The sequence below is a fragment of the Mustela nivalis genome, assembly GCF_964662115.1.
Source record: "Mustela nivalis genome assembly, chromosome: 5".
Lineage (NCBI taxonomy): Eukaryota > Metazoa > Chordata > Mammalia > Carnivora > Mustelidae > Mustela > Mustela nivalis.
The window spans coordinates 73,812,816-73,956,994 of NC_139024.1; the positions used below are offsets into that span (position 1 = coordinate 73,812,816).

Below are 144,179 nucleotides of genomic sequence, written 5' to 3' on the forward strand. Positions count from 1 at the left end.
CACCCCATAAATCTTTTCTTTTAAATGAAAACTTTTTTGAAAAAAATTTTATTTATTTGAGAGAGAGAGAGAGAGAGAAAGAGAGCATAAGAGGGGAGAAGGCCAGAGGGAGAAGCAGACTCCCCATGGAGCCAGAAGCCCGATGTGGGACTTGATGCCAGGACTCCAGGGTCATGACCTGAGCTGAAGGCTGTCGCCTAACCAACTGAGTCACCCAAAAATGAAAACTTCTATTTATCAGATAGCGATGTTAAACAAGAGCCACAAATTGAAGAAGGGCTCAAGATCAGAGGACCCCTCTGAAACAGTAAAAGAAAGATGGACAACCCTATAGAAAACTAAGACAGAAGCTTAAAAAGAAGACAAATGATCTGCAAAAGAAGACAAATGATCTGTAAACACGCAAAGGGGTGGTCATCTATTAAGAATCAGGAAAGTAACAATTACAATATGTGGTGGCCACACAATTCCATGGATACATGAAAAACCACTGAATTATACATTCTAAATGAGTGACTTGTATGGTATGTGGATTATAGAGCAATAAAACTGCAATTAAATTTTTTTAATGCGACAAAATTAGTACACACCTACCAAAATGACTAAAATTTAAAGATTACTGTGTTGGTGAGAATCTGGAGCAATTAAGATTCTTAATCATGCCTGGTGGGACTATAAATTGGTACCACCACTTGGGAAAATAACCTGACATAATCTATTAAGGTTAAAAATACACATGCCTTATGATTGAGCAAGTCAACTCCAAGGTATAAGCCTAACCAAATGCATGTCAATGATCATCTGGAGACCTATAAAAGAATGCTCATGGCAGCGTTATTCCAGAACCCCCCAAACTGTAAATAACCTAAATGTCCATCCTCAATAGGATTGATAAATACTGTAAACTCTAGTTTTATGCACACAGCAAAGAACATGAACAAACCTCAGCTAGATGCAACAATATAGCTGAAATCTCACCAAAAGTTTGAACAAAGGAAGATACTAAATCTTTATGCTTAAAGATAAACTCTTAGGTGACAAAACTATACCATAAGAAGGAAGTGGTTCCTGAAAGTCAGGGTATTGATTAGATATCCCAGGCACTGAGGGACCTGCGATGGGAAAGTGGTAGATGGAAAGCTTCCTGTTTGGGCAAGATTCTATGTCTTTTTTTTTTTTTAATTTATTTATTTATTTGACAGAGAGAGATCACAAGTAGGCAGAGAGGCAGGCAGAGAGAGAGAGGAGGAAGCAGGCTCCCTGCTGAGCAGAGCCCGATGCGGGACTCGATCCCAGGACCCTGAGATCATGACCTGAGCCGAAGGCAGTGGCTTAACCCACTGAGCCACCTAGGCGCCCCAAGATTCTATGTCTTGATGCAAGTGATGAGCTCCTTTACTTTGTGATAATTGATTATTATATTAAATTATATATGTAATAATTATATATAAAACATATAATTATTATATTATAAGAGTACATTATATTAAATTATATTATTCTTATTATTATTACTCGGCTGTGCAGTTATGGGCAAATTGCATTATTTCCCTGAAATTATTCCTTTTATGTACAATGAAGGTAATAGTGCCTATTTCATGAGCCCCTTAGGGGTATAAAAGGATAGATGAGGGCACCTAGGAGGCTTAGTTAGTTAATTGTCTGTGTTCCAATTAGGTCATGATCCTGGGATGCTGGGATTGAGACCCTCATCAGGAGCCTGCTTCTCCCTCTGCGTCTCTTTCTCAATCTCTCTCATGAATAAATAACTAAAATTATAATTGATTATTAATCAATGTACTTGTGTTTTATGCACTTTATACTACATGATGTATTTTACAAAACATATCTTCTTTCATTTAAAAAATGCAATTTGAAGGGAGTGGCTCAGGCACCCCAACATTCCTGCCATTAGGCAATGAGCCCTTGATTTTCCCAGGCTAGTGTGGCCAACAAATGGGCTGTCCAAGGGGAGGGCACTCCATCAAGCCTTACCCTTGCAGCGCCATGTGCCTCGCCCCCTGCCTGCCCTCAAGGCCGGTCTGCCAATTGACCTAGGACTTCCAGCATCTCTAGGCAAGAATATGGAGGATCTTGGGACGCCTGGGTGGCTCAGTTGGTTAAGCAGCTGCCTTCGGCTCAGATCATGATCCCAGCGTCCTGGGATCGAGTCCCACATCGGGCTCCTTGCTCGGCGGGGAGCCTGCTTCTCCCTCTGCCTTTGCCTGCCATTCTGTCTGCCTGTGCTTGCTCTCTCCCCCCCTCTCTCTCTGATAAATAAATAAAATCTTAAAAAAAAAAAAAAAAAAGAATATGGAGGATCTTGACAGCAGGATTATACTTAGTCCACAGAGGTTCAAGCCCAGACCTAAGAATCTAAGAATCCCTCATAGCAAGACTGGGCAGATCGAGTTCTGGCCCCAAAGGACCCCTTCCTCACCCTGGCAGAGGCTAGCCTTGATTTTGGTCTGCAAAGTGCACTTCTCCCAGATGTCTTCCTTGATCAGCTACTCTCACAATCTGGCCTTGATCATGGTTCCCTGGAGTGCACACTTCCCTAATTAGTCCACTTCCCTAATAAGTCCCCACTCCCATGTAAACGCAAATGACTGGCAGGCATAAGGGATCTCCCAGCTCTGCCCAGCAGCAGCCAAGCTCTACCCATGCACCAGCCAAGCACCTATCTCAGCATTCATCCCTTTTTTTCTTTTTTTAAGATTTTAGTTATTTATTCATGAGAGAGATTGAGAAAGAGATGCAGAGGGAGAAGCAGGCTCCTGATGAGGGTCTCGATCCCAGCATCCCGGGATCATGACCTAATTGCAACACAGACAATTAACTAACTAAGCCTCCTAGGTGCCCTCATCTATCCTTTTATACCCCTAAGGGGCTCATGAAATAGGCACTATTACCTTCATTGTACATAAAAGGAATAATTTCAGGGAAATAATGCAATTTGCCCACAACTGCACAGCTGAGTAATAATAAGAAGAAGAAGAATATAATTTAATACAATGTACTATTATAATATAATAATGATATGTTTTATATATAATTATTACCCTATATAATTTAATATAATTATAATTTAATTATTTATAATACTTTAATTATAATTTAATATAATTGTAATATAATAATAGTATATACAATAATTTGTAACATAATAATGCAAATAATAATGTAATACAATAATAATAATACAATTTCCATTAGTACCTATTGAGTACTTACAGTATGTCGGGGAATGTTCTAAGCACTTTACATGTGTTGATTTTATAATCCTCACAGCAACTCTAGGAGACAGGTACTTTTTTAAATTCTACTTCACAGTCACAAGCATCAAGGCCCAGACCGGACCAAGCAACTAGTTCAAAAGATTACTTCTAATCTTCAATTGCAACTTTTATTTGTATCTTAGAGGCAAATTAATTCTTGCCTTTCCACCTGCAGAATGCAAGTCAATTGGGAAATGAAATCTAAGTTTCTGCCTCAATTTCCCTATACAACATCAATCCAGAAGCCCGTGGCTTTGGGCTCTTCTCGCAGCAGTGCATTAAAGGTATTCTAATTTCCACTTGAAAAGAGAAAGTACTAATCCTTCTGGAGCTGTGCACATGTTCTTAAAAGGGGTCCACAGACTCTGGTTTAATCCTGTCAGTTGGTACACAAGTAGATTTTCAGACCCACTAGAGATCAAGGATCCCAAGTTATTGTGAGGTCCCTTTCTCTCTCCACCACGTGACCACTTTCGCTCAGGAGCCAGCACCAACATTCAGACCTCACCCCGCCTTTTCCCTCCCTTCACGTTCACAGGCTACAACATCTCCCCAAGTAGCTTCCCCAGAGGCTGCCAATATTTATCTCTTTCTAATCCACTGGGTGAAGGAGACTAGCAGTGGCACCTTCTGGAAGATTGTAGAAAATAATATGGTGAGGAACAGCCATGTCAGTAAGATGGCCTCCCTCCTACGATGGTTCATCCTCAGCTCACTTGCCTATGTTCTGGTCCGACATTGCAGCCCTCACTCCTATTGCCTGCACCACTGACCTCGGTCCCACTCTGAAGCAACGTTCAAGTTCCAGACCCAGAAGGCTCCAGTCTTCCCAACTTTCTACCCTGGGATGTAAAAGCTTTTGCTCAGAGATTATTTACTTTTTCCTTGGCTCGGAGTGATTTCTGATGTCCATAAGAACAATTTCTGTCTAGAGACCCTTGCCACTCCAACCATTGTCCACAGACCAGCAGCTTCCAGCTCCACCTGGAAGCATGGAAATCCAGAATCTCGGGCCTCACCCCAGACCCATCTGCATTTTCGCAAGATTCCCCGGGGGACTCATCTGCACATTAAAATTTGAGAAGCTCTGGTCTAGAAAACAGTAATGTCTATTACAACACAAGTTCAATTTATTCTCTTTTTTTAAAAATCCCTGACTGCAGGATATTTTTACAAAATTAAAGCGAACTGTTAAAGAAATATTTTCTTAATTTAAGTTCCATTGAGTTTGGTTAATAAAAAATAAAAGCTAACAAGACTTTTCCTGCATTGTCAGGGAAATTTAGTATTTCTACATGGTATAACAAGGTTTAGTCTAGATATATAATCCTTGACAAATTTTCCCGTATTAATTTACACACAAAGTCCACTGAGACTCTAATTTATTTTTAACTAAAAATAACCTTTTCTTTTTAATGTTATAAAAGCAAAACATATTTTAATAGAAAAATTTTTTTAAAACACATAACTGGAATGAAAATAAAACAGATCAATAAAGTAAGAAAAAATAAAACTACCCAGAGATGACTATTGTAAGACATTAGAATATTTGCATGTATAAGTAATATTACCATAAATAACAGATAAAATGCAGTCACATGGTACATACCCTTTCTTTCTCTCTTATGAATACATGTTCATTAAATATTAGTCTACAATATTTTTAATGGCTGAAAGGTATTGATTATTTATTTAAGATTAAATCAACCAGTGTTGTACCAGAACCCACTTCCATTTTTTTTTTCCCAACATCTAAAACTAGGAGCTATATTGTTAATTATGCCCTGGGTTTGAATAAGGCAGTATTATTTATTCATCTGATCAGTCTCTATCACCTTCAGTCCTTTGTGTTTACTAATAAAATTAAGAAATTCATTTGTGGAAAGGATATGTGAATTTTTACACAGTCTCTGAAAGCTGCCAAGTAAGTAATATCTTCTGATGGTCATTAAGTGGATGGGTCTGGACTAATACTACTGCTTTCCATATGATAAATTGATAAGCTATACACGTGTTCTTTCTTTTCCTGGGACTAAATTTTAACTTGCTTAGGATGTATTAAGATCATCTGAAGACCAAAGTCATAACTTTAAAAAACTAAAAACACACTGAGGTGAATGTTGCAGTTGCCACAAAAGTATTGACTACCTGTACCCTGGTAATTATTGATCAATATTAGCCTTTTCACAGACATATACACATATATTAAAGTACAGCATGGTAAGGAAGAGAAATTACAAATACATGTGAAAACCTTAAAATGTTTTACTTGGCTATAGACACAATCCAGCCAATGAAACAGAGTAGAAGGCTGTAGAAGACTGTGGAGATTCAAAAGTGCCTGCTCTCCTCATTAAGACCAAAACAGGGGGGGTGCCTAGGTGGCCCAGTTAGTTAAGTATCTGCTTTGGCTCAGGTCATGATCTCAGGGTCCTGGCATTGAGCCTGCACTGGGTTCCCCACTCAGCAGGGTGCCTGCTTCTCCCTCTCCCTCCTCCCCTCCCCCCACTCATGCACATGGGTGCTTTCTCTCTTTCAAATAAATAAAATCTTTTAAAAAATTTTTTAAAAGATCCAAATTGGTTTTCCACAACATGAACCATATTTAGATTCCTCTGCTCAGCTGGGGTTCTTTGGCTTGAATCAACAGAAAGAAACCTGGCTACTCTGGACAAATAAAAACAGACTCTATAAGAATATGAATAGGTCTCGGGCAGTACAGCAATCCAGAAGCCCTAGGATCTCGGCAGCAATGGTCCTTACAGCTGGTACGATATAGTCAATGAGCCCTGGCCTCACAGTCAGAGAGCATCCCGTTGGGCCTGCTGTAGTCACATCCCAACCCCTGGTCATCAAAGGGGAAAGGACCTTGACAAAGAGTCCCACCCGCCTGCACACCTCCAATAAGAAAGACGCTGTTACAAAAGGAGAAGGAAATAGGGGTTGGGTCAAGAAAACCAGCAGCTGTCCACAACAGGCAGTGGCTGTGGCCACTGCCTTCCGACCATGTTGTGGCTATACACTGGCTACTGGCACAAAGAAGGACGCCGACATATCCAAATATCAGACTGAACTGGTAATAGGCACCAGGGCCTGAAAGAACGGACTGACCTTTAGCTCCTTCTGAGAGCTATGAAGTACATAGAAGAGAAAAAAAACAGCCTGTGATTTACTGATACACAACAACCGGATTCAGAGAAAGCAGGCCATTTCCATTCAAATCAACAAATGACTACCCTTAATAACAAAAGCTGAAGTACTATGTTAATGACTTGAGTAATCTTGCTTCCCTGCTAGCCGACAACAGTGTGTGATATTAATGGAAATGTCTTTTGAGTTTGGAGCAGCGCTTATCAAAATGTTAACGTCCCTATTAATCACTTGGAGACCCTGTTAAGATGCAGATTCTGATTCAGCAAGTCTGGTGTGCGGCCCGAGGCTGGGCATTTCTAACAAGTTCTGGGGCAGTGCTGAGAAACAGAAAACTAGCAAAGGACTGAGCCTCCCGCTACCGCTACCTTGTGGATTGCCCGTGTACATTCTCCTCTCATCCCACAGTCCCTCATTCAGACGCTGCGCTTCTCAACAGCTCTGCCAGTAACACAAGGGGACTCTCCGGGCCATCTTTAGAAAGATCTGATGAGGAAGAAGATTAAAAGTGCCCACTAAAACGGGCCTCGTGGACTTTATATACATGCCATGGACTGAATGTTTGTGTCCCCCTAAAATTCATATGTTGAAATCCCAATATTCCCCCCACCATGGTATTAGGAGGTGGGGCCTTTGGGAGGTAATTAGGTCGTGAAGTTGGAGCCTCACAAATGTGATTCCTGCCCTTATAAAAGAGGTCACAGAGAGTGACTTTGCCTCTTCTGCCATGTAAGAATACGGCAAGAAGACAACCATCAGTAAATCAGGAAGCAGGCTCTCACCAGGCGCCAAATCTGCCATCACCTTGATCTTGAACTTCTTGGCCTCCAGAACTATAAAAAATAAATGTCTGTTGTTTATAAGCTACCCAGTCTATGATATTCTGTTGTAGAATCCCAAACAGACTAAGACACCAAGTGACCCATTTCCCTGAGTGCACGAACTACATAAACAATGCCTCAGTCCTCTGATCTGAAAGCAGACAAGCGGTCTGTGTGGCATTCTCAAAACACTGCTCTCCTCAGAAATCTAATACACTGACTTACCCTCAGCCCTTAGAGTGGGTCATTGTCTGTCATCAGAGTCGGGGGATTTATTTCCCAACCAAAAGAAAAAAAGGAAAAACTTTGAAATGAAACTATTGTATGCCTTCTGGACAGAGCCCAGGGCTTATCCTCACCCCCAGCAGTGACTGGTCACATCCCGTAAGTAGGGCCAACTCAGAGCCCCTGGGTGCTCCAAGGTGCTGGTATCTGCCCCTTGTCACAGATGCACTGAGTGATGGACCAGGAAGTGAATGGCTCTTCAGAGACACAGAGTTGACCTGTTCTCAGAGCATACTTGGCCTTCCTTGCCTAAAGGAGATGTGGAGGCACTGAACACCCTCCTCTGGCATGTCACTGCCCTTGGTGAACAGTTTGAACTGGAGAGCCAGTGATAAGATAAAAGTAAAACAGAAAACAGCAGATGTCACGTTCTGAGGCAAAGCATTATTTTTAGAACCTAGGTAATAGAGTAGCCAACCCTCAATGGCAAAAAATTCTTCAATTTTTAAATTTGAGTTCTTGACCCAGGAAATAAGATAAAGACCCTGCAACCAAGTCTAGGTTGGGTCTACAGGATTAAGAAAGGAAGAAGAAAACAAAACTTACTCAGGAAAAGTAAGAGTTTTTGATGCATTTGAAATAAATCCATAGGGTTTGCATAATTGTCCTCTGGTTCATGGTGGTCCTTGTCCCTTCAGTTCACTAGAATGCTGGTGAGGGGAGGGCTCATGAAAACATTCCTGTCGGCACAAACCATTGCCGCCTACATTCCTATTGACCATCGTTGTGTTTTGTATTGTTTTGTTTTGTTTTGTTTTCCCTTCCTTTCCTCCCAATAAATTTTCTAAATATTTTGAAGAGCTGTCTTTGGACATGACAATGGACAGTTCTGTGTCAGTGGAGGCCTTGTAGCTTCATGAGAAGAGGATTTAATGCCAGACAACCAGACATGATGATTAGGCACTGAGAACACCAAGAGGAATGGCCCAGAGGCCTTATTCTGGAGAAACCCAGAAGAAACCTACAAGACTAATGGCCATGGCAGTAGAGTTACATTCAGAAAAGCAGATCTCATCAGTCAGAGGTAGGCTCAAACCCAACATCTAACATTACTCACCACTGAACTGCTCAACTTGCTTATCTCTGTGAATTTTAGTTTCCTTATCTGTAAAATGGATATAATTCCTAGGGCGTAGAATGGTTATGAAGATTAGGTATTACATAAAAAACATTTCCCACAATGTCAGCCTATTAAATATTTAGTACATACTTGTGATTGTTATCATCAGTAGTGTAGCTCATTGAATCCCCTTACTCCCAGCCTCTGCCTTGTATCCATTAACTGCTTTTCCTAGCATTTATAAGAGCTGTCATAGATACTAACTTCAGCCACATGATGCCTGGTCCAAAATTTATTAAGAGGATAAGGATGAGCACCCTGAACAGTGAGATATACTCTAGGCTTACACCCACTCTGGGCTCCTTCTGGGCCCAGGGTCTTAGAAGTAATCAGAAACTTAGAAATCTAGTTAGTAACTCAGTTTGGAGTACACCTATTCTCTGCCCCCATCTTTGGCCATGGATGCGGAGACAAGAATAGTACCAACAGAGACCAGAGGTGGCGGTGCAAAGAGCTCATACATCCAGGAAAGTATAAGGGAATAACCTAAAGATTCAAGGCAGGCTCCTCGAGTCACAGAATCCAGCCAGCCAGCCATTGGCATTAGCTCTATCCTTCTGAAATACCACTGGGGAGTTGGAGCCGCCCAACTAAGCCTCTCAATCCTCAGCTGCCCTCCCTGTAGCAAAGATGTTCTTGTAGAAAGACTTTGAAGACAACCATGGCAATAGGAGGTAATCTCTTAGGCCGCTAGGTCTTGACCCAGGTTCCTTGAGTTCCATTGCTGTCAAAAAGCTAAAACCATCTCACATACAGATCATGGGTTTGACTGACTGAAGGCAATGGCATAAATGACACATTTTCTGTATTTGTCGTGAAAACTAATTGCTGCCCAGACAGAAGCATTTTAACTATTTTAATTATTACCAAACCTATTACAAAGCTCCTGATGTCTTGTGGATTTTAAGCAACTTGCTTAACCAAGCCTGTTTGGTTCATCAGTCACTATAATTCCTCATAGAAATGCAGGGTTCAGAGCTCTGATTTATATTCAACCCTAACCAAAAGCCACCAGTCGCTTCCAGTCAGTGGTGAACTACAAACTTCTCCAAAGATCCCCTGATGGAACAACAAAGACAATCAGTGTCTCCACCCAGACATCCCACCTTAATTCACTAAAACACACTCTTTGAAAAGTACCGGAAGTTTCCCTGATCCATGGAAGATAAGTAACTTCAAAGATAACCTAAGAGACAACTTCAATTCCCAGCATCCAAAGGTCAAGATGACCATAGACACCATTAGATCATTAGATTGTTACCTGTGGAGTAACCTTTACTTCCTGTCCCAGAGGAACGAAAAGAGGGAAAAGGGAGCGAGGCGGCAGCAAAGGCTTGCCAATTTGGATCCTCTCCCAGGCATCCTGGGGCTTTGCTTAAGCTGCTTTATAATGGAAAAACAATGCTCACAAGTTTATCATTTATTGAGTCTCTGAAAATTAATAATTGTCTCTTTAAAAAGGAAGGGCCTACAAAAGGCATAAACTTGGGATTCCTTTGGTAAATTGCAGAAGAGCTCTCTGACCAGAGGACACTGGTCCCTTCCATATTACTGCAGGGTTTCTCTATTTGGCCCCACAGGTGACTCAGCCCGCCATCCAGAGTTCCTATCTGCACCAGACACAGCCTTTCCGGGGCCAGGTACAGGCGCGCCTGCGAACACACACACACACATACACAGGGGAAAGCCAGCCTTATCTCTACTCCTTGCTTCCTATCTTCTGTGGATAAACAAGGGCTCCGGCCCCAGGCTATCAGGCCAGTTCCCCTTCACAGATGCACATTTTACTGTGCAGGGAGTCTGCATTCCTTCCCTAAGTACAACTTCCTCTAAAGTCAATGGCAAACTTGGCCTCAGGGAGAATGTTGACAGCAATCCTGAGGTCACAGTCCTCGGGCAGTCTGTGTTTTCCCCCAGCTCTCACATTTTTCAAAGTAACCTAGACCACATCTTTCCTTGATTGGAAACTTACTCCAAGAACCAGAAAGGAGTCAAGCAGCCCAGGAAATAAGCCACCCCAAAGGTGGCAGATCAGCAGCTACAAGAGTCACATTCTTTGCTGAGTTACACATCTAAGAGAGGCCACCCCTTCTGCTAGGTGATGGAAGAATTAAAGAGAGCATTTCAAAACTGACAGGAAATAAATCTACCTTTTATCCTTCCCTACTAGGCCCAGTAGACTGCCCACAGACATCTCTTCATTGCAAATCATTGAAATCAATGACTCGAATTTCATTTGAAATCAAATGAAAGTTTCTCGTGCAATATTGTGAACCATTCAAGTCCCTCCCGTGACAAACATGCCTGACGGGTTAAGCTTTAGGTTCTAGGTTTTCTCTTCCCGTAGGGAACAGTTTTTTGAAATGCATTCATACACATCATCTTAGTGGATTCTCATTGTAAGGGAGATAGCTAAGGAACATTACTATTATTTTTATGTTAATAGTGAGAAATAGACACAAATGAATTAAGAGCTGTCTGGATAGCACTGGGATGCACTCTCTAACTCCTGGCCCTTTCTTCTCACCATTGCTCCACATGGGTGTTGCAATTATGGCCTCACATTTGGACTATCCTACCCTATTTGACATTGAGCTAAGCCATCTGTGACAGTGGTTGTCTCCGGGGCAGAGAGCTGGGCAGCTGAGGGACCCACTGGGAGGGAAAGGCAGGGGGAGAAGGAAACTTTTCACTGGGTATATACCCTTTTGAACTGCTTTGAATTTTAAACCATGCAAATTTATTGCCTATTCACAAAATTTAAATTAAAATTTTTAAAAAGGACTGTAGAACTTTATAGAGGAAGCATGAAAAAGATGGCTGTAGAACTTTATGGGCGGAAACATGAACACTTAAAGAAAATGGTTAAGACATGAAAAGAAACAATGCGCACTAAAGGAGAAAACTTTTCAATTCCTTGAAAATTGATGACATCCCCTTGCCCTACCTCCCCACCATTTTCCACCTCACTAGTGTGTCTCCCGGAGAACAATATATTGAAGCGGTATAGTCTTGTTTTTGTTTGACAACTTTGGTTGTTTTTTTTTTTTTTTAAGTTACAGAGATGGGGACTCAAAAGAAGTATGATTTTTGCATAATTCAACAAAAATTAGCTTAACGTAGCTTTTCAACATAAGAAACACACCTTGTATCTTGGAGTCCACAGTAGTGGGTCTGTTTCCGACATGCAGGAAACGTTGAAGGAGAGACAAGGAGGGAATGATAGAGGCAGAGCGTCAGAGAGAAGACAAACAAGGCCTGTAGGTGTTCTATCCTTGCCCCCCTCTCATTCTCTTTACTGATGGGTTTTTTAAAGGTCATCAGAATACTGTGAATCAAGGTTGCCTGTGTGGCTCCAACTCCTGGTTTATGTTTATGCTCACTTCTGATCTCAGTGTCCTGACATCAAGCACCCTGTTGGGCTCTGAGCTCAGCAGGGAGTCTGGTTGACAGTCTCTTCCTGTCACTCCCTCAGGGGGGCATGCTCTCTCTCTCTCTCAAATAATAAATAAAATCTTAAAAAAAAAAAGTTGATGCTCTTGGTACTTCAAGGACATGTGAAAGGGAGGTACAGGCAGTCTGAGCAACTCTCCTTCAGGGAACACAACGGGTCTCAGAAGAACAATGGACCCCAGTGCAAAATTCTGAAACAAGCAACAGGGTTTGAATCGTTTTTTTAATATATGACAGATTCTTTGAGGTTGATCAGTAAAATATCCTTTATGTATATTGCTCGGATTTCAAAATCATGACACTTCAGCAGCTCATTTGTCTTGTAGTAGAGAAGCAGCTCCTGGAGACAGGGCTTGTGTTTGTCCTTGGAAATAAGGACAAACACGAGTTGGCAACCCACACTCCGTATTTTCGTCAGCTTGCTTTTCTGCAGGCCTATACCGTCAGCACTGTGTGAGGAGGGAAATCAATAAAAATCATCTCTCTCATTGCAGGAGGCCAACTGGCGACTGTTTCCTGGCTCTGGAACAAATATCTGTCAGTCAGGGTCAGGGAGGTTTCTGTTGCATTCATCCGGGAAATCTCTTACACAGTGTAATGGCAAACTCAAAAGGCTTTGAGATGAGAAAACTAACACTCAGGCAGCACTAAGGATGTGGCTCACCCAACTCCGTCATTAACTGAGACCCAGAACCAAGCGGGAAAAACACACCCTAGAGCGGCAGCAAAGCTACAAACCTCATCACCACAGGCCCCCTTTCTCAAGCAAGTCAAGCACTTCAGCCACAGGGCGCCATTTTGTCAGAAGCTAAAACTTCCTGAGGATGTCCTCCAAAGGGATAGACACCATGGAGAGGGAGAGTCTCCTATGTTCAAATCCAGACTCTACAGCAAGGCACAGAAGTCCTTTGTGATCTGGCCCTCATTTCCTCTTCAGCGTTGCTTCTTCTCCTCATCCAATACCTCGAGCTGTAGGCAAGTGAACTACTTGAACTGTATCTAAATGTGCTTTTCCAGATGCTAATCCCTGTGCCTGGAACACCCTCCTTCCCTCCCCATCTGACCTCATCCGGCAATTTCCACTCCTTCCTCAGGAGTGGACTTATGTGTCATCCTCTCTCAGAAGTCTTCCTTCACCCAATTCTCTCCCACCCCTATCTTTTAAATGTAGATTTTATGGTTTTTCAGGTATGGTGAGACCCATGGTCTGAAGACAATCACCTCCAAAAAGATAGTTTGGTCCCTGAAGTTCACAGAAGTAGAAGGCATGCCCCGCCATGCAGGCAGGACCACACGGGGTTAGTCAGAAGACAAAGAGGAGTGGAGAGAAAAGGTGGGCCGGAGCCTTTACTGGAGTCTTAAGGAAAGGATGGGCAAGGCTGAGTAAGTTGGCTAGTTTGAATAGTTTCAGTGGGCCCTGGGGTATAGAGACAGGCCCTAGTCTCTAGCTGCCTGGTACCTGAGTCTGGGGTGATTAGGACAGTGAAACTATGGCCCAGAGTAGAAGACAGGAAGGAGGAAAGACTACCTGGACTGTCTGATTTGCATATGACTGGCACCCAGGCACGGAGTCCCTTACGACCTCTAAGCGTTGGCTGGCCCCAGGAGGACACCCATCCAGGGTCGGCAAGGCCCCCAAACTCAAAATATCAGAAACACATGATTCATACACCCTCCACTGTTAGAAGTGATTAAGTTCCTCTTATAGCCACCCTGGGCTTCCCCTCTGAAAAGACTGGCCTCTATTTTAATGAACTCCTTACCTCTTTGTTTGCCAGCACCCCCCAGCCCCTGGATTTACAAGCTGAGGACAAGGACTGTGTCTTTTCCATTGTTGAAAATGGCAATGAAGTACACAGAGATCAATCTTGACAGGTTCCAGAGTCCAGCCCTTCACTCTGAGGCACGAGGTGAGATCACCTGCCGCGGAAGGCTCCGGGACCACTCACAGCTGATGGAAAGGTGACATGTCTTCCCCCCAGAAACCTTATTCATCGCATAGTACTTTGCCTTCTTCTTGCCTTAGGAACCCACTTAGTGTCATGAAAGTTCTTCTCTTTGGGTTCAAAAATGCCAGACTGAAGGCAAAATGAAGTTCTGTTGTTTTCAGGTTCTGTTTCTCTGAAACTAAATGAAAACTAACAAAGGCAAAGGCAAAAAATAACTTTTCATTCATTTTTATTTATTTTGCTCCAACAGATAAGACTGTTTGTAGAATTAAATGTCAAGAGACCTTATGACATTTCCTGGCAGGATTTCTGTGTGAAGCTTTCAACCAGTCAGTTTAGTCCAAATTAGTAGGAGCTTCAGAAAAGGCTTTTGGTGGGTCCACAGCTGGAAAGAGGTTTTGTCATGAACTCTGCCAAATGCATAAGGACATATAAAAAGGGGCAGGGGGAAATTGGGATTTTTGGCTCAACATTTTTTAATAAATGAAAAAAACAAACAAAACCCCCAATTTAATTAAAATTTTCCCCATATTCTGGCCTACCCTGTAATTTTTATATCGCTGCCCAAAAGCTATTATGTAGTTACTTAAATAAGAGAAAGGAAAGGGAAGTATTTTTAATTTTAAAGGATAAGGATAAGAAAAAACTCTTGAGTTCTTCTTTTTCCACATCCTGAGTCCAAACAGTAGTAGCCTGGCTATTTCTTTAGCAGGTTTTTTCTTAGCGGCAACTAACAATAGCTTGTCAGTTTCTTTAAGTCCTAATTTTATGACGTAACACGCTAACTTACACAAGAATGGAGTACATCCAGCCCTCCAGTTTGGGCAGAAGTACATCTCCCCCAAGCCAGTCCTGTTCTCTAGAGCTTCAAGTAACGCAACAGAGTAACTTCATCTCATTAGTAATTTGAGTAGAAATTTCTTGTAATAAACTTGGAATTGCCTGATCCAGTCTCATGAGCATTGGGTCCTGCCAATTCTCTTTGCTAAACACACATACCATGCCGAGGGAGGAAATGCAACACAATGAACTTTGGAGCTCTGCAGTGGATCTTAACTCAAGTGCTTTATTTGTCCCATGCAGGGATCCACTGCTCCTCATATGTGCCATCACCATCCGGCTTTGGTCTTGCATCGTCAAGAGCCTGCCCAGCAGCTCTACAGGCCTGTTCAATAGGCTCCTCACGTTTAGGATGGCCAAACCTAAAGACATCCTCTTTCCACCATCTTCTGTCCCAGTGTGTATCATGCCGTCCACTGAGTCATCCAGCTGGAACCCTGGACATCATCCCTGACTCCTCATCCCTGTACCCAATCAATTACCGGGACCTGCTCATTTCACCTTCTCTCCAACCAACCCTTACTACCATCGCTCTAGGTGTGATCTTCACATCTCTAACGGGGATGTCCACATCAGCATCCTGACTAGCATTCTAGCTTCTAAGACTATCTCCCACCATTCCACACCACTACCGCCCAAGTGAGAGTCAGACCAAACCTAATCCTACTGCGCATTCTCACTGAAAATACTGAGGTAATGCCCTGTCCTCCCCCACCGTGGCAGGAGGGAGAGAGAAATCAGACATCCTCCTGCTGCATTTTCCAGCCTTGCCTGGCTGGTTCCCAGTTCACAATTCTGTGACTCTGAACGTCATGAAGCTTCCCTAGACACCACGCTATGCCTTGGCATCAACCCATCAGCAGGCGGGCCTTACAACACAGACAACAGGAAAAGTAGAGTAAGGCACGAAACTTGCACAGGGAACAGAGGATACCACTAAAATAAAATAGAAAATTTGGAGTTTTTAAAAAAACATTTTCTGGGACCCAGAGGAAAATATAAAGAAGAAGAGTAAGGGTAATGAATCAGCTGGAATTTTTATTTTCTTGCTTTGACCAGGAAGAGTCCTTTTGGACCAGATCGCCACAGCTCCCTCTTTGGTGTTGGTTGTGCAGAGTTTTCACTGCCTGAGACTCCAGTCAGTGATCACCAGTTGTCTCTGAGTTTGAAACCTACCAGTTAAGACGTTGGTGTTTGACAAAGGACGAAACACTGCACTACTCTGAGCTAACTCTGGAGCAATGTACTGAGCCTTTCTGAGAAGGCTTGGTAAAGGACTGCCAGAGAAAACACAGAAAAAATAGAGCAAATTTCCGAAGCTCAAAAATTTCAGATGCCTGTGGATGGTAGGGAGCATGGAAAGTCTATCAAATACTTTGACTATCAGCCCATGGTTGAGTGGCTTCTGCAATAAAAGGTATAATATCATTGTCATACCAAATGGTCCAAAAAGCTAAACACTTGACACAGATTACTTTCAAGGGCTGAAGTAGTGTGGCTGGAGTCACCTGATTGGACTGGAACAGCAACACGTAACCCGAGAAAGTGTCAACAGCAGTGACGCACAACCAATAGCTCTCTGAGTGGGGCAGAGACCTGAAGGAATCAGTCTGCCAGGAGCGTGCTGGACAACACCCCATGCCGTGTGGTCTCCTCAGCCACAAGGCAACCAGGTCAACTTTTGGCAGGAGTCACAAGTCTGGCAACAAATGGTAGCTCTGCCTCAGAAATACAGTACTTGGTCTGTCCTACCTACAATGGCAGATGTGTTGGGGTGTTTTGAGACAATGATGGGTCCAGGCAACAGGGAGAGCAATTTGGCTAATGCCAGCTCAATTGTTTTATTCTGGTTGGCCTCACCAGAGAATGACCCAGACCATTCTCTCAGCAGCCACAATCTGTGTCCACTAGTTGTAGTCCCTAAAGAAGGTGCCTTTAATTTGCAAATCTCTAGTTTTCCAAGTGACAGACCAAACCAGAGATCATTAGTAGTCAATAAAAATACACCAAGGCTCAGCAAGGAGGGTACTGGCTGGAGCTATGAGAATAGCTTTGTGTTCTGCCCACTGACCCCACCAACCAGCTTCATCTCCATTTCTGATATGTGGCACTGAGATGAGACAGCCATAGCAGCAGCCCTCGGAAGACCACTGGGCCAATCCAATAGTTAAAGAGGCAGATCTGAAGCAATCTCCTAAATGCAACAACTAAATGTATTTTTTAAACCCCGAAATGTAACCTTTATGAATCAAGGACGCCACTGAGTCAGTGCCTTTGTCTTGGGCAATGGTATGAGAGATGAAATTTTCTCCAAAGAGCTGTCACCGTTTCATGTTAATCCAGGTTGCCAATGGGGCAAAGCCTGCTGTACTTTTTTTTTTTTTAAGATTTTATTTATTTTTACTTGACAGATAGAGATCACAAGTAGGCAGAGAGGCAGGCAGAGAGAGAGGGAGGAGGAAGCAGGCTCCCCGCTGAGCAGAGAGCCCAATGTGGGGCTCGATCCCAGGACCCTGAGATCATGACCTGAGCCGAAGGCAGAGGCTTTAACCCACTGAGCCACCCAGGCGCCCCAGCCTGCTGCACTTTTGAATAGGCCAGTTCCATCTGACAAACGAGGCTCGTTGGGCCCTTCTCACCTGATAGTTATGAGTCTGTTTCATCTCCGCCACAATGGAAACATGAGGTCGGATGGCTCCAGTATTCAATTTTGGCAAAAGCACAGTAGTTTACTAACAGTTTTTAGAGAAGAGGGGATGGGCAGAGGATGGGGAGACACTGTCTTTCAATGGTGCCCATACATCCTCAGAAAGGCAGTCTAGGGTACAGGGTGTCAGTACCTCCTTGGATATACAGAAATGCAAGATAGCTGTGGAGAATGGTTTCCCCATAGGTACAAGTTGTAGCAAAATAAAATAATGCAAAAAAAGAAAGTTTTGATGTTTGTGCTGGCAGCACTCAGACTGGTGCCAGCCATATTCCAGCCATAATTTACAAATAAATAAATACACACTTAAGGAGCTTCCACAGATTTCTATAGCTTACCAATACTGGTTTTGACCATCACAATCCACTTCACAAACTCACAACACACTAGATAAAATATTTGTACAATCCATCAAAACTCAACTGAAGCACCACTTAGAGTTTTCCATTCTAATTTTCTCCACAGCCTTTTTTTTTTTTTAAATTTGACTAATTTCACACATAAGCCCAGCTAATCTTCACTGCTGGATGTTAGACAAAATAGAGTTCTTCCAATAAGCCCTCAGGAGAGAGTCAGGAAGGCTTGATTAAAGGAGAGATTTTAAAGGCGTAGAGGTCAAAGCAGATTCCTTTTTAGGCAGTTCAGTTTGGCATCACTGCAATATTATCTTAGTAAGAACATTCAAATTCTAGGACAAAAATATACTGAATACATCCTAATATCCCGAGAAATAAGGCTAGCAGCTACAGAAAGCAAGACTGGCTTATCTTAACATTCATCTATTAAGCTCCATTTTGTTCCATGACCCAGGCTTCTTAAGAAACTGCCATGACAATTTAGCCTCCATCCCCCTAAGAGCCTGTCTTCAATGGCTTATGAAGGAAGGGATAAGAGCCAAATTCCAGGTTGGTCTCAGTTATGTCTAAACGTCAATTTGCTTATCCCACACAGTGAAACATATGAACATCCTGAGGCAGGCCTCTGTTAAGGAAATAGGGTCAGGTTCCCTCGTAAGCTTTTTCACCCCAAAGGATAGACAGGAATGTGCTGTCTCTATGATTCTATGGCTAGATAGAATCACAGATATGTTTATCATTCCATTACAATTCTTTACACTCTAGACCTTATGTTCTCAAACCACTCTGTTTTAGAGACGATCTCAGTGTTTTAGTAAAGTACAAACATCATCAGTCTAGTGTTATTGTGTCCGTGTGTATGTTCTGGATTAAGGCACTTTTTTTTGTTTGGATTACAAACCGCATTACTTGATAAATATCTGAGAAAAATGGGAGTGGGTGAGTTGGAAATAAAAGTAGACTTCACTTATTCTATGAATACAATCCTTCTAAGAAAAAAGATTCTTAACAAGTGTTTAGTTTTCTAAATAACTTTATAATGGAGCAAAACCATGCTCTTGTAAAAAGAGCCAAAGTCCTTACTCTGGTATAATTTATCCCCTTTTGGTCAAACAGGAAAATCAACAATGAGGTCATCAATTTTCTCAGCAACACCCACCTCCATTTCCACCCCTATACTCCATTAATGAATTTATTTACTTACGCCCTGCTTTAGCTACAAAGAATTTTTTCCCCAATAGAACCATTAACATCAGCTTATTTCCACTGTGCTTTTTTTTAGGGAGACTAAAATGGTATAGAAAGATCATCCCCCCCAAAATGTTACATTCTATTTCCAACATACAAACATATTTAATTCCGTATTTCTTTGGATTATCAATACCTGATAATACTTCCAGCATAGGATGTCAGCAGTTCTCCTAACTCAAAACAACTGAGGCCTTTGATTCAAGAGCCAGATTTGCTTATATTGGCATCTAGATAATACAACCTTAATATCTAATTTCCTGATGCTAGAAAAAAAAGTCAAGCCCCTGCTTCTTTAATTTAATTATAAGAGTATAAAACATATTACCTCAAAAGCTGTTTCTAAGTCTCAGACTTCTAAAGCACATTTTTCATCCAATAATATAAACACATTCACTACAATGCATCTGGTATGTTAACTCATACTCGACTGTCCCAACAAACTTCTACTTGTAATCACCACTTTTCTTAAATATGAAGGGAATCTCAAATTTTGAGTGAGTTTTGTCCATAAGGAAATAGTGGTAATACTGACTTACCTCCCAGAATTTAAAGAGTTTGAAATGTTTTATTGCTCAATCTCTGTATTTAAAGAATTAGTCATAAGGAAGTTAGTGGTGAGCTGGCCAAAACCCGGGTCACCATAGGCGGGAAGTGGCTGAGAAACTTGTAGCAGATTTTAATTTTTTTTTTTTTTTAATCTGCTGGCCACTCTGGCTAAACACACCAAAGACCATCCACTCCACCATTTCCTCCCAGCTATCCCAGCAAAAACAAATCCCCACCAGAATGGATAGGAAAAATGTTACTTCAGATGAAACACCACCAAGGTACCCATCTGGATTTTATGGATATTTAATATGTGCCAGAAACAAAATGATAGATTTTGTCATGTTATGTACATGAAATAGGCCAGCCAACAGACCACCTAGGGTTCACACACAGATTCCACTATAAATTCATACTACAGGACTATCCAAAATGTAGGCACTTTACTAGGGGATATTCTCCTAGTAAATGCATAAGGAGCATGCATACAACCAAAACACTCCTGGAAATGATCTGCTATAACTTACAAAGAAAGTAATAAGATCCTGATGCCAGAAAATAGTCTCTTTTTTTTAGAATAAGAGTTGAGACCTCTGCTTTAAAATCAAAATTGGTTGAAAGTGATCAGGTTTCTTTTTCACTTCTAAGTACCAACTTCAAAATACTAACACACATTCACACTCTGAGTCTACCTACTGATATTTCGAGAATAGACAACTGAATTTGATGATAAAGATGAGGAAGAACGGAAACTCAGAAGACCTCAGTTGGTGGTAAGAAGAAATAATTTGAAATGTTTTTTTTAATATTAGATAATTTTTAAGGACAAAGTGACTAAAGTAATATAACTTCTCCAGAACTATTTGGACTAATTTTTGTGATAAGCAAAAACAAAATGGGACAAGGTTATAAAATCTCATATGCTAAATTCAGTCAGCTACAGAGTTGCAAATTCACCCTCCATATAACCTCAAAACAATTTAAGTAAGATGGTTTATAAACAGAAATACTGAAAATATATTATCCTTGAATACTTTTAGATTTTCCCCAGTGTACAAAAAATCACCCAGAATCCAAAACAAAACAATCACTGAAATGTTTGAGATCTGCTGCTGAGATGCAGGGTTGCAGGACAAGAAAAGAACTACACAGATGGCCTCCTCTCTCTCTCTCTGCTTGGGCAGGTCTTTTGGAGGTCCTAAGCCATGCAGATTCAAACTGGGAGTCCATAAAAGCCAGCAGTTACACTAAAATAATAATAATAATAGCATAAATAAAAATAGGCTATGGTTAGAAGGAGAGATCCGTTTACTGCTACCCTGCTGAGATACATTTGACCACCAAGAACAGCAAAGCTATTAGCATCCTGATTTAATGGGTAGAGTGGTTTTCAAACAAGATATTTTCATGATGGACACTATGTAGACTCAGCAAAGTTTCTCCTTCAAGAAAAATATAGCTTCTATTTCAAAGAGCTCTGATTAGGCCTAATACCATTAGGGAACCATCAAGGACTTGTGTTGTTGTTTCTGCTCTTTAACTATCGGTTACTCTCTAAACCAAAAATTGTGGGTAGTTAATTTGACCAAGGTCTAGGAATGCAGGAGCAAGTCCAAGGTATAGACGAGCTTCAGATGTGGACAGGCTTCAAGGAGTTGGGGAGCTTTTCAGGTCGCCAGGTCCTAGCCTTTCTCCTCCTTACCATTATCACTGTCATTACATACTAGCCTGGAATTCATTTAAAAAAAAAAAAAATCATTTCTTTTATCACCTCCCCCCTAAAAAACAGTGAATACAACACAATTTTAGGAATCCTCAATAAGCTTTATTAGTGGCACTGTAAATCAATTACAATCAGAAAGCAAATAAACAAACCCACTGATGAATAAATTCTTAATCATGGTTAGTTAATTGCTTATAACATATTCGGCAGGTATCTGTTTAAAAAGTCAACAAAATCAGCTCTCCTTGCAAATTAATTATCAAAAATATAACTGTTTTCAATTTCCATAATACTTGAAAATACAAATATAAATTAAATAAGGTTCCAAAGACCACATAAAACAAAATAATCTATAAAACAAAGCTAATTGTAAGAGAATTGTTCAATTTACTTTGTAGCTTTTATTTTGTTATATAAAATTATTTAAAAGAGTATATGTTATCTGTATCATACATGGACGTCCACATCCAGATGTCTTTCCTGTTAAATCCTTACTCTTCCCATTGTCAAAATCTTAATTTTCACTGTTGGCTAGATTTCTCGTCCTTGGCAATTCTTTTTGTAACGCCACTGAAATATTTCTCACGGAAGGAATTATGACCTTGGTATAGGAGAAAGTGATCGCTTAACAGATGTGAATACTCGTCCCGGTTCTGGTTGGTTAGAAAATATAAAAAACAAAGATGTTTGAGTTATTTCTTTGCTTAGCTGGAAACCAATGCAGTTATTACTTTAAGCAAAATCTCCCCTCTCTGGGGCATGTTTGTTTTTCTTTATTATCTGAATTAGAAATACACCACTGTTCTGTATCTGTATCAAGCTTGCATATCCAACAGTGTTTTAATCTGCTTCATCTTGTGTGATCCACGCAACAATTCTCTGCACAGAGAGACTACATACTTTTTGCTGGAAAAACAGAGATCCAGAGAGGGCCAAAGAGAACCACCCCGGGCAACACAAGTCAAGACAATCACGAGCATCTTCAGATTCACGGTTTAGCACAAACTGAAATCAACTGTGACTGTAAGAATCATCACACCAGGAAGCCTCTACTCCGAAAATATTTTGTATGATGTCATACAGAGAAATAAAACTATATGGAGGTATATCCATATTTAGTCCTCAAAATAAACTAGTCCTGGCAACTTTAACCACAGTAGATGAAGAGGCTAAACAAGTGATTTCCATACTTTAAGACATCAAGAGACGGGGAAGCACTGGGGCTCAGACTGATGTTTAGGCAATTGAAATACAAACCTGGGGTAGAATGCTCTACTTCATCCTAGGAAACTGAGGGCTAATGAGCTTCTCATCCAATTTCACTAAGCCATCTCAAACTGTGAAAAAATCTAATCGGAAATAAAATCTCAAAATCTCACTTCCTATGTACGTCTGTAAATTCAGATTCTACTGCATGTAAATTGATGTGATTTTGAGAACAAATGTAAAGACACAAATAGAAAATACAAAGCCTAATTTTTTATATCTAGGTTTCAATATCAAAATGGTACCTATAAATATATCTGGAATACAACAATCTTCAAAATATTTTTACATTTTTCCTTATTCCCGTATGAGATGAGTATCTTTATCTCTTTCCTCATATCTAACATTCAATAAAAGCCCAGGTGTAGCAAAATTACATCGGCTGATTTGTTTTTTCAGAAATGATTTTGCCACAGATATTAAAAAACAAACAAACAAAAAAATCACACAAAACACAAAATTATTAAACCTGCCCAGATTTCTGGATTCATTACAAAAAAAGAAAAAAAGGCCTTCCCTGTGGCACCATTCTGCCATTCCGTGTTGCAGCCTGCATTCCATTTCACTTATCCACAGGATTCTACTTTCCTCTCCTAAGAATTTTGTTGGTTCATCTCTCTTGCTCTCTCTGCTATGAAGCCTTCATTCTCTTGTGAGTTTCCTTATTATCTTTTTCGTGGTCTCAGGAAGAACACAGGACAACCTGCATTGTCACCCCCACCACCTTGGACTGGAACCCCTTTCCCATCCTCCTGCTGTATCTAGTAGCTCCCCATTTGATCAGTACCTCAGCCAGCTCAGTACAGGAATTAGTGAAAAGAAAAATACTACCCTAGAAATTGTAAGAAGTAACACCATCCATTTTCTCTGCACAAGGAAAAAAAACTACCAGGCCTGAGGCACTTATGACCCAAAAGCAGGTACAGGGCTACTTATGTACCAGGCATTGTTCCAAGCACTTTATATACACTGACTCATTCAATCCTTACAATGACATAAGAACAGCCTAAAGTTCTCTCCACTTTACAGATGAGGAAACTTGAGGCACAGAAAGGTTAACTAGCTTGCCCACAATCACACAGCTCTTGAGTTAAAAAGCCAAGGTATAAATACATTTCCAGAGACTGAGCTCTTAACCTGCATGCTGTATTGCTTCTAACAATCACATCATTAAAAAAGTAAACCATGAGAATAAAGGTAAAGTATCAAATTTTTAAAATACCACTTAAATTTTATGACACTAAGTATATTAGTGTCACTAATATACTTATATATACTTTATACACTAACTATAAATTCCTGTAAGCACATGAAAACATGCCAATTGTTACTAACTTCAGGCTATATAATTTCTAAAAGATAAAAGATAAATCTTATCTGATCAACCTGTAGGTATACGATTAAGGAATACCAAATGAAACGTGGCATTTACTAGGTATTTATTATGGGCCAAAAACAATACAAACGTTTTATATAAACCCATCAGCTCTTGGAGAGAAGTACACTACTACTAGCATCCCCCACAGATGAGGAAGTAAAGAGTACAGGCCCAAGAGAGCACAGCTGGTAAGTGATAAGGATTTAAACATACATCTACTTGACCCTTGATACCATACTCTTAACTGCAACATAATGAGGATTTCTCCAACAGAGCTAACTTTTTCCTCAACTCAAGGAGTATCTCTGGGGATCCAGATGATAAACTAAGCCTTTGACAGCTGAGCTGCCTACCCACGAAGCAACAGAACTGGATCGGAAGTTTTACCAACTTAGTGCTAGCAAATAAGAGGATTACTTCAGTGAAACAAGAGGATAATTTCAAAACAAAATTTTTATACAAAGAGAACATCTAGGGAGCCACAAGGATGCCTGAGGGATACCATAATCCTATGAGTGTCATCGATTTCAGAAGATTCTAGTCTGGTCCACATCTCAGAACTGTTCAAGGACAGCAGCAATATAGAACAATCCAGCATTTAACCTTGGCTTGCGCGTTTCAACTTTCATCAAAAGTCTGACTCAAAAGAGTCAGCTGAAAGGAAGGGATATGCCATTATCTGCTCCTCCAAGGATTCTAAATTCTATCCCTGTATCAAATAAGATCTCCAGAAAATATGTCCACTTCCTGACCTACGTTAGCGTCATCCTGGCAGAAGTGTCACTTGGTTACACTTCAGAGCTTCATCCAGATGCCGACATCTCTCCGGCTGCTTGACTTCTCCTCACAGCTCCGTGCGTCATTCTCCACCTGGGCACTGAAATCAGAAGCCTGGGTCAAATTCCTCTTCATTTTCCTCTCACATTGAGTCAGACCTCGAATCTTCCCTTCTGCATCCTAAATGTCTCAAATCCACTTCTCTCGCCCACAGAGTCAGTAAGGAGTTTCAGCTTCATTGTACCTTCCTGCCTTTTTCCCCTAAACAGCCAGTTGCCATGCCTTCAGCGGCTCCCTCTCCAGTCTATTTTCCTTACTGAGACCAAACTCAACTTGTTCAAACACAAACGTAATATGTCAGTATTTCTGGCTAAAATCCAAATGGGTTCAAACTTGCCCCAATTCTGAGGCTTTCCCCTCACTGTCTGGGATGAGAGTCAACTGCACCACCAGTCTGCTGAATAGCCTCTCCGTTTCCTCTGCCACACCAGGGGAATCAGGCAATGAGGTCCTTCCCAGGTCTGCCTTCTGTCTTCTCTCCTCCCTGTGACGCCTCCAAGCCACACACGATCACCTCTCTGTTGAAATGCATTGGAGACTACTTCAGGGAATGTTCTGGAGCTGCAGTGGTGAAGACGAGAAGATAGATTCCAACATGCAGGCTTAGAGTAAGACATTTGAGAATGGGCTGGAGACTGACTGAGACTCAGTTGCTAGTGGGTCTAGACCACCTACACTGCCAATTACACAGCTCACCAGGGGAAGCAAAAGTACAAGACAAAAGCTGAAACACAATGGGAGACAGGCTTCCCCACAGACCAAAGAGATAGCTTAACAAAATAGCTTGTCTTTGACCTAAAGGACATAAACAGGACAAACTGGGGATAAAAAGCAGAGAATATGGACGATCAGAGTAAGAGAACAGAAATGAACAGCAGGAGCCTGGAAAACCCAAAAAGGAGTAATTACGACCTATGCTAATTAATGGCTATCAAGAAAACGTACTACCGGGGCACCTGGGTGGCTCAGCTGGTTAAGTGTCTGCCTTTGGCTCCGATCATGATCCTGGGATCTGGGATCAAGCCCTGTGCCAGGCTCCCTGCTTAGTGGGGGAGTCTGCTTCTCCCGCTCCCTCTGCCCTTCAACCCTGCTCAAGCTCTATTACTTTTTCAAATAAATAAAATCTTTCAACAAAAGAAAAAGAAAACATTTTACTACGTATGGCATAATGGCATATTTATTTGAGTAGTTTAGATCTCAAGACTTCCTCAGAATAGAGGAAAAGCAAAATAAGCCCCTACCAGACCATATATTCAGTGGTACAGGGACCTAGAGGCAGAGAAATACATGCTCCTGGAAAAAGTTAGGAAAGGCAATAACCTTAGAGATGCAATCTCTGGGAGGAAAAAAAAAATTCCTATTTTATCTCTCCAGGAGTACAGAATAATCAGTGTGAGGTATGTGTTTGGGTCCAATGCTGGAATGCCTTCTTCTGAAAGGCTGATCATGAAATAAGATATTCATAACAAAAACTCCTGAAAAACCCCAAAACCCCAAATCTCTTGTGCAGTCAGAGATCTGGCAAGAGCTGCTCCATTACCTAGTAGCATTAAGTCTTGCTTCAAGGTAAGAGAGACACCCCAGGAATGTCAGCTACCACTTTCATCTAAGTGGAAACATCATAGTTCATAAAATGTTCCACATGAAACATTCGGTAGTACCTATAGTCTATCACATATTATCATATACATGCCATACATGTAAATACCACACACCTTTGTACAATACACATTTAAAATATATCCTTTCCACATGAAATCTACTATTTGCAACTGTTCAGAATTTAGGTTACCTTGATGCTGAAGAAAATGGCAAACTTGATTGGTTTTTTTTTTCTTTGATTCTATCTTCAGTTTATCAGGGCTCACACTTGAGATGATGATATTCAACTCTACATATTTTTCATCGCCTTTTCATGACTCCTCTCTATTCACATTCCCAGCCCATCTCAACCAAGAATATCTGCAGATTTTTTTTTCAACTCCGTATCTTGAAGACCAAAGTGCTAACAAAAAGGAGAAGAGTATCCTCAAGCAACACAACCCTTGATGTCCCCCATACGTCAAGCTCAAGCTTGCCCCAGTGTTTGACTGCTGGTCTCCCTAACACTTCCAAATCTCTCTAACACTATCAGTCTTTGTATCATCTATGTATCCTAAGACCTGAGTTCTGCCAGTTATTAGTAAGCAAGAAAATACTTCATAGAAAATAAAAACACACAAAGACTTAAGAAATGCCCAGAGAGAAAACTATGGCAGTGCATTATTACAGACTATCCTTCCCAAATTTCATAACTACCAGTTAAATTTTGGAGCATGTTAGTAGTTAAGGAGTTACGATTAAAATATTAAGATTATCGATTACACTGTTTCTTAGACACTTACCATCTAAAAAGTTTTATTGCTGAGGTATAGTGGATACAGTGTTGTATTAGTTTCAGGTGAACAACATAGTGATTCAACAATTTTTGTACATTACTCAATGCTCATAACAGTGTTTATCACCATCAGTCACCACACATGACAATATTATTGACTATACTCCCTATACTGCACATGTCTTCATTTCCACCACCTATTTTATAATTGGAAGTCTGTATCTCTTAATCCCCTTCACCTATTTTGCTCATCCCCCCATACCCACTTTCCCTCTGGTAACCACCAGCTTGTTCTCTGTATTTAAGAGTCAGTTTGGGGGCACTTAGGTGGCTCAGTCACTAAGCGTCTGCCTTTGGCTTGGGTCATGACCCCAGGGTCCTGAGACTGAGCCTCACATTGGGCAAGATTCTTGCTCAGCGGGGAGCCTGCTTCTCCCTCTCCCACTCCCCCTGCTTATGTTCCCTCTTTCTTTGTCTCTCTGTCAAGTAAATAAATAAAAATCTTAAAAAAAAAAAAAGAGTCCATGTGTTCATTTGCTTTTTAGATTCCACAGCTAAGTGAAATCATATAGTATTTGCCTTTCTCTGTCTGATTTCACTTAGCACAATACCCTCTAGGTCCATCCATACTATCATAAATGGCAAAATCCCATATTTTTATGGCTACATAGTATTTCACTGTACATATACACCAGATCTTCTTTATTCATTCGACAATTGATGAATTCCTGGGTTGCTTCTGTGCCTTGGCTATTGTAAATAATGCTGCAATAAACAGAGGGGTGTGTATATCTTTTTGAATTCATGTCTTTACTCTGAGTAAATACCCAGTGGTGGAATTACTGGATCATATGGTATGTGAGGAAAATCACTGTTTTCCATACTGTTTTCCACAGTAGTTGCTCCAATTTACATTACCACCATCAGTGTGTGAGGGTTCCTGTTTCTCCACATCCTTGTCAACATCTGCTATTTCTTGTCATTTTGATACTAGTCATTCTGACTGGTGTGAGGTGACATCTCATGGTGATTTTGATTTGTTTTGCCCTGATGATGAGTGATATTGAGCATCTTTTCATATGTCTGTTGGGCATCTGCATGTCTTTGGAAAAATGTCTATTGAGGTCCTCTGTCCATTTTTTAATCAGGTTGCTTTTTTTCTGGTGTTCAGCTTTATAAATTCTTTATCTATTTGAGATATCAACACCTTACCAAACATACTGTTTTTTATAACACTTTCTGGAGGAAAATCTGTACTAGCCTCGGATGGCTATATAATGGAATCATATTGCTTTCAAACCTATCACTTAATATTGCAAAATAAACAGCATAAATTTGACAAGAAATTACAAGTTCTGATTCAAGAAAACAATTTATATTTACAACTGTTTTACAAAAGTCAATTATTTTCTGCATCTTTTCCTAGAAGATCATTATGTAAATTTTGCAGATAAGGAAATGGAAACTGAACCAGTCTAAGTTGTCTGTCACAGATCACACAGTCAGTAGGTAGCATTTGCAGAATTGTGGCCTAGATCAGACTTTGAAACCCATGCTTTTTCCATCAAACTTATTTTTTTAGTAGAAATTATATCAAAACAATAGTTAAAGAGTTAACTTCCCACATGATAGATTAGTGGGTCATTCAAAGTGGAGTTTGACAGCTAGAGGACATTCCTCACGGTACAGCAACATTATGGTAGCATGTATTTCTGATCTAAGCTTTTAGACAAAACCCCTTTAACCACTGTCCCACCCAGCCAATTTCCTGCCCTATCAGTACTGCTAATTCTAAACATAAACCACTCGAGGAATTTTAACACAATTGCCAAAGAAACCTTACAATTGGTAGTGTACTTTTATGTGCATACTGCCCTCTGCTGGCTGAAGTAGATAAATCATTCCTTAAGGTATTTCTTGATGTGGGTTAATGATCATTAAAGGACAGTTGACTGTACATCTGACCGTCAGTCCCTCCCTGTTTTTGAGTCCTGCCTGCTGTAAACATCTAGAGTCACAGAGCACCAGCATGACCACGATGGCCATCTTTCACCAGGAAACATTAGCATTTATTCACACCATTTTATTTTTTAAAGGATGATGTGGAAATATACAAATAAAAATCCACCTTGGTGACTCTAAAGTATATCACTGTCCTCCATGTCCAACCCAGAACTGCAAATTATCCTCTAATCAAAGAAAGAAAAAGTACATAACTAGACCTTGTTCAAGTTAATCCTTATTCAAGTTAATTAGGACTCTAATTTTTACAACTCTACAATGAGTAAGGAACAAAAAAGACATTAAAAGGAAAGTACTTCAGCCACTTATAATTTAATAATTTTTAATCTCAATGGGAATAAATTCTCAAGAAAAGAAACAATATTGTATGTTTTGCAGTAACATTTGATGCGGATACTTTAAATGGATATAATGATACCCTGAATTATACTGTGAGAATAGACACATGAAAGAGTGTTTCTCAAACTGGGCATCATAAATCACTCAGACTTTAAAGGAACTGAAGATTTTTCATTGAGAAATCCATTTAGGTAAAACTATCCTTCTGATTACTGCTTTCTCCCAGAAACCTGTCATTCTTTGCTATCATCTCCTCCTTAAACCGAGGGAAGGTGTTATGACTTTCCACAATATGGTGAATTCGACTACTTTTTTGGTTTGCTTCTCATTAGAAATGAGGCCTAGGTATTGAGGGACTCAAACATTTTCTAACACTGATTTTTGAAGAGCGATGTCAGGTAATGACAAAATTCTGTGTACTCTGAAACAGAAAACTTTGAGTGCTAACTATCCATTCCTACTCTTCCTTCAAATAGATTATTTAAATATTATTGACTTTGGCTGGTTTTAATTCCAGAGGACCTCAAATAACCCCTGAACAGTTACTAGCCATTCCGTTAGTATTTGTTGAACTGGGTAAAACTGTCAAGATCTGTGAATGCACAGGGCTTATATGCAAGTGGAAGACAGACATTTAAGAATATATACCCAAACATATACTTAGCATTACTAACTGTGACTAAACACTGGAAAGAAAGGGTTACCATAAGAATATGAGACAGCTAGCTAGATGGTGTAAAGAGTATGGACAAAAAAGACTTCCCTAAGAACTAGTATCTACCTAAGAACTAAAAAAGAAATTAAACTTATAGAAAGAGAGGGGAAGAAAACACTAGGGAATACAACAAGAGAGGAAACTCAGCGTGAGAAGACTCCGAGACTAGAAAGAGAGAATACACTATGGGACCTGAAGACAGGCCAGTGTGGCTAAGACTTAGGCAACAAAAGCAAAGGTGACACATAATGAAATGGGAGACAGGCCAGAAACAGACCACGCTGGCCTTGAAGCTTATGGGAAGGATTCTGCATTTCATTCTAAATTCCACAGAAAGTCCTTGATGACTTTTAAGCAGGGGAGTTTCAATACCTATTTATATTCTGGAGTCAGATGCACTACCAATGTGCCATGAGATCACAGAGCTTACCTATGTACATTCTTAAAGATACTTCTGGCTACTATGTAGAAAATCCAATGGCAGGAGAAAGCACAGAACCAGGGAAGGCAGCTGGGACACTGCAAGAGCAGTAGCCTAGAAAAGCCCCCACATGCTTCAGGAGGAGGGGGGAAAGGAGAAAAAATATGCAAAAAAACTATCATCCACTCAATTATCTCAACCCAGATTTCTGGAAGTTAACACCTGTCACCCTCCACCCAATTATCCAATCAGTCATTAAGTCCTATCCTGTCTACCTGCCCAAGAAACTCTGCATTCTATTAACTCCTCTACAATCTCCAATTCTACCTTTTTTAGTTTATAGCTTCATCATCTTTACATGACGTCAGGAGCCTCCACACTGGTACCGCAGGTATCTTTCCACAACTCAAACTTGCCTGCAGAAAACACCAACTTCTGCCATTCTTCTATGTAGTAACCCTCATGGCTTGCCATCACCACAAAGATAAACTTGAAGTTCTTTGGTATGTCAAGACCTTCAGGAGCAGACATTCTTTGGGGTTCAACTTTGCTTCCAACCAACCATTCCGTCCACCCTGAATACTTAGTATTTCAGTCATGCTAAAATGTCTAGGGATTACTGAATGTTCCACAATCCCTCTCATGCCTCTGTACCTTTGCTCAAAATACTGGCATCCTCTCTTGGCTTGAATACCATTTTCTCAAGTAGATGCTCTATGGTGTTCACACAGCACCTTGCACAGATCACTACAAAACCAAACACATGAGGCTGGAACGAGTCAAGTGTTCAAGTGACTTCTCTTATGTGCAAGGCTCTCTAAGGATAAAGACTATGACTTAACTCAGTTTAGCCTCACCACCTTACACAAATGGTCCCATAAACACATGATGAGTGATGAAAACCAGGGTTTTCCCCTCAGGGAACATGTAATCAAGTCAGGGAAAGAAAACATACAAAAATAGGAGAAGTACGTGAATGTAAAAATCATTAAAAGATATAGTTTTGTTTCTCTTTCTCACAGCACCTTTTATAAAATTTCATCTGTCCTCAAGACCTTACATTAATATGTTTATCCACCCCCAGCAAAAACTTACAACCTCTTTTACAGAGAAAAAGGGAGTCATCATGTATGAGTTTCCTCTACTTCCTTGCCCCTCACCCTATCCTCTACTACACACTGGATCCCCCCAACCTCATCCTATCCTATAAACAAGTCCGTGCTTCACCTCTCACATCACCCCCATCCACATTCTGACTAATGCCAAGTTCTCCCTCACTATGTCCTTTTACTGCCAAAAGAAGTTACTTTTATAGAATCCCCCAGACTTTGATAAAAATACCTGAGGATAATCATCAATGTATAAAATTACTATTTAAAAACACGACATATCCCCTAGAAAAGTGTCATTTTGGGAATTAAGCTGTAGAAGACCAGAGCCATTCATAAGAAATCCAAATGGTTTCTGTTATAATTATGGGTCAGGTTTAAGTTGTCCTTTTTTACTTACTGACAATTCCTGATAGTGAGATAATGATTTCTTCTACCTCACTAGTATTAACCTTAAGTCATTTATATTCTCAGAGTGACAGTAGTTTACATAAAACAGCAGTTTCACTGCAAACAACTGAGTACAAATGGCTTATGAAACTTATTCTATGATAAGTAAAAACCAATGATGCTGTCATCATAGTGAAAGCCACCAAACCAACAACGCTCATCTAACTTTGTCAAGAAAGACTCACTCCTGTATTCTTAAAATGGATTAAAGCTATAATATACATTCTTACATAAGGTAAGAGGAAGAAGGCAAAGAGATGGAAGAGAAAAAGTGAGTACATTCTCTTTCTTGTAATCAGTAGAGAGTGAAATGAAAGGTAAATGACAGTGCTGAATATAAGGGGCCTCGGTTCAGCATCAGGGTAATGACCCATGTCCGGCTTTTGTTTAAAAATCCTTCTCACTTTATCAAAGCTTCCCACTGTTCTACATCTGGTACTGGACAGTAGCTATAGAAACCACTTGTGCTAAAGTTATACAACGATAAACAGCACTAGGCCATTTGCAAACCAAGGACAAGTAGGTCAAAAGTCTGGCATCTAATACTATTAAGAGAAACCTCTAGCATTATTCTTAGTGGGACCAAGGTAAGGGTGGAAATCTTTATCCCTAAATTAGGTATTCATAAATAATCTGTACTTTAAAAATTTCATTTTTCTGCAAGATATTAAGTTATCTATAGTCTATTATTTTAATATATTAAAATTGTCATTAAGTTCTGAAAATAAGTAACATTTCATGATTCAACTTTGACATCAGGCACTCAGCACATAATTTCTTCCTAACTGTAAAAAGATCATCATGGATATTTATGCTATCATGGCAACAGAGAACTATAAGTACTTTCTACATGGTCTCCATGGAAAGATACATTAACTTTATAAAAATCAGAACTTAACCTCAAATATTAAAAGAATACAGAACTGACACACCAGATAAAAATAAAACAACTTATTAGTTCCTATATCCAAATATTTAATTAAAACTAAGTACATAGCAAAGGATGAGTACTAGACCAAAATATATACTAGCATGCACATACATGTTATTTTGCTTTGAGACTACTTTCCTAGTTGACTTTTTTAAACTGTCACCATCCATTAAAAGAAAAATTAACAAAAATACACATGCACTTATATAAAGATCAAAACAAGCATAATTAATTTGCTTACAGATCAATTCAATAGCAATAACACTACAAAGGAAAGCAAGAAAGTGATTCCTATAACAATGAGATTAATGGTTACACCTGAAGGAAGAGGTGTTTATGATCAGAAATAGCCACCAAAAGGGGTGCTTCTGGGGTGCTATAATCCTAACCTTGGTGGTAGTTACAGAGATGTTCACTTTATAATTATTCATTAACCTGTACATGTGTTTTAGGCAAAAACAAACAAACAAACAAAAAACCGTATGTTTAAAAATCTCATGGTTGTATTCCTGGTGGGTCATGGAGGCAGAAGAAGACCGATGTTCATGTTTGAATTTGAAAAACATTAGAAAGATAATTCTAAGTTAAACATATCATAAATAAAAATACAAAAAACAAATTAGTAAGTAGTAAGTAGAATTTTAAAAGAAGTTCCAGAGGATCATGGAGACTCCACATAAATAAATAAACTTCTTATTTCCCTAAACCATTCGTACCTCGGGACTCCCAGATCAAACTTGTATTTTGCAACTGACCTCTAAGATTCTATAATGGGACATGAGTATATTAAAGACTGTTTTACTATCATAGCTTCAAAATATGATCATTACAGCTGGAGCATAATGACAGATGCTCTCTACCTTCAGAAAACTGCATTTGACAGATGCTCTCTACCTTCAGAAAACTGCAAATAAAAGAGATATATACTAGAATCCGGGTGTCTTAAATGATTACCTTCCTAGAGTAGGTAGGGGATAAACATTTGCTTTTTCTTGGTTGATCAGAAACAATAATTTAAAACCATCACGACAGTATGAACAAAATACCCAGTTTGTTTGGCAAAAATCATCTAGTTGAAGATATGTAAAAGAAAACGTCAAATTATGACCCTTTAAGATTTAAATTCAAGGAGAAGTACCAATTACATTACAGCTAAAGCAAGCCATTCAGAACAAGATAACATGAGACAAGTAGATGATGTGATCCTTTAAACTTCATTCAACATGATATGCACATTCTCCCAGGCTTCTATCTACTCTTAAAAGCTGTTTTCAAAGATCTCAAGCCAAAACATAATTTATAGATAACACAAATAGTTTCTTTCTGACTTACTATTAGAAATAATTTTTTAAAAGAGTCTTTCTTGGCCTTTCTCTCTCTCATACATACATATTTGGATGATAATGAATACTGTACTATGTTACAACCTCCATTAAAGTTCACATCTAATTATCATGTTCTTACTTAGTATCACCTGGTCTTATTTTTCTCACTGATAAATGAATCAGCGTCTCCTTCCCACTGGGCACATTCTAGGATTGAAATACTTCGCACTTAATCGCTAATCTTTCATACCTCTAACTGAAAGGAAAATATGCACTGTCCTGGCATGAGATAGGCAAAAACAAAATATTTCAGAATGAAAGGTCAGCCAGTGAGAACCACCTTTAACTCAGATAGCTGCCAAAACAAGTGACCATTAATTCTGAGAACAGATAAATCATAACGAAATAGACACAAGCATTATGTCAGCAAATCATCAGTTCATGACTAGCAGCACTACTGTCATTCTAACATGTAAACGACTTTTCACAAAGACTAATTTCTACTACTTCAAGTCCCCCATAAGTCATTTTCTTAAACAAGAGACCTTAGTGTCTCTTCTCTCCCTTCCTCATTTAAAACATGTTAATGGTTCTTTCTCTCTCCAGAGCTTTAAAATCTTCTGGTCCATAAGTCAAATCCTTCAGTTTTGGACATTCTGATTAATAAAGCATTCATCAGCATCATGTTAGTGGACTCTTCATTCAATCCAAAATTTTAAAAATTAACATTAATTCTCATTACCTGCCACTAAGACTGCCCAATACTCCCTATTATTTAAATCATCTGAACTATACTGACTAACTCACATAATATAACCATAGTCTACATTAGTGTCCATATAATACCTAAAATTCAACTTACCTATACTTCAGTACTTCTCAAATCACAGCATATCAGGGAAACAAGCCACAAAACAAACAGGGCACATGACGGCCCATTTAGTGCAACAGCAACTTAAGATACTTTTTTTTTATACACTTAAACATACTACAGAATAGACTTTAAAAGCTATACGAATGTAAGAAAGTCTCAAAAATGGCTACTTTGGGTACTCTTTTATCTGTCCAAGAATACTGTTGGAAAAGGCAGACAGAGTACTGTTTTAGGTGGTTTTCACTGACAATGTAATATTCTGGTCCATCTGGACAACTCTGGAAATCAGCATTTTTTTTCCAACGAAATTTATATAAGGAAAATGTTTTATAGGAGTATGCACTGTGACCACAACTATATACAGCAGCATCAACTACATATATCAACAGGAAAAATGGATTCTGGTAAAACAAATCCCATTCTACCATGGCGCCCATTAACAATGAGAAAAAATGATCTTTAAAAGACATTAGAAATACGCCACTCAAGAATATTTGCCTTTTAACCTTGGCATATTCCAAAAGCAGAAACTGTCTTGGTAGGCAACATGATGCATAAAAAAGGTCAAAGAATTTCAAGTACAAAGAAGAGTTTTGGTCTCAACTCAGCTACTTCTTAGTCTCTAAAATTAGCAAAATAACATCATCAGATGGGTATGAAAGCTCTGTAAACAGTAAGTAGCATTAAGCATTCCCTTCTCTTTCAGACTGTATCAACAGGGAATAATGGCTTCTCTTACCAGGTGTTTTCATTAATATGGGTAGCAAAAATTATGTTCAACAAGCAAGTCTAAATACTATGGTAATAATGAAAAGATACAAAATTTTATAAAACACCTACATTCTTTAGATAGTTTTCTCATTTAACACCTAAGTTTACATTCTAAAAGGGGAGAGGAAGAACACTTTATAACAATGTATCGAGTGGGCCAAAAGTTATACTGAAATTAAACCTAGTAAGTGACAAACCCAAAATGCAGAAAGACAGTACACAAGAGTGTAAAAATCTACAATTAATAGTTTCCCACTGCCAAAGTCAACAACGCTGAACAAGGCTGAGAATAATTTGTTAGACACGTAACAGAACTGTTTGACAATTTTATGTCATCACTTGAATTATAAAGGACTAGGATCTTGCTGCAATTACATACAGTCCTTTCCATACAAACAGAAGGTAGAAATGGAATGATTAATTCAAAACCAAATATGATTAATTTAACATGACAGTATTTTCAGTAATAGTACACTGCATACTAGTTAAAACTCACTGATGAAATTTGATCTTATAAAGTGAAGGCTGTTTCAAAAACTTATTTGAGCATTGGGCTTTTTTCTTCTATTTTTTTAAAGATTTTATTTATTTATTTGACAGACAGAGATCACAAGTAGGCAGAGAGGCAGGCAGAGAGAGAGAGGAAGGGAAGCAGGCTCCCTGCTGAGCAGAGAGCCCGATGCGGGGCTCGATCCCAGGACCCTGAGACCATGACCTGAGCTGAAGGCAGAGGCTTAACTCACTGAGCCACCCAGGTGCCCCTTTTTTCTTCTTTTTTATATCAATTTGAAAGGACAAAAGTAAAATAATAAAAACAAACAAAAATTAACACTGCCTTTCTAGGTTTAAAAACCTCTAAGGTGAGGGAGGAGTCAAGATGGCAGAGAAGTAGCAGACTGAGATGACATCAGTTCACAGTTCAGCTAGATAGTTATCAAACCATTCTGAACACCTACAAACCCAACAGAAGACCGAAGAGAAGAGCAGCAATTCTAAAAACAGAAAATTGACCATTTTCTGAAAGGTAGGACCTGTGGAGAAGTGAATCTGAAGCAACAGGAAGATAGACCACAGCGGGAGGGGCCAGCTCCTGGCAAGCAGCAGAGCAGTGGAGCACAAAATCAGAACTTTTAGAAGTCGGCTTCACTGACTGACATCACCCCAGAGGCTAAGCGGGGGTGGAGCCCTCGCGGGGACAGTGTGGTCTCAGGTCGTGCAGAGTCACAGAAGGATCGGGGGTGTCTGAGTATAGCAGAGCTCGCAGGTATCAAAGCGGCGAAGCCGGCTACAGAGATGGAGCCAAGGAGTGAGCTCTCAGCTTGGGGTTACCTTAAACTGTGATCTGCAGCACAGTCAGACAACTACCCTTTGAGAAGGGACCCCAAAAGTGGCAGATCCCGGTAGAACCACCTTCATCCACCGGAAGAGCAGAGCAGCAGGAATCTGCTGGGTTTGGAGACTCCACACCGGACTGTGCACCACAGACAAAAATGATTGGTTGGTCACAGGCCAGGTGAGCTCGGAGCGCAGCTGCAGATCAGGGAGACTGGAGTGATTGAGCGCTTTTTTTCCAAGAGTGCACTGAGGAATGGGGCCCCCAGCTCTCGGATCCTCCAGGCAGGAGACTGGGAGGCCGCCATTTTCATTCCCATCCTCCAGAGCTCTCAGAAAGCATTTGGGGAACAAAAATTTCCGAGAGCGAATGAAGCAGATTACTTAGCCCGGCCCCTGGCTAGGGCAATGAAATTCTGCCCTGGGCAAAGACGCTTGAGAATCACTGCAACAGGCCCCTGCCCCAGAAGATCAATAAGAACATCCAGCCAAGACCAAGCTCACTGATCAAGGAGAACAGTAGAATTCCAGAGGAAAGGAAAGCGAAGCATGGAATTAATGGCTTTCTCCCCATGATTTTTTAGTCTTGCAAAGTTAAATTTTTAAAAATTTTTTTCTTATTCTAATTTTTTTTAACTTTTCCTCTTTCCTCTTTAACATCTTTTAACTAGTTTATCTTAACAATACCTTTCTTTAAAAAAAATTTTTTTTAAGATTTTATTTATTTATTTGACAGAGAGAGATCACAAGTAGATGGAGAGGCAGGCAGAGAGAGAGAGAGGAGGAAGCAGGCTCCCTGTTGAGCAGAGAGCCCGATGCGGGACTCGATTCCAGGACCCTGAAATCATGACCTGAGCCGAAGGCAGCGGCCTAACCCACTGAGCCACCCAGGCGCCCTAAAAAAATATTTTTAAACCATCATTATTATAGTCATATTTTATCCTTCATTGTATCTAACTTTATTTTTTGTATACATACAGGGTTCTTTCTTCTAGAAAATATCTGGGATAAAATTTCTTCCAATAGACTGCCTATAGATATATTATAAATCTGGAAAGAGTACCAGAAAAAAAAAGATTTTCCTAAATAAATTAACTTAAAGGAAAGAAAATGAGAAATGACAACAGGTCCCTACTTTGCCACTAAGAAATGACTGGTTCATTATGTGGCCCCATCAATTATTAGAGTCCTTTCTCTATATTTTCTTCTGAACAGTGTTTCAAAGCCATCATAAACATCATATGCTGGTGCTGGTACTATTTATGAAGGCCACAAAATAAAGAATGCTGATGTCATTCATTTTACTTTCTAATATCAAGATTTAGAACTATCAAATCGACAGGTACTATTTCTTTTTTTTACATGTATTACTCATGTGCCTGGCACATAAATGTTATTACTAACTCAAATGATTACATTAAGTGCTGCAATTTCTAAGAGCTGCAGTGTTACTAATTTAAATGATCAAATGCCTTACTTCCCTCAAAATATTAAAAAACAAACATATATATGATAAATAACTAATTGGAAGAGCATGAAAAAAGCATACTTTAACATGCAATAGAGGCCTCTTTTTCACTGTGATAGATGTTGGTAATTGTTACTGGCATGGACTTATCTGTGTCCCCCGCAAATTCATATACTAAAGCCTTAACCCCCAACCTGACTATATTTGGAGACTAAACCTTAAAGGAGATGATTAAAGTTAAATGAAATCGTAAGGGTGGGGCTCTAATCCAACAGGACAGAGAATATAGCAAGAAGGTAGCTGTCTGCAATTCAGCAAGATAGGTATCATCAGAAACCAAACTTGCTGGCACCTTGACCTTGGGACTTCCAGTCTCCACAACTGTAAGAAAATAAACTTGTTATTTAAGCCATTCAGTCTGTGGTATTCTGCAATAGCAGCCCAAACAGACTAATACTACAGTTAGTTAACTGAAAAAGTCAGTAAAAGCAGGAAAAACTGAAAACATTTTGTAAATACACTGAACATCTTAACTTTAAAAATTATATACTCGTTTATCAATCTTGTGATATAGAATCAGAACCTACAAAGATTTTCAGTTTTGGCTTCTGTAAAATGATGCAAGAACATAAAGATTCTTACAGCAAATCTGGGCAGAGAAACATAGATTGCACTAACTTTTTTTCAACCTTTTATCGTCATCTCATACATTCCGAGTCCAAGAGTCTTTCTTTGCAACTCACTTGATCCAATCTTTCTGAAGTAGTCCACTTAGCTCTTCTAGAAATGACAACTTTATTCTCACACTCACATTTCCCTGGTCTAACTAGTGTTTAGTTAGACTTCCTAATTACCATAACAAATACAACTGGCTTAACCAGTTCACAAAACAAACACAGCTGATTCATGGCACACAGACAATTCAGCTGGTAGAAACAGAAGTGTACAGATAGAGTAGAGATCAAGCAAGTCACTAGCTGGAAATACCTGACATGTTATAGGCATTAGTATTGGTGTTTTAGAAGAAAAATGGCCAGTACTAGTAAGTCAACTGGGTTTGAAATGCAGATTAGTTAAGAGGACTTCTATTGTATATACAAATAAATGTTGTCCATTCAAAAGTCACTGCAGAAGGCTGTCATTGTGTCAAACAACTTGGGAACCCCTCTTTTAGAATTTTTGGAGCTTCTTAATGTTTTAAACATTTAATGGTAGATCATCATTCTCAGGATAGGTTATTTCCAAAAAACAACAATTAAATGACATGTCTCCTATAAAATGTGAGCACCAAAGTCCAGTAACACAATTTGAAGAAAAGCAAGGTGTTACTATTCAGCAAAATAACTGTTCAATATTAATATATTTCTTTAAATGTAAATCTAAAGTTTCAAGGATATACAGAATAATTATGATATGAGTACAAGATGCCAGCCCAAGCATATCTATCATTTGAATATAAACTTGTTTTAAAAATGACAGACACTTACATTAATTCTATCACATAAATACATACACACCTACACAACCACCCCTAATTGAACGTGAACCAACTATTTAAATACATAAACAGCTTAAACTTTCAGAAATGCCCTGATATTGGAGCTTGATTACTGAAGAATGTTTATATTACATTGAATCTCATTTGGTAATGAAAAGGAGTCACTAAACTTTTTGCATAAAGAAGTAACATAATGAATACAGTGTTTTAGGAAGAGTCACTTAACAATTAAGAACTAGAGGTGTGAAAAATGGAAGAGAGAATTTAGGAGATGTTAGCACAAACCAGATATATGGTGATAAAATCTAAGTTAGAGACAGGTAGCAAATGAAATTAAAAGGACAAAAACAAGAAATACACAATAATATATTCAAAAAGCACTAAATAAATATTGGGTTTCACTACTGTGAAAGAATCCATGAGCTGTGAATTAGATGAAAAACATCAAATATGGAGATGAATCTGACTTCTGCTTACCCTAGAGATCAAAAACAAAGATGGAGCTCACTGAAGTTTACTTTGGAAAGCTGTGGTTGTCAGTCCAGACAAGTAAAGCCCAAGGAGCATTCTGTAGATTTAATTAAGCTCCATTATGAGGCATTATTCGTATAAATTCTGATCTGGATATGAAATAACAGATGTTTTGTTCTTCCCAAGAATAGTGTGTGTGTTTGTGTGTGTGTATCAGAGAAAGTGGGGCAAGAACATGTGTTGGGCCCTAACAGCAGCAAATTACTTTTTCCATTATATAAAGTGACATTTTCTCTTCAGAATAGTCTGTAATCAAGTAGGACTTGCCTTTGGAGAAAAATGGGTAACTAGTAGATTGCTAATTAGACAACGGTTGTTTAATTGTGTTGTTTGTTTATTTGTTTATTTGTTTGTCTTAAACTGCATTAGTGGCAAAGATGAGAAGTTAAATTTCCATTCTGCTATTCAACTTTTATAACCAACTCTTACCCTCTAAATTCCACCAAATACCGCAAACCTCCTGAACTTCTACCCCTTCCTGAATTTGGTAACTTTTTAAAGATCAAGGACTAACATTTTCAAACTCCATTACAAGAAAACTAAAAGAAATATATGGATTCTTCCAGAATTTTAGCCAAAAAATACTAGGATAATTTACCTCAAATTCCTTCACCTTTTCCATTGTTATCAAGCGCCTTGATGTGTGGCTGGAAAGCTTCTGCTCACAGTTGCTAATAAGCCTCAGGCAAGGGTGCCAGGGTACCATCTCTTCAGTGTATCTGAAGAAAGAACAGCTGACCTTTAGGCTCACATGCACATACCACACAGAATCATCACAGAATTGTCCAATGTAATATGGACTTCCCCCACTACATGCTGTTCCATTTTATTTCACACAGGCTAACTGTCCAGATAATCCATAAACAATCTGTATTTTTAAAAAGCAAAGAATTTGAATATTACCACATCCAAAAAAAGGAGTAAAGGTACAGGTAAATTCTTTTACCTGTAGACTAAGAATGCAAGTATGTTTTATGAAAAAATACCAAGTATTTAAACCACAAAAATACGAATCAATAACTCCATCCTAAAGCATCTCACAAGAGCACATTAGAAATATATTCTACAACAACCCCTTGACATTCATGAGGGACTGATTCATGTGGAAATTTTTATAAATTCCCAAAGAATAATGTCCACTCAGCATATACTTTCCCCATAATATGAAGTGTCCCTGCAAAATTTCAATGGCATCTTAAGACCTCTATTACTTTGTAAATACAGGACTAAAGTTATTTATAAGATTATTCAAATAATCTACCAATAAAATAAATACTTCATGGTCACCTTAACCACAATCATGAGCAGTGGTGACTGCTGCTATCCAGCACACATACTACGTGAATGGAGAGGAGGACACCTAGAAAGCAGGACAGTCAGGCTGCAGTAGCTCAGCATCTGACATCTGCTAGGTTGTTGGCATCAATCTTACCAAAAGACACAGGTGACAGATGAGGGGGAAATAGCTATGGAGCAGCATGCTGAAGAACAGCAGCGGAGGGGGCTCACCAGGTATAGGTGCCATTAAGAACACCACAGATTGCCCTTTTTAATTTCTCCTTTGCAAATGTTGATACCTTCCTAGATTGTCTCCACAAACATTTATCACATGGGAAATTTTAAAACTCTGGTCCAAACTGGGAAAGGTGCCAAACAGCACTTCCTGTAAAGGACTACTACCATTTCAGCTAGCCTGTTCCAATACGTCAACATGGTCTTCACTACCACTCTTTTACTGAGTTCTCTAGCCCCTCTGACCTTCAATGAAGTCTCCCTCATTACCTCAACCACATGCTCAAAACCTTCAACACTCACTTACCAAGCAACATTCATAATGCACTTCACTGTTTTATCAGTGGAAAGAATTCTCTTGAAGTCATCCTCTGCATCCTTTCTTAGGGCTTTCCAGTACTTAAAGACCATTTCAGTTTTCACCTGATCTAACAATTCTCTAATATTCACTATACAGTCAGGAAAGTTGAATTCTCGTAACATTAGCTGACATCAAATCTGGAATCTTTACACAAAGCATTTATGATATGAAGGAATACATTCTACACCATGGTTAACAGAAAGAAGATATAGCCTTGACTTTAAGCTAGAAAAAGCATGGTTTGTAGATTTCTGAAATAGTATTGTTTAAACTTAGTTATGTATCCTTTTTTTAAAGGGAAAAAATTCTTATTTCCTGACAGAGTGGACTTAAAGATTTGTACTAAAAGGTAACATAAAGATATATAAGTGAGATGTAAAGTCCATATGCTTATATAACTATAAAACCAAGACAAATTTACAAATCAAATCTGAAAGTACAAACCCAATGCAACTATACTTGATACTGATGACCCAAATGATGCTAAGCTGCTGAAACCGAGTCACCAGGCATTTGGCTTAAGAGCAGAAAAACATTTCTGTATTTTAATTACCTTTGCAGCTTGATCTTTTGAGGTTAAGCATGAAAGAACATCATTTGGGTCATCGTTATCATTAACAAGCTAGTTTTTAACCATTACCCTATTATACTAGAACCAATCAATTTAGCAGTATACCATACTCCCAAAACAACACGCTAAGAACTTAAAAGTATCAATTAACGATATATGTCCTAATATATTTCATACCAGCATACTGCAATGAATTTTTTACAAACTGTTAAATAGAAGCCATAAATCTGTTCCACGCCTGGGTCATTATGATAGTACAGTATGCTATTTTCACTTCGGTTTTATTACTATAGCCCTACAATCCAAACATCTATTTAAAACCTAAATCAGGAAACAACAGGAAAGTCCACAGAGATAGATAAGTGGCTGCCAGGGGCAGAAGTGGTGGTGACTGCTTATGTATATGGGGTTTCTTTAGGGGTGACAAAAATGTTCCAGAATTAGAAAGTGGTAATGGTTGCACAACTTTCATGGATATACTAAAAACCATGGAGTTTTAAACTTAAAAAGGTGACCTTCATGATATACAAATTATATTACATTATTTTTTAAAAAGCAAAACTAACTATGTGCATAGACCTCTAGCTTTACCATGAATCAATTTTGATACTCATTTTCCTGTGATTCTTCATGCCTCAAGCTACTTCCAAATAACACTAGAATTTCACCTCCCATTTGAGAAAAGATTTTGCACTGATTAGAGCACTCACTGAAAACAGGTCAAGGGATCACTTTTTCTTGTTTCCTTGCTAAAAGAAAGGAAATGCAACTAATGAATCACTGAACACTACATCAAAAACTAATGACGTACTATATGGTGGCTAACTGAACATAACACCACCAAAAAACCATGTTCCCTTCACTGCTCTGAGCCACTCCAAAATTCATTTTACTAAAGTTTATCCCCTATGTAAATCAAACCATCACAGCACTCCTTAAACTTACACAGTGAGGTATGTTAATTATTTCTCAATAAAATTGGGGGGAAAATACCCCCCCCACATCCTGCGCTGGGGCATACTTTATTAAGCTTCTTTACTTTGTCAATGTTTTTAACACAAGCAGTAGCAATGGGATTTCTATTAAAGAACATCTTTCACAAAGAAATGCAGTTTCTAATCACCTCAAGAGAGTAATCTGGGGGCGCCTGGGTGGCTCAGTGGGTTAAGCCGCTGCCTTCGGCTCAGGTCATGATCTCAGGGTCCTGGGATCGAGTCCCGCATCGGGCTCTCTGCTCAGCAGGGAGCCTGCTTCCCTTCCTCTCTCTCTACCTGCCTCTCCGTCTACTTGTGATTTCTCTCTGTCAAATAAATAAATAAAATCTTTAAAAAATAATAATAAATAAATAAATAAATAAATTGCCAAAAAGAAAATCCTTTTTCAATGATCAGCTCCAATGATTCTTCACAAATAACTTAAGCTTTTAGGTAGTACTTTACTTGTATTATGTCTTATAGTTTTCAAAATGCCCTGGGTTTAAAGAATAATACCTGAACTTGATTATAATACGTAATTCTTATTTACTTTTAAGATTTTATTTATTTGAGAGAGAGGGAGGGAAGGAAGGAAGGGGAGAGAGCAAGAGCACAAGCACATCGTTGGGGATTGGGCAGGGCAGAGGGAGAGGGAATAACAGAAGCTCCCTGTTGAGCAGGGAGCCCAATGCAGGGCTCAATCCAGGGACTCTGGGATAATGACCTGAGCCAAAGGCAAACACTTAACTGAGCCACCCAGGAGCCCCTGTAATTCTTATTGTTAAACTTGAATCACATAACAGAATTTGGTTGAATACATGAATTCAGTATTAGGACTAAAAACCTGTATTCACTACACCAAAAGTAAAAAAAGTTTTAAAATTGAACTGTGCTAATATATAATTTTAAAATGAAATCTTTATTCTTAGTTCAATAAAAAGCCATATTTTTAATACAATATAATCAAACTAATTCTAAATTGTTTAATTCGGAAGCAAGAAAATTATTCCAAACTTCTGCAGATGATTTTGGTCTTAAATTCCTAATAATTTTGTGCTATTTTAAAAGAACAAAGATTTTATATGGCATACAATACAGAAGTAAAAATAATTCATTTCCTGACAAACACACGACAAACTAAGCTCATTAATAAGTTAACAGTAGTAGGGGCGCCTGGGTGGCTCAGTGGTTAAGCCGCTGCCTTCGGCTTGGGTCATGATCCCAGAGTCCTGGGATCGAGCCCCGCATCGGGCTCTCTGCTCCGCAGGGAGCCTGCGTCCTCCTCTCTCTCTCTGCCTGCCTCTCTGCCTACTTGTGATCTCTGTCTGTCAAATAAATAAATAAAATCTTTAAATTAAAAAAAAAAAAATAAGTTAACAGTAGTAATAATAATTCATTAGTAAGATCACCTTAGGTTAAAGGGAAGGAGATTATCTTCCTAATCAGCCTGAGGTGACCTCTGAAAATGGTTTGCTACTCCCTTGACCCAGAAAACCCCCAAAATCATTCAAATCAAGAGGTTCAAATCTTCGTGTTCACTTTAAGAACACACATGAAACTATCCAGGCCATCAGGGGTATGCAGATCTGAAAAGCCACCAACTATCTGAAGGATGTCACACTGCAGAAGCCATGTGCCATTCTGTCGCTACAATGGCAGAGGTGGTTAAGTGTGCCCAGGTCAAACAGCTGTTGGCCCCAAAGAATGCTGAATTTTTACTGCACATGCTTACAAATGCAGACAATAATGCCGAATTTATGGATTTGGATGTAGACTTTCTGGTTATTAAGCGCCTCCAGGTGAACAGCCCCCAAGATGTGACGACATACAACTTACAGCGCTCATGCTTGGATTAACCCGTATGTGAGCTCTCCTGCCTCAGTAAGATGATCCTTACTGAAAGAGTAGACTGTTTCTAAACCAGAAGAGGAGGTTGCACAGAAGATAAAGATATCCCAGAGGAAACTGGAGAAACAAACTTATTACTAGGAGTATATTCTGCATAAAATACATGGAAATAAAGTTATTTTTTAAAAAGCAAGAAGGATAAACAGAAGTCTAGTAATGAACATCAAAGGATGTGGACATAATTTTCTTCAGGGATGAAGTTAGGGAAGTAAAGAACATAGTCTTCCCATGTGTGCATCAGCCACATACCTGAACAAAGTCTTTCCCTTGAAAAACAGCTAAGGTAAAAAAAAGTGATAAAAATATGTATCCGTTTTCTACTCTTAAAATATTCCTCTGATAATATGCATGTGGAAATTTTCCCTTGTTGCAAATTATTAAAATCAAGAAGTCATAAAAAAAATCCAGTGTTCATTTTGTAAGATCTTTAGAAATATTAAAAATACTTTAAAGTACCTCCAATTTAATTTTGTATAAAGAGAAAGGAAAAGACAAAAGAACTACAAAAGATATTCTAAAGTACATTCAACTCCAATTATAACTGAATAATAAAGTACAAAATAGTGGACAGTCAGAAACGCCAAAAAATAAGAAGTATACCAAAACTATGGGGACATTTCAAAATGACAGAGGAACCACCTCAAAGTGACTCCCACTGATCAAATCTGAGATAATCTAAGCAACAAAATAGGGATAGTAATGAATTATAACCCAATGAATAACATAAGCACCCATGATTCCATAGCAAAATAAATTAATAAATTTGTAAACAAATGGGGGATGAAGGGAAAACTCTTCCTTATAGTTAGATGCCAACTTATAAATGCAGAAGGAATGATGGAACGGAAAAGTCATCATTGTAGTGGCTGTCAACAATGGAGTTGTCACTGTGAAGAGGGATTTGATGAAGAACAAGATCTTGATATAATCTTGGGATATCTCCCCCATGAAATACTAATCAGAGGAGAAAATGATGGCTCACAGTGGAGAACCCTGAGAGAACAAAATAATCAGATGATCAAATCAAAGATCTCTAGTAGGGATTAACTCCATATGCCCTCCAATGCAACGTACAAAAACACAGTATAATTTGTGTGGTGTTCCTACCAAGGGCACTACCTGAATCTGGTCAAAAAAGAAACATCAATTCTCCCTCTGCCCCACCCTGCCATGTCTCTTTCTTTCTAAAAAAAAAAAACACCACCACCAGTTGGACCCTCGTTGAGGGCCAACCTTTAATATAAGCCATATACTCTACAAAACTGTCAAGGATACAAAAGATAAGAAAAAATGGGGATATATTCTAGACTGGAAAAAAATGACTTGATGGCTTAACAAAGCCCATTTTCTCAGATGGACTGCAACTGGTAAAATTTGAATAGGGTCCATAAAATGGACCAGTGTTATCAATGCTGATTTCCAAACTTGGAGGGCTGACTGTGGTTTCACAAGAATGTCCTTGTTTCTGAGAAATACAATGAAGTATGTAGGGGTCATAGGACATCATTATCTGCAACTTCACAAATCACTCCAAAAAAGAAGAATGATAATGAATATGTGACTAGTGTAATGGGTGAGGAAAGAAGAATTAATAGGTGTACATTAGTAGTTGGAAAAGTCTGGATGAGGAGAGTTTTTTATGTTACATTTGAAACTTTTATGTAAGTCTGAGATTATCTCAAAATAAAATTTTTAAAAATTTAGTCCTGAAACTTAAATTAAAATGGGAAGCTTTTCTCTCGATAATAAATAAATAAATCTTAATTTAAAAAAAAAAAAAAAGTGGGGGGCCAATGGGTGGCTCAGTTAGTTGAGTGTCTGACTCTTGGTTTCAGCTCAGTGATCCTGGGGTCATGGGACCCAGCCCTGCATCCTGCTCCAAGCTCAGCGGGGAGTCTGCTTGGGATTCTCTCCCTTCCTCCCTTACCCCTCCCTGACTCTGCATGCAGGCTTTCTCTCCCAGATAAATAAATCTTTTAAAAAACTGCTGCTAGAATTCAGCTTATCTAAGGCAGGAACCATTCTGTATAGAAACAAACAAAAGTGATTTTCTCCAAAAATACTAGTAAAACTCCATCTATTGCTTCCCATACCAAGCACATGAGATCTGGTAGACTGTTGAATTAAGCAAACATAGCCACAGGAATAAGGAAACCAGTTAGCTTAGCTAGCTATTAACTATAGACTAGTCAATTCACTCCTTGGAATTTTCCTTATTTCTAAATTGAAAAGATTACATGAGATTATGACTGGAAGCAAAACAGAAGGCCAGCATTAAGGGGTCTGGACATGAACGTGTACAGTGTACAGTCTTATCAGCTGATAACTAAAAATGTGATAAAGTCAGTCCACAGTAACCTCCAATACAACATTTTTAAAACAAAAAACAGCACAGCTTCCAACTGCTGAGGACCATCTGCCACATTGAAAAGACAGACAAGTTAACACTGTTCTAAAATGCTTTCTGTACAATTACGTATAGTAAACATAAGAACTAAAATAATTTTTTCAAAAGATTACTATGGCAGATTAGAGAAACAGCCAAATTTTGAGCTTGATATTAAATTATCTTTCAAATTTAAAGATTCTGTCTTATTCAAGACATCATTTGCTCCATTGTTGATGTACACAGCTCTGTTTATAATTAATAGTTACTGAATAATAAAACCCAAACCAATCATGTGGAACATAATCAAAGCTTTAAATATAAGCACAGCTTTTATTTCAGTGTTAGCTTTTAAAAAAGATTTACTGCATTTAAGGCCATCATAATAGCCAATATATATTAAAGCTAGCTTGTGGCAGATGAATCCCTCAAATAAGTTGTTAAAAATTACCTATGTTTGTGGCCTAACAAAACAGTTACCAGCAGCTATGATATATCAGACCCTGAGCTAATGACGGTACACAACTAGGTTTGGCAAACTTTCCCTCTAAAGGACCAGACAGTAAATATTTTAGCCTTAGTGGGCCACATATATTTCTGTCACATGTTCTTTGCTTTTTTTCTTTTTTAACTACTCTTTAAAAATGTAAAAACCCATTTTAGTTCAACCCATCTTAATTCAAATGCCTTATAAAAACAGGTGAGGACCATATCTGGCCGACAGGCTATAGTTTGCCAACTCCTGACGTAAAATGAAAAGGTCAAAGCAATTCAATCAGTAAGAGGAAGGGGACTGTTTTATACACATATGTAGGTAAACAAAGACGATTATAAACATTAAACACAAAGATATTTACTCTAAATCCAATTAAAAATAGGGGGAAAATGTTATATAAATACCATAACAAAAGTGAAATTAAAAATAAAATTATTTAGCATTACATACTCTGGTGTATACACTGGTAACCAATAGACTAGTCTTCCACCTAATACGAGGGTCTCAGCTGCGAAGTTTAACAAGTCAAAAAACATATCACTCAGATGATAACTCAAGGAAACAGGAACATGGCTTTCTGGGCTAGAAAAAGAAAACAATTTCAAAATCCATGAAAGACCTTAAGACTGTTAAACTTAGCTAATTAAAAACAGTAACATGCTTCTTCTCAAAATAGTATCATATTAAACTTTTACTTACCATTTTTCCATCCCCTTCGGTATTTCCTTCTGAGAACCTGTTTTTCTCGTAGATTCTCTGATACCATAGGGAGCTAGACAGAAAACACAAATAACATGGATAGTCAAAAGTCACCTAATCACCAGTTAGGCATAGATGGATATCATGGGCCTCCAGATGGGACACTCAGAGAGAAACACATCACCACCTATGGAATATTCCAAGCAAGAACACGTAACACAAGAACATTATATTTAAAACACTGGAAGGGACAGCAGGCCACTGTCTTCTTCAAAAATGTCAATGTCTTATAAAAAGAGAAAGGCTGTGACAGTGTGACAACTAAAAGAGGCCTAAAAGAGATATTACCAAATGCAATACCTGATACCTGGTTGGATACTATCCCAGACAGAAAAGCAAAGAAATAAATAAAGGGATATTACTGGGTGACAACAAAAGTAGGTGACAAAATAAAATTCAATAATTGCACTGACTTATTGAAACGGATAACTATACTCTGGCTACCTAAGAGACTATTCCTACTCTTAGGAAATACACAGTGAGGTATGGGGTAAAAGCCTACAGTGCAGCCAACTCACTTTCAACGGATTAAAAAAAGTTACATACTGGGGCACCTGGGTGGCTCAGTGGGTTAAAGCCTCTGCTTTCAGCTTGGGTCATGATCCCAGGGTCCTGGGATCGAGCCCCGCATCGGGCTCTTTGCTCAGCAGGGAGCCTGCTTCCTCCTCTCTCTCTGTCTGCCTCTCTGCCTACTTGTGATCTCTGTCTGTCAAATAAATAAATAAATCTTTAAAAAAAAAAAAGTTACATACTTTATATAAATACACAAACAGAATGAGAACAAACAATAAGTTAGATTCTAAGTAAAAAGTTACCCAATTTTTATAAAGCAGATTCATACTAACAGTGTAATGCCTTGGTAATTTTTCTCTTGTTAGATCTAGGAGCACCTAAGTTACCAAAGAATTGAAGGGAGCGGAGACAGAAGAGTAGAGATACCCTTGCTACTATTTACAGATTTATTTATTGCAAAATATGGTAGAAAAAGGCCAGTCTATTCTTAGATAGTATGTCTGCAAAGCCCAGAACTCATGAGGCACAGGAAAACAAGTTCTTATTCACATTCCTGAAGCGCAGTGGGTTCACAAGCCTAGTGGCTCACAAAATTCCAAATTTCTTGTAACTCTAGAAGAGAAGTCAGTCAAAACATGTGCTACAAAAACAAAACAAAACAAAACACCAAAGCTTACACATGGAGAATCACGTTTTATCTAAAACTCTTTTCTTTGGGGGGGAAAAAAAACCTCTTTTCCTTTGGGGCATCTGGGTAGCACAGCTGGCTGAGCATCTGACTCCTGGTTTCGGCTCAGGTCATGATCTCATGGTTGTGGGACTGAGCCCCACACTGGGCTCCATGTTCAGTGAGTAATCAGTCTGAAGATTCTCTCCCTCTGCCCCTCCCCCAACTCAGGGGGGGGGGGTAAGGCACATGATCTCTCTCTCTCTCTCTCAAATAAACAAATCTTAAAAAAAAAAAATCAAAAAATAAAACTCTCTTCTTTGACACCTAACACTCTAATTGCAAATGACATTTTGGCTCCAGTTGGTATACTAATAATCAATTACAGTCAAAATTTTAAAATAAATATATGCTCCAAAAAATAAACTGAAGTGAAAAAAGGAAAGACAAGTCAATACATATTATTTAAAAAACCAAAATAGTAAACGCTTAACTACATAGTTAAATTGGTATACTGCCTTATATTCACAGTTTTTTCCTTCTCACTATGTGAAGAAGACAGGGGCGGCAGGAGGAGAATACTAGTACAAGCTGATATTTTCTATGTGTTGATACATTTTCTACTTCAAATGTAAATGACTTTAGGAAACTAATCCTACTCCTACTTTTTTATAAAAATAAACTTACGATCAGTGATGATTGCATCAAAATATGTGCCCTTCCTCCAGGAAGGTTTAGACGCATCTGAAACCAGGACATCGAGGTAATACTTCTCTAAACCATACTGACAAAGATTTGCCCTAATGTTTTCATCTGGTCCTCTCCACTTTTGGTTTTTCCTACTAGCCTTTCCTAAAGGGAAAGAAAAAAGAATACAGAAACTACAAATCAAATAGAGCATTCTTATTTCTTATCGTTTAGCTAAAATAATGTTTAACTCATCTAAACCTACCTTTACTCAAATAAAACTTGCTTTCACTTAAAATCCTAACTTTATTTACATAAAGTTATTTTTATTTCAACTTACTACAAAAATGTATTTTGGCCAGTAAAATGTACTGTCTAACTGATCTTTTTCTATCACCTTTCAAGTAAAACTGCCTTAAACACTTATTAAATACTTACTGAATTGAAAGCATATACAAGTAAGATACAAAGCTCTATTGAGCATGGGCCCTTATAAATGAAACAGAAATGAAGAGAGCTAACTTGAGAAATGAAGGAATGCTATGACCATGGAGCTCTTGCAGAGACATTACAGATGAAAAGTTAAAGTGGAGGTTGAAGGAAGAAATTCAAAAGTTCTAGTATTAGGAGACACAAGTGGATGATGATACTGTGGATTGATTAAGATCGGAGAAACCAGCGTAGCTGGGTGGTTCAGTTGGTTAAGCATCCAACTCTTTTTTTTTTTTTTTTTGACAGAGAGATACAGAGAGAATACAAGCAGAAAGAGCAGCAAGCAGAATCAGAGAGAGAGGCAGGTTCTCCATTGAGCTGGGAGCCTGATGTGGGGCTTGATTCCAGGACCCTAGGATCATGACCTAAGCAAAAGGCAGCCATGTAACCAACTGAGTCACCCAGGTGCCTCTAGGATCCAACTCTTGATTTCAGCTCAGGTCATGATCTCAGGGACATGAAACTGAGCCCACCACTGGTCTCCATGCTTGGCATGGAGCCTGCTTAAGATTCTCCCTCTCCCTCTCCCCTTGCCCCATCTGCCTCCTCTCAAAAATAAATAAATAAATAAATAAATTTTAAAAAGAGGAAAAACAAGCTTAGGGGAAAAAAATGAGATTTGAGATGTACTGATCATGCTTGTCAGCTACCCACAGAACATTCAGAAAGAACTATTCAGTGGGTAGTTGGAAGCCAGAATAAATACACTGAGGAGATTATCAGTATATGCACTTATCTTAAAACCTTAAGAATGAATGACATTTTTTATTAACCTAGGTGGCAGTTATGTGTTTGTTCTATAATTATTCTATTTTTATACACCCTTCTGTATCTTGATCTACTTTACAATAAAAACAAAACTTAAAAAATCAAAAGGAGAAGAATGGCATGACTCTGCATAGAATGTGTTGTGAGAGGAAAAGTGGTCAAAGAGAGAAGCCCAGAGAAAGCAACATGTTAACACAGGTCAAAGAAATCCACAGGGCCTTAAGAAGACAGAGGTGGAACAACCAAAGAAGTAGAAGTACCACCCAATGAGGCCACGGTCCAGGAAACCAAGGGAGGCTTTATGAAGGTCAACACTGCCAAATGCTAAGATCTGTAGCCCTAGTGAGAGTTTTCAGCAGGCGTGAAAGCTAGAAAACAATGGACAGAAGACTGAGAAATGAAGAAGAGGAGACGGCAAGTAAATACTAGTTTTCAAGATGCACTTTGGCAAAAGGAAGAGGAAAACAAAGTGGCCATTAGAGGGCCCCGACAGGACTGATAGGAAAGGTTTTATATTTTTAAAATGGGAAACTTTGAGAATATTTGAGAGTACAGAAAGAAATTATAAGCACATGAAACAGAGTGCATAATTAAGAACATCCTGGGTAAGCTCTGAGAAAATTCTACCTCAATGAGAATTCTGCTCAAGTAGACTGAAAGGTTATAATGTAACTTTTATAAATAAGAATTCTAATAAATTATATAGGACAATCTCCTTAAAGCAAACATGACTTCTACTAAAAGCAAACTGGAATAATTCTTCTTAGCACTTTGTCTGCCCTAACATATCACCAAGAATATCTTTTCTGGTAAGCCCATTTAGGTGAACTTGATAAAATATAACCAGTTCTCCTTATGATAAATATTACTAAATTCCTTAGAGTCAAGGTAGGAAAAAAGAGGGTCATCAAGCACAATATGTCAAATTGTTTCAAAAAAGAGAAAAAGAAAAAAAAAGGAGTATAATAAATTCTCACCAATACAGTAACTTGGGAAAAACTGGACAGTAAAAAGAAAAAGGGTGTTTAAAAGGCTGATTCTAGTTACAATAATGGAATACCACCATAAACAGAATTTCAAAATCATCAATGAAACTGACATTTTTATTACCATTCAGGTATATGAGAATACTTTCTTCAGTATAATTCAGTTCCAACCAACCATGTATCATTAGCAAAGCATCTAGATTTTAAAATAGTTTCCAAAACTGCCTCAAAAGCAAGCAAATGTTTGTCTTGAGTTAACCTGAATCCAATGCAGAATCTTCTAAGTTACTGTCATGTCAACCACTTCAAAGATATTTTGGTTGGTTATGGAATTAAAACCAATAGAGTACTCAAGGACTAGCAATTAATCCAGTATTCATGCAAGAGTATGATTATGAATAAAAAACGGTGATAATCTTTAAATAGAAACCGTATGTGTTTATTAACATGGACATGCTAATTAGAAGATGGCTAGTCTCTCTCCTACCTCCTTCCCAAGCCTAAAGTTCACAACCTTAGAGTTTTCCAACTTTTTAAAAATCTCTTACTAAGACAGTGAGGAGAGCTTTTTCTTTTTCATCTTTGTTATCCCCCACAAGATTGCTTTGCACATACTGAATCACTTCATAAAAAGCAGATATCCAACAAAATTTTATCATTTGTAAGAATAAGTAAAACTACATTATACCACAACTCTGTATCTTAACACGAGATAGATGCATAATGCCATATAAACCCATTTAATTACTTTGAAAGCACATCTGATACAAAAACAAAGCCTGTAACAGTCCAGAACCTCTACTCACCTAAGCCATGAACTGTATTGTAGTCTATGTCTGTCCCATATACATAAGCACCAAAATGAGCAGATGCTATCAGAAGGCCACCTGAAAATCACACAGTTATAGTCTGTTAACCAGAAAGTCCCAGACTCTTATCTCTTATTTAGTCTGATCCAAAGTCTTAAAAAATAGCTGTAGGCAGAGTACCGAAGAATAACACTGGTCCTGACCATATTTTAGAAGCCTCAGAATTAAACACTAAATTGTGCTCACTATACTGGTCACAATGTAAGGAGTTAATGTATGTACTGTCATCATTACTTTGAACATACTGCTTAGGGAAAATTTTTTTTTAATTAAAATAATGTATATTTTAGGGGCACGTGGGTGGCTCAGTTGGTTAAGCGACTGCCTTCGGCTCAGCTCATGATCCCAGGGTCCTGGGATCAAGTTCCACATTGGGAACCCTGCTCAGCAGGGAGTATGCTTCTCCCTCTGTCTGTCCTTCCCCCCTTCAAATAAATAAATAAAATCTTTTAAAAAATAGTTTAGGGGAGCCTGGGTGGTCAGTGGGTTAAGCCTCTGCCTTCGGCTCAGGTCATGATCTCAGCATCCTGGGATCGAGCCCCGCATCGGGCTGTCTGCTCAGCAGGGAGCCTGCTTCCTCCTCTCTCTCTCTCTCTGCCTGCCTCTCTGCCTACTTGTGATCTCTCTGTCTGTCAAATAAATAAATAAAAATTTTTTTTAAAAAGTTAAAAAAATAAATAAAATAATGTACATTTAGACATTTCCATCTGATTTTGAGAGGTCTATACAAAGCATCTTGCTCCTTACTTACAAACAAGAATATAAAACTGCTATATAAAAGAGTTAGCAATAAATAAATTCTGACAACTAGGCTCAATTCCCATGGAAGCCTGAGTTTCAAATAACCTAAGGGGGTATAATTAATATTTAAGATGTTAATCCCCATAAAAATTAAAATATTAGTACAATAAACAGTTATTCCTGTAACCAGTGAAGCAATTACCTCATTTTAAACTGTAAATATGAATTTCTGAATAACTATCATCAAGCATACACAAAAATAACAACAAAAATTACAATACAATGACTTCTCTTTTTACTTAGTGCTGTGATCAAAGTAAAAACAAAAGTTCCAATACAATCTGACTGGACTAAGTAACTTGGTAGCTGTGCCTAGCTCACATACAAAGAAAAATCCTAATAAAGATTTGAAAATTAATGAAACATTTTAAAATAAAAGGTAATATTTTTAAATTGTTTAAGGGGGAAAAATCAGTTATTTTAATAACCGTGCTCTCCACTGAATTTTACTTTTTTTCCATCATCCAAATTAAAAATTCCTAATAGCTATACCGCACCGTAGAAAGGTCTGTCAAATGGACATCAGAAATATATTCCTAAACTATGCACAGACTCAGACAGGGAAAATAATTACGTATTTTCCCTTATATCCTTTCCAAAGGTAATTTCTATAATTAAGATGGGTAGTGCCTCCAGAGGGTCAAGATCTGTAAATTAATGGTGTTCCTTCCATAGCCATTTAAAACACAGTCCGGGAACAGGCACTTCAATAAATAGACTTTGCTTGTGAAAAATACTGTAACTACTACTACGAGACCCCAAGAAGAAGAGAATGGAGAACTAAAAAAAGTATAGCAGTAACCAAAACCTAAGTTCCTTCATACTAAATATAAGGAGTATTTGTGCAAGAGGGAAGCTAAGTAAGACCTCATTAGTCTTGTTCTATAAATGGAACCATCCATATTTAGGAAAGATACTGTATTGTGAAGAACTGGAATACTCACAAAATCACTTCACCCGAATTACGAGGAATTACTACAATTCTGCCAATTAAGGCAGATACTCACCTAGAAGAACTAGTTGTCAAGGGGAACAGAAAAGCTTTCCTGTGCTTCCTTAAACAGAACCTTATCCATTTGGTTAGAGTGAGTTTTGAGAAGACCCAATTTAGAGTACACTGCTGAAAGGAGATGAATAATGTGTTAGACTACATCTGTTAGTTAACTTTGTGCTCTTTAAGCTTTCAAAGTTTTAAATAAAGTTATTATAAATTAGCTTCTCTAAACTGGTCACTGGGTAATCGCTGTTAATCATCTCATCGTTTTCTCAATTAAATTGAAGCACTTTTTACATTTAGTTATACCTTAGTTGGAATTTCCCTGAACCTTCTGGTGGAAGAAGGGGTGATAAAGGAGGGGTGAAGTGATGAGGGGGAGGTAATGTGACTCACCCAATTTCTTATGCTACCAAGTATACAAATACCAAAAACTCAGTCTTCTAATTTCTCCTTTCTTAAATAGTAACCACTTTAAGGTTAGGGCAATATCTTATTGGCAAAAGGACATAATAAGTGAAATTTATTTATAATACAGAAACTATTTTACAATTTTCATATTAGAGATTTAAGTGAAAAGCCTTACAAAAGTGCAGAATTGAGAGACTGGGCTTTAGTTTTGCTGAAAGGAAAGGAGAAAAGAAGGAAAAATGGAATACTACTGTATCTACTTTATCCTTTTTCAAAATGAACTCAGGTAAGTTACACTAGCAGCCTGAGCAAAAGGATATTGCTAGAAAATAGAAATTTTACCAGATAAACTATGAAACTCAAGAAAAGGAGACTATAAAGAGTTGTGGACAAAAATGGGAATGACCCAGAGACTAATCCACAGACCTACAGAGATCAATTACCTCTCTCCTAATTGTCCCTTTTACTCTCCCATAGTTTCCTCCCAGGACCAGGGCCGTCAGTTTCTCAACACCTGTCATATGCATCTATCATTCTGCAATGATAAAATTCAAAAGGAGTTGTACTCCACTCCTTACACTATGGCTCATTTGAAGGTAGAAGCAGCCAAGGAGTGCACAATGGTCTCCTGGGTATACTCTCAATTAGTAAAATAGCTGAATCACTTGAGAGAGGGGAAGGAGAAAAGTATCTAAGGACCTCTGTCATAAAATCATAGCACAGCTACCTACAGCAACTGGCTGGGTGTCTACCTGTACCAGCTATTTTCATTATAACCAATGAATTAGATGTTTACAATTTTAACCCTCAATTTCCTTGCCTGCTGTCACAATTTGCCAACAGTTGCAAATTATGAATACCTTGGAAATCAGTCAAAGAAGGGACTGATGTTCATGGCCAAAATGTTCATCATGATCATTCAATACTGGCTATATCTAACATCTTTTACCAGAAAGGCATCTAAGTTCCTAACAAAATAATAATTTAAAAATAATAATGATAACCATTATAGTCTACTGAAAGCCTACCATGTGTCAGGCAACTTCTTAAGAATTTCATATACATGTATTACCTTACTTAATCCTCACAATATATTAATATTACCATTTTATTAATGATGGAACTGAGGCCCAGACAAGTTGAGAACATTGCCCTAAGTGATATAATAACTAATAGATTAAGGATTTAAAACTCATTCTATTTGCTCTTTTCTCTATACCATTTTCTCTCCTTTGGGGTCAGCACCAATTAAAACAAATATACACTTAGCATTCCAGTTAGATAAAAGTAAAATCTGTTATTAAATTAAGTAAAGCTGCACACTCAATTAGTAAGAGTTGTATACCATTCACAACTCTTGTATATCACAGGTGGGCCTGTACCATTATAGGTATTCCACATATCATGCTCATCAATCCTTGCTCATATTAGAGCAACAGGACTTCCTAACTACCAAAAGCTAGCCCAATGAGAAGTATCTTCTCCCTCGGAAAAAAAATGGGAGATACGCAACTTTAAAAAAAAAAAATTATTAAAATGAGGGGCTCCTGGGTGGCTCACTGGGTTATACCTCTGCCTTCGGCTCAGGTCATGATCCCAGGGTCCTGGGATCAAGCCCCACATCGGGCTCTCTGCTCAGCAGGGAGCCTGCTTCCTCCTCTCTCTCTGCCTACTTCTGATCTCTGTCTGTCAAGTAAATAAATAAAATCTTTAAAAAAAAATTATTAAAATGAAAAGCAACATACTCACTAAAATGGAAAGGAAAGTATGTTTCTACAACTTATAATGTCATTCTAGACAACAATATCACACTGTCTCAAGAAAAAGGAAAGGCATTTAGGCAGGGAAAGATTATATCTCTCCTTTTGGTTTCCCAGAAGCTTTCTACTCTATCCTATAACCTTGAGAAAATCACAGGTTATGAGAAGTCAGTGGATAAAACATTTGGGAAACAAATATATTTCAATTTTGTGCCTTTAAAATGGAAAAGGATTGGATCCACTTGGCTTTGTTTTTAAATATTAGAAAAGAAAACAAGGAAAAAATACTATCAAAAATATTTGTGAAAAACTATGGCCATGGAGGAGGGAACAGGGTTAGTATTTCCCCAATCCTTCAGAAGGTACTACCCATCAGTGAGACAAAAAGCCCAAGAAAAAGGACAAACTATACTTAAGAATTGTGTCTATTCACAATTACATCACCAATTTCAAAACAAAAGCACCAAAAACTAGATTCTAAAGCTATGCTTAAATTACAAACACAAATTTAAAAAAATATATTTTAGCAGCATCTTTGCAAAGATCTTCCTCTTTGTAATTTTCAATTCATTGTCCTATGTAAACAGTGACAGACCAAGATGTACTACCCATTCTAAGGAGCTGCTCTAAAGCAAATTAGGGGCAGGTCTCCTTGCCCCTTACTCACATTGAAGGTAATCAATATTTTGATTGCTGTGGCAGAAATTAGCATTTCATAATATACCCAACCTCATAGACATCAAGGGAAATAAATTTTACCTATACTAAGAGCTCTATTTTTAGACTTTATAGTATTATCTACATGTATGCATACATATTAAGCATTATGTACATCTATGTATGTCAAAGAATTCTCACTTCCCAGAAAAAAGTTTTTAAAGTCCAAGAACAAATTAAAGATTAATAAAAGGTTTAGCATTTGGAAAAAAAAAGAAATTTATAGATCCATTCCTCACAGCATATAAGAAAAACTCCAAATAGATCAGAGACCTAAAGAAACTAAACTAAAACTATAAATGTACTACGAAAAGAAACATAGCTAGATACCTCTATAACATAAATGTAGGAAAAACTTTTGCATGGCAAAAGGCAACTGTTTGCAAAGTCAAAAATAAATGGCAAACTGGGAAAAAATATTTGGTTATGTGTATACACACATAAACGCATGCATGCAATACCCATATAGTATACATCTTTACATACATATAAAAAAAAAACAGGAAAAAAGAGGGAGGGCTAATTCCCTAACATACAAAGTACTTTCAAAAATAAAGAAATGTCTACATAAAAATGGGCAAAAGACATGAAAAATATTTCCAAAGAAATTATCAAAATGGCCCTTAATAAAAGGTTGCAACAGGGGCGCCTGGGTGGCTCAGTGGGTTAAGCCGCTGCCTTCGGCTCAGGTCATGATCTCAGGGTCCTGGGATCGAGTCCCGCATCGGGCTCTCTGCTCAGCAGGGAGCCTGCTTCCCTTCCTCTCTCCCTGCCTGCCTCTCTGCCTACTTGTAATCTCTCTCTGTCAAATAAATAAATAAAATCTTTAAAAAAAAAAAAAAAGGTTGCAACAACATGGATGGAACTAGAGGGTATTACACTAAGTGAAACAAGTCAATCAGAGAAAGATAATTATCATATGATCTCACCAATATGCAGAATTTAAGACACAAGGCAGAGAATCATAGGGGAAGAGAGAAAAAAATAAAACAAGACAAAACAGTGAGGGAAACAAGCCATAAGAGGCTCTTATTAATCACAGGAAACAAACTGAGGGTTGCTACATGCATAGTGGGTAGAGGGATGGGGAAACTGGGTGATGGACATTGGGGAGGATGTTATTGTAACAAGCACTGGGTATTATATAAGACTCATGAATTACAGACCTGTACCCCTGAAACAAATAATACATTATATGTTAAATATATATATAAAAGGTTATTAGACTTCACTCATAATAAGAGAAATATAAAATAACACTAAACTGAGATAATGTTTTCATCCAACAGACTGGCAACATTTCAAGACCTTGACAATAAACTCTGCTGGTGAAACAAGGTTTAAAATATACATACGTTCCTCATCCAGCAATTCTACTTTTAAGAATTTACCCTAGAGCCATATCTCCAACATTATGCAAGTATATATACAAAAGATTATTCATTGCAGGCATTATTTATAACTCTAAAATACTGGACACTACTCATGTCCAAGTATATATAGGAGACTGCTTGAATAAATTACAGTATATACACCCATGGAGTACAAGTATAAAAAAGAATGAAGACAATTCCTATGAACTAACAGAAAGTGATTTTCAGGAAAAACTGTTAAGTGAGAAAAGCAATGTAGTGTAAGAAAGAAGTAAAAATAAAATGTACATATATCTGCCTATCATTACAAAAAAAAAACCCCACAAATAAGAAGAATCAACTAAAAAAGAAAAGAAGTTGGGTATCTTCAAGGGATGAGGGAGGAGAATGAAGAGATACAGAAAGAAGTGATACTTGTATGAGTATATCTCTTACATAGTTGACTTCTAAAAGTAAACTGATTTTCTGCATATTTAAAAATAAATCAACAAGGCTGGAAGGAAGTAAAAAAATCTAAAACTGAGGGCAAACTGAAAAAAAAAGAACTCCAAACTGATTCTGAAATGAAGGGGAAAAGAAGAAAGCACAATATTTGATTTTACTGCCCTTTAGGTGTGGTAAAGAACAGAATACACAGCCTAAAAACATATATCCTTTTAATAGGGCTTTTGTATTTTTTTGCTTTTCTTTTAGTGGTAAGGGTAAAGCAATTTTGAAACTATTTTAGATACATTATAGCAACAAGCAAAAAAATTAATGTGTAAATGGTGAAAGAAAACAGGATTCTTGGGGTGCCTGGGTGGCTCAGTGTGTTAAAGCCTCTGCCTTCAATTCAGGTCATGATCCCAGGGTCCTGGGATCGAGCCCCGCATCGGGCTCTCTGCTCTGTGAAGGGCCTGCTTATTTCTCTCTCTCTGCCTGCCTCTCTGCCTACTTGTGATCTTTGTCAAATAAATAAAAAATAAAATTTAAAAAAAAGAAAGAAAGAAAATTCACAATTTCTACAATACATGTGTCTATCCACATGCATACACAGTACATACACAGGGATATTTGCATACATATTTGTATCCATATTGTACACATTCACACCTAAATGTCCTAGCTTATCTGCTGACTGTGTGGAGAAATGAAGATACCTAGCACTCAGATCTTGGTCTCTAATACCATTCCCCACTAAAAGAAACAACAGTTACTTGGAGAAATGGCTGATTCCAGAGTTTGGGCAGGTAAAAGGTGAGCCAGAAAGTAAGAAAGTACCCAAAAATAAAAAAGACAGGGTAGAGGTCACAAAGACAGATACAGTACAAAAGGGCTCCTTGGCTAAAGTGGGATAATTTGAGCAACAAAATAAGTTAACTAATTATAGACCACTAAGGGGAATCCACAGCTTATATTAATAATAAATACATAGGAGAGAAGAAAGGGCTCTTGATTATAATAGAATGAGTGCTGAGTGGTAATTGTGGAGGAAGTACTACTGGAAAAATTCATCCCTTTGTGACCAGAAGTTAACTTTGTGACCAAAGTTAAAACTGGTTCAGGCAAGGATCTTCAATGAATGCCAACCTGACCACTTGACAGGGGTGAGGAGGAATTTAGATGTGGTACAGGATACTTACATGGGTCTTAACATACAATGGAAAAATCACCCTCCACCTTAACCAGCTGATCAAAATTAATATTACCAATGAGGGGCAGATAACCATCATGCAGATGCCCTGAGAAGGACACAAAATCACTGTTGTAGTAGTCTGGCCAGGAATGTATAACTTGCAGAACTCATGCAGAAATAAATGACCCAAGTGAGGTATATTCTAAATAAAAAGAAAAGAGAGGAGGGACAGTGTTCTTCAAAAGTGCAAATCTCACAAAAGAAAAAGGACTATGGACTTGTTCCATACCAAATAGATCAAAGAAACATCAGTGACAAAATACAACACTTGATGCTAGACTGAAAAGGAAAAATATAGTATATAGAACATCAGTGGGTCAATTAGCAAAAATGTCATATGAACATTAAAGTACTGCATTAGCAGTACATTTGCTAACATTGAAAACTACACCATGGTTACATAAGAGAATATTCTAACTCTTAAGATATATACATTCGAGAGGTAAAGAGACTGGATGGATGCAATTTCAAACTGTAAAGAAAACAAAATTATGTAAATGAACATAAAAAAGAAATGATAAAGCAAATGAGACCAAATGTTAACAATAGTTTAATCTGAGTCAAGTATGTGCAAGTGGTTTGTTCTCTGTTCTATTTTCATTCTTGTACCTTTGCTATAAGTTTGACATTATTTCCAATAAGAGTTTAAAAAGAGGGGGGAGGCACTAAGGATAATGAAGATAGGAAAGAAACAAATAGGTCTAATGCTAGGTGGGGGATATATGGAGACACCGGTGGAATGCAGAAGAGAAACTCACCAACAGATTAATTCAACAACAAACACAGAAATTCATTCCAACAGTTAGAAATCTCTTGACTTTGATAAGATTTCTTCCTTATCGCATGTGGTCACACTCCTCAAGTTGGGTTATGGTGTAATAGCCAAAAGAAACAACTCTAGTGTAGTAGAGATCTTAATGCCGAAAGAAACAACTCTAGTGTAGTAGTTAAGAGCATGAGCTCTGGAGTTAGACTGCTTGAGTTTGAATCTCATGAAATTTACACACTGTATAACCTTGGCCAAGTCACATAACCTCTCTCCGTGCCATAATCCCCTCAGGAAGTTTTTTTTCTTTTTAGTTCAACAATGTTAGCTATTGTGGCAGAGCTCCTTCCCAAGTTTCTGATGGGGAAAGACAGCTACAGGGAGAAACTCCAACCACAAACGTAATTTGTTCCAAGGCAATCTGAATCACAATGAATTTAGCCAGACAGATCTAAATATGAGTGCTCCCTACATATGAGTAAGAGCCAGCAAAAAATAGGGCAAAGTGGGAAAATTTCCTCACAAATCAGAGGAGGTTAATGCGGAATTTTAGGACTTCTACACAAAGTTAATCACGAGGACAGAACACAGACTGCAGTCTCAGCAGCCAGGCTCAAGCCCGTTAATAATTAAGTCACTTTCCTTATTTTCATACTTACTTATAAACCTCTACAAACCAAATCAAAGATCAGACACAGTACCCATTTTTTCCATGTAAGTATATAGTTATCCATGTTAAATAATGAACACTTTTTTTTTTATCTTGCACTCAAGTTTTTTTTTTTTTTTCCATTCAAGTTTCCCTATTTTGATAAACTATAGCTTTACAACATTTCCACAGTACACGGTATTGCAATGTGTGGTATGCCCCTCCACCTAGTGGTTAACTTGGGGAAAAAGCCCACAAAATTAAATCCTATCATTCTTGAAGTGGCTCAAATGTTGTATACTGGGCTATTACACAAATATGTGGTCATCTCTTAGTCAGCATCTCATGATAGCTAAGATTATTTTGTACAAATTTACTAATGTTTTAGCAAAAACATTACTATGAGCTTGACTAATATAAACAAGTAATATCTACGCACTAATTTAACAGTTAAATAAAAATACCTGTTCCAACAAATGGATCAAAGACAATATCGTTCTCTTTCACTTTTCCATGGTTGGCCATGATAAATGATAAACCAGCATCCATGCTTGTATTTCCAATAAAGTGTCTCTTTTTGACACTGTATGACTCAATAAGCTCTCTCTGTCCATCTGCAATCTAGATCAGAGATTCTTCAGATTAGTTTAACCGTATAAAACAGATTGAAATTAATCGTTCACAATAAAACCAGAGTATCTTGATGATAAAAACTTCTTTCCACTTAGCATTGCTCTAAATTTGTTCACTTAAAAAACGTGATTGAGGTAATTATGGACAAATACCTTGTATTTTTTAGCTTGTTGCAATTTACTGTGACTTTCTGAACTAAATTTTAATGGAATTTGAATGCAATAATTCCAGGGGTTGGTAGTGAGTAAATTTTGCCCACTTCTTTTTTCTCCTAAGAAGAATAATCTGTAACATAAGCCCCAGCTTCCATTACCCTTAGGGAAGAGAGCAGGACTGCTCTGTAGTAATTTTATTTCTTTTCGGAATTTGAGCTTAGATTTGGGAACTCCACAAATGAGATCCCTCAGTTACCACAGCACACTACATTTTCTCTGCTTAAAAAGCAATCCAGACTTTCTGACAAGTCTCATGTTATTTTTTCCTGGTACACCATGTCTAGGCCCTATATATAACAAACCTCGTGCACTTCCCAGGAATCTCTGGAAAAACAAACAAAAAAACATAACCACATATTTTCCACTCATTTTAATTCATACAGTAATTCTGAGTCTTGAGTTGTTTTAAAATTCTACATATAGAATCCTATACAAAGGTCTAACATTAAACTTTTAAAGAAACAACCTCAAATACATAAAAAGAACACCTCCTTACCCATCTACCAAAATAGATATTATGTGGATTCTCAGGGATGCGGTTTGGGTCCAAACCATAATCCTCCAAAACAGAGAATATATGCTGTGGCTTCTTTAAATTCACTTTCCCTTCAAATGGCAGAAACTCAAGTGCCTAAAAAATAAAAGTGATTTTCATGTCCCATTAGAATTTTAAAGGAGAAATGGTGCTTGCATAGTCCTACTGATCTTGTAAGTTTAGTATCAGCATTAAGTAAGACAAAACATGAGAATCAGCACACAATGTGCCACAAAATAAGCACTTATCAGAATTGAGAATTATTACATATCAACAGCAACAGACCACATTATTCTCATAGGCTTCTTTCATTATTGCTAAATTCACTTACATCTATTCGTTTGACTTTTTCTTCTTGTGTCAATGTTTTATTAAATGTGTGAATCTTTATTTTATACGTAGAATCTGAATGTAGAAATGGAACCTAAAATAAAAGCAAATAAGTTATTTAAAGCTTCATAATTCTACAGTATCTGTAGATACACCTATATAAAAATTTCACTACGTACCATCTTCTCCACAGGGTAGTTTTTAAGAGAACTGTACAGCTCCTCTGGAGATTTTCCATGACCCCATAGCTCAAATATGGACCTACGAAATAAATGATTACTACTAACCTCAGTAACAAAATCAGTCCATGCAGTAATATGGAACAATTACTTCCCTCGTTCTTTATGCTTGTTCCACTAATACAATTATTGCCTATATCTTCTAAGCTATAAATGAGAAATGTGTTAATAAACATTAAGTTAATAAATGTAACTTAATATTAAAAAACATTAAGTCCAAATCACACAAAGAAGTTTAACTCTACACAGAAGAAGGAAACTTAAGTCAAGATTTTTCCAAGTTTCCATTATTATATTTTTATGCTAGAATACAAATGATGTAGCAACATCATTTATTTTAGTGAAACAGGTGAAAAGTTGCAGCAAATCCAATTTTTTGCAGTGTTTGCTCCATAAAATAAAAATGACCAGTTAAAAATGTTACAATTAATATTTAACTATTACTTACTAATATTTAATAACTTAGTTACTTTTCTAACCACTACAAAAAGAAAATTCTTACTGTAAAAAAAAAAATCTTCACGCTTCCACCAATTTCAAGGAACATGTAAACAATTACAAGCAAATTTCATTACAAACAAGAATTCATTGTAATGGAACTCAAATCTACATAGTAGCATAGTTTTGTGTATCTAAATTCAAACTACTTTATAAATGTAATTAATGCTGCCATTAGGATGGAGAATATTATCCTTTGAAAATAAACTTCATTTCCTTTCTATTGAATTTATTGAAAGAGGGCCTCTACAATAATCCTTCTCTTACTTAGCCATCACTAAAGGGCTGACCTCAGCTATACAAACATACAAGGAGTAAAAAGCAGCAAACACAATTATTCAGAATAGATGTCCCCAAATCCCTCGTACTCAGGATTTTTTCTTAATGCTAAGAGATTATAATAAGCTTAATCAACTCATTTATTCAACAAATATTTATTAAGTATTGTTATATACCAGGAATTGTTCTGTGCATGAAGACACAACAGAACAAAGCTCACTGCCTTCATGAAACCCAAGGGAGAAGACTTCTGGAAGCATAAACTGAGGGGAAGCATATGTAATTCAACCTCTGGAAAGGGAAAACCTTGAAAAACAAAAATAATAAAAAATAATAAAAGCTAACATATAACTCCAAGTACAAGGGCCTGTTCTAAGGCCTTTTTGTTTTTTAAAGATTTTATTTATTTATTTGAGAGAGAGAGAGAGCATGAGAGTAGAGAGGTCAGCAGAAGAAGCAGACTCCCTGCCGAGCAGGGAGCCTGATGTGGGACTCGATCCCGGGACTCCAGGATTATGACCCGAGCCAAAGGCAGTTGCTCAACCAAATGAGCCACCCAGGCACCCTCTAAGGCCATATAATATGGATTCGTAACTGTTCCTCATAGGAGGCCTAAGAGATAGCTTCCAGTATCATCACCCATTGAACTCATGAGGAAACTGAGGGACAAGGAAATTAAAATGACTCTTTCAGGTCATATAGCAATTAAAGAAGCTAGGATTCCAATCCATCAGACTCTAGACTACACACATGACTACATGCACTATAATACACTGCTCCTCAAAAGCTTTAAAAAAAAAAAAAGGAATCCCAACCCAATTCAGGGAAAGGCAGTTTCATGGATTATAATTATCCCTAATGAGCTATTATATAGTATAACGTAGAAATTAATACTTATAACAATAAACTAGAATCAACAAAATGTGACTCCATATCCTCTTTTTCAGAAAGAATTTATATATAATAAATTTATATTTTAAATAGTCAAAATAAAGATTAGGCACATAGCACCAAAAGCTTCAGATATAACTAAAACATTCATTTATAATAATACCTTTAATGATTTAGATTTTCAGAGTAAACAGTTTTCATATATATGACTTAACTACTGTGATCCATACTTCAGCGATTATAAAGCTATATAGGTTGCCACACTTCTGATAGGTGATATATAAATAAGCATGGATATCAACTTACTAATACAATAATTTCAAATATATTTTCCTTTAAAAGTTTTTATTTATTTGACAGAAACATAGCGAGAGAGGGAGTACGAGAGGGGGAATGGGAGAGGGAGAAGCAGGCCTCTCACCTAGCAGGGAGCCCAATGCAGGGCTCGATCCCAGGGATCATGACCTGAGTTGAAGGCAGACACTTAACAATTAAGTCACCCAGGTGCCCCAATAATCTCAAATATTTTAGTGATTATGGAAGTAATAGTGAAATCTTTCTGACAAAATTTAAGAAACTATCCTTTGAGGGAAGTAGGGGAGTAGAATTGGGAAAGGTGCACAGTCAACAGTTTCTGTAAACCACTTTTTTTTTTTTTTAAGAAAGCTGTGGGAAGTATCTCAAAATTTGAGATCTAACAAGGTAGATACGTGGGTATTTATTATATTTTTCATCCTTTTTGTAATATGCTCAAAATACTCCATGTTAAAAATAAATCAACAAAACAAAATTAACTTTCAATCCCTAGTCTACCACAAAAAATAACTTTAAGTTAATTTTCAATCCATGCTTATAATAGTCTATTTTATTTCCAGAACAATTAATGCTACAATTAGGACTTTGAATTTTATCATTTGAAAATGAACTCCTCCTTTGCTTTCTATTAGATTTATAAACAGAGGACCTCTATAGTAATACCACCCTTACTTAGCTATCACTGAAGGTATACCCAACCTCAGCTATTCAAAATATACAGAGAATAGAAAGTAGGCAAGGAAATTATTATATAATATTATACAATCATTACATAATTACTAATTTTACCATTAAGTAAATGCAGGAGAAGGTAAAAGCTCTGAAGGAAGTATATAAGTTCCTGGTCCTCAAGCAGCTATTTCAAACCTAATAAGACTTATCTACTGAAATCAAACAACTCTTAGAACCATACATTTTAATATGTTAATCAAAAGTAATAATTGTTCAGAAGATATGTTTTTTAGTTATGTTTCTGTCTGCTGGTCCTTTTCACTGAATAGTAAGACCCATTAGCAAGTTTCAACTTAAAAGATTGGGAAAGAAGGAAAAAGGGAGGGAAAGAAAGAAGAAATGGGAAAAAAGATCAGACACCAATGATAAAATCTAGAAAACAGGTAGGATAAACTATGAACAACATCATTATAGTAATCCACACAAGATAATCAGGACTTCACTCTCTAACAAATAAAGCAGTAAAACATTTCACAGCAGTCCTCACTTTTTGTCATTTCAGACTTATCTGCTCACCCAACTAAAAGCCATCTATAAGAAAAAATATTTAGATTCTCAATACTTTGGTTATAATTAAATGTGGCATTTAACCTTTACATCTTAAACTATATTCCTGCTTAATACAGAAGTTTAAAAAAATTACCCCAAAACAAGGGTTCATGCATTTCACCACTAACATTCCATCACCATCATTTCAGCAGAAAACTCCCTGTTCTACCACCACCACCCAGTGGCAAATTCATGTATCTGCAAGCTAAGATGAGCTCCCCACAACATACCCCTAATTCTCCGCCAACAGAGCGGCAAGAGGACAGAGTAGTATGAGAAGTACATTATACAATCCACAGGAAAACATTATAAGTTTCTCTTACTTGGCACACACTGTTCGTTTCATTAAGTTTCTGGCAATATCTTCTGACGGAATGCTAAGAATCCAAAAAGGAGACTGAAAAAAATAACAATATACAACTTGTAACTGGTTTTATGGCCTCATATGCTTCTCTAGCCAAGAAGTCAGTGAGAGATTCCCATTTGCTACTTTTATTTAAGAATTCTCTAACCAAAATAAAAATTACTCCAATAGTAAAAAAGTAAATTATTTAAATAGGTAACCTGTTAAGATAATACAGTACAACATCAGAACACTTTTATAAATGACCATAAATGCAAATAACAGCAAATATAAGGTTAAACTTGAGATTAATTTTGCATTTACTCTTATGTATTTTGACCAAAATAATGCATATTTTACCCCAAAGTAAAATCTCAGAATTTTTTATTGTTGATCATTCCTGATAATATAGCTATTTTACTTTTAACTTCTACGTAATGTATTTCTTTGAATGATCCCTCTTTTAAGTAGTTGTGGCCACCTGAGGGGTAGAAATAACTATGATGGAAAATCATAGGATATATTATCATTAATTCTTATTATTTTATCTAAGGAAAAGTGTCAGGTGCATCAGAACTGTTTACCAATCCTCTGTCTCAACATCAAGATTATAGGCACTTTTTAAATTTTTATTTTATTTTATCTTATTTTCAGAGATAGAGCATGCATGGGTGTACATGGGAGTACAAGGGAGAGGGGGAAAGAGAGTGACTTAAGCAAGCTCCACATTAAGCATGGAACTGAACTTAGGGCTTGATCTCCCAACTCTGAGATTATGACCTGAGCAGAAATCAAGAGTTGGTTGCGTAGTCAACTGAACCACCCAGGAGCCCTGATTATAGGCACTTTTCATCTCCACCCTGATAACCCCCTGCCAGAATACAGAAAAACAAAGCAGAACCCTGACCTCAGTTCATCATGCTTACCCAATTATATCTATACTCTCCCTTTCTTCCTCCTCCCTCAGTACATGAAAATCAATGAGAAATAGAAGTCCATGGGGCGCCTGGGTGGCTCAGTGGGTTAAGCCTCTGCCTTCGGCTCAGGTCATGATCTCAGGGTCCTGGGATCGAGCCCCGCATTGGGCTCTCTGCTCAGCAGGGAGCCTGCTTCCCTCTCTCTCTCTCTCTGCCTGCCTCTCTGCCTACTTGTGATCTCTATCTGTCAAATAAATAAATAAAATCTAAAAAAAAAAAAAAAGAAAAGAAATAGAAGTCCAACTTTAGCAGACTTTCAATTAAGTTCTCTAATCTTCTGGAAGAAATTCTCCCTGCTATTCTTTCTTCTTCCAATATTTATAACTACTCTACAGAAAAATTCTAAATAATCCAAACAGAAAAAAGATGGTTATCTCAATATTATTTTTAATAGAAAAACTGAAAAGCAATCTGAATGTAATTAGATAAATGACAGAACTAATCAATAGAAAATATTATATGACCCTGTTAGTAATGAAGGCTATGTAGCAATATGGACCTATATTAATACTATCAAGTAAAAAAGAGACTGAAGAAGTTCATAAGTAGTATTAGAACTAAAGGGAAGGAGCACCTAGGTGGCTCAGATGGTTAAGCAGCTGCCTTCTGCTCAGGTCATAATCCCGGGGTCTTGGGATTGAGCTCTCCATCGGGCTCCCTGCTCAGCGGAGAGCCTGCTTCTCCCTATCCCTCTGCCTGCCACTCTGCCTTCTTGTGCTCTGTCAAATAAAGAAAATCTCTGGGGGAAAAAAAAAAAAAAGGTGAATCATGATTTTTTTTAAAAAATTGAACTAAAGGGGAAAAAAGCATATGAAAAAAGACTGAAAGGCCCTACCCTCAAATTGTAAGTCACATGAAAGAAGAAGAATTAGGAATTACTTTTTTTTCCTTTTTTAAGATTATTTATTTATTTTACAGACAGAGATCACAAGTAGGCAGAGAGGCAGACAGAGAGAGAGGAGAGGCAGCAGGCTCCCTGCTGAGCAGAGAGCCTGATGAGGGGCTCGATCCCAGGACTCTAGGATCATGACCTCAGCCGAAGGCGGAGGCTTTAACCCCCTGAGCCACCCAGGTGCCCAGGAATGACTTTTTTTTTATTTCCCAAACTTCTCTAATACACTGATAAACTATCAAATACAAAATATAAAGCTCAAAAATTCACAATCTTATACATGCATAATTTCAAATGTATAATAATTCCCAATATTAAGTCTGAAATTCTGCTAAATTCTATATTCTAATTTTAATCATACCTCATCAACAGAAAACAGTCCTTTTTTTTCAACTAAGAGAAAGATACCAAGCAGAGTACAAGTGTTGAGTCAAAAATTAAAAACTAGTAAACTAAATGAATACTGGAAATAAACTTAAATGACGTTCCAAAACCACAACTTTTCCAAAAATATCCTTTTTATTCAATTGCCCCTAGAAATAGAAACAAGTAGCTATATAAATATAAATGTTTGCAGTTCTTCTCTTCAAACCCAAGATTCTTATAAATATGGTCTAATGAAAAATATAAATTCAACTTACCTTTCCATAAGTTTCCTGACTACTGATGAACTGACCTCCAAAAAGTGAAAGCAAAGACTTTATTTCCTACATTGAAAATATTATAGAAAGAACACATTTTAACACAGGGAACTCAAAGTCTATTAACAGATATATGTACAGTAAGAATTTTTTAAGAGTGGTTAAGTGACCTTAACCTTCGGTTAAGTGACCTACCTGGGGTCACTTCAGCACCAGGCAAATTACAACTCTATGTTCTGAAAAAATTTTACAGTCACAACCACAGTTAAGTAATTTCTGAGAAATTTTACACAACAAGAAGGCTGCCAAAAGACCTGCTCAGAAAATGCCCCAATTTTGGAAAAAAACAGATGACAAAACTATGGGCAAGTAAATCTGACAACTGATCATTAAAAATAAAATGAATTATTAAACAGAGAAGTTGAGGATATTTAGACAAGAAATAAGTGATTAACCAGGAAGCATCACTGTTGATTCATTGAACAGAAGTTACAGTAAGTTAGCCTCTTCTTTCTGGCTCAATTTACAGAACTAGGAAGAGAACACAATAGCTACTTTAAAAACATCAGGAATCAAAGTTGAAATATGTTCAGATAATATTACATTCTGTGAAACAATCACTTTGCACTGATAAATACAAGATGACTATATAAATTTTATAATATATACTAACAAATTAAGTCTCCTCAAATAACATTCTAACAAATTTAGTCTTAGAGCTCTACCATAAAGCAGGTAGAATCCCACACCTCTCTGTAGGTCTCACGTAGGAGGTAACCCAATCAGAGATGCATCCTCTCTGCTGGGTGCCTACAGTCCCCTTTCATCCCAACTAGGAGAAGCGGCCTTTAACACCAAGCTCATCATGAGCCATAGGCACCATGAGACAGTATACCCAGACCACCACATTCTCTACCTCAAGACCAAAAGGAATAGAAGGTTTGAACAATTCATACTTTTTCTATTTTTCCTTTTGACTATGCAACATTTTTTTTTCTTTAATCCCTGGATTTACAAGGGGCTAAATTCAGTTGAATTATATGAACAGAGCAAGAACTTGCATAGTCTATCAGTAAATACTGAAGGTAACCCCAAAGTCATTTTGAAACACACATGACACATATTTAAATAGAAGGCATCATGGGACTTGGGAATTAGATGAATCACAATTTTACTTTCACCTCTTCCTAATAGTGGCCATGTGGTTTTATACAAGGCACTTCTCTCATCTGGAAAATAGGAATCATCATAGCTATCTCATGAAGGAAAGAGGTCTGTGACAACAGGGCACAAAACCTAGAGTGTTAAGTAAAGGAATCAAGATGATGATGAAACTGAAGTCCAGTGGCTCAAGAAATCAAGCAAGACTGACCAAGTTATCATTCTTAAAACAAAAACAAAACAAAAAAAAAAAAAATGAAGTTATAGATTAAGTTACTTTGGCCTAGAATATTACTGTTCATTTCCAGCTTCACATTTAAAACATCAACATTTGCTGCTCTGTGGGTAAAGCTCAGTGGCAGAGCATCTGATTGCAAAATTTGCTGGTCCTGAGATACCTTGTTAAAAACTAGTAACAGGCCAAAACAAACCACAAAGGCTCTAAGAGTTTAAAAAAAAAAAAAAAAAAGTGAAGGATTATTGAAGTTTTATAGCATAGTATTAGCTCCACTATCCCAAACTTAAGCAACATTTTAAAATTTAAAATAAGGGGTGCCTGGGTGGCTCATTGTTTGGTTAAAGCCTCTGCCTTCGGCTCAGGTCATGGTCTCAGGGTCCTGGGATCGAGCCCTGCATCGGGCTCTCTGCTGAGCGGGGAGCCTGCTTCCCCCTCTCTCTCTGCCTGCCTCTCTGCCTACTTGTGATCTCTCTCTGTCAAATAAATAAAATCTTTAAAAAATAAATAAATAAAATTTAAAATAATAGTGATAACCCAAGTTTTAAATTTATGAGCAAAACTTGTATTATACTACACCATCAATTTACTTGGAAAAAGGGGCACCTGGGTGGCTCGGTGGGTTAAGGCCTCTGCCTTCAGCTCAGGTCATGACCCCAGAGTCCTGGGATCGAGCCCCGCATCGGGATCTCTGCTCTGCAGAGAGCCTGCTTCCTCCTCTCTCCCTGCCTGCCTCTCTGCCTACTTGTGATCTCTGTCTGTCAAAGAAATAAAGAAAATCTTTAAAAAAAAAAAAATTTTACTTGGAAAAAGCAAAACACCAAATCTTCGCTCTTAAAGCAAATTCACTTTCTAGTTGAGAATCTTCCTATATTAGGAACAAAAGAATTTACTGGATCTAAAAATACAGCATGATCTGGGGCGTGCCTCATGCATTAATTCACATGAGCTTTTCAGTTCTTTTAGCCACTCACTTTTTCATCCATTTAGTTTGTTTCAGAGCCAGCAATAAAACCCAGGTGTCTGAACTCTAGTACAATAAGACAGGCGCCAATTAAAACAGGCCTTGATTAACTCTACAAAGGTAAAACAGGGCCACATTATATTCCTAATCTCTCATTTTAAATCATAAATGCAGCTACTCATTCTTTTTTCTACTTAGCAGTTCTAAAACAGAAGATGTACTCAAAAGTGTAGACTGTCCTCTTGATTGCCTTTCTCAAAGGGATCCTCTCACTCAATACTTACTACGAAACTAATATGTACAAGGCACTGAGCTATGTAAAGATAAATACGTATTTATCTTCAGGGAGCTTATGGTCTAATAGAACAAAACATTCAACCTAGTTAATTGAAATGTGAGCTGTAAAACAGTGAGTGCTCTTGAAAAAAGTAAAATCAAAAAGGTACTACATTAGAGTTCAAAGGAGAAAAGATCACTTAAGTTTCAGAAGAAAAGTTTTCATGCAAACTGACTTAAGCCCTGCAATACAGAGAGAATCTGCACAGACGAAAGAGGACTTCCCCTTCTAGCGATGGCAAACTAGGTAATTCAAATTCAGCCTTCTGCTTAGAAGAACTAGAAAAACCTGGCATCTGCTTGGACGCATGGAGCAATTACAAGAATTACCAAACCAAACTTCAGGAGAAGCCAGAAATCCCAAGGTGCAGCCACTTGCTTCCCAGGACATTGACCAATTCCAAAAGCAGCTATGGGGCTAGATGGTCCTTTTGACAGCTTAATGGACCAGAAGGACAAAAAGAATATGGTGTCATCCATAGAAAAGAAAGATAGCTTGACAGACCACCCAGTTTGGACTGGGATCTCCAAAAGCTACATACCAGAGGAACATGTATAAACCAGAATAGAAACAAAACTTAATACCTGGAAATGAGTTTAAGGCATCCTAGATCATTAATGCTTCTACTTCAGGAGGATTTACATCATCCTAGGCCTCCTGTTATTTCTTCAGATAACTTTCCAAATATATCTAGTGCAGATTTTGAAAATAAGCCAGCACACATATGAAAAAGAACCAAGAGAAACAGTACACAGAAGCAATGGGCCCACAGGACTACTTTTATCATATTTAATATGTGTTTTCTATACTTTGTCAGACTTAACTGCTTTTTATATTCAAGGAGATAAAAGACATAATTAAGAATTTAGGCAAAAACTAAAAATCTATTAAAAAGGAAACTGTAGAGTTGAAAAAGAATCAAGTAAAAAAATAAACCTAAAATAAATATGTGGGTAAATCTCTATGAAGATTGACTACATAAAATCAATAGATAGAAGACTGAAATAAGAAGACCCAACTAGACAAAAGGAAGCACAGGCCAAAGCCTGAAAACTGAGAGCATCATTCAGGGAATGATGGGGATTCTCTCGTGGCTGCACTGAGGTGGGAGTGGGGGGAGACAAAGAACCATGCAACAGTGGGCTAATGCCAGACTAGGAAGTTTCAGCCTTGGGACAATGAGGGTGGAAAAGAGAAATGAGGGGCATCTGGGTGGCTCAGTGGGTAGAGTCCTGGGATCAAGCCTGGCATCTGGCTCTGGGCTCAGCAGGGAGTCTGCTCCCCACACCTCGACCCCTCTTCTGCCTGCCTCTCTGCCTACTTATGATTTCTGTCTAATTAATTAATTAATTAATTACTTTTAAAAAGAGAAATGAGCTTTTTGGGAGATTAAACTGACACCAGAGTAAGAAATTGACACCAGGGTAAGACACTAAGAAAAATTTAAGACAAAGATGGGCGCCTGGGTGGCTCAGTGGGTTAAGCCACTGACTTTGGCTCAGGTCATGATCCCAGGGTCCTGGGATCGAGTCCTACATCAGGCTCTCTGCTCAGCAGGAAGCCTGCTTCCTCCTCTCTCTGCCTGCCTCACTGACTACTTGTATTCTCTCTCTGTCAAATAAATAAATAAATTCTTTTAAAAAAGAAAAAAAAGAAAAATTTAAGACAAACAGGTAAAATGTCCAAGTACTAGGGATGCTATTTCGAAGACTGCAGCCTAACCACTCCATTCTCACTGCATTGTTGGACTAAGGCACACAGCCTCCTTGGCCTCTTTTTCCACTCCAGTATTCCTTCTCTGGTGCTCCAGAATTCTCCTTCTAAAACACAAATGATTACTAGTCACTTACTGGTTTAGAAAGAAAAAAAATTGTCGCTTCCTAGCTTAAAGAGTCAATGGCTCCCCCTTTAAATTTAAAATAAAATACCAATTCCTTGCAATGGTTTCAAAGCATTCCAAACTCTGGATCCTACCCACCTCTCTACCCCCACTGCCCATTATTTCATCCTCACTCTCCACATCCCACACCCCAAACCACCATAATCAACTCCTTCCACTTGTTTTTGTTTCTTACTGAAGAACGCTTTCCAATCCTCTTTATCCACAAAATAGCTCTTTATCAATTAAGATCTATTAAAATATTACCTCCTCCATGAAATTCTATGCCTTTACGCTCCTATCTTGCCAGTGCACCTGTTCAGCAAAACATTAATCCTGAATCAATGCCACAGTCTTCCTTCACTGTTCCTAAGGCCAGTGAATGGCACACAACTGAAGAAAAGTAGAGAAATAGCAGCACAATTACAAAGACATGATCATCACCCTAGCTGGATTTCCAGCGTTGCTCTAATACCTGTGTTCTCAATGTTTAACTTGTCAGCTCCCTCTTTTACTCTGAATGACTATTTCAAATTTAACTATTTTTCCCCAATGTCTCCACTCAACTGCTTGGTCCCTGATCTCTCAAGAAACAACCTTAACTCATTCATAACCTAGAAAACAGATCCTCAGGCAGCTACCTCATTTCCAGCTTAACTCGCCTTGCCCACTCCCCCCTTCTAGTGAAAGGCCAATCTCCTACTGTGCCCTTATACCCATTCTCCCCTTCTGTTCAGCCTGTGAACTCTGCTTAAACCTAGGCCTTCCTCAAACTGTTAACCAATCTCTACTTTCCCTTCTTACTCTCCAGTTAAGAGCAGTCTATCTCCCCTTCCTCATTTTCCAGTGATCATTAAATCAAGCAATCTAGCTCACCACCCCACTCTAAAACTCTATACAATAGTATTAGCAAAATTCCTAGAACTTTACCCTCCTGATTTCTGTGCCTGCAAAGACTTTCTAGTCTGACACCTGCCAAACCTCTTCACTACCGCCTCTTTTTTCACTTCCCCCCACTATCAATACTTCCAAGCTCCTGTATTTGGACCCCCACTCTTTCAACATTATGCCTTCTATGAATAATTTCACTTCCTCCCCTGATGTTCATATGCAGAAGCTTCCAAACATCTATTACCAGTCCAGACCACTCTACTGTACTTCATGTATAGCTCTAAATTCAATGTCCTGCCCCCCACCCCCGCCATCCCCGGTCATCTCCACTTGATATTACAGAAACACATAACCAATATTCAGCATAACCAAAATTTAAATCTTTCATCTGCCTGTGTTCCACATTTTAAGTGGAGATGCAACCCAGGAGTCATCCTTGACTGGCCCCTGTCCCCCCCATAGTCAATCATCAAGTGATGATGATTTCATCACCTAAGTATGCTCCATCTATCCCATGCTTTTACCCCTGCCTTAATTCAGGCCTTCTTATTCTACTAACAAGACTATTTCAACAGGCTGCTAACTGGTCTCTGCTTCCAGACTTATTCCTCTCAAATCTATCCTCATTATTGCTGCCAAAGTGATTTTTTCTTAAAAAATCTTCTTTGCTCAAAACTCTTCAGTAAATTTCCCTTACAAGCAAATAAATGTTCTCTTCCCTTCCAGCGTACTCAAGGCTTTGCATTTTCTGGACCCTATCTACATCTCCTGCTCTTTTTTTTTTTTTTTTTCTGTCACTCTCAGCTACAATATTTCATAATTCAATACTGAACTGTAATTCTAATTTATTTATCTTTGGCCTGGCTAACTCCTACTGATACTTTAGTTATTGTTGAAGTGTCATATCCTCATGCATGCCCTCTTAATGGCCAACATCCCCCACTCATCAGGTGGATCAGATTCCCCTTCTATGCTCTCGTATCGCCCTACATATCTACCACTGCACTTAAAAATGTTATTTCTTAAAATGTTCATACATATACGCGGACCTTAGCCTAAACAGTAAAATCCTTGAAGACAGAAACCGTCTTTACTATTTCCATATCCCCAGCGCCCAACACATGCAATTACAAGCATTCTGAAAATGTTCTGAATGAATGAAACACTTTTCCCAACTTCTCCATCATCTAATCCCTGCCACCAACCACCACCTCCAGAAATCCCACCCTCCTCCACGGGCTTTGACCCGCATATTTGCCACTTAAAACACTGCACTGGGCATTTCCGTTAGCTGACTCTCTTCTCTGCTGGGGGAAGAGCTCCTGGAGCGAGACGACGGGTCATATCCACCGGCCTAACTCCAATGCCTGACGCATGGGCAGAAGAATGAATGAAAATGCTTGGCAAGTCTGTGAGAGTCTGTCTTGGACTTCTCTCTCACACACCCTCCGCGGAGCTAGGATCCTTCCCAGGGCCCGAGGGACCAGGGACGCTTGATACCTCCGACAAGCAAACACCCCCGGATCCCTGCTTGTTCAAGCTGAGATCTCTGCCGCCCGCACACCAACCCCCGCTGTGCCGTCCTCTCCCGTCAAGAAGTTGTGGAGGGCGCTGCGGACCCACCGGCAAGCGGAACTCCAGGTGCTCTTGCGCCATGAGCAGCAGATACCTATTCAATGGGCACGACATCGCCATTGCAGTCGCCCGCGGTGCGCCTGCGCGAGGCGTACAGTTTCCCAGCTCTCTGCCTCCTCCCGCCCACCGCCTTTCCCGCTGAGGCGGGGCCTGAAGGGCCGGAAGCGGAAGCTGGGCGAGGTGGACGCTGTCTCGGGGTTCCTCGCGCGGATACGTTGAGCCTGGAGGGGCAACGCCCGCTGGGAGGTACTTTCTGGTTGAAATGCCGAAGTATGAGGAGCTAGTGTGAGGAGCTCTGCTGGGTTGCGCGGCAGGTTGCGGTAACACAAGTTTGCGTTGGGCCTCCGACCAGGAATGTACTTCCAGCTTCCTGGGAGGTTGTTGAAGGAACGCTTCAAATTTTAGTTCTTCAAAACTGGACTGGAACTTCACCTTTTCCATATAGACTTCTCTATCGACTTCAAGCTTGGAGGACCTGGCCCACTCAGTCATCTAATATTTCATATCCTTTTTGTATTTTTACGATATCTTTTCAAGGGTACATGCCCCCTAAGCCAGTTGGAATAAGCTGTTGACCTAGGTAATCTCGTGGTTCGTTCTAGACCTCATAGAAAACAAAATGTCGTCCTCAGTAATTTACTCAATAATTAGAAGGTTGTGATGTTAGGCTCAGGCACAGTCCACAGCCAACTCTATTAAAACGATGATGGGGGCGCCTGGGTGGCTCAGTGGGTTAAGCCGCTGCCTTCGGCTCAGGTCATGATCTCACGTTTCTGGGATCGAGTCCGGCATTGGGCTCTCTGCTCAACAGGGAGCCTGCTTCCCCCCCCCCCCCGCCCCCTCTCTCTCTGCCTGCCTCTCTGCCTACCTGTGATCTCTCTCTCTATCTCTGTCAAATAAATAAATAAATCTTTAAAAAAAAAAATTCTAAAACGATGATGGAGGGGCACCTGGATGGCTCAGTCCTTTAGCCTCTGCCTTCATAGTGGTGATTAGGAACGTAAGCTGTGATGTCCATTTTAGGTTCAAATCTCAGTCCCACTATTTATGATCTATATGCTCTTAAGCAAATTTCTTAGCCTCCTTTAACAGCAGTTTTATCTAAAATGGATTAATACTGTCTCCCTCAAGGGATTGTTAGGATTAAGTAGAATAATGTACAGAAAGTGTTTAATATAACACCTGGCATATTGTATGGGGCCAATAAATGGAATTAAAGGAAACTTCTCTTTAAAAAATAAAAGTATGAAAATTTGTCTTAACAAGCAATCTTTGTTAGGAAAACTCTTGATAAGTCCACTTAAGAGAAACAATAAGATGAGTCTCTGAGGAGTACAGATTTTTCTTGGCCTCAAGGCTTCAGAAAAGGGATAAAAGTATGAGAGACATGAGAGGTCAAGGTGGGACAGAGAACAACGAAATATTAGGGGAATGATGTGCAGTGCTTGATATGCCCCATCCCCAAAGCTTGTCAGAATTACCAAACATTAAATTTTTTCTTATTTTTTATAAACATAAAATGTATTTTTATCCCCAGGGGTACAGATCTGTGCATCGCCAAGTTTACACACTTCACAGCACTCACCATAGCACATACCCTCCCAATGTCCATATCCCCACCCCCCTTCTCCCGACCCTCCTCCCCGCAGCAACCCTCAGTTTGTTTTGTGAGATTAAGAGTCACTTATGGTTTGTCTCCCTTCCAATCCCATCTTGTTTCATTTATTCTTCTACCCCCTTAACCCCCCATGTTGCATCTCCACTTCCTCATATCAGGGAGATCATATGATAGTTGACTTTCTCCAATTGACTTATTTCACTAAACATAATACCTTCTAGTTCCATCCACGCCTTCGCAAATTGCAAGCTTTCATTTCTTTTGACGGCTGCATAGTATTCCATGGTGTATATACACCACATCTTCTTGATCCATTTATCTGTTGATGGACATCTAGGTTCTTTCCATAGTTTGGCTATTGTGGACATTGCTGCTATAAACATTTGGGTGCATGCCCCTTCAGATCGCTACGTTTGTATCTTTAGGGTAAATACCCAGTAGTACAATTGCTGAATCATAGGGTAGTTCTCAATCTAAATGAAGATAATCAAGGAAGAGAGGACGAACACTGGGCCCTCTCGGGAAACAAACTTGAACAATTTGGGACAAGGTACCAGTTCAAAATTAAGCAGCTGCAGTTGATTTAAATATGACTCAACGGGGTGCCTGGGTGGCTCAGTGGGTTAAGCCTCTGCCTTCGGCTCAGGTCATGATCCCAGGACCCTGGGATCGAGCCCCACATCGGGCTCTCTGCTCAGCAGGGAGCCTGCTTCCCTTCCTCTCTCTCTGCCTGCCTCTCTGCCTACTTGTGATCTCTGTCTGCCAAATAAATAAATAAAATCTTTAAAAATAAAAAAAAAATATGACTCAAGATCTCCAGAAGTAGTGAAAAGTAGAGCTTGTGCTCTGATCAAAAAATTCTCCCAAACGGAATTCTAGTTGTAAACTAGACCTACTAATTTGCTACCTGTGACGTAGGTTCTGTGCATAGAAAAAAAGGGAAGGAAAATGGGCTGGAGATTCTGCCTTGTGTCCTGGCCATCGTTAAACTCTAATGCTGCCACAATTCAAGTAATCAAAAGCCATACATTTCCAGACAGATGTAAGATGGCAGCCTGATTGAGCTAGGCTAGAGAACAACTCTTTTTTTTTTTTTTTTTTTTTTTTTTAAAGATTTTATTTATTTGACAGAGAGAGATCACAAGTAGGCAGAGAGGCAGGCAGGGAGAGAGGAAGGGAAGCAGGCTCCCTGCTGAGCAGAGAGCCCGATGCGGGACTCGATCCCAGGACCCTGAGATCATGACCTGAGCCGAAGGCAGCGGCTCAACCCACTGAGCCACCCAGGCGCCCTAGAGAACAACTCTTATCATAACCTTAGCAACTGACTGAAATAGAAACTGAAAGGAGCCTAACCTAGGGCCTGCCAAAATTAAGGATGACTTCTCTCCTTGAGCGGGTACTTAATTTAATTCTTTTGATGGCAATGAGATTGAGATCATAAGATACCAAAAAGTGTTTCACTCTACTTTTATTACACTCCAAATACAAGGCCAAGGAAGACCTGTATATCATCCACTCTGTTCCAGGCTTCAGCTTTGTAACTTACATAGCTTTGCACATTTTTTAAGGGAACCCCATTTATTACTTCTCTTGGGTAGAACTTGTGAACCAGAAGTGATGTAAGTTCACAGTGCATTTGCCACATTTGAGCCAGGTCTTTGTCCTTCCTCCTTCCCTGCTTCCCACTTTCCTTCTCTCCCTTTCTTCTTTAATTCCTAAAATGTAAATAGCAAACATGATTTCTAAACAAAGGAAGGCTCTTGGCAATATGCAAGTATTAACAGTCCCAAAGTAAGTGTGCAACTTACCTTCTAGGAAGGGACCCACAGATCCTTATTTAAGCACAATTCCCAGTAATCACGATCTCTTGATCTTACTTGCTTCTCATAAGAGGAAAAATTATTACATAGAAAATAAATGGTCTCAGGTCCCATAAAAGGCATCTTCCTGAGAAGTACTTTAACTGGGCCATCGGAGGAGTTTTGCTCAATCCTTCAGGGCACAGATTCTTAAACTTAGCTGCATGTTGGAATTACCTGAGGAATTTTCAAAAATATGAGGCCTGGAATCTGTCCCCAGGGATTTGAATTTAATTTGGGTTGTGACCTAAACATATATTTTTTTAAAGATTTTATTTATTTATTTGACAGAGAGAGAGATCACAAGTAGGCAGAGAGGCAGGCAGAGAGAGAGAGGAGGAAGCAGGCTCCGTGCTGAACAGAAAGCCTGATATGGGACTCGATCCCAAGATCCTGAGAGCATGACCTGAGCCGAAGGCAGCAGCTTAACCCACTGAGCCACCCAGGCACCCTGACCTAAACATATTTTTAAAAACACTTCTGTTTTTTGTTTGATGGCAGCTATCAGAAACATCACCTAGGAACCACTTAGAAATGCAAAGTCCTGCCTACCCCCAAACCTGCTAAATCAGAAACTCAGGATAGGATCCAGCAGTCTGCTTTAAACAGACCCACCAGGTGCTCGTAAATGCACGCTGCAGTTTGAGAAACATTGCTGGGACAGGGGAGTATGGATAGATGGGCTTTGAGTCCCAGTACCACAATAAATAGCATGTTTGCCTTCCTCTTACCCATGCTTAGAGAGAGAATTTTATGGATAAACTGGCAAAATGCTGCAAAATTGTTTCTCAGCAGAAGATGTAGCCAAAAGAAAATATTCCTCTCTTACCAGCTAGATTGAGAATCTCACAAAAATCTCCTTAGCTGAGAAAATATCTAGAAAAGCCTACTTAAGTTAGGTGATTTCTTGTGGGTCATGTGGCCAGAAGAAAGGCTTTACAGAGAATTTTTAAAATTCTAATACAAAAAGAAGATAAATATGTGCTAAAGGCAAAGGGAAAAGTCAAGAAAATAGCAAGATGGCAGGAGCTAGCAAATACTTTACCATTGTCCTGCAAGTTTGGTCATTAAGTGCTTGGACTGCTGGTATGGGTGAATTCTTCTGAAACTCAAAGTGGTTTTATGCCTAAGTTATAATGGTCATGCACACTGCCATGAAGAACATATGGCCATGGAGATTCAGAGGATATCTAGGTTATACTCTTTATTTTTAGACTGAAAGTAGTTGGAATTAGGGATATCATGGTGCTCAATTATATTTTAGTTTGCTATGGTAACATTTTAAGTGACTCAGAGATTAAAACAAAATCTTTATTGACCAGTAATATAAATGAGTCTCCGAATTAAGGCAATGGGGATACAAGGTAAAAAATTAGCTCCCCAGCTCATAAAAAAAGGTCAGAATCCAGTGGTAAGAGATATCCCCCTATTTCCCAGTTAGACTGTGTAAGGTCTGTGCTAAGAAAATAAAGTATCACAGACTAGAGCTAAAGAAACAATAGTGCTGTGGTTGTGGGCAGGAATATCAGGAAGACCTCCAAGAGTAGATAACATTTTAACCCAGCTTTTAAAAGTGAACAGATTTCCTAAGCTGTGCTCTGTTTAGTTGGAGTAGTAAAAATTGTTAGTATATGGGATACAAGTGCAGGAGATGAAGCCTCCACAAGCTGATGGAATAATTTTGAGGGAAAACAGGTTTTCACAAGCAAGAAAATGACATAATGAGGCCATAGTTTTGAAAGAACTCTGATGGTCTGATGGTGGCTGTGGTAGAAAGGAAGCAACTGGAAGCATGGGGTCCACTCAAGTGATTCTAGCAACATTCAAAGCATGAAAAGAGGAGTGTCTGAAAAGGCAGATGCTGTGTACTGAAAGGAATGAATTGATTTTTGTTTCAGGTCCCTCAAGGTAACATCATGTCTGAGGGCAAAGTGCTTGGAAAATGTGGGCTAAGAGAACATTCAGACATGCATGTTGAATGTACAAGTGTATTGAGAATAGATAGGGTAGACCCAGACCAAAAAACAAAAACAAAGTCTGGAGGCCAACTGCAATAAATTAGACAAGAGATGGTGAGAATCTGGCCAAGATGACAGAAGTACAAGTGGGGTAAAGTGGCCAAATCCTGAATATATTTTGAGAATACTGCTGATAAGGTTTGCTAAGGTGTTGGATATGAAGTATGAGAGACAGGAGTCAAGAAGGACTGCAAGATTTTTGGCCTGAGCAACTGAAAGATTGCAGTTGCCATTAACAAAGATGGAGAAGATTGAGAGGAATGCAGAGGGGAGAGGGAAATAAGCTCAAGGTGCCTGTTTTACATCAATAGGAAATATAATACATTTACCTGAAAGATATTTGACTTAAGGATTGGTTTAATTAATGGATGATGGTTGATTGTGGATCTGTCTCCACCTATGTGACTTTTTAAATAATCATACAAGGATTTTTCTTTTTTTTTTTTTTTAATTTTTTTTAATTTATTTGAGAGAGAGGAGGGGGAGGAGCAAAGGAAGAGGGACAAGCAGACTCCGCACTGAATGAAGAGCCTGACATGGGGCTCGATCCCATGATCCTAAAATCATGACCAGAGCCAAAATCAAGAGTCAGGCGCTTAACCAACTGAGCCACCTGGAAGCCAGATTGGATTCTTCTTAATCAGAGGTAGACATAAGCATTTTAATTAAGTTTAATTAAGCTGAATCAGAGATTTTTTTGTATTTATATTGCAGAAAACAACTGATTCATAAGCAGATAAATCAAAAGGTATCATTTTCATTTTAGTAAACTAGAGTAGTGGGCACTTAATGAAGGCATGGGCATCAACTTTTGTTGATAGTTTTTTGATACCAAAATCTAAAAGTGTGTGAGCACTGCAATAATAAATGTGTGACCATGTATTCTTATAGAAAGAATTATGTCTACAACTCTGACAGTGAATCTTTCATACATTAGGGCCAACCAATTATTAAACATTTGGCAAAAACAAACAGATCAATGGAACAGAAAAAAGAGAGCCCAGAAAGAGACCCATATAACCAGCTAATCTTTGACAAAGGAGCAAAGGCAATACAATGGAGTAAAGACAGCCTTTTCAACAAATGGTGCTGGAACAATTGTACATCCACATGCCAAAAAAAAAAAAATCTAGACACATAATTACAACCCTCACAAAAATTAACTCAAAATGGATCATGGGCCTAAATGTAAAATGTAACACTACAAAACACCTAAAAGATAATAAGAGAAAGCCTAGATGGATCTTCGGTATGGCAATGACATTTTTAGATACATCACTGAAGTCATGATCCATTAAAGAAATAACTGATAAACTGGATTTCATTACAATGAAAAACTGCTCTGTGAAAGACAGTGTCAAGAAAATGAGAAAACAAGCCACAGACTGGGAGAATATATTTGCAAAAAGGCACACATGATAATGGACATTAATACAAAATATACAAAGAACTCTTATAACTCAACAATAAGAAAACAACTCAATTTAAAAATGGGCCAACAACCTTAACAGACATCTCACCAAAGAAGATACACAGATGGCAAACGACCACATGGAAACATGCTCCATATCATATTGATATCATCAGAGAAAAGGAAATTAAAACAGTGAGAAAGCACTGCACACTAATAGACTGGACAAGTCCCAAACACTGATGCCACCAAATTCTGGCAAGGATGTGGAGTAACAAGAATTGTCATTCATTACTGGTAATATTGGAAAATAGTATAGCCACTTCAGAAGACATTTTGGCAGTTTTTTATAAAACTAAGCATATGCTTATCATGTGACCCAGTAATCATGTTCCTTGGTGTTTACTCAAAGGCGCTGAAAATTTATGTCCACACAAAAACTTGCATATGAGTGTTTACAGCAGCTTTATTCATAGTTGGCAAAACATAGAAGCAATCAAGGTATCTTTCAGTAGGTGAATGGATAAACTGTAATATATACAGAAAACAGGATATTATTGAGCACTATAAAGAGATGAGCTATCACACCATGAAAAGACAAAGAAACCTTAAATGAGTATCACTAAGTGAAAGAAGCCAATCTGAAAAAGCTATATACTGTGTGATTCCAATTATATGATATTCTGGAAAAGGCAAAACTACACAGACAGTAAAAAGATCACTGCTTGCCAGGGATTGGTGGACTAAGGATGAACAGACAGAGCACAGAGGGATTTTAGGGCAGTGAAAATACTCTGCATGATACTATAATGAGAGATACATGTCATTATATATTTGCCCAAACTCATAGAATGTGCCACACCAAGAGTAAGCCCTAAGATAAACTACAGACTTTGGGTAATTATGATGTTTCAGTGGAGGTGGAGGTTTAACTGCAACAAATGTACCACTCTTCTGGGGAACGTTAATAATCAGAGAGGCTATAGGGGAAATATCTGCAGTGTCTGTTCAATTTTTCTGTGAAGCTAAAACTGCTCTAAAAAATAAAGTCTATCTCTCTCTCTCTCTCACACACACACACACACACATACACAAAATCCAGAGAGTCAAAACTTTGACACAGTATTTTTCCATATTTATTTAGCTTTCTTTCAGCTAAGTAAGCACACAACTTACCAATCACTTTACAATTCTGCAGTTACAAATAATATAACATGCAAAAGAAATGCTCTAGATAGTACTTTAAACATTGGTTTTGTGTTGAGCTAATGTTTTGGGTAGCTACTGAGTTACCAAATACTCTTTAACTACTGAAAAAGCTGAGTGAATTTTAATTGGAATTTATTAATCTTTACAAGTAAATGAGAAAAGCTGCTAAGAACGTGAGGATTAAGGGTTTTCCAAGTTCACATAGTACAACATGCTGTACGTATAGAAAATTCCTTTTCCAAAGCTGGTCATATTTGAGCTGATTTCTACAAACTTGCAACTGGTAATCTGTGTAGGTGGGTCAGTGAGCTACTTAACAAAGCAGTGCTGAAGAGCCTGGAAATCTAATTTTGAGAGCTCCAAACCCGTATGTCCACTTCCAGTGACTAAAACAGAATGTGAACATTCCTTCCTTCCTTCCTTCCTTCCTTCCTTCCTTCCTTCCTTCCTTCCTTCCTTCCTTCCTTCCTTTTTCTTCCTTCCTTCCTTCCTTTTTCTTCCTTCCTTTCTTCCTTCCTTCCTTCCTTCCTTCCTTCCTTTCTTCTTTCTTTTTCTTTCTTTCTTTCTTCCTTCCTTCCTTTCTTTCTTCCTTCCTTCCTTCCTTTCTTTCTTCCTTCCTTCCTTTCTTTCTTTCTTCCTTCCTTTCTTTCTTCCTTCCTTTCTTTCTTCCTTCCTTTCTTTCTTTCTTTCTTTCTTCCTTCCTTTCTTCCTTTCTTTCTTTCTTCCTTCCTTCCTTTCTTTCTTTCTTCCTTCCTTTCTTTCTTTTTCTTTCTTCCTTCCTTCCTTTCTTTCTTCCTTCCTTTCTTCCTTCCTTCCTTCCTTTCTTTCTTTCTTTCTTTCATTTATTTAACAGAGAGAGAGGGGGAGATCACAAATAGGCAGAGAAGCAGGCAGAGAGGGAGGAGGAAGCAGGCTCCCTGCCGAGCAGGGAGCCCAATGGGGGGCTTGATCCCAGGACCCTGAGATCATGACCTGAGCTGAAGGCAGAGGCTTAACCCACTGAGCCACCCAGGCGCCCCATGAACATTCATTTCAACTGTACAGTAAATAATAATGGAAGCAGAACTCAGGAAAGTACATGTGGCCTGAACTTCCACTGTCTACTTGACAAACACTGAGTCTTAAATATTCAGTCCCACTGCCACCTGCTCTCAAAACTGTGTCCTTTCCACAGTCTCTTCTGTGAACATTACAGCAGCTAATCACTGGTTTTGTGATTATAGCTGTAATCACTGGTTTTGTCTGACCCTTGTATTAGCATGAGAAGGCAGACTATCCTTTCTCACCTATATTTCCTGATCATTGCATGTTAAATATTCAGCAAATGTTTGTTAAATGGATAAATATTTATTTCAGATGTTTTAACTAAATATCCCAGATATTTAATTAAACATTGTAATAAGTATTTCATTACTTAAAACTATGTTTAATATCATGCCAAAAATAAGAACAAAACCTAATCATCTCAGCCTACTTCTAACATCAATACTTCAATCCTTGTGTTCCTCTATATTCATACACATGGTGTTACTATACATTGACACAATGCAGGATCAGCTTTCAGTACCTTATTCTTTATTCACATTCACTATTAGTGTAGATAAGCACAATCCTTAAAGAAATATGTCTCACAAAATGATGTATCAGTAATGCTAACATTGAGCTATTAAATTTTCTCATCCAAGCTTATCTGTTCCTACTTTCAAATCAGGATTTCTTCATGATAAAATCCAGGCCTAAAACTTTTTAATTCTACTTTTCCTTTGGTACAATAAATCATAAAACAATAATTTCCACCAGTTTGTAATATTATGATAACCGTTTTATGTTTCTTCCCCATTTATGTTCTTGCAGGTAAAATGCCATTACAGTGAATTCTCTTGGATAGCCAAATTGTTCTTATAAATCCATTAGAATTTACTTTATGTATATTTTACAGCTTTCAGGAACAATTTATCACAAAAATGTTAGTGAAAACCAGCATCTGAAATCTGAGTAAAAAGTGACACAAAACGATTCTTTCAATCAACAAGAACATAAGTCGCTATGTAGTATGGTACTTTTCATTTTGAAATTTTGTATGTAAACTTATATAACTGTCAAGAAATAGTTAATTTCTGTCTCCCTTCATAGTAATAAAGGCTCCAATAAAGTACTTTCCATACCAGTTTATTCTTCATAAATAAATCACTATTGTAATAGACTACTAAGAAATGAAAATATTTAAGCTTTTTGAAAAAATAGCCCTTCCTGATTAACGGGATTTGTTTTAATGGGATTTTATCTATAGTATTTTATACCTTAAACAAGTAACCATTAAAATAAAGAAGTCAATGACAAAGTATCCATGGAATTGTATCACATATCTCAGGAAACAGACATTCAGAAAAGATGTAAGGCTAGCCAGTAATAACCTCTCATAAAACCCAATGAACCTTACAATTGTAATTAGACTTCAAAAGAATGAAAATATTAGTTTATGTTGAGCCAAGATTAGGAAAATCTTCCACTGTTGACATTTTCATATTCTTAGTTTTTCAATCAAACAGTCAGCCTGTAATTTTGAAAAAACAACATATTTTTAAATTCTGGTTATTATAGCCTACATGAAATAATTCTACTGGCACCCGTATTATAAAAAGTCCCAGCAGAAGAGCTGGTTATTACATACTCTATTCCTAAATATATCTTATAAAAATTTCTCAATAGTTTTATAAACTACAGTAAAGGCATTCCACATTGTATATACACAGGCAGATTTTTATCTTATTTGTTAAAAAGCTTCAATAAGAAAAGGAAAATAAATATAATACTAACATTTTACAAAGTAAACTAGATGTGGAGGAACCTTAAATACATGTTACTAAGTGAAAATAGCCTATCTGAAAAGGCTAAATACTGTATTGTTCCAACCATATGACATTCTGGAAAAGGCAAAATTATGAAGGCATAGATCAGGATTACCAGCAATTAAGGGAGAGGGAGAAATGAATAGGTAAAGTACAGAGAATTTTATTATACCATAATGTTGGATACATGTTACTACACATTTGTCCAAACCCATAAAATACAGAACACCAAGAATAAACCCTAGTGTAAATCATGAACTTTGGATAAAAATGGTGTGTAACTATAATTTCATGGATTATAACAAATGTATTACTGTGGTGTAGGATGTCTACAGTGGGAGACTCTGAATATTTGGGGGACAGAGAGTATATGGGAACTCTCTATAAATTTCCAGTCAATCTGGAGCCTAAAAGTGCTCTAAAAAAATAAAATATATTTAAAAAATTAAAAAGTAAACCAAAGTCTGTTAGTTATCATTATTTCAGATACTTTTCTCAAACATCTTAAATATCTGAAACATTATAAAAGAGATTTTAAAATAAATCTTGATGTCTTTATCTTGATTTTTTTCAAAGTCTCATAATATATGCTGACAGATCTAAGGAGATTTCAGATCCACAGAATGAACCAATAACAGATCTTATAACCTTGTTCATTCATTTTTTTCTAGCTAAAAAGTCATGTAAGGAAATATAGTTAAAAACATTACAAAAAATGTATTTTTAGTTACTTTATTATAAAACCATGGAGCACATAGAAACTTAGAAATATAAATAAGGGGGCGCCTGGGTGGCTCAATGGGTTGGGCCGCTGCCTTCGGCTCGGGTCATGATCTCAGGGTCCTGGGATCGAGTCCCACATCGGGCTCTCTGCTCAGCAGGGAGCCTGCTTCCTTCTCTCTCTCTCTGCCTGCCTCTCAGTGTACTTGTAATTTCTCTCTGTCAAATAAATAAATAAAATCTTTAAAAAAAAAAATTTAATAAAAAAAAAAAAATTAAAAAAAAAAAAAAGAAATATAAATAAGGAAAAAAATCCCTTTTTTAATCACACTGAATTTTTAAAGAGACCACACCAACTGCCCTATTGAATAGTCTACTAATTTTTATTTCAGACACACACACACATAAATATCTTAAATTATTTTTAAATTAAATAAAATCATCTGCACAAGTTGAAAAGAGGGATAAAAGTTTGAAACATGAAGTTTCTATAAATCATGCTTTTTAATTTCTTGGGTACCATGACTATAATAATAATAATATGCATTAACAGCAATTATTCAATTTGTAATTCAGTGATTACTTAAATATAGCAACTACAGGTCTCCTTACCATCACAGATACATAGTGACTGGTAAATTATTAGTCAAGTGGCTCTGGAAGGACAGTCACTTAATAACTAAGGCTTCACTGTCAGGGAACAGGCCTGTAATCAGCTTGAATTTGATTCTACTTTTGCCCTAGCAAAGCAGAATTCTGCATTTTTTTAGGTTCAATGGCTTCAACCTCAGATCTGACAGTTGATGCTACCAGGGAAGCCCTTTTCTAAACTAGAAAATTACAGAAATTCAGTTTCTACAATTTCTACAATAATGTTGGTGATAACAGAGGCAACAGGTGATATTTACTAGTACTTACTATTTGCAAGGTACAGTTTTAACTGCTTTAATATAAATTATTTTATCAATCCTCTTATCCACCCTATAGCTGGGCAGTATTCTTTATAGGCAGGTAATAGATAAAGAACTTGGGTCTGAAAACATTTAAGTAACTTGAAAATGGGTCCTCAAGTAACTGATGGAGCCACAATTTCAATGCAGATTGGACTCTGGGTTCTGAACTGCTAGTGCCCTGGCTCTTCTATATCATATCCTCTGCTTGCAATGGAAAGACTTAACTGTAACTTCTCTTCCTACAGATCTGATAACCTGGAAAATCCCTTAAATTAAAAATACTACTTTGGGGGGCGCCTGGGTGGCTCAGTGGGTTTAGCTGCTGCCTTTGGCTCAGGCCATGATCTCAGGGTCCTGTGATCGAGTCCCGCATCGGGCTCTCTGCTCAGCAGGGAGCCTGCTTCCTCCTCTCTCTCTGCCTGCCTCTCTGCCTACTTGTGATCTCTCTCTGTCAAATAAATAAATAAAATCTTTAAAAAAAAATACTACTTTGGGTACGTGCAAGCAGTACATTAAAGGAAAGGATCAAACCTACAAAAGCTGTTAAGTGCCTACTGTTGCCAGGAAAAGAAGAACTACACCAAAAGGACAACTATTGTAAATATTTTTATATACTGCTACTAAATAATAATACTTACTGTGATAAACCAATAGGAATTCACTCTATAAACCAATTTTGATAAGAAGCCAAGTTGATCAACAGGTGCCAGCACATGAAGGTGCAAGTGGGAGATGGAACAAAATGGCGGCATGTGGAAACCCATTCTAAAACAGAAAGGTAAGAGAGTTGACTAGTCAGTTCTACAATAGTTTAAAGCCATTTTTTCATGCTAGAACACATAAATATTAAAGATATTCAAAATAGGTTAGATTGCCACTCAGTCATCACTTTTACTGCTTTATATCCTTCTCAGTATTTACACACTTCCTTGTCTTTCTGTGCTGAAGTCCACAGTAACAAACTCTTCATCAAGCGCTTAAGAGCATATAACGTCTCAGTAATCCTTTAATAGTTCTGAGTTGGCATTATGTTTTATCATCTCAGTCCTTATCAATTTTAACCTTAAATTCTCCTAAGATATGGCTCTGCAATGAATCTTTAAAAAAAAAGTTACAGGGCACTTCTGAGATCTTTAACTTTTAGACTGTATAGCTGAGGCATAAATTTGTTTGCTGTGTACTATGTTTGGCATAAATTCCAACTTTTTCTTTAAAAAAAAGATTCCATGACACTCAAGTAGAAGGGTTTCTTTATTCCAAGACATAGCCAGTAGATGGTGCACCTTCTCCTTTAATAAAGTAGTCATTTCCTCATCACCCCATCTTCCAGTAATGAGATTATTTATATCATTATTAAAATTATCACTCAAATTTCTTGCTTAATACTGAAAATAAGTAGGGCGCCTGGGTGGCTCGGGGGGTTAAGCTGCTGCCTTCGGCTCAGGTCATGATCTCAGGGTCCTGGGATCAAGTCCTGCATCGGGCTCTCTGCTCAGCAGGGGGCCTGCTTCCCTTCCTTTCTCTCTGCCTGCCTCTCTGCCTACTTGTGATCTCTCTCTGTCAAATAAATAAATAAAATCTTTTAAAAAAAATACTGAAAATAAGTAAAATGATAGTTATTCATAATAATCTGCTTTATAAAAACATTTATAAGATAATTCCTTTGACTACTAACAGATTTCTACTAAGGAATTTTTAAAATATGATTCTATATCTTAAAAATCAATTTACAATTTTATAAATCCACTTAGAAATTCTGAGTGGAGCAAGGCACACATGTAACAATAATTCAAGCCAAAAGCCTGGAAATATTTGCCTCCTCAAACTATAAGTGAGTCTCAAAAAAAAAAAAAAAAAAAAAAGACTACAATGAGAGGGAGTGTAAGAGGGCTTAGGAGATGTGGTCTATTGCAGCAACACAGGACTGATAATGGAGAGTCAGAAACACAACACATATTGAAAAGCTTCCCCCAGGGGTGCCTGGGTGGCTCAGTGGGTTAAAGCCTCTGCCTTCAGCTCAGGTCATGATCTCAGGGTCCTGGGATTGAGCCCCACATTGGGCTCTCTGCTCAGCAGGGAGCCTGCTTCCTCCTCTCTCTCTCTGCCTGCCGCTCTGCCTACTTGTGATCTGTCAAATAAATAAATAAAATCTTCTAATTAAAAGAAAAAAAAGAAAAGCTTCCCCCACTACAGGAAAAAGAGGCTGAGTTTTCCTTCTGGGAAACAGGATTCAGGTAATGTAGAATCAAGTAACCTAAAAGCTAGAAGCAATTCAAAGGTTCATTCAACCCTTTCATTTCAAAGATGGGAGAGCCAAGATCCTTGAGACTTCTCAAGGTCACAAAGTGAGGCAGTAATAGAGCAAGGATTGAGACTCTTGGTCCAATGTTCATTCTACTATAAACACTCCTCTGATGGGGAAGGGAATATATATTGCTTTTGGCCAAAGGGTCTCAAATACCATCTGTCCCTTACACTTGAATAGCACTTCATAGTTTTCAGAGGATTTTCACACACACAATCTTATGTGAATCTGTATGTAGGCAGAACCGGTATTATCTTGGAGAGCATAAATGCCTCAAGTATCATAGCCAGTATGAGCCCAGTACACAACAAGTAGCATGGAAAGCATTAGCGCTCAGGTCTCTTTAAATTCCAGGTCAGATGTTAGAAGTAAATCTAACCAAAATCTAGCCACTGGTCACACAGGACAAAGTCCAAAGTGTTTTAAAAAGGAAAATACACTATTTAGATTAAGTAAAATAATTGCCACATTGAACATTATAAGCTTTTTGCTCAAATTTTGGTGAACGCCAGAGATCAGCTCAGGAGGCAACAAATTCAAGTTAATTTCACACTAGAAGTATAATATTTTTCAATCACATAAAATAAAATATTTTCTAAAGAAAGAAATTCAACTTACATACAATTTTTATACAAATAGACATACCGAACAAAGAAAGGTGGACTTCTAACTATGTTACCTACCCACTGCTTAAATAGACTTGTCTGCCCAAACTCCAAGTGGTGATTGTTAGATGCTGAGACATGAGAGGAAGAAGTTTTATTTATTAAATTTATACTACCAATGAGCAATGTATGCTCACTTTCAGGAAAACTGTACTTAAGCCACTAGGAGAGAATATTTTCTAGGAGAGAACATTTCAGAAAACCAACTACATATATTGGTTTCTATGTGGAAGTATACATACCTCGCATTTTTGAAGTCAGTGAAATTATTCCTTTCAAGAATAGTTTTTCCAACAGTCACCATGCTCTCAACTAAAAAACATGAAAGAAACCACATTACACCGTAGAAGACATTATTAAATTGTAATTAATTTTAAGTTTTCTAATCAAAAGTCATGTTCAGTGGGTAAACATTTAAAGACCTGTTTAATAGTTCTAAGTTACTGAGAAGTTTGCTCATCAACACTGACATGAAGGTTGAAGCTATCACAAAGTACGGTGTGCAGGCTGACTTTGAACAGCTGCTGAAGAGTACTAACAAGTGACTACTTAGGACGTCTGATCCTGTTGAGGTCTAATTCTAATCATAAGGAGACCAAGTAAGAAACAAAAACACGTTTGAATCAAAAAGGCAGACAGGAAAACTGAATTTGTCTTTCAGCCCAAATTAAGGATATGATAGTCCTTTATGTCAGCCTACCTCTGACTAGCTAAATGTTCATATATTTGTTTTGGCTTCTGAACTCTATCTGCCTTAGCATCTTTATTATCTTGGTGCTTTATGGCCTTCAAATAGGAGTGCGTTTCCAGATGAGAAAAAATTTGGTAACCTGCAATCTCCTGAGCATAATGCCAAACTTGAGATCTCTTTTGTTTCCAAATGGTGTAACCAAGTATTTGTAAGGGGGAAGAAATGAGAGAATCTATAGACGATGGTTGTTATAAAAGAAGTTCATAAAATTGTTGCAAATGCTTAGGTCTCTAAATCAGGCTTGAGCAAGGAGGATGACAGACTTCCATAACTAAGTCAGTACCATATGGTCTAAAAATACAAACAACTCATTACTTCAAGCAAGACTGTATCTTGCTTTCTTTTAAAATATTCCCAAGATCCCAGACATGGGAGAAATGTTTTCTCTTAATTTTTTTTAAGATTGTATTTATTTATTTATTTAAGATTTTATTTATTTATTTTACATAGAGAGATCACAAGTAGGCAGAGAGGCAGGCAGAGAGAGATGGGGGAGAAGCAGGCGCCCTGCTAGGCAGAGAGCCCAATGTGGGACTCGATCCCAAGACCCTGAGATCAAGACCTGAGCTGAAGGCAGAGGCTTAACCCACTGAGCCACCCAGGCACCCTCTTAATTTCTTAAAAAGACATATGACTGGGGTGCCTGGGTGGCTCAGTCATTAAGCATCTGACTTCAGCTCATGTCACCATCCCAGGGTCCTGGTATGGAGCCCCGCATAAGGCTCCTTGCTCAGCAGGAAAGCCTGCTTCTCCTTCTCCCACTCCCTCTGCTTGTATTCCCTCTCTCACTGTCTCTCTTTCTCTCTTGTCAAATACATAAATAAAATCTTTAAAAAAATAAATAAAAATGTAAAAAAAGACATATGACTGCTTAATGCAATAATTTTAACAACACCAAGATATTATAAAGTATGTAGATATAATATATATGACAACAATAACACAAAGTGTACCAAAGTTTATCACATTTTTCATGAATTGATACAATGTGAATTCTAATTAGGCTATGATAATTACACTAGTATTTTAATATCTCTAGAGCAACCATTTAAAAAATTTGAAGAGGCATACATAAAAAGGCAAGAAATAAAGTAGAATAACAAAAAATATATCTGATCAACCACAAGAAGGCAGGAAAGAAACAGAGCAATAACAACAAAAAATGGAATAAACAGAAAACAAATGGCAAGATAGGACACCTAAATCAAACTGCATCAATAGTTACATTAAAGGATTATGAGCTAAACAATTCAATTAAACACCAGAGATTTTCACACTACATTTAAAAAATAATAACAAATAAGCAAGATACAACTATATTGCTATCTTCAAGTCTTTAAATATTAATATTCACTTTGTTTGAAAGTATAGAAAAAGATACACAGTGTGGACAGCAAGTAACAAGAAAGTTATAGTAGTTAATTTCATGTCTTACAAAATAGACTCGAAAAGTATTTCCAAAGATAAAGAGGGACATTTTACAATGATAAAAAAGGATCAATTCACTGAGAAGACATGACAATCTTAATTATGTATTCACTTAAAATCAGATTCAAAATACATGAAGCAAAACCTATTGTCTCCCTTGTATCTCACCATTATCTACCCTATTATTTCTTTCTTTATACTTATTTTGGTCTAATTCGATTGCCTATTTCCAGCATCCTAAAGTAGAAACTTGGGTCATTGGTTTTAAACATCCTCTTCTAACATAAACATATACAGCTATAAATTTCCACATAGGTATTGCTTTGGCTACATTACACAAATCTTGATATGTTGTATTTTTGCTATCAATTCTATATTGTTGTCTATATTTATTTGGAAATTTATTTGGAAATTATTAAAAAGTGTGTTAATTTAAAATATTTAATACATTTCCAGGTTTTATTATTTTTCTACTTTACTTCCATTGTCATCAGAGAACATATGTTACAAGATTTCAATAATTTGAAATGTATTTAGACTTACTTTATTGCCTAGAATATGGGCTATCTTGGTGAACACGTGCTCTTAACAAAATGTGGATTTTATAGTTGGGTGGAGTTCTAAAAGTATCAATTATAATCACAATGCTTGATGGTGTTATTGAGCTCTTCCACATTCTTATTATTTTGCCAACTTCATAGATTGTATATAAATACTAATTACAAGAAACTTTAAGCTTATTACAGAAATATTAAAATACAAACAAGATCAGAAAGAACGGTATAATGAAATCCCAAATACCCACCACGCTGCTTCAAAATTGGTTAACATTTTATTTGCAACAGTTATAAAAACTTTCAATAAAGTAGAATGCTAGAAAAAGAAAACCAAGCATAAACATATTTCTCCCTCCTTAAAAAACATAAGAAGGAAATACTTAAGGCATGGCGGCTGCTGCTTGATACTAAATATTGCAAAAATATTGGCCTTTATCTGCTGGAGTAAATATGAAATGTACTCATAGAAGTACAAGATGACTAAGAAATTTTGCAATATTGAGAAGAAACACTTGAAAAACTGGTAATTCAATAGTCTAAATACTAAATGAACTACACATCAAAGTTTTCCATCAAGAAATTTCTTATTCACCTCCAAAAAATCTGGCCCAATCTATCTATCTTGTCAGCTACTTAAATTTTTTTTTTTTTTTTTGACAGACAGAGATCACAAGTAGGCAGAGAGGCAGGCAGAGAGAGGGGGGGAGGCAGGCTCCTCACTGAGCAGAGAGCATGATGCGGGGCTCGATCCCAGGACCCTGAGACCATGATCTGAGCTGAAGGCAGATGCTTAAACCACTGAGCCACCCAGGCATCCCAGCTATTTAAATTATTAACCAAACTAATCCCAGGCCCTGGAGATAAAGGCTATGAAAGCAGATATGAAGTGAACTAAGAAATGTCTTAGGAAATGACTGGTAAGTCACAGAAATCATCAGTAGGAAAATACAGGATAATCCTAAGAGAAATGATTCAAACTCTTCTTTTCAGAAGCTAAAACGTCATTGCTTAAATCTCATCACTAAACTTTGGGGTTAGTACCTCTACACAAGCAACTTACAAGACAGGTACCTTGGTCTCATTTTTGGTCTCATTTTTGATAGCACCTATCATGGTCTCATTTTTGATAGCACCTTCCATTTTCAGAGTCAAGGAAAGCCATCATTTTAAAACATAAAGATGCATTATCTTTTAGAGATTTTAAAGATTAAATAACATGATGTTTAGAATTCACTTTAAATCCACTGTGGGAGAAGGTTAATAGACTGGCCACAAGTTAATAAAAGTGGTACTTGGGTGATGACCACATGGAGATAAAACTATCTTCTGTATTTTTGTACATATTTGAAATTTTTCATAACAGAAGTTTCACAAAGTCATAATGCTCCTCTTTCCTTAACACCTGGCTAGGTTGTTTCTTTTTATTGTCACTGTAACTACTATCAACTCATGCCGATTCAGGATGATATAACCATGAAAAATACTGTCGTCATCTTACCCAGTTCTATATGATCTTTCTTTAGCTCTCTACAGTTTCCAAGATGCTTCTTTGGCACCACAAGGTAATGATGAGGTGCTGCTGGTCTGATATCTTTGAAGCAAACTAGGTCTTCATTCTGAAGGGAAAAACATTATTTGTCAGTGAATTTTTTAAAAAGAATTTTAAAAAGAATATTTAAAAAGAATTTCCTATTTTCCTAATTTTAAAAAGAATTTCTGGCATGTCTTCCACACCATAAATCTCAGTCTGATAGGGAAATGGTACTTATATTATACAACTAATCCCAGCTGGGCATTAAGTTTATAAAGACATGTTTTAGCATTCTTCATGAGATGCTCATTAGTTAGCAATGAGCAATGTTGAAGCCTTATATAAAGCAGTGTTGAAGACTTATATAAAGCTAATTTCAGGAAAACAATTATCAATGAACTTTAATAAGAGTTCATGACCAAAGGGGTGCCTGGGTGGCGCAGTGGGTTAAGTGTCCCACTCCTCGTTTTGGCTCACATTGTAATCTCAGTATCATGATCTCAGGGCTGTGAGATGGAGCCCCATATCCATTTCATGCCCGGGGCGAGTGGGGGGGATGTCTGCTTGAGATTCTCTCTCCCTCCCACTCATGCTCTTTCTCTCATATAAATAAATCTTTTTAAGATTTTATTTATTTGACAGAGAGAGAGAGATCACAAGTAGGCAGAGAGAGAGGGGGAAGCAGGCTCCCGCTGAGCAGAGAGCCCAATGTGGGGCTCGATCCCAGGACCCCAAGACCATGACCTGAGCCAAAGGCAGAGGCTTTAACCCACTGAGCCACCCAGGCACCCCCTCATATAAATAAATCTTTAAAACAAAGCAAAACAAAACAAAAAAACTTCCTTACCAACAATCCCAAGGTTTTTTTAAAATTTCTTTATATATTTCTCCATCTCTACCTAACTAAGGGTTTTTCTTAATATGTACTTTTAAAGGTTTGACTACAGAAACATAGCAAATTTGATAAACTGTTTTTTTACATTTAATTTTTTCCAAAGTGGTATGTTCCACAATTAAAACAGGAAAATAATCTAGCATCCATATATCCAGAGGTTGCCTTTCTAAACATTTTTTACAGCACTTATACACAAATACTTTTTTGTTCTGTTTATAGCATTAAAAAGCCCTTAAAATGCTAAAACAAACTCCTGTATAGTACACTAAGTGTCCAATCCATTATATTAGTTTTCTGATTTACATACTCCACATAGTTATGAGAGGAAAAAAGAAATGAAAAAGGGAGTCTTTCAACCTACTGACACTTGAGTTTCAAGATTTTCCAAAAGAAAAATCAATATTCCCTAAATATCCTTATTCAATATGCTATCTAAAAAATTTTTCAATGGATAAACCACACATGAAAAGATGCTCAACACCACTCATCATTAGAGAAACCCAAATCAAAACCACAATGAGATGAAACTTCACACCAGTCCAATGTTAGTATTAAAAAGACAGGAAATATGTGTTGGCATGTATGTGGAGAAAAGGGAACCCCTGGGCACTGCTGATGGGAATGAAAACTGGTGCAGCCACTATGGAAAACAGTATGGAGATTCCTCAAAAATTAAAAACAGAAATACCATATGATTCCCAGTTCCACTACTGTGTATTTATTTACCCAAAGAAAATAGAAATACTAATTCCAAAAGATGTATGCACTCCTATGTTTATTGAAGCATTATTTAGAATACCCAAAACATGAAAACAACCTAGGAATCCATCAATAGATGAATGAATAAAGGAGATACAATGTACATATACAATAAAATATTACTCAGTCATAAAAAAGGATGAGATCTTGCCATTGGTAACAACACAGATGGAAGAAGAGGGCATTATACTAAGAACAAACCGGTAGCTGCTAGAAGGAAGGCTGGGTGGAGGCAAAACAGGTGAAGAAAAAGCTATGCATTTTAGTCAACCAATGCAATCAATGATTGAGTTAGATTTTCATTAAGCTTTCTAAAATATTGAAATTGGCCCTCTGATGTTACTCTCTTTCCTGTTGCTACTACTGAACTAGCCATTATCTAGACTCTAAGACAGACTTTCTCCTATTCCAACGATACAATGACAAAAAATATGAAATGATACATGTACAAAGCTATCCTTTGCAGCATGATTTGTAATAGCAAAAAAAAAGAAAAGAAAAGAACCCAAAGGTCCAAAATTCAGCTAGGAGACTAGCTGAGTAAATTATAGCAAATCCATACAATGAAGTACTATGTAGCTATAAAATATAGGAATGAAGATCTTTATATACTTAAAAGTCATTTCTGAAATGTACTTTGAAGTTAAAAAAATTAAGGAGCAGGAGAGTGTGGTAAGGCCATCTTTTATATAAGAAAAGGGAGTACAAATATAAACATACACATACAAATTCTCACAATGAAAGGATAAACTAAAAATATATTTTTTTTAGTTTTTTGTGAGGGAAGAGGAACAGGGTAAAGATGATAAGAGAATGGATGCTAGACTTTTCCAAATGTACTTAGCTTTACAATTCTGATGTTAAAAACATGAATATTTAATACTCTTTTGGACTTCAAAATAATCCCTATGAATTGAAAAAAAAACAAATAAATAAACCTAACTATCACCTTTATAACATAACTACATAAAGAAAAGACATTTCTTTTTTTTAATATTTTATTTATTTGAGAGAGACAGGACTAGAGTGCATGAGAGAGAGAGTGCACAAGTTGGGGGAGATGAACAGAAGGAGAGGGAGAAGCAGATTTCTCCTCGGAGCAAGGAGCCCAAGCAGGGCAGCTCTCAGGATCCAGGGACCATGGATGCTTAACCAAGTAAACCACCCAGGCACCCCCAAAGAAAAGATATTTCAAGTGACTTTAAAACACAGAATTTTGACTACCCATCCCTAATGACAACTAAATGAAAACTTTTCATTTATGCTTTCAATGCAGATCAGAAGCAAGCTTCTCAAGTGTGGAACATGCCATAGTTATCCTTAAACTACAAGTGAATAACATATAGTAAACTTGAAAGATTGCTTAATAAATAAAAAATGCTTAAATAGAAAAATAAAGCTACCAATGCTTCCTTCTCTGCTCCTTAAAAAAAAATGGTGTCATTATAGTTTTTACTACTTTCCAAGATCTTTCAGTCTGTCCTCCAAAACACATTCTTTTTTTTCTTTTTAAGATGTTATTTATTTATTTGACAGAGAGAGAGATCACAAGTAGGCAGAGCAGGAGGCAGAGAGAGAGGGAGGCCTATGCAGGGCTCAATCCCAGGATCCTGAGATCATGACCTGAGTCCAAGGCAGAGGCTTAACCGACTGAGCCACCCAGGTGTCCCCAAAACACATTCTTAAAGTTGGAATCATGGCCGCTGTTTGATTTTAACAGTGTTTCTCAGCCTTTTTTCATTACCATCCCCCTAAGGAAACTTTTTAGATTTTTTTTCCCCTAATGGCTGCCTTCCCCCTGGATATTTTAATACCACAGCCAAATTGTACATGTGTTTCTATCCTAAGTGCTATACATACGTTTTATATATATAAATAATAAACTTTTTTTGCCCCTGCTCCTGCCCCAGCCAAGAACATCAATTTTTACCCCTTTTGAGAATGCATGGATTAGACAACGGCTAGTTCATCTTCATTATCAGCACTGAATCCAAGCATCGGCTTGGCATCTATTAAATATGACAAACTATGGTAAAAAGGGTAGATGGGCACTCAACCCCCATTCCAAATACTTCTGTGTCTTTAGTACTGCAGAAATTTAAAAAGCTAAAACCCCAGATGGAATTTAGATCTTTCAAACTAGATGTACTTCAGACTTCGGTGCTTTGACAAGGTAACCCAAGAAAAAGCAATCTTTCTGCAGCTTCCGCTGGTTCCACCAGGCAAACATGGTCAGCTCTAAGGAACCGAGATTGTTTTTTCTTTCTCCCCTGTCCCCATTCCAATGTCTGGTCAATTGCTAGTCAAGAGACAGACATGAGACATCCACTTTTCTGGTGCCACGACCTACCAATGCAGACCCAGGAGGTACAGTGTAGCTCTGAACCTGTTATTTGTCAAAGTGGAAATATGTAGGTGCCGCAAGCATTTAGCGCCCAGAGGTCGGAAATGGGAAACATCCTATAATAGGTGAAACAGCCTGAACAACAAAGCAGAATCCAACCTCAAATTCTTCAACCATGGCAGTCACACTGCTTCCTCAACTCTGAGTCCCATCTACAGAGACATCTTCCTGAAGTCTAAGTTCCAATGGCAGTCACCTGACTCCTAACTTCCTGGCTGTGGCAGAGGAAACGGGTCCTCACCATGCAAGTGCTGTTCTGGATGTCATTTTATTGATTGATTGGTTGATTGATTGATTTTTTAGATTTTTATTTAAGGACAATTGGATGGTTCAGTGGTTGAGCACTGCTTTCAGCTCAGATCATGATTCCAGGGTCCTGGGATCAAGCCCCACATGTTTGTGCATGTGCTCTCCCTCTCTCTCTCTAAAAAATAATAAAATTAAATTAAAAATATATTTTTATTTATTTGACGAAGAGAGTGAGCACAAACAGATGGAGTGGCAGGCAGAGGGAGAGGAAGAGAGAGAAGCAGGCTCCCCACTAAGCAGGGAGCCCAGTTTGCTACTTCATTCCAGGACCCTGGGATCATGACCTGAGGCGAAGGCAGATGCTTAACAGCCTGAGCCACCCAGGCACCTTCTGGATGGCATTCTTGAAGGCTTTTCCTTCAACCCTTGCAATGACTTTTTTAGCAAATAATTCCCTATATTAAATCCATTTCTGCTTTAAGTAGCCAGTTTTTCTTTCTGCAAATAACCCCACTGATATCAAAAGCAAGTAAGTAACATTTGAAAGAACATTTCAGTACCACCCCATCTGAAGTGGAGGGCAAATCTGGTTAAAGAAGAGGGAGGAATTGAAAATGAAGACTATGCGGGTTACATTATCCCACCAGCACCACCAAGACCTGATTTTGATGCTTCAAGGGAAAAACTTCAGAAGCTGGGAGAAGGAGAAGGGTCCATGACAAAGGAAGAGTTCACAAGGATGAAACAGGAACTGGAAGCTGAGTATTTGGCAATATTCAAGAAGACTGTTGCGGGACGCCTGGGTGGCTCAGTTGGTTGGGCGGCTGCCTTCGGCTCAGGTCATGATCCCGGGGGTCCTGGGATGGAGTCCCGCATCGGGCTCCTTGCTCCGCGGGGAGCCTGCTTCTCCCCCTGCCTCTGCCTGCCATTCTGTCTGCCTGTGCTTGCTCTCTCGCCCTCTCTCTCTGATAAATAAATAAAATCTTAAAAAAAAAAAAAAGACTGTTGCAATGCATGAAGTGTTCCTATGTCGTGTGGCAGCACATCCTATTTTGAGAAAAGATTTAAATTTTCATGTCTTCTTGGAATATAATCAAGATAAACTCTGAAGACAAGACAGTGTTTTGCAAATATTCTGTAATAACAGCAGGACACCTGGGTGATGCTCTTGATTTCGGCTCAGGTCACGATCTCAGGGACGTGAGATCAAGCCCTACATCAGGCTCTGTGCCCAGCATGGAGTTCCTCTCCTTCTACCCCCTCCCCAATCCACTCATGTTCTCTCACTCTCTCTCATATAAATAAATAAATCTTTCTAAACTATTAAAAAAAAAAGAAGAGGGAGGACATTAAAGTTAAATTAGTATTTCCTCTGTGTGGCCTCAAGCAAGGTGAAAATAAACATTGAGCCTGGTATTTCTCAACCATGTTTTCACTGTCACCGCTTGCAAGACATTCTTAAGAACTCCCGGTTCCAGTCTCATGATATTTTAATGCCACAGACATACTCTTTATCTGTTTATGTCCACTATGTTTATTTTTGCCTCACACACACAGAGTAAGATACTGTCACCCTAAAACCAACTTTTATCCCTCTCTGAGAATGCATGGCCTAGTATTAGCTTTCAACTCTGCAGTCTACAGCACAAATACACTATACAGATGCTTACGGAGTAAGGAGTCTTGTCTAGCTTTTGCCAGAAAGATTTCCCAGACTAAACCCACATGATGCTGGTAACTCCAATTATTCCAAATCACATGTTCTCCTCTGGACTTAATTATAAGTCTACCCTACTTTATATAAACCCAATAGTTTCTAAATATTTACAATAAACATATATAAATGAATATAAGAATAGACTATATATAATGCAAAATACACAAAGATTAGATTCTCTTTTTTTTTTTTTTTTTTTTTTTTTTTTTTTTTTAAATAGTATTTTATTTATTTGACAGAGATCACAAGTGGCCAGAGAGGCAGAGAGAAAGGAGGAAGCAGGCTCCCCGCGGAGCAGAGAGCCTGATGTGGGGCTCGATCCCAGGACCCTAGGATCATGACCTGAGCCGAAGGCAGAGGCTTAACCCTCTGAGCCACCCAGGCGCCCAGATTCTCTTTTTGAAAAGATAAATCTTTGAGCTCTTATATATAAAATCATTTTAGATTCAATTTTAAGATCTGCAACTTTTTGAGGCATGTTGCACAAACATGTGCATCTTGCTTGCTTATGTTCTGTATTATATGGACTACTGTATATATTAATCCTATGCCACCTATGTAGGGTATAAATTAGTTAAAAGTAATGTGTCTAATTTCTCCTATAAAAATGTTCCAGGCTTTTTACATAGTTTACTCTGAGAATGTTCTTCATAGAGAAAAAAATCCTGACCTTTGGCCTGGAAAAACCACGACAGAATTCTGGACCATCCCAACCCCTACGGGTGACCGTTTTTATTTTTAAAAATTAATTTACTCTTTTCCTAAGATAATTTATTTATTTGAAAGAGAGAGAGAGAGAGAGAAAGATCGATCATGAGCCCAGGGGAAGGGGAGGGAGGAAGGAGACTCCCAGCTGACCAAGAAGCCCAAGGCAAGACTCAATCCCAGAACCCTGGGATCAAGATCCGAGCAAAAGGCAAACACTTAAGGACTGAGCCACCCAGGTGGCCCCCTCCATGACTATTTTTAGACAAAACTTTTTACATTATTAGTAGCTATTATTTACTAGTTTTCCTCAACATTGGTACTGGAGTGTGCATAATTTTTTAGGTGGTGCAGTCCTGACTGTGGCTCAGTTCAGCAGAGGCCTGCTCTACAGACAGCTGATGTACTGACCCCTCTCCCTATCAACCGCTTCCCGTCTTCACTCCCTCCCCTAGTCAAGCACAGATTTCAAGGTCTATCACTTCCGTCGTCTCTCTAGCCATAAATTCACCTTTGTCTCCAACACTAGGTGGTTAGAACAAATTCAACTCACTTTTAACAAATGAATTAATGATTACTAACAACAACAGCCAAAAAAACAGAATCTTTGGATCTGATCCTCTCCAAAGGCTGTTTCTTTAAAGGCAAGTAGAACCAGCAGATGAAAATGATTTCCAGATACCTGTTTTCAAGTACCTGCGCAAAATCTCAGTGCTCCGAAAATGTGCATTCGTCCCAACAACGCCTGTGCGAACTTTACCCTTGAGTGGAAATCTGGGGCTTATTAAGAAATAGTTTGACCTCGGCTCCACCCCCGACCCCTGCCTAACTTCTGTCCGTTCAATGAAGCTTTTCCCTATTACCATCGTCTCCTTTCTACCAGTTCTTCCCCTCAGTCGCAGAAGGAGAGAGTGCAGAACTGAAAAGCAGTGTCGAGAAGCGCAGGGGGTGGGGCTGCGGGGGTGGGCGGAGGAGTCCCTCCAGTAACAACAAGCGACAAATGCTATTTTCTGCCAAATACCTCGTACCTGCAGACAGAAGCCCAAGTGTCTGGCTTTATCGCTACATTGTCCCCCCGCTGCCCACCCCCTCGGCACAGCAACAATAATGCTGGAGACAGACCCCACTCGCGAGAAGCAAATCCGTCACTAACACCAGGACACCCCGCCTGCCCCACTCCGGTCCACACCTGCGAGGTCTCCCTCCCGGGGGCCTGACACGACCCCACCGCGGTCCGCCACGGCGCGAGGCTGGTCCCTGCCCCGTCCCACGCCCGGTCCGCACGCAGCCCACCTCGCAGTACAGGAGCTCGGTGCCGGGTTCCTGCTTCGCCGCGATCCGGCAGAACACGCACTTGCTACTGTAGTCCTCCGCCTTCGAGGACGTTGCGACAACCTCGGCAGTCTTCGGCGAAGACACCTTAGATTCTTCAGGCTTCACTGCCTCAAAACCAGCCTCGGATTCGACTCGACCGCACACCGACTCCTCAGCCATCCTAGCCGCCTCAAGGTGGACAGGAACCTTGACTGCTCTCGCGCCGCTCGCCCTGGGCGGAGTCCGCCTCCTGCAACGCCTTACTTTGACCTGGAGGTGTCGCCCTCCCCCTGCCGCTGGGAAGGGCAGGGATTTGAGCGCATGCGCAGATCAGTCTGACAGTAAGGGCGACGACGCGACCCGCCTCACAGCCAGAGGCCAGGAAGGGGAAGCGCGAGTACGCACGCGCGCGCGACTGGAGGAGCTGGCGGGGGTTTACGGAAGTCGCTCCGCCCCCCTGCGTCTCCTTGGTAATGACGCATTACGTCCTTCGAGACGCAGGAGTGTGCACCGTCGCGGTGACGTCACCGGCGCGCCCTAGTGCCCGGCCAAGTGGAAGCTGGTGGGTATGCTGGCGGTCTTTTTTCAAGCTGCAAGTAGGTATCTCCCAGGAGTGTATTGTGGTGTTAAAAATAAAAGTTTTTTTTTTTTTAAATTCATAGGTTTTAATAGAGAATTAGCACAATTTCTTTTCAACATAGATTATGTTTGATGTTTCGTGTGTACATTTTCAGCCACGACAGTTTTAGGTCCCTTAAGTTCAAAATACCCAAAACTGAATTTCATATCTCCTTTCTTTGTTGTTGAAAGCATTAGCTAGTTCAAAATAGTGGCCTTTATCTCACATTCCTTAAACACAGGTAGATGCGGAGTCGTTAAGTTTATAGTCTGTACTATTCCTCGAGCTTCATGCCTCAACCACTACAGTAACCGGTTTCCCTCCTTGACTCTCTTGTCACTCAAAAACCCGTACGTAACCATCGCGCCCGAAAGAAAAAGTCTCAGTTAACTTGGTATTGGAGGTGGACTCTGATTTGACCCAGCTTTTCATTTTATAATACTTGGTATTTGCTGAACACTTAAAGTGCGCCATGTATTTTCTCAACCAAACAAGGTTGGTTTTACAATCTTCATTACAGAGATGAAGAAACAAACTAAGAAAAAGGTTTGTCTAACTCCAGAACCCACCAGCCTTTTTAAACACAGACTCTTTTTCCTTTTTTTAAGAGATTTCATTTATTGAGAGAGAGAGAGTGAGAGCATGAGCGAGAAGGTCAGAGAGAGAAGCAGACTCCCCATGGAGCTGGTAGCCAGATGAGGGACTCAATTCCGGGACTCCAGGATCATGACCCGAGCCCAAGGCAGTCGTCCATCTAACTGAGCCACCCAGGTGTCCCAGAACTCTTTTTTTAACACTTAAAAATTTTTTAAACTAGCTCATTATAGTATCCTTGTTATTTGTTGACTTAGAAAATACCTAACAACAAAGTCGTATTGTTAATTCAGTCTTGTTTTTGAATGATTTCTATTGTATTAATTGAAAGCATTTATGTATTTTTTTAAAGATTTTATTTATTTATTTGACAGAGATCACAAGTAGGCAGAGAGGCAGGCAGAGAGAGAGAGGAGGAAGCAGGCTCCCGGCTGAGCAGAGAGCCCCATTTGGGGCTTGATCCCAGAACCCTGGGATCATGATCTGAGCCGAAGGCAGAGGCTTTAACCCACTGAGCCACCCAGGCCCTCAGCATTTATGTATTTTTAAAGTAGTTGTACATAGGTGTTCAAGACTTTTTTCATTCATCTTTCAGTTTGCCAGTGGTGTGGGGGACCACTATAATAGCTTCACACCCCGTTGGGAATCCAAAGCAGGGTTCAGAATTCCTACGTTACTTTGCCTTCCTAACTATCCACTATTTCCGTGCACTGTACTACAGACACCATGTCACTTTTTTTTTTTTTTTTTTTTTGTCAGAGAGAGAGAGAGTGAGAGCGAGCACAGGCAGACAGAGTGGAAGGCAGAGGCAGAGGGAGAAGCAGGCTCCCTGCAGAGCAAGGAGCCCGATGTGGGACTCGATCCCAGGACGCTGGGATCATGACCTGAGCCGAAGGCAGCTGCTTAACCAACTGAGCCACCCAGGCGTCCCACCATGTCACTTTTTTAATCCACGCTGTTCCTTCTGAAATATCTTTGTTTCTAACTCTGCACATCCAAATTCATCTTCCAAACCACTCCTCAACTGCTCTCTACTTCATGACATTTTTTTTTAATTAACCAAACTGAAATAAGTACTTTCTCTTGTGAATTCACAGAGTAGTTTTTCAGTACTTCTCTTGTAAAACTTAATGCTTTGTATTCTATACTGTTTATGTGCATATATTTCTTACTAGAAATCATATTCCTTGATAAAGAATGGGTGTCTTTGAACCTACTGTAGTGCCTCATACAGTGCTTTGCATGTAGGTAGATCCTCAACAGCTGTCTGATGAATAAAAGAATCATTAAGAATAAGGCTGCTGCATGCATGGGACTGTTCAGATCACACACTGTAGAAGAACACTATAAATAAGAATATGCTAATTTACATTGTAGATAAACATTACCATACATAAAGTCACAGGCCTAAGAATTCTGGAGCAGTGAAGAGCTAACTCCTACAAGAACCCACAATCAGTATGTGTAACCACATGCATGTCTCTAGAGACCATTCATTCACCTACATATTGGTGCACATTTGCACAAGTTGTACCTGTCCTGACTACATTCCTAGTGACACCTGTGATTGGTCCCTCACTTGTCTGGCACTTTCAAAGACTTGCTTCCCATTCACCAACTTTGAATTTGATATCGTTGTCTATCATGGAAGTGGGAGAAGCAACACAAACTGTTTAAAACTTGTCTGAAGTAGTGGTGTGGGATCAAGCAAAAGCCCAGGCAGTTGTGTGGCACACACAGGCAGAACTGTTACCTATTGGTCCTCTGGTTAGCTCCTCTGGGTAACCGTCATTTGGGTCTTGTGACACAAACTACATTTTACTTGCAAAACGGAATGTTTTCTGATTTTGCCAGGGTACCATATGGGCCAGTAGCAGCCCTGTTCCAGGCGTGCTCTGGAGTCAGACAATTCTACAGCTTACCATCTGTGAAGATTTGAGCTAAAGTGTTTATCTTTCTGTGTCAAGGCTGTTTCTTCATCCATAAAATGAGGATAATAACAATGCTTACTACACATATTATTTTGAGAACTGAAGCCTGGCAACCTGGCACAAAACTCTAGACAAATGTTAACAGTTAATTCCAATAGGTAGTGATAGTATGTAAAACAATGTAAGGGATCAGATGTTTTACTTTAATTAATTCAGCAGCTTCAGTGCTCCAATCGAACACAGACTGAGTGAGGGTTTGTAAAGCCATTTCCTCTTCTCCTTCCTCCCCTCCCTTCCCCACTCATCTCTCGCCCTGACATACAGAAAGATACACATATGTGGTAAGATTCCTTTCTTCAGCTCTCTTGGTAATCTCGCATAATTTGTGGCTTTGAGCACATATATGCCAATGACTCCCAAATTTAAATCTCTAGGATAGACCTCTTCCCTGAACTCCAAGCTGCCAATTATACATGTATCTACCAGATATTATGTCTGAAACTAGGCTATGGGGAGAGCTCTTTTTCCCCTCCCAAAACCTTCTACCATCTTACTTGAGGGAAAATTCTGTTCTGCCATCTACTGAGGACAGAAATTTTGAGATCATATTTGATGCTTCCCCTTAACTCTTCATATCCAATCCATCAGGAAATTTAAAGTACATCCAGAATCTGATCTCATCACCACTGTCAGCCTTGACTGAGCTACCATCACCTCTCATGTGAATTATTCAGTAACCTAACTAGTCTTCCTCCTTCAGCTTCTTCCCTCTCCCATGTAGTCTTAACACAGCAGCCAGAATGATCCTTTAAAAATATAAATCAGATCACATCTCTCTGTTCAACATCCTCCAGTGGTTCTGTGTCTTACTGAGAGCAAAAGCCAAAAGATTTCGCTATTAGGACCCATAAGTCTTGACACTGTATACCACCTACCCACCTCCTTCCATTCTGACATCAGCGACCGCCACTTCCATGGCTTACTCTGCTCCAGCCACACCAGACTCCTTGTTGCTTATGCCAGCCAGGCTTGTGCCCACATCTGGGCCTCTACACTGGTTGTCCTTCTGCCTAGAATACACTTTCTATTACTAGCCATGCAGATTTCTCCTCTCACCTTTACATCTTTGCTTAAATGTTTCTTCCCCAGAGGAGTCAATTCTGACCACCTTGTCAACCTACCCCCTCATTCTCACCCCGAGCTCTCCCTTTCCCTTGTTTTTATTGCACCTATTATCTTCTAGATGCTTATGTTTAAATATTTAATGTTACGTGGTAATATTATTATATATGTGTTTAAATATCACATCATTAACGTATTGTGGTTCTTTATTATTGTCTATTTCATTCTCATTGAACGTAATCTTGGGAATTTTTATCATTTTTGTCAGTTTTTAGTTCCTCAAAGTATCCCCTGTGTCTACATGTGGAGTATGCGATACCAAGGGTAATCAAGGACAACTCAGAGGTTCTTAGTCTGAAAACTGGAAGGTTGAAGCCCATGATTACTAAAATGGAGAACTCTGGAAGAGCAGGCTTGGGAGCAGGGAAGACCAGGCATTCAGTTCTGGGTATACTAAGTTGAGATGCTAGCTCAGTCTCTTTAGACTAAGTCTGTTGCAGTAAGCAACTCCAAAAAGTTTCATGCCTTAAAACAAAGGTTTATTTTTTATTGACACATGTGTCTGTTGCATGTTGGCTCTGTCTGTGCGGTCCTCATCCCATGACCCAAGGTGAGGGAGCAGGTATGGTCATGGTGTCAGAACAGAGGGAAGACAGAGTCAGTGGAGCCTCATGATGGCCCTGATGGCTTCTCAGAACTAGCACAAGTCACTTCTGCTCCTATGTCTTGATCACAGCAAGTCACACGGCCAACTCTGACATCAGCAGACCAGGGTTAAATATCTAGGACTGGAAAAGGCAAAAACTTTGGAACAATAATACAGTGCACTGCAGAAACCTATTTGACATTGAAGTGGCAATATCATTAGGTGACTAGTTACATGAGCCTTAAATTCAAGAGAGAAGTCCAGGATACATGTATGAATTTTAGAATCTTTAGCATGTAGTGTTTACATTCCTGAAGTTAAAAAAATATCACCAAAGGAGTAAGTATAAGCAAAGAGAAAATTTCAAAGGACTGAGCTAGGGAAACGAGGCTTTTAGAAAGCTTAGTGAGCTTTAGAAAGCTTAGAGATGTGAGGACAGGCCAAACATGCCTGAGAGAAAGTGGCCCCAGGAGAAAGTGATGTGCTGGATGGAAAGCAAAGATGGTCTTGGAGGAGGAGGAGGGAACAACGAGCTCTGTCAGAACCTGCTGATGGGGGGCGCCTGGGTGGCTCAGTGGGTTAAGCCGCTGCCTTCGGCTCAGGTCATGATCTCAGGGTCCTGGGATCGAGCCCCGCATCGGGCTCTCCGCTCGGCAGGAGCCTGCTTCCTCCTCTCTCTCTCTGCCTGCCTCTCTGCCTACTTGTGATCTCTGTCAAATAAATAAATAAAATCTTTAAAAAAAATAAATTAATTAATTAAAAAAAAAAAAAAAAAAAGAACCTGCTGATGGGATGCCAAGAGGACCGGGAATTGAGTGGAGCTTTTTGGTAAAGTGGAGAGAAGCAGTTTTACTGCTGTGTTGGAGAAGAATCCTTATTCTAGTGGGTTTGAGAGAGAAGGGTAGTAAGTGAAATAAAGGGAGCAAGTATGAAGAGTCCAGAGTATTCACAGGAAAAAGAAAGTACTGAAAGAATGCCAGAGACTACAGTTACGTATAAAGATCAGAGAGGCAGAGGTGCTGGAATGTCTGAGCCCAGGAGCAGAGTGGCTATTGCCAACTCAAAGTCAATACACATCATTTAAGGTCATCCACTCGGGTGTCTCCATTCTTTGCAGTCTGAGGAAGTGACAGTAACTCACCATCCTTTCTCCACCAATTAACTCTACTTTTATCACATGTTTTAACAGAGGGAAGGAGGCCCGGGAGAGGGAGAGCCTGGGGCCCAACTCAAGGCTTGATCTCACAACCCTGAAATCGTGACCCGAGTCAAAATCCAGAGTTGGACTCAACAAACTGAGCCACCCAGGCACCCGTACCTGTACATTTTAAATTCTTTTTCCTTGTACATCTTTTCTGAACTCCTCGTGTTGGATGGAGTGCCCCAGGGTTTACTCCTTGCTCTTCTTCTCAATCTATATTCACTTCCTTGATTTTATCCAGTCTCAAAGCTTAAAATATCTATACACCATGGGGGGCACCTGGGTGGCTCAGTGGGTTAAGCCACTGCCTTCAGCTCAGGTCAGGATCTCAGGGTCCTGGGATCGAGTCCCGTGTCAGGCTCTCTGCTCAGCAGGGAGCCTGCTTCCTCCTCTCTCTCTGCCTGCCTCTCCGTCTACTTGTGATTTCTCTCTGTCAAATAAATAAATAAAATCTTAAAAAAATATATCTATACACCATGACTCCCACATTTCTAGCTTTATTATTTTTTTTTAAGATTTTACTTATTCATTTGACAGAACATAAGCAGGGAGAACAGCAGACAGAGGGAGAGGGAGAAGCAGGTTCCCCACTGAGCAAGGAGCCTTATGTGGGGCTTGATCCCAGAATCCTGGGATCATGACCTGAGCTGAAGGCAGATGCCTAATGACTGAGCCACCCAGATGCCCCCGTTTCTAAATTTATTCATACTTTTCTCCAAGTCAGAATCCAACTGCATATTGGATATTTCCACTCAGGTGTTTAGTAGCTTGAACTGCTGCTCTCCCCAATACAAACCTCTTACTCTTACCTTGGCTGATGGCATTCTAATCCTTCCAGCTCTAGATTCTGTGACTTCACTGCTCAGAACCTCCATTCCCATTGGCAGAGTGATTAAGAAACTTGCCCTGTGCCATCCCATTAGTCAGTGACAGAGCTGAGACCCCCAACCCTAGCAGCCTGTTGGGAAACTGTGCTCCTCACCACGGTCCTTTGACACTCACGTCTGTTCAGTAGCTTACACAATGTTATGTCTCGTGTGAGTCCACATTTGTTATATATACATAAGGATTTGTAAGAAGATGCTGAAGAGATATATATACACCAATATATTTGCACTGTGATCTCTGGATGGATAAATGATGGCTTGATGTTTTTCCTTAATTTTGTTGGTGTATATTTTACATCTTCAACAATGAAAATATATTACTTTTGTCAAAAGAAAAGCATCCTCACATATTTTTTTAAAATTCAGGATTCCAGATGAACTTCATTTCTTTTAATCATTCTGTGTTTCACAACATCTCATTCCAAAAATTTTTGAGATGTTCAACCCCGAGGTCAGAAGATATAGGACATTTTCAGCAAATTTCTTGGTATTTCTGGCAGAGATGGGCTATAGAACTGCTACATCTATGTGTCTGATACAGTGTGGTGTTTCTTTTCATTTTTCACTGAAATATGGAAATTGTATTGAGGGATATATCTTAATCTCATAAAGTATCATCTCCACAGTAGGCACCCTTTTCCACATCCTAAATAGAAATTTCCTAAACATAAATACAAAGACCTTTCATGACTTCTATTTTGTAAATGGAAGTAACTTTTTGTTATTTCACCAGTCTCAAGAATGTTGGATTTTTCTGAAGGTAAAAGACAAGCATGAACATATTTCTCCTTTCTTAAGAACAACAGTATAAAAGGAAATACAGGCTAAAATGACTATTGCCTGGTACTAAATATTGCATGTGTATTGGCCTCCACCTGTTAGAATGAGTGAAATGTTTAGGCAAAGGAAGGGAGAGGGAAGAGTGCTTGTATGTGGGAAAGGAGAGAAATTTCTAGCTTGACTATGAAGCTGTCTTACTTAAAACATTCTTTGAATATATATTTGCAAGTGGCCCAGAGTCCCAACTTGTGGCTATTTGAGCTTTGCTAAAAGACTTTAAGGAAAGTTCCGAACTGTTGTTCTGAAGTGGAAACTGTGTAAATCATTTGTAATGGAAAGAATGACAAAAGAGAAAAAAAATCTCGCATAATGACTTTTGCTTCCAGCTATTTTCCTGATGAATTATTTTATGTACAGAATATAATACAGACATTTCTGGGTTTTTTTTTCCATAATGTTTTCCTGAAAGCTATGTCTTCAAATTGTTAATAGTAATTCTTACTTTTATCAGGAAAAAGGCTACACTTGGACTTTGTATTTCTGGTGAAGAATTCAGTATAAACACAGTTTGATATAATTAACATCATAACAGTACTAACTTACCTTCATCTGGCATTTTCTTTTTTTTTTTTTAAGATTTTATTTATTTGAGAGAAAGAGAGAGAGCAGAACAAGAGAGAGCATGAGTGGGGAGGAGGAGAGGGAGAAGCAGAAGCAGGCTTCCTGCTCAGATGTAGGGACCCATCCTACATGGTCCCTGGATCATGGGACCATGACCTGAGCAGAAGGCAGACGCCTAACTGACTGAGCCACCCCGGCACCCCAGTCTGAAGACACTTTCTTAAACCTACCATTTACACCCCATTTTCAAAGACACTTTCTTAAACCAACATTAATTTGATTCTCTGACAACTCAGGAAGATATTCCTGTGCCTGTTTTAGAAATGTATAACATGGGACACAGAAGAGGAACCTACTCAGGATCATATAATTGGTGGTTGATAGAGGGGGGCATCCTGCAGCCCTTTTAGTAGCATCAGAGGCACATTCTGTCCCCCCAAATCGACAGAAGACAGCAGCTGTGTAAATAAGTACACCCGCTCCATCTTGAACTTAATTTTAAGTCAAATTCAGACTTGCATTTCTTTAGAACTTCAAGGTAAAAAAACAAAAAACAAAAAACAAAAAAACTCATCTACACCATTCATTCTTGTTCTTATTAGTTACCCTCAAACTCTTTATTCATACACAAATTACCTATGCTTCTTTTCCCCCAGCTTCTTTCCACTACCAGCCTCTTTGAAAATTTCCATTGAACAAACCACAGTTTCACTGTGTCCTCAGAGAACCATACCTTCTCTTTCTTGCCTTAAATGAAATCTGGCGTTCCCCCCAAAGACATAACTTCCCTTGAGCCTTGACAAAAAAAAAAAAAATTGCTTTTTCTCCCTGCCTTTCAACATGCTGAGAGAGATTTGAGAGGAGTGTTGGTATTCTTCTAGTCTCTAACTGCCAGTCCGAGGTGATTCCATGCCTATCTGTGTGCAACTCCCGCACACTCTGCCGCCTTTTGAGTCTCATGCCGTAGCATGAAGCATAGTCATCATTGTCCACCAACTCTAGGCCACTTGCCTGGATTCATAGAAAGCTTTAGCGCCTGGGCCACAAATGGTGCCAAACTCCCACTGTAATCTCAACCTGCACGTCCATGACTCAGCTCTTCCAGCACCTGGATTCCATTCCTCCTTAACACAGCTGGCAAAACCCTAACTTTACATTTACCCAGATGCTCTTAAAACCTAGAAACTCTAGGTGACTTTAGTAACTCTTCACACCTCTGGAAACACTGTCCCAGCAACTTTGAGATTCTCCTGACTTCTCAGTAATTTCTGTTCTTGACCTTTCTTCAATTCCTTCAGTTGCTCTCCCATCTTCAACATCTATCCCTGCCCAGAATAGACCCCAAAGGGCCATCAGTACCCTGAATAGCTTCTGGGCACCCACCATGCTCTCCCTCCATCTTTGCTAAGTCCTGTGGTTATCTGAATGGTTAAAGGCTGAATGTGCTAGGGAAGCCTTTTCTACCATTTGAAGTCTATTTCTGTCATTTAGTAATTCTATCCGGGACAAGTCATTAATCTTTCAAGGTTTCCATTTCCTCAGTTGAGACATAGTCATAGTAGTATCTGTCTCCTGACCATCATAAATTATCATGAAGATTAATTGAGATAATATATGTAAAGTGCTTAGAATAGTACCTGACTCATAAGCACTCAATAAATATTTACTATTGTTATAATCAAACTGCTTGTTGATGTTTCTTAAAAAAAAAAAAAAATCACAGGGGTGCCTGGGTGGCTCAGTTGGTTTAAGTGTCTGCCTTTGGCTCAGGTATAATCCCAGGGTCCTGGGATTGAGCCCCATGTTGGTCTCCCTGCTCAGAGAGAGCCTGCTTCTCTCCCTCTGCCTGCCGCTCACCATTTGTGCTCTCCCCCGTCAAATAAATAAATACAATCTTCTTTAAAAATCACAAAACCAAATTAATAAGCGCCAACACATGCCCAGATCTGCCACGTAAATCACAATCTAACAAACATCCTCCTTTTTCACCCCTTCCCTAGATATTCCCTGTTGCAGGGAGACTTTTGAGAAAATACCCATATAGGACCTGGGAACCTCAGATTTCATCATATTAATTATTTGTCCTCCTCATCAGAAGTAGATAGGATTAGCATGCTGACTTATGTCTGTTATTTGTAAGGCAGGAATGGCAAAGATTTCAGGTGACCACTTCCCAGAAGACAAACTAGAAGAAACAGGCATTAAACAGACATCTCCCAAGAGAGAAAACATGAATGAGCAAGAAACATATTAAAAGATGCTCATCCTCATTATTAGTCAGGGAAACATAAATTAGAACTACAATGAAATAGGGCGCCTGGGTGGCTCAGTGGGTTAAAGCCTCTGCCCTCGGCTCAGGTCATGATCCCAGAATCCTGGGATCAAGTCCCGCATCAAGTTCTCTGCTCAGCAGAGAGCCTGCTTCCTTCTCTCTCTCTACCTGACTCTCTGCCTACTTGTGATCTCTGTCTGTCAAATAAATAAATAAAATCTTAAAAAAAAAAAAAAGAACTACAATGAAATAAATTTGCACACTATTGAAAATGGCAGAAATGAAGAAAGTTACTATAAGATGTTGAACAAGGTATTCTTAGGATGGGCATATAAATGATACAGTTGCTTTGTGAAACATTGTGGGGTATGTTGTCAAGCCAAATAGTCACATGCTGGAGGGGCCAGTAGTTCCATCCAGTGAGTGTTTTGTTACCAAAACAAAATAAAAAGCACATCCACTGACAGGAGAATGGATAAATAGTGGTATAGTGATACATTCACCAGAGGAATTTTTTTTTTTTAAGATTTATTTACTTGAGGGAGAGAGAGAATAAGCGAGCAGAGCATGCACACAGAGGAGAGCAGAGGGAGGGGCAGAGAGAAAGAGAGAGAATCTCAAGCAGACCCCCCCACTAAGTCTGGAGCCTGAGGTAAGGCTCGATCTCACAACCCTGAGATCATGACTTGAGCCTAAATTAATAATCTGGATGTTTGGGGCACCTGGGTGGCTCAGTCGGTTAAGTGGCTGCCTTCGACTCAGGTCATGATCCCAGGGTCCTGGGATCGAGCCCCACATCAGGCTCTCCACTGAGCAGGGAGCCTGCTTCTCCCTCTGCCTGCCACTCTGCCTACTTGTGATCTTTATCTCTCTGTTGAATAAATAATAAAAATCTAAAAAAAAAAAAAAAAAGAATCTGGATGTTTAACTGACTGAGCCACCCAGGCACCCCTCCCCAGAAGAATATTAAACACACACAATAAAATATAGCTGCAGTAACAACCTGAACAAATCTTAGAAACAATATTGAAGGGTAAAGAAAAAACAACTAAACATATCTATTATAATGACACTTTACTTATATTAATCAATTTCATTCTCATAACATCTCTTTGAGGAAGGTACTATTGCTCGCATTTTACAGATGAGGAAACTGAGTCACAGAGGAAACAGTTACAGGTCAGTGACTTACTAATAAGTGGAGGTTGCAGGATCTAGCTAACATTTACTACATGCTTATATAGTATTGGGCACTGTATTAACTTGCCTAGATTATCTGTTTTATGAAAGATGCTCTTAAAAATGTCCTTTTGTTTTGTTTTGTTTTGCATGGGGAGCTGTTGCTGATAAATCTCCCTAAACCAACGCAGTAAGTTAGACTGAAGAATCTGGTTTATCATTTGGCTTTGCACTCTTCTCTCAATCCCTTTACCTAAGTGCAAACTCAAGGGATAGTTTGCTCTTCATTTCAATGGTCTTCTGTACCATTATCCAGGTTTCACTTTTAGAAGTGTGATGTAACTCCTAGGCAATGTCCTAAATCACTGAAGCCCTGGAACTTCCCTTCAGTCTACATTTTTCAGAATGCCAATAACTGAGAGATCTGAAAATGAAGGCATTCTTTCTCCAAGGTCGGCTACACATGCCACCACCACCACCACATCCCCGAAATCTCTTCTCCAGTCATCCTTCATTTATTCCCCTAAGACTTGAGCAGCCAGAGGAAGAACTTGAGCAGCTAGAGGAAGGACCATTCCTTTCTGCACCACAACCTTAAGAATCATACTTGCAAGTTTGTGGCTGCATATACAAAGAATGCTTACAAACCCATAAGGTGATTTGTATGGACATGGATGGAACTGGAGGGTATAACGCTAAGTGAAATAAGCCAATCAGGGAAATGCAAGTATCACATGATTTCACTAGCGTAAGGAATAGTGCAGAGGACAGTAAGTGTGTGTGTGTGGTGGGGGGAACTGAATGGGAAGAAATCAGAGAGGGAGACAAACCATATGAGACTCTTGACTCTGGGAAACAAACTGAGGGTTGCAAAAAAGGAAGGTGGGCGGGGGATGGGGTAATTGGTTGAGGGGCATTAAAGAGGGCACATAATATGATGAGCACTGGGTGATATACCGAACTAATGAATCATTGAACATTATATCAAAAACTAATTATCTACTATAAAAAATAAGTAAGATGATGAAAATAGAAAAAAATACGAAGGACTTGGATAGAACATTCAGGAAGAAAGACACAAAAATAGCCAATCTGTGGGAAGTTTTCAACATCATTGATGCTTAAAAATGAAAATGAAAAAAAGATACCCTTTTGGCAAAGATTAAAAAGAGATGGCCATAATCTCTAACTAGTGTTGGTCAGGATATAAGGGAACTGGCATACTCATACACAGTTGGTGTAACCAAGTTAGCATAACTTCTATACAGGAATAATTAGTATCCTTTTAAATAGAATGTATGTAACTCTGACTCACTGCTAAAAATTATCTCAAAAATATATCATTCATAAATGCACCAAGTTCTATATACAGGGATGTTACTCAGAACTTTTTAATAGCCAAAAGAAGTTCTATTAATGAAGAACCATTTAACAATGATAGACCCATGCAATGAAGAATGAGATAAATCTGAATATACTGTTATAAAATGTTGTCCAGGGGCTCCTGGGTGGCTCAGTGGGTTAAAGCCTCTGCCTTCGGCTCAGGTCATGATCCCAGGGTCCTGGGATCGAGCCCTACATTGGGCTCTGTGCTCTACAGGGAGCCTGCTTCCTCCTCCTCTCTCTCTCTCTGCCTGCCTCTCTGCCTATATGTGATCTCTGTCAAATAAATAAATAAAATCTTTAAAAAAAAATGTTGTCCACAGTATATTAAGTTAAAAAGACAACTAAAGAATGGTATATACAGTATGCTTCTATTCATATTAAGAATTTATAAATAAGTATATGTGTATAGAAATGCTCTAGAAGGAAACCCAGGGAAGTTTGATGGTTGTTATCTGAGAATATAGGGAGGAAAATGTTTGCCTTTTACTGAATTGCTGAAATTGCTGAATTACTGAATTACTGAAAACGTTACCATCAACATGTATTATTTTTGTAATTAAGAAAGGAAACAAATCCTTAGTAAAAATATCTAAAGAGGAAATGGGAACTATTGCAGTGTGTCTGAAAATAGTTTTTATAACTAAATGAGTTGCTGTCTTAGAAAATGAAGTTTCCTTTGCAACTCTCACATTATTAGTTTTCTCCATTTGAAGGGGAGGAATTCCTTTCTTGTTTAGTAGTGCTTACTTCATGCTCAGCACTCCTGTAAGTGCTCTAATCATCATACAATCCTGGGTGGTCATTATTATTATTCTCAATTAGTAGATAAGGAAAGTGAAGCACATGGAAGTTACATTACTTAACCTAGTTCACATAGTAAGCTCTAAAGCAAAGATTCAAACCCAGAATGTTCACGCCTTGGGCACTATGCCAGCTGCCTTTTGAAATGTTTAGAAGCTCTGAGTTCTACCTGGGTAATCTGATGATATGACCCATGCTACATGCCCCCAACTCTTCTTCATGGACTCCGGGTCAAACCTATCCACTTTTCTGACCCTTTGGAGAACCTAATAGGGAAACAAGATGCTGCAAGAGAAGACGACTAGGCCTTATTGAGTATGAAGTAATAATGGGGCCTTTTAACAACTCCCAAGGTTGACACAACACCTCAACACAGCATGTCTTTAAGAAAGATTCTTACTATTAACTCGAGTCTTGAAAGATGAAAAAGCTGATCTCAGTCAGCTGTTAGGTAAAAATATCATTGACCCATCAGCTCATGAGTGAGATGAAATCAAGAAGGATTGTTGTAGGGATTCAAAGCTGAATTGTTCCGCTGAATTCCAGTGTTTCCAGAGTATGTCAAGGTAAGGAGGGTTTTTTTTTTTTTAGCTGTGGAGACATGAGAAAACATGCCTTATCATCCAAGTTTATTGAACATGAGTGTGGTTCTTGTTGGTGTTTCCTGTTTAATGTTTTCCTCAAGGGTTAGGTTAAGAAGCTAAATCAGTTACTTTTTGTAACCCTAGAGGTGAAGTGGTTGATCAAATGATGGGCCCTTGTTGATGTGTACATAGGACACTAAGATTATCCAGGGGCCTTCAGTGCTTTTTGATCATCCTTCATTCTAACAGGTTGATATTGAAAACTTTGTCCATATGCAAGCAGGTTCTCTCAGTGTGTGTGTAGCTAGTGGGCATCCCAGTTGACAAGCTTAGTAAAGAAGATTGGTCACCAAGTATAACTATTTGGGGCACTCTTGGTGGTTCATTATTCTTTGATGATTCAGAATCTGGATATACAGTTCTGTGTAAGCAATAAATTGTTTTTCCTTCCTGTGGTTCATTATGCATTTTGGATGGATGTCTGATGAGGGATGTGGCATCCTACGGGGCTACCATGAGCAGCAGAATGTCCAGTGCAGGAACAAAACACATGCTAATGGCCAAAGCAGAAAATCCTAATTTGAACCAAGGCCTGGGAGAGGTTTTCCTTATCTTTGGTTAGCAATGGAGATCAATAATCCTGTAGAGATTCAACTTTTCAGCTTGGAAAGATTCAGACAACTCAGTCCTCTGGTCATTTACCTAGAACAGTTAGACACACACTGTTACTTTAGGTGGTGCCACGTTGTGTGGATAATGGCAGAGATAAATAAAAGTACTCAGAACTCAACGTTCTCTTCTGGTGGAGGAATAATAGTCTGAGTTTATAGCTGATGGAAGAACGATTTGGCTGTGCCAAATCTTGATCTAGAGCTGGGCTGTTCACGATGGCAGGGGCTGGCTGCATTTGGCTAAATTTAAATGAAAATTAAAATTTCAGGTCGGCAGTCACTCAAGTCACATTTCAAGTGTTCAACACTAGTATGGTAGCTAATAGCTAGTATAAGGGATAGTGAAAAAGTCATGGAAATTTCCATCATCATAGAATGTTCTATGGAGCAGCACTGACCTAGAAAAATAAACAATAGGTCCTCAAAGAGATTCTATCAAGAAACACCATTTTGGTGGTTTGACTGACCACACCAAGGAGGCCCTATCTACTTTTTATTCTGAATCACTAGATTTGAAATAGGCAAGCAGTGAATCGGAGTGAATTTTAGTTTTTGGAGTGAATTGGAAAGCCTAATTTTTTTAGTAAAGACACTTCTGTTAGGGGATCACTGTGGATAACAGTCACAGGCAAGGAGGTAGGAGTAGAGGATGTGATGCTCTGAGGTTAGGGTTTTCTCCTTTTACTAGTCTTGTTTCACATGCCTTTAGAAGTTTATAAGTAATTAAAGAAAAGAACATCAAATGAAGGGCAGTAATACTTCTCATGCTCATCAGGATGTCCCTGGTGACTCATAGCATGGGGATATATCTAAATCATTTTCAACAGAGTCTAGTGAGCCATTAGGTTGCCCCCTCCCACTCTAGTGTTTTAATGTAGACTCATAAACTGAGGAATTGAGAAGCAGTGAAGACTGAGGTCTTCGTCTTTAGGGCTAGAAGACAGGATGCCTGGGATCAGAAAAACTAATGAGAGGGTAAGATCCTTCATGGATACTAGGAAGTAGATCAAGAGAGATGTTAAAAAGAGGGGGTCACTATTCAAAGAACATCTAGAAGGATTAAGAACAGAGAAACTGGCTCAAGAGCTAACAGGAGTTTTAATGAACTGATTGGAGAACAAGAGGGAGGCTAATGGGAACAAAAAGGGGCTTTCCAAGGCAGCAATAAAAACATGAGCACTGGACCTTGTTTAATTTTGGATATTTCATCATCCTCTCACACATGGAGAACCTCTAGCATCCAATAAATACCTGTTGAATTAATCCTCGGGAAAGAAATCACACTGGATGCATAAATTCCTTTATTGAAAATACTGGGCTAGCACTGCATTACATATACTCAATATCCATAAATGAAGGGCCACACATTTCTGATTGGACAATACTGTTTTAAATAGAGAACACAGCATCTGGATATGCTCTCACAAGTATAGTATCATGGACTAAACTAGGTAGGAGTGAACTATATGCAAAATGACCATTTTGTTCGTTAATAGCCTATGGTTGCAAATGGCATAAATGCTAAACTTGATCATCATGAGACATTCCTGATATCTCACACCAACACATCATTTAACAAGCAGATTAAGGTTAAACTGTCAATATGTTGTTAATCCAGAGTTCTCAATAGGAGAACTTGGGTGAAAGCACACCCAGATAACATATTTAAGATTTAACAGAATTCATTTAAACTTGCATGGAATGTGAGTAGGGTGAATGAGTTGCTGATCTGACAGGAGGCCACTTGGTAATTTGTTCTCTTTCATAAATATCCAAACATAAGAGAATAATTTAAAGGAAATTTTCTGCCAGCTTAAGGCTAACATTCTATAAAGATGGTTTTATTTTTTTAAAATGCAGATATATAAATGCTACTTGTTTTTAATTTTTCCTTTCAGAGATCACTGGGGATATAATTTATGACAGACTACTTCTCAGCTTTGGCTATTATTTGAAAACTTTTTCCATTAGCAGTCTTTGGCTTTCATAAAAGTTTGGCAATCGATAATATTGTTTAATTTTTAACAAGGTTTTTAAAATAATTTTTAACAAAGAGTATTTTATGATATGAAAATGGGTTGTTAAAAAATAGGGTTTTTTAAATTCCAATTTTGGTATGAATGTACTTTGCATTGCTTTTTCTCAAATGAGTCTAGAAACCAAGACAATTGGGCTAATTTGACATTTTTCATTTGATATAAAATATGCAGAAATTAAAACATTCAGTTTCTTTTAAAACAGAGGCATATTCGTTAATTTAAAAAGCTGGGGGAAATTATGCACAACACACTACGAAAATAAAGTTTTTGTTATTAATACACATGATCTTGTAGGAAACAAAACATTTTCTTTTCAAAAGCAGGGATTGTTCTAAGTCTAGATTCAGAAAGGTACCCATTTCTGTAAATACCAACTTATGACTGTGAGAAATGGCTGCTGCTGCTGCTGCTGCTTCTTCACACAATTATGATCAGAGTAAGTAAAAATGTACCTTTTTAATGACTAAATGGAAGGCTGGCCTATAATAGTCAAATCAATATAAACATTGGTAATGAGTTTTTAAATTTCAGAATTATTCAAATACATATGCTGCTTAAGACCTATCACCCTAAACAATTAGGGCAAAAAAAATTTTTTTTCAATATAAAACTATATAAATCAAATGGGTTTGTTGCCAAAACATAGCACAAAATGTATACATTTCTTTATTCCAAGATTTGCACATTAAAAGAAAAAACTGCCAACACATTTCGACAATATACTAGAAATAATAAATAAGACAATTTTTAAAAAAATCATATATTCCCTTTAAGTGCCAAGCACTTTCAATTTTTCTAAATGAGACTAATCTTTTCCATGGCAAACAATAGTAGGCTGTACATTTTGGTAATGAAAATTATGTTGATAAATACACAAGGCATGTATGTATTTCCACAGTATCTTTTTTTTTCACAGTTACCAAAAATAAAAATTGCATTCAACTCATACATCTATAAATATTCTGATTCCTCGCTGTATGGATGTGAAGGAAATGGGAGTACAAAGTCTTTCAACAACCCGGACTTCAACTCTCTTTCTTCGTTGTCTGCCTTCCACATGTCCCTTTGAGAATCCCTCTGCGGTGTGGCCGTGCTCCGAGACGAGGGCGGAAAGAAAGCAGTATGGACGTGGCCGTGAGGGCCAGGGCCTGTCTTCCAGCCAGCTTTAGGAGGGCTGATGGAACCCGATCTTTATCATGTGGTATTTTAAGGCAGTCTGAGTGAGTTTCACTCGAATGTCCATACCTCAAGGTCCTGAACTATGAAGTCTTCCTTTTTGGAAAGGATATCATTATTGAAAGTGCTGCAAGAGTTGCTCCGTCCATGGTATAAGTCAGCATCTAGCCATAAACCAAACCGTCCGCTGAAATAATCACAAATACCAAAAGGTGAAAACACTTCAGTCTCACGTGACACACTTTCTGCCCTCCCTCCCCACAACTTGTTTCCTTTATGCTACCAACAGACAAAACCCTAAACTGCTTGGAAAACAATACGTTTCCTTTATTACATTTAAATGACCCATCTTTCCTAAAAGACAACTGATAACAGTCCCTCATTTAGACACATAAATAAATCATTTTATCTTGGACTCTGAGGTTCATGCATTGGGCCACTGTCCTAATGAAGGAGATGGCCTAACTGAAATCATCTGACACAAGGTATTGGTTACCCCGGTTAAAACAAACTCTCACAGGTCAGGCAGTGAATTAATAACAACAACAAAAACCTTACCCTCCACCACCAAGTTCCAAAGAGCTTATGTCTCCATTGATAAAGTATGAGTTTTCTCCACTCCACTTAAAGACCTAAGGATACAAACACAAGACAGAGAACAGACATTTCAATCTGGAGAATCAGGGAAGAGGGAATTATTGGGATAGTACGTCTGTGTGGAAGGAAACTAGCCCTTGACTGAGGAAGCTCGAGATTGCCAGATCTTCAAAGGAGTTGTAAAGTAGGAAAGACCTCTTCAAGCACATGTTGGCTCTGACCTGCTATCATCCCTCCCTAGATCCCAGAGCACGTGAAAGAGCAGTTTGCAAGGCCCAGGGAGGGACCCTCAAAGCAGTCTGTGTGCTATAGCCATGAAGAACAGATCCAGCCTTGCGTGCGTCCAGATAAGGTAGTGTGACAGCTGCTGCTCCAGTGCCGTCCCCCAACTCCAACACCCCCCGCCATGATCCTGACAACATAACAGTGAGTATAATACAGTGGATATTCCTCCCATTTAGGTACCTTGAAATTGGGGCTAAATGTGTACAGAAATGTTTCGCCTGTGCCATAATAGTGGTCACTGAACTTGAAAGGATGAGTTGCATATGCTCCAAAAATCTGTCAAAAGAAAACAGAAACATCTTTTTTCAAACCAAACCTCCCAAAGAATGGCTTTCTGAAATACTCCAACACAATCCTGTTCTGAGTTATCATTAAACCTCTTTCAGCAAAGAACATTACTAAATTAGAGCTCTTAAGTTAAAAAGACAACCAACAAACAAATAAAATGTCCTTATTCCTAATTGGAACTCAAGTGGCTCAGAGAATGTATTTGTCAAAGGCCAGCAATTGTTCCAATTTTAAAACATTTCTGAAGATCCCTATGGGGTCAGATTTCCTCTTGTGAATACAGATGACATACTAGGAACATTAAACAGTAAGATACACCTTGCACACAGAAGTGAGTGGTTGAAAGAACAAAATCATGTGTCCTGTGTGTTTTATAAGTGCATTCATGGCCAGTAATTTCCCCAGAGAAAATACATTTTTCTTTCAATTTATAAAAATGAGTTGGCAATATGCTTATTAAGATTGTGTCCTTGGGGCGCCTGGGTGGCTCAGTAGGTTAAGCCTCTCCCTACAGCTCAGGTCATGATCTCAGGGTCCGGGGATCAAGCCCCACATTGGGCTCTCTGCTCAGTGGGGAGCCTGCTATCCTCTCTCTCTCTCACTGCCTGCCTCTCTGCCTATTTGTGATCTCTGTCAAATAAATAAATAAAATCTTAAAAAAAAAAAAAAAAAGGATTGTGTCTTAACATGACTGATCTAACATCTCTTGGCTTAAGATGGCTTTTAAGAAAAAATAAAAATGCCATAAGACTATGGACTTTCAGGATGATTTAGTTGTATTTGAACCAGTAATTTTTCTGCTTTTTTTGTTTTCTTTTTTTTCTCACTGTCTTCTTTTTTCTCACTGTCTTTGTTTCTTTTCCTGTCTTCCTGCTCAGATCCTGACCAGTGCTTACAAAGGGTAAGACTGGCAAGAATGAACATATATATTTTGCAAACATCCCTAAGTGATTCCCATACACCTCCTACTTCAGAAACCCACTGGAGAAACACTGCCTTAAATGGAGGTTATCTGAAACATGTCGTAGCTTTTGAAAATTATTTTATTTTTTTAAAAGATTTATTTATTTAACAGACAGAGATCACAAGTAGGCAGAGAGGCAGGCAGAGAAAGAGGGGGAAGCAGGCTCCATGCCGAGCAGAGAGCCCTATTCAAGGCTTGATCCCAAGACCCTGGGATCATGACCTGAGCCAAAGGCAGAGGCTTAACACACTGGGCCACCCAGGCGCCCCTTTTGAAAATTATTTTAATTGGATTATCACCATGGTAGAATCTCTCTCTTCTTCACCAGTTACACTTAGTTTCTGGCAACTTGAAATACTAAAAATTAGGTAGGGGAAAAGTTTCTAAACTCTTTCTAACTAAGTTCTTCATACTTCCTGCTACTAAACCCTTCTCTACAGCTGCTAAGAACAAATAAAAACAAAACACTAACAAAAACATCAAAAATCCATTTCCTTCTCCTGGTGATCTTTCAGTAAAAAAACTAAAATACAACTGAGACAGGCATCTACTTTAAAAAGCATGTGCTTAAAACAGGACAGAAGGGCAATGGCCATAGGCAGACGGAAGTGGGTCCTTTCCTGGAATGAAAAGGAAAAGCTACCTTACTTTCACCCTCTCGTGATTCTAAATATATTCTTTCTTAACTAAAAAACCTTCCTAGCAATCTTGAAAATCTATTTAAGGATTAGGGGCTGGATGATACTAAGGAATTACTGTTAATTTTCTTAGGTACACAGCATTGGGGTTATGTAAGAAAATGTCCACTTTCTCCTCTATTCATTTATCTTTTTTTTTTAATTTTTTTAACTAATTTTTTATTTTTTATAAACATATATTTTTATCCCCAGGGGTACAGGTCTGTGAATCACCAGGTTTACACACTTCACAGCACTCACCAAAGCACATACCCTCCCCAATGTCCATAATCCCACCCCCTTCTCCCAAACCCCCTCCCCCAGGCAACCCTCAGTTTGTTTTGTGAGATTAAGAGTCACTTATGGTTTGTCTCCCTCCCAATCCCATCTTGTTTCATTGATTCTTCTCCTACCCACTTAAGCCTCCATGTTGCATCACCACTTCCTCATATCAGGGAGATCATATGATAGTTGTCTTTCTCTGCTTGACTTATTTCGCTAAGCATGATACGCTCTAGTTCCATCCATGTTGTCGCAAATGGCAAGATTTCATTTCTTTTTATGGCTGCATAGTATTCCATTGTGTATATATACCACATCTTCTTGATCCATTCATCTGTTGATGGACATCTAGGTTCTTTCCATAGTTTGGCTATTGTGGACATTGCTGCTATAAACATTCGGGTGCACGTGCCCCTTTGGATCACTACGTTTGTATCTTTAGGGTAAATACCCAATAGTGCAATTGCTGGGTCATAGGGCAGTTCTATTTTCAACATTTTGAGGAACCTCCATGCTGTTTTCCAGAGTGGCTGCACCAGCTTGCATTCCCACCAACAGTGTAGGAGGGTTCTCCTTTCTCCGCATCCTCGCCAGCATCTGTCATTTCCTGACTTGTTGATTTTAGCCATTCTGACTGGTGTGAGGTGATATCTCATTGTGGTTTTGATTTGTATTTCCCTGATGCCGAGTGATATGGAGCACTTTTTCATGTGTCTGTTGGCCATCTGGATGTCTTCTTTGCAGAAATGTCTGTTCATGTCCTCTGCCCATTTCTTGATTGGATTATTTGTTCTTTGGGTGTTGAGTTTGCTAAGTTCTTTATAGATTCTGGACATTAGTCCTTTATCTGATATGTCGTTTGCAAATATCTTCTCCCATTCTGTCTGTTGTCTTTTGATTTTGTTAACTGTTTCCTTTGCTGTGCAAAAGCTTTTGATCTTGATGAAATCCCAATAGTTCATTTTTTCCCTTGCTTCCCTTGCCTTTGGCGTTGTTCCTAGGAAGATGTTGCTGCGGCAGAGGTCGAAGAGGTTGCTGCCTGTGTTCTACTCAAGGATTTTGATGGATTCCTTTCGCACATTGAGGTCCTTCATCCATTTTAAGTCTATTTTTGTGTGTGGTGTAAGGAAATGGTCCAATTTCATTTTTCTGTATGTGGCTGTCCAATTTTCCCAGCACCATTTATTGAAGAGGCTGTCTTTTTTCCATTGGACATTCTTTCCTGCTTTGTCACAGATTAGTTGACTGTAGAGTTGAGGGTCTATTTCTGGGCTCTCTATTCTGTTCCATTGATCTATGTGTCTGTTTTTGTGCCAGTACCATGCTGTCTTGATGATGACAGCTTTGTAATAGAGCTTGAAGTCCGGAATTGTGATGCCACCAACGTTGGCTTTCTTTTTCAATATCCCTTTGGCTATTCGAGGTCTTTTCTGGTTCCATATAAATTTTAGCATTACTTGTTCCATTTCTTTGAAAAAGATGGATGGTACTTTGATAGGAATTGCGTTAAATGTGTAGATTGCTTTAGGTAGCATAGACATTTTCACAATATTTATTCCTCCAATCCAGGAGCATGGAACATTTTTCCATTTCTTTGTGTCTTCCTCAATTTCTTTCATGAGTACTTTATAGTTTTCTGAGTATAGATTCTGTGTGTCTTTGGTTAAGTTTATTCCTACGTATCTTATGGTTTTGGATGCAATTGTAAATGGGATTGACTCCTTAATTTCTCTTTCTTCTGTCTTGCTGTTGGTGTAGAGAAATGCAACTGATTTCTGTGCATTGATTTTATATCCTGACACTTTACTGAATTCCTGTATAAGTTCTAACAGTTTTGGAGTGGAGTCTTTTGGGTTTTCCACATATAGTATCATATCATCTGCGAAGAGTGATAATTTGACTTCTTCTTTGCTGATTTGGATGCCTTTAATTTCCTTTTGTTGTCTGACTGCTGAGGCTAGGACCTCTAGTACTATGTTGAATAGCAGTGGTGATAATGGACATCCCTGCCGTGTTCCTGACCTTAGCGGAAAAGCTTTCAGTTTTTCTCCATTGAGAATGATATTTGCGGTGGGTTTTTCATAGATGGCTTTGATGATATTGAGGTATGTGCCCTCTATCCCTACACTTTGAAGAGTTTTGATCAGGAAGGGATGCTGTACTTTGTCAAATGCTTTTCAGCATCTATTGAGAGTATCATATGGTTCTTGTTCTTTCTTTTATTGATGTGTTGTATCACATTGACTGATTTGCGGATGTTGAACCAACCTTGCAGCCCTGGAATAAATCCCACTTGGTCGTGGTGAATAATCTTTTTAATGTACTGTTGAATCCTATTGGCTAGTATTTTGTTGAGTATTTTCGCATCTGTGTTCATCAAGGATATTGGTCTATAGCTCTCTTTTTTGGTGGGATCCTTGTCTGGTTTTGGGATCAAGGTGATGCTGGCCTCATAAAATGAGTTTGGAAGTTTTCCTTCCATTTCTATTTTTTGGAACAGTTTCAGGAGAATAGGAATTAGTTCTTCTTTAAATGTTTGGTAGAATTCCCCCGGAAAGCCGTCTGGCCCTGGGCTTTTGTTTGTTTGGAGATTTTTAATGACTGTTTCAATCTCCTTACTGGTTATAGGTCTGTTCAGGCTTTCTATTTCTTCCTGGTTCATTTGTGGTAGTTTATATGTTTCTAGGAATGCATCCATTTCTTCCAGATTGTCAAATTTATAGAGTTGCTCATAGTATGTTCTTATAATAGTTTGTATTTCTTTGGTGTTAGTTGTGATCTCTCCTCTTTCATTAATAATTTTATTTATTTGGGTCCTTTCTCTTTTCTTTTTGATAAGTCGGGCCCAGGGTTTATCAATTTTATTAATTCTTTCAAAGAACCAGCTCCTAGTTTCGTTGATTTGTTCTATTGTTTTTTTGGTTTCTATTTCATTGATTTCTGCTCTGATCTTTATGATTTCTCTTCTCCTGCTGGGCTTAGGGTTTCTTTCTTGTTCTTTTTCCAGCTCCTTTAGGTGTAGGGTTAGGTTGTGTACCTGAGACCTTTCTAGTTTCTTGAGAAAGGCTTGTATCGCTATATATTTTCCTCTCAGGACTGCCTTTGCTGTCTCCCACAGATTTTGAACCGCTGTGTTTTCATTATCATTTGTTTCCATGATTTTTTTCAATTCTTCTTTAATTTCCCAGTTGACCCATTCATTCTTTAGAAGGATGCTGTTTAGTCTCCATGTGTTTGGGTTCTTTCCAAACTTCCTTTTGTGGTTGAGTTCTAGCTTTAGAGCATTGTGGTCTGAAAATATGCAGGGAATGATCCCAATCTTTTGATACTGGTTGAGTCCTGATTTAGGACCAAGGATGTGATCTATTCCATGTGCACAAGAGAAGAATGTGTATTCTGTTGCTTTGGGATGAAATATTCTGAATATATCCGTGATGTCCATCTGGTCCAGTGTGTCGTTTAAGGCCTTTATTTCCTTGCTGATCTTTTGCTTGGATGATCTGTCCATTTCAGTGAGGGGAGTGTTAAAGTCCCCTACTATTATTGTATTATTGTTGATGTGTTTCTTTGATTTTGTTATTAATCGGTTTATATAGTTGGCTGCTCCCACGTTGGGGGCATAGATATTTAAAATTGTTAAATCTTCTTGTTGGACAGACCTTTTGAGTATGATATAGTGTCCTTCCTCATCTCTTATTATAGTCTTTGGCTTAAAATCTAATTGATCTGATAGAAGGATTGCCACTCCTGCTTTCTTCTGATGTCCATTAGCATGGTAAATTCTTTTCCACCCCCTCACTTTAAATCTGGAGGTGTCTTCGGGCTTAAAATGAGTTTATTGGAGGCAACATATAGATGGGTTTTGTTTTTTTATCCATTCTGATACCCTGTGTCTTTTGACAGGGGCATTTAGCCCATTAACATTCAGGGTAACTATTGAGAGATATGAATTTAGTGCCATTGTATTGCCTGTAAGGTGACTGTTACTGTATATGGTCTCTGTTCCTTTCTGATCTACCACTTGTAGGCTCTCTCTTTGCTTAGAGGACCCCTTTCAATATTTCCTATAGAGCTGGTTTGGTATTTACAAATTCTTTCAGTTTTTGTTTGTCCTGGAAGCTTTTAATCTCTCTTTCTATTTTCAATGATAGCCTAGCTGGATATAGTATTCTTGGCTGCATGTTTTTCTCATTTAGTGCTCTGAAAATATCATGCCAGCTCTTTCTGGCCTGCCAGGTCTCTGTGGATAAGTCAGCTGCCAATCTAATATTTTTACCATTGTATGTTACAGACTTCTTTTCCCAGGCTGCTTTCAGGATTTTCTCTTTGTCACTGAGACTTGTAAATTTTACTATTAGGTGACGGGGTGTGGGCCTATTCTTATTGATTTTGAGGGGCGTTCTCTGAACCTCCTGAATTTTGATGCTCGTTCCCTTTGCCATATTGGGGAAATTCTCCCCAATAATTCTCTCCAGTATACCTTCTGCTCCCCTCTCTCTTTCTTCTTCTTCTGGAATCCCAATTATTCTAATGTTGTTTCGTCTTATGGTGTCACTTATCTCGAATTCTCCCCTCGTGGTCCAGTAGCTGTTTGTCCCTCTTTTGCTCAGCTTCTTTATTCTCTGTCATTTGGTCTTCTATATCACTAATTCTTTCTTCTGCCTCATTTATCCTAGCAGTGAGAGCCTCCATTTTTTATTACAACTCATTAATAGCTTTTTTGATTTCAACTTGGTTAGATTTTAGTTCTTTTATTTCTCCAGAAAGGGCTTTTATATCTCCCAAGAGGGTTTCTCTAATATCTTCCATGCCTTTTTCGAGCCCGGCTAGAACCTTGAGAATTGTCATTCTGAACTCTATATCTGACATATTACCAATGTCTGTATTGATTAGGTCCCTAGCCTTCAGTACTGCCTCTTGTTCTTTTTTTTGTGTTGAATTTTTCCGTCTTGTCATTTTGTCCAGATAAGAGTATATGAAAGGCCAAGTAAAATACTAAAAGGGTGGCAACAACCCCAGGAAAATATGCTTTAACCAAATTAGAAGAGATCCAAAATCGTGAGGGGGGAGAAAGGGGATAAAAAGAGGTTCAAAAAGGAAGAAAGAAAAAAAAAGAAAAAAAAAAAAAAGAAAAGAAAAGAATTAAAAAAAAAAAGAAAACACCTAAGAAAAATGTAAAAAAGAAAAAGTATATATATTAGATAAACTAGTAAAAAATCGTTAAAAAAGAAAAAGGTAACAGTTAAAAAAAATTTTTTTTACCTGAAGGTGAGAAAAAAAAAACAAAAAATGAAAAAGAAAAAAATTAAATTAACTGCAAGACTAAAAAAAATCACAGGGAAAATGCCATGAGTTTCGTGCTTGGCTTTCTCCTCCTCTGGAATTCTGCTGCTCTCCTTGGTATTGAAACCGCACTCCTTGGTAGGTGAACTTGGTCTCAGCTGGATTTCTTGTTGATCTTCTGGGGGAGGGGCCTGTTGTAGTGATTCTCAAGTGTCTTTGCCCCAGGCGGAATTACACTGCCCTTACCCGGGGCCGGGGTGAGTGATCCACTCGGGTTTGCTTTCAGGAGCTTTTGTTCCCTGAGCGCTTTCCGTAGAGTTCCGGAGGACGGGAATACAAATGGCGGCCTCCTGGTCTCCCTCCCGGAGGAGCCAAGAGCCCAGGGCCCTACTCCTCAGTGAGCCCTCAGAGAACAGCGCCCGGTCACTCCCGTCTGCCTGACCTCCGTCCGCGCTCCGAGCTCACTGAGCCTGCGACCGGTTCAAGGTAACACCGAGCTGTGAGCTTACTGTCGGCTCTGTCTCTGTAGCAGGCTTTCCCGTTCCAATACCCGCAAGCTCTGCGACACTCAGACACCCCCGATCCTTCTGTGACCCTGTGGGACCTGAGGCCACACTGACCCCGCGTGGGCTTCGTCCAGGTTTAGCCTCTGGAGCGATGTCCCTCAGCGGAACAGACTTTTAAAAGTCCTGATTTTGTGCGCGGTTGCTCCGCCGCTTGCCGGGAGCCGGCCCCTCCCCCCGGGGTCTATCTTCCCGTTGCTTTGGATTCACTTCTCCGCCGGTCCTACCTTTCAGAAAGTGGTTGTTTTTCTGTTTCCAGAATTGCTGTTCTTCTCTTCGATCTGCCGATGGATTTTCAGGTGTTTGCAATCTTTAGATAAGCTATCTAGCTGATCTCCGGCTAGCTGATGTAGTCTCAGCCTGCTACTTCTCCGCCATCTTGACTCCCTCTCTCCTCTATTCATTTATCTTGAAAGAAATTTTATGGTATGTATATAATGATATTGTTGAGTCTATACCATTAAAAATTTAATATATTAACAAAAACAGAACAAAGGAATCCATGGAGGAAAAAAAAGTTGAGACAGCCAGAAGTGGTAAAACCAAAAAAACCAAAAAAAGATTCATATAATAAAACCTACAAATGTGTATTTGCTCTCCTCTTCTCTCTCAGCTTCTTTAGTGGAAAACCATTACATGAAGTAGTAATCTTTTTATTTTTTAAAATTTATTTGAATTCAATTTAATTAACATATAGCATATTCTTAGCTTCAGAGGTAGAATTTAATGATTCATCAGTTGCCTATAATACTCAGTGTTCATTCCATCAAGTGCCCTCCTTAATGCACAATTTATCATTGGGTTTTTAATATATATCAATGTAATATTATAACAAAATTACCATAAAAATGGGAAAATGTAATTGAGCAATATCAAAGTAACATTTCAGTACCTTATCTGGAATTAAGTTAGTATAAATCAGACTCCATCCATTGCCTGATGATTGCTCTATTTTCCACAGTGCCTTGTGGTATAAGTTACTCCACAGTCTAAGTTGATTAAAATTGGGCCCTCCCTGCAGGGGTAGTTTCTTTGGCCAGTTTATGAAGTTTCTCCTAACTCTAGGAAGGCCCTCCTTAGCGATCTCTCTTCCTGGTTCTCTCTGCTCAACTAGATGCTCCTCAGTTTAGCTTGTTGTCTTTATGCAGTTACCAGCCTCCTCTTAATTGTTTACCCCCAAACAGTCATCATTTTCTAGGGTTCTCTTTGGCTTGAACTTGTCCATACTCTTCTAAATAAAGTCTGTTCCTTTGGGGACAGCTTCAGAGCTCTATGTCTGTTTTTGTTTTAAAGATATGCCGTGGACAGGGGCTAGGCCAGGGCAAGTTCAGCCACTGTGTCTGACAGGCCAGGGGGTGTGGTAGACAAGTACAGGCTCAGGGAGCCTGTGCAAGGGATCTGGTGGGAGCCACAGTAGACAAGTAGATGAGTGCAGGGCTGGGGAAAGTCTGTGTGCTACGTCTCGAGAGGCTGTGGTGGATGAGCACAGAGCTGGGGCCAGCCTGAAGGCCGGGTATGGCGGGGCAAAGGCCAAGCTGGGTGAACAGATGGCTGGCCCGGTGGGTTGGAGCCACAGGGGAATGTGGAGTGAGCTGGTGGTACTAGCAAGGGAAATTGAGTGCACTAAAAATGGCACCCATCAGCACCAGGTTTGCAGTAAAAAAAACAAAAACCAGACCCCTGCTCTCAGGTATACTCTCTGAAACTAGTCAACTAGTCAACTAGTCAACAAATCTCCCTCACGTGTAGCCCAGGTGCTTCTCAAGCTATTGCCTCTGTGTTGAGACTCAGAGCAAGTGAGTCTGTGTGTGAGCCCTTCAACAATGCTATTTTCCCTTTCCTACAGCCCTCTTGCTCTCCCAAAAATCAGCCTCGTTTTCAAAATTAGCCTTTGTTTTCAAAGACCGTTGTTCTGGGAGCTTGCCTTTCTGGTACAGGTCCCATGGGCTGGTATGCCTAATGTGGGACTTGACCCCTCACTTCTCAGAGAGGAGGTGCATGTTTTGTGATCTCTCTCCCTCTTGTGGGTCACTAGGAGGATGGGGCGGAGTCCTGTCAAGACTGCTTTTCTGCCCCTCCTACCCATCTTTTTTTTTTGTCCCCACCCTACCCCACTCCCAGCCCCGTCCTACGTTATACAACATTTGTTCTGTTAGTCTGCAGGTCTTTTCAGAGAGAACTGTTGTACAGTTGTAACGTGGTGTGTTCATGGGAGGAGGTTAGCAGAGCTCTAAGTCTTACAATCTGCCTCTTCTCCTAGAGCGGGGAGCCAGGGGCTGCATAGTGGCTGCTTCCCTCAGAGGAACACTTATATTTTATGAGGAGGGTGGCAGGCAGGGGTAGTAGCTCTTGGTCATAGAACTTCTGCTCTAAGAGCTTCGGCAAGGGCTTTTGATATTCCTTCATTCTACCATGCCTAAGGTAGAGCATATCCCCTACAAACAGAGGTTGGGTAGAAGAAAATAATCCTCCACCTCCAAGCCATACTTACTGGGAATTTAGCCTCTGAAACATAGGTCTTGGGTAGGGGATAAGAAGTGCTTGGGACCTACTCCTTGAGGATATATCACAGCAGTTTTTTAGAGACTTGAAGTGACTGTTGTTTTTATAGTTTCTACCAGTTATGGTTGTTTCTCTGACTATTGATTCTGCAGAGCTCCCTTTGGTGCTGTTCTACATACATAATGCTTTTAAATTAGAATTTTACATAATTTGTTCCCAGATAAATTTACAGGTGTTATTCTACCCTGTTCTCAAACACAGCAAAGCCACATTCTTGCCTTGGGGGGTCACTGGGTGCAGGTGAAATTGTGCTGCATTCCTGCTCTGTGCTGCCAACACATTCCCCAACAAACTTGGTATCTTTTGGTAAATTAGTAGAACTAATCTGTACTTATGATGAGGGTTTGTATGTGATAAAACCATCTAACCATAGCTCATATAAAACAACTCTAACATTTCACTAAATCCCTATGTAATTCCATTTTAAGCCTTTGTTGTTATTATTTAAAAATTTTTAACCTGACCGTACCCACTTGGATAATGTTTAAATAAAGTGTCATCAATCAAGAAGTAATAACAGGGGCGCCTCGGTGGCTCAGTGGGTTGAGCCGCTGCCTTCGGCTCAGGTCATGATCTCAGGGTCCTGGGATCGAGTCCCGCATTGGGCTCTCTTCTCAGCGGGGAGCCTGCTTCCTCCTCTCTCTCTCTGCCTACTTGTAATCTCTCTCTGTCAAATAAATAAATAAAATCTAAAAAAAAAAAAAGAAGTAATAACAACAATGATAATAGGTAAACTAATCCTCACAATTCTTTATCTATAATAACACAGCAATAAAGTCACAGGAAAGATCAGAGTTGAGAAAGACAGTGCCTCCAGTACCCCCATCTCTCTGCTAATTTCTCCCAAGACAAATTATGATCGCAAATATCAACTTCCCTAAAATGCCCACAATCATATAGCTTCAGAGCAAGCAATGCTTCATAGTGCCCCAAATACAACAGGCACTCATACATTTTCTCAACATATGAATAAGTGAAAAGCTGTTGAACAAAACCTGCTTCAATGCCAGAAAGAGAAAAGAATGACATCTACATCTTAAAAATGTAAAGAAAATTCTTCTTGCTATAGCAGAGACCAAACTGAAATGACTAAATCTTGAAAGATGTCTTCCTTTTGTGGAGCAAAAACCGGAGTGGGTAGTATATGAAAGAAAACCGCCCAGATTCCACTCACATCCATGCTGACAGAATACTAGTCCGGGTGCATGGGGCTAATATCTAGAATTCACTACTGCCTCCAAGACCAAGAGAAAGGGCGAGGAGCAATGGTACAGAATATCCCTTGTAACCGTTGGGTCCTTCAGGTGCCACACACTTCAGCCCTGACTTGCTCTCCATCTGGGCAAGCACGCAGGCAAGGTTTGTGGGCACTAGTTCAGCTACCTGTAAAGAGTTCTGGTATGGCACTGGAACTTTTTTCTGCACTATCTGCCAATCCAGACTTGACTTCTGTCCAGCTTTTCCAGCTTTAGGTTGCAGAATATCATTATTGCTTCCTACTATACGGCGAGCACAGGAAAAAAGAATTCCTTTATGTAACTGTATTTGGAAATACACTCCATTTTTTTCTATAGATACATCTGGAAGTATATTGGGGTGAGATGACATAATAATTGGGATTTACTTTAAAATACTTCAGCAAGGGACGCCTGGGTGGCTCAGTGGATTAAGCCTCTGCATTGGGCTCAGGTCATGACCTTGGGGTCCTGGGATCAAGTCCTGCATCAGGCTCCCTACTCAGTGGGGAGCCTGCCTCCCCTCCATCTCTTGCTCTCTCTCTGCCTACTTGTGACCTCTGTGTCAAATAAGTAAATAAAATCTTAAAAAAAAAATACTTCAGCAAAGAAAAACCAACAAAGACCTATGAAGTGTATGTGGCAAAGTCCTGCTAGCTATGAACTCTGGATGATGGCAAGTTCTTACACTGGCCTCTTTACTATTGTGTAAGTTTGAACATCGTCATCACAAAATGTTTTCTGTGAGATGAACAAGCCTCACCTGATTATCCATATCTTTGATGACCAACAGGACAGGACTGTCTAGGGATGCTGACTTCCGATAGAGAGTTTTCAAACTGGTCCCATGCTCTAATGTGCTGTATGTGAGTCTCCACGGATACCCCTGTACCCGTGCTGGAAGGCGTCGGGCCAGCTGCAAATCCAAAGATGGAGATGTAAATATACAATCTGTCCACAAATCTAATAAGCTTGTACCACTAAGCAAGTACCTGAGGCTCAAGCTCAAAATCACCCTTACTCACATGTTGCTCCTTTTTAATCTGACAAATATTTGTAACTATACCCCAGGAAATAGAAGGGAAAAATCTCTTCCTTGATGTTGCTACCTTGGCAGGGATGCCAGTCAGAGCATACAGTCCCTCTTAGGGACTTGAATGAGGGGTCACCAGGCAACTGTACATCTGGAGATACAGCACCTAGCCTGATAGGAATTAGATACCTGCTTTCCCTTTTACACTTCAACCTGACCTTCACCAAACAGTTCATGGTTCTCCATTTGTTCTTTCTAAATGCTCATAAGCTCAGAGCTGCTACTGACAACTCAGTGCAGCTTCCCACGGAAGGGAGAGCAAAGAACACAGGTGTTTTGTGCTAGTAGTCAAATGAAGTCTGTATTCACCTTGCTGTATCTTTCACTTACGTTAACATTTAGCTTAAACTTGGCTCCCATAAATACCAATAACGCATCTCTCTTCAAAAATACCAACAAAGGAGGCTATGAAGTACTGAAGTCTTCAGAATGCTTAACATCAGTTGTAATATCAGCATGAACCCCATTTCTGTAGCTGCTTGGTCAAATCTCTTGGCTTTCCTGAGCCTTCACAGATTCATTTGCAAATTGAGGGAGTTGAACTTGATTCTTTAAGGTCTCTGAAATTCAGGTTTCTAAGCTAACAGGAGAAATGCAAGAGATTCCTTACTACAGTTCAAATACAGCACATTACAGTATTTCATAAAACTAAAGTTGCAGGTTTTCAGAAAATATAAAGTGAACAAAGGAAATCACAGAAAAAGGAAAATTACTCCTAGTGATTGGTAGTTTCCATACAGCTAGTAAAGTGTATTTGCTATATAACCTTTATTGATCCCTGTAAGTTAAAACTATTGGAACTCTGTAGTAATCACCAGGATAAATCTGAATCCTTTTTTAAGTGTTAGGGATATGCATTAGTACTACAGTAGGATAATTTAAAAATTGGTATTGAAGACAAGAATGGGTTTTCATTTGGACTTAGAAGATGGATACAGTTTCTGGCCAAGTCCCCAAACTCCCGAAGAGGTGACAGGGAGAGCTAATGTAACCTCTCAGATGCTGGTATTGGTTAGGCTGCTGGTGTTCTTCCAGTAGAACTTGCCCCCCCCCCCCCCCCCCCGTGAGAAGAGCAAGTGCAGGCAGGGATGGGAAATGCTTCTTTAAGGCCTAGGAACACCCCCCACCCCGCCCCACCCAGGGTCCTGAGTCCCCTGGGAGAGCCCACCTGCTCGATGTGCATGTTCTCCAGGAGTGCGCTATGGGGCTGCAGGACCGGCAGAGCGGCCTCCTCATCATCCTCATAGTAACCGCAAGTGCTCTTCCTGCGCTTGGCTTCCTCAACGGTGATGATCTGAAATGTAGAGAAACCCCCAGACCTGATATAGCTGCTTTTCCTTCGCCTGCTAAAAATGACCTCAGGCACACAAGTGCTTGTAACGGGTGGAATTTTAGCAGTAGGACATAAACTGAACCGGGACTTTTGGAAAAGGGCTAATTTCAGCTACAATTTCTGAGCAAATGCAGAGTTTAACACAGTGTAGCGGAGACACTAAGTGCGTACAAATTCAAGTCACAGGTTTTTCCACTTTTACTACCACTGCTGAGTGCTCATGGAGTGTGAATTATTATGCCTGATTCCACAGGTGACCTAGACCCCTGAAAAGCCCTAAATTACTCTCTTTTAGCCTGCATCTAAGTTTGAATTGTTAAGGAGCTAATAGCAATCATTCTGTAATCTTTTATAGATAGGGAAATTGGGAGATAAGGATAGTTTTTTAAAATCAAGACTCCTGTTTTCTCTCAAGGCTATGGCACAAAGCCACAAACCCTGATAGAAATAACAAATGGTAACATCCACCAGAAGCAGCAATACAAAGAAACACAAAGCTTTAGGCTAAGTTACAATTAGGTTACATTTCTTTATGTACAATTCAGAAACTATCAAAATAACCTTTCCTTCAAAACTGAGAAACTTGATTTTGTACACATTTATTATTTCATTGTAACTATGCTTATGAATGAACAAAGTCAATTTCAACTTAAAAATCTATTCTTTGTCCCCCTTAACATCTGGAGAAGTCACTAAATGATATAGTGACTAATTCATCAAAATACCTGGGTACTAACGTCAGTGGACTTTTGCATTATAGAGAAAAGGCATTTATGTACATCTAATCAAAGGCATTTATGTACATCTAATCAAAGTTGCCAGGTAACACGCCACTCAATTTGCAATTTGTACAGTGACAGATATAAAGTACCTGCCACCCAGATTTACAGGTAAGGAAATTAACTAATATATTTTATTATCTTCTCATGGGGCTTTACCTAAAACCCTGTCAAAGAGTCACAGTCACAGGATTTTAAGTGTATTAAATAAAGCACATATTTTTATAGTGAACTCTACATTTAACAGAGGTACAAACAGGGCTGAATGAAAAAACTAAAATGTGGATTTTTTTACTCCAAGGAGGAGGGACAAGCCACATCATATCCATCTCCCAAAACAAATAAAATACCTGCTTCGGTTGAAATGTCAGCACATCCTTTCTAATTAGGAGGCATTTGGAAACATACCCAGTGGCGGATCTTGGAGGAATCACCAGCACCTCATTAGCTCTCAAGGACTCCCACATACCTTCACAAAAGGCTCTTGGTCAGGTCTGGCACAATAGAAAATCTGAACGTCCAAGGGCAACCTTCGGATTCTCATCCTGAGTGGGGGAGAACCGTCTGCTTGCTAATGAGATAGAAGCAGCGTTTTCCTGGCTGCCCCACCACTGTTGCTGCCGGCCACAAGGAGCTACAATGGTTTGTGCTGCATCTAGCTTCCGGCATAATTGAGTTTCTGTTTCCCTCAGGAGAGGGTTCAGCATTTCTGCAGGAACACACCCAAATTAGGATTTAGAGCAAACACACACTTCCTGTCAGGCATAGCTGTGAGGCAGTAAAATGACACTTTCACCTTTGAAACCGGTAAGTTTCCTAACTGAAACAAAACTCCTTTGGTTTGTTTGTTTGTTTTTCTTTGTCTTCTTATATTTTTCTTCCTTATAGTCCTCTGGCTAAGCTAGCTCTTCAAGCCCTGCCTTTTTGGAGTTTTTTCCAGCACCTTCTCTAAAGCTAAATTTCCATTTTAAAACTTTATGGATGTTGCCAGCAACAGGTTTGAATCTTGAAGGAAGGATAAAAGGGAGCCTTGACCCGAGGTAGTTTCATTATACTTAGGCCAATGGTATTTCACTTCAATACCATATCATGTTTGTTAGATATGAGGAACTTAAAAGAATGGGAGAACATCTGGTTTATATGAGGCTGAAAAAAATGTTACTTTAGGTTCAGTTTTTCAAAAGAGCTGGCAAAGGAACATTTACCCTTAGTGACTAATAAGCACGATCAGCCCTCCTCTGCTTTCTGGATTCGATGGCATAGGGGGTTGGGAAAAAAATGCAGATTACCATTGGATCGATTTTTAGCGATCTTTCTGTGACTCTTCCACATCAAAATGGTCTTTGGTACTGCTGAGGGGGTCAGGGACTGTGGCATAGCTCATCCCAAGGGTCTGTTCTAATGAGAACTCTGCCAGATACTCAGTGACCAGACCCAGGTGAACTAGAACTTATGTTCAGTGCAAGAACCACGACACAACCTGGGGCAGAATCACTTGGATTTTGTGCCTGTGAGCATTCTCTCCTCAGCACCGACCCTTTGCAAGAGATAGCATTTACCGGCTGCCTTCTCTATGATGCCATGTGCCAGCTAATTTGCCAGACCTGGGGACACAAAGCAGTCCTCAGATTCAAGTGGGTGAGGAGACAGCAGAGAGGTCTTTTTTTTTTTTTTTAAGATTTATCTTAGAGAACATGATTGGGAGGAGCAGAGAAAGAGGGAGAAAACCCGAATCAGACTCCTTGCTGCGCACGGGGCTCAATGTCACAATCCCAAGATCACGACCTGAGCTGAAAAACCAAGAGTCTGATGCTCAACAAACTGCACCCCCCAAGTGTCTGAGAGACATTTATAAATAAATGAATGCCATTCCATGTAATACAAATGCTAATAGTAGCAACTCAAAGGTGGGAGGGGCCACCCAGAGAGTCTGGAGATGGCTAATTCACACAGAGGTGATGGGGCTTGGGTTTGAGAGCATAGGGTAGGGTGTGGGGAGATGTCCAGGTGGAGAGTACAGGAAGAAAACTGAGCTATGTTCTTATGGTTCACTATGGCTTGTGAATAGAAAGCAAGAGAAGTTGAGATGAAGCTGGGGAAGGACAGAAGTGGCGAAAATAAAGAACAGTAATGCCATTAAGAAGCTTAGAACTTGGGACGCCTGGGTGGCTCAGTGGTTTAAGCTGCTGCCTTCGGCTCAGGTCATGATCTCAGGGTGCTGGGATCGAGTCCCGCATCGGGCTCTCTGCTCTCTCTGTCTGCCTCTCCATCTACTTGTGATTTCTCTCTGTCAAATAAATAAATAAATAAAATCTTTAAAAAAAAAAAAAGAAGAAGAAGAAGAAGCTTAGAACTTATTCTAGAGGCCACTTTTCCTAATACCTGGCTATTCTTCAAAATCATCTTTTTGGATGCTTTTAAAA

General features: G+C 38.8%; 3 protein-coding genes across 21 annotated transcripts in view; all 3 read right to left on the minus strand.

Annotated features, from left to right (window-relative positions):
- Positions 1-21,559: 21,559 nt before the first annotated feature.
- Positions 21,560-79,610, minus strand: TRMT11 (tRNA methyltransferase 11 homolog). The gene is given in 15 exon segments (XM_082729899.1): positions 21,560-22,132; positions 41,722-41,842; positions 49,782-49,913; positions 50,031-50,103; positions 51,958-52,122; positions 55,010-55,090; positions 56,881-56,896; positions 56,899-56,993; positions 64,683-64,839; positions 65,563-65,697; positions 65,933-66,025; positions 66,111-66,192; positions 69,758-69,831; positions 72,288-72,353; positions 79,378-79,610. Coding segments are annotated over 15 exon segments (1,494 nt in total). The 5' UTR covers positions 79,450-79,610; the 3' UTR covers positions 21,560-22,000.
- An 8,726-nt stretch (positions 79,611-88,336) lies between these two features.
- Positions 88,337-107,825, minus strand: HINT3 (histidine triad nucleotide binding protein 3). The gene is made up of 5 exons (XM_082729900.1): positions 107,286-107,825; positions 99,231-99,348; positions 95,239-95,308; positions 92,665-92,791; positions 88,337-90,058 (listed from the first exon to the last, which is right to left on the minus strand). Exons 1-5 carry the CDS (start codon positions 107,484-107,486, stop codon positions 90,026-90,028), a joined length of 549 nt encoding a protein of 182 aa, XP_082586026.1. The 5' UTR covers positions 107,487-107,825; the 3' UTR covers positions 88,337-90,025.
- A 16,058-nt stretch (positions 107,826-123,883) lies between these two features.
- Positions 123,884-144,179, minus strand: part of NCOA7 (nuclear receptor coactivator 7) — a 162,577-nt gene continuing 142,281 nt past the window's right edge. For 15 of the 19 annotated variants that reach the window (XM_082729918.1, XM_082729901.1, XM_082729915.1 and 12 more), the window contains 5 exons: positions 140,813-140,938; positions 139,315-139,467; positions 126,878-126,973; positions 126,374-126,447; positions 123,884-126,002 (listed from right to left, as the gene is read on the minus strand). In XM_082729918.1, the coding sequence (XP_082586044.1) occupies positions 125,867-126,002; positions 126,374-126,447; positions 126,878-126,973; positions 139,315-139,467; positions 140,813-140,938 (585 nt within the window). In that variant the 3' untranslated portion in view covers positions 123,884-125,866. Of the gene's footprint in view, positions 126,003-126,373; positions 126,448-126,877; positions 126,974-139,314; positions 139,468-140,017; positions 140,225-140,812; positions 140,939-142,225; positions 142,463-144,179 lie in introns of those variants that run through there. The other 4 variants (XM_082729911.1, XM_082729907.1, XM_082729905.1 and 1 more) reach the window with 4 other exon arrangements.

Excerpts from the sequence above, each read along its gene's own strand:
- HINT3 (XM_082729900.1), bottom strand. The coding sequence starts at position 107,486 with ATGGCTGAGGAGTCGGTGTGCGGTCGAGTCGAATCCGAGGCTGGTTTT. Across the intron at positions 99,349-107,285 it reads CCGAGCTCCTGTACTGCGAG|AATGAAGACCTAGTTTGCTT; the intron begins GTGGGCTGCGTG and ends TTTTCCCTTCAG. Across the intron at positions 92,792-95,238 it reads ACTGACTTCAAAAATGCGAG|AATGGGTTTCCACATGCCGC; the intron begins GTATGTATACTT and ends TTTCTGTTTTAG.